General features: G+C 46.0%; 1 protein-coding gene across 1 annotated transcript; it reads left to right on the forward strand.

Annotated features, from left to right (window-relative positions):
* Window positions 1–18,817: 18,817 nt before the first annotated feature.
* Window positions 18,818–108,934, forward strand: NALF2 (NALCN channel auxiliary factor 2). The gene is made up of 3 exons (XM_045029436.1): window positions 18,818–19,684; window positions 104,621–104,792; window positions 105,813–108,934. Exons 1-3 carry the CDS (start codon window positions 18,863–18,865, stop codon window positions 106,217–106,219), a joined length of 1,401 nt encoding a protein of 466 aa, XP_044885371.1. The 5' UTR covers window positions 18,818–18,862; the 3' UTR covers window positions 106,220–108,934.
* The last annotated feature ends 14,334 nt before the right edge of the window (window positions 108,935–123,268 follow it).

Here is a 123,268-nt window from a genome sequence, read left to right on the forward strand (position 1 = left end):
AACGCCCCCTCCTACAGGACCATTTCAGAATAGTCCAAGCCATTTAACCCCCATGCTGCAGCAGGGCTGTGGGTGTGTCCTGCAGGATTCCCACCCAGATGTCAACTCCTGTCAAGCCTCAGTTTGAGCCAAAGGCCACAATGCATCCACCCACTTGCCTGCCCACTTCTAGAGATGAGTGCCCCAGAGCAAGATGCGGAGAGGGGAGAGGGAGTGCAGGGGGAACTGGAGAGTGGTGGGGTCCTGGCATCTGACTTCCCAGCTCCTCGGTGTGTCCTGTCTGCTTATTGCTGGAGTTAAGGGCAGTAAAGCTATTTCAGAGTCTGCTCCTGACACTCAGACCCCAGGCCACAGCAGCTAGGTCCAAGGAGCATCCAGGCTGGCCTGCCTCCTTGCCCCAGAGGAGTCTGGCTCTCCTGATAAGAGCTGCACCTGTTTCTCCCCATCACCCCATTCCAATCTGCCTGGGAGGGTGCGAGTCCAGGGCTGGCCTCTCACAAACTTTCTGCTGCTGATGGTGATTCATGTTGGCTTTTCAAAGCGACTGTTTATTTTAGCAGAAGCCCTAACAGGGGAAGCGCCAGGTGCTGTTTACATGGGGCTTTGGCTGGAGGCTGCACCCAGCAGCTCTACTGGCCACAAAAGGGCTGATTGAGAAACATAAAACAGGCCAATTTGTTACACGAGACTGCAATGGAAATGAACCCTTTGAGCCCTGATTTTGTGCAGGAGAAAGAGGCCATCCAAGGGCAAGGGGATCAGGGGCTTGTCACCCAGAGAGGCAGCAGTGGCTGGACTCCAAAGGAAGCAGGAACTGCACAAGGCGTTCGCATCTCATTCTCCCCGGTTTGTACCCACTCTGCCATGCTAATGAGATGTCTCTCTATCTGCCCTGCAGCATTACAGTTCCTCACTGCTTTCCCAGCTCCTCCTGCCCTGTGCTCTGCTCTCTGGCCTAGACCTCCACTGCAGCATTACCACACCGAGTCCTGTCCTCCCCCAGCCCCGAGCTCCTCTCCTGGCTGAGCCCTGCTCTGCAGCTACAGGAGCGCCTCGGCATTTCTTCTTCCTACAGTCAACATTTATCCTAATTTCACTGATCTTTTAATAATTAGAACTAAAATGAGACTCTCTAGGTGAGAACTGCAAGGACACTGAACCCTCCCAGAGCACATCCCGGCTCTGATGGGAAGTCCGAGGGGACCCATGCAATGAAGTCTTGATGAGAAATTCCTGCACAGACCCAGGGATCCACGTCATGGAGCAGGGAGAGGACAGGAGCACAAGGAAAAGGCCAAACTGGGTGAACGGTGAACACAGAGCGTGCTTTGAGTGGGAGTCAAGAGAAGGTGTGTGGGAGGCAGGCAGCAGCATCCAAGGCAGAGGAAAATGCAGAAGGAAGCTACAAGTGTGGTGAACATGCTGATGAGTATGTGTGCACATATGTGTATGCATGCACACTGTGTATATGTGAACTCTTTGTGGATGCGTGTGTGCTCTGTGTACATGCCTGCACTCACTGTGAGCATTGTATGCCTATAGGCGCAGGCGTGTGCGCTGTATTTGTGTATTGGTGCATTTTGTGTATGTGTGCTGTGCACTGCAGGTGTGTGTGCACGTGCACTATGTGTGTGCACTCCTGCGCAGGTGTGATGGTGGTAAAAAGGAAAGCTGCTCAAGGCAACAGGAGAATGGATCATTAAGGAATTAGGTGCATAACAAATAAGCCATCAGGACAGAGACCGCCGTGCCCCTAGGAGTGTCATTCCCCTGTTTTTTTACAGAAGTGCCATACTGCATATGCTCTGGAACATACGCATGCAGAGCACATGGTGTCCCCAACAGAGGCCTCAGATTCTCAGTACAATGGGGATGGACTGGACCACTGTAAGGATCAAAAGGAGATGTCTCTCTATACATTGGTATTGACGCCTCCAGGCAGGCACAACCAGGGAAGGGACGATCCCACCCTCAAGCATTTGCTTTGGGCTCCAGAGTGTGTGAGGAAAGTGATATATAATAAAGTATGAAGCAATGGCTGTGGGTACTGGGATTGCGCTGGTCCGGGCAGCCCACAAGAGGGAAGCAGAGTGTAAGAAATAGCCCATTTCATTTCCTGCAGAGGATGGAATAAATAGTAAAATTATGCAATGGCTCTAGAGGGTTTTGTCACTGCAAAGACTTCAGCATTGCTATGGGTCAGGTATAGCTCTGCTACCTTCACTAGCTCTGCTCTGTGACTGATGAGAGTGTTTCCCCTCTCATGTTCCACCTTTTCCTCTCTATTGCAGTTGCTTCTCTATTGAGTTTTACTCTTTTAATTTAGCAACACCGATGCAAATTCAACTTTAAAACCTAAACGAAATGTCTTTGTTTTGTGGGGGGGAGGCAAGACCCCATAGAAGCACATGGTGGTGGATTCCAGGTAGCCCCAGGGAAATCATCCCATCACAGGAAGCTGGGACGCTCTCCTGGCTGATTGTGTCCCCAGAACCCCAAGCTGCAGTGATGCTGGGCTGTCTTCACCTGGAAAGAGGCTCGAGTGTTCCTCACTAGGCAGGATTTTCTCTCTAATTCACAGCCAAGACATACAGGATTTGGGCCAGATTGGCTGCCTCTGTGATACTGTGGAAGATCAGCACTGAAAATGGGCAAACACAGCATCTCCTCTGCTTGTATTTCATCCTGTCATGCTCACTGAGGGAGCTGCAGGCTGCAGCCTGCCCTTTGGACCCATGCGCCTCATGGATGAGAAAAGCTGGGAGGTGGATACTGGTTTTGCTATTCATGGAAACAGCTCCCTTGGGGAAGGGCAAGACACCTGCATACTTGGAACAAGCAACTACTCAGGACATGGTCTGGTCACATTGACAGTCTTGGTAGCTATTGCTCTGTCTCTAACCCTCCCTTGGGGGGAAGATCACTGTAAAGAGGCCTCAGAATTCCCCAACCCCTGTCAGTTGGGCTTTAGCCCTAGATATGCTACAGAAATAGTGCTGGTCTCCTTCTGGCAGTGGATAAAGGTCAGGTGTCTGGGCTGAGCCTTTAAGATCTCTGAGCTTTGTTGCTGACATGGCTGAGGACCCAGCCAGTGCAGGCGGAGCTGAGACAGATGGGCTCCCTTCTTCCTTTCCGAGACCCCAGAGGGGAGTATCCAGCAGCTGCTTACCTGTCCTCGGGGATCTCTCGGGAGGGGTGAGCCAGCGCTTGTTTTCTGCCATCCGGTCTTACATGAGGAGGGCAGTGAGGCAGGATAGACTGTCCTGCCCTCAATATACTTCTGACACCGCACTCCAGCAGACCCAGATAGTGTGATCTCTAGGCTTTCTCAGTCTCTGGCTAAGACATGGGCCTGGGTGAGAGGCTGATGCTTGGTCTGAATAGGATGGAGGTGATTTTGATTGGCTATGGGAAACATATGGAGAAAGGCCAGAGGCCATACCTGCCATCTCATTTGATTAACTAGTCCCACCAGGATGGTCAGTCAGATAAGCAACCCAAGACACCTCCATTTATCTCTAATAGTGGCGATTGTATGTAAGCAGCCCTTCCTTCTGCTGGATAGTTCCCTGATAACTTTCCCTTCTGGGTGAACTCTTCACCAAAGCATTTCCATGTCATTCATTGAATAGCTCATATTTCAATTACTCCCCAGGAACACCAGCTACTGTACAGCTCATGGCCTCACTAACCTTCCCTGGGATCTTGCCTATCCCCTGGCTCCTAGAGGATGCAACAATAGCCAGTGAAGTGTTTTCTCACTATGGGATACCAGATGAATTAATAACAGACAATTGCCCACCATTCACAAGTAGCTCATTCTGGCAATTCTCTTTACAACAAGCAATTCAAACACACCAGGCCAACTATGAAGACAAATGGGCTTACAGAAAAATCCATCAAATAGTCCTGGCACATTCAAGGGATCTAGACTTAGCATTGTTAGAATATCATGACATACTTCATTTTGGGGATCGCCAGTTCAGAAACTGATAGGCAATAGGACAAAAATCTTAGTGTCAACCTCTAACAAGCTTCTTGAGCCAAAAACAATTGACCCCGAAGAAGCTCCTTGCAAGAACAAAACCAACATTAGGACAAAAATCTCAAACACTTAGCCCAGCGCAAGTGGAAGAAAATGTTTGATTCCAGACAGACTGTGTCTGTCAACCTGCAGTAACAACTCTTCCATCTGCTCCGAGGTCATGCAGCATAACCATCCCTTACGGCCAGCTCTAGATGAGGAAGAGAACACATCCAACCAAAGCCAAGAAAGACAACAACTTTCTTTTTCCTGGGGATACTCAGAGTGCTGCTGACAGAAGTAATACACCTCACCTAGTTACTGACAATGAAAGACACAGGGAGCAGCAAACACAGGCTCCATGTAGTAGACTCCCTCAAGGGTCAAATAGACCATTGCTGAAGGGACTTTTTTGGGAATAAGACTTGGCCGTATGATTAGAAAGCCAGTGAGGGTCAGAGAGAGCAGCTATTGGCAGATGTCCAATAAGAGAGAGAATAATCCTCTGCTCAGTCAGCAGTTTCAGGTTGTTTCCCCTGACTTCCAGCCTATGCATCCCCAATAACTAGTCTGTAGTGGTGATTTGTGGTTGGTATTAGGGTTTATTGGCATTTGATTTTCAAAACAAAAAGGAAGATGTATCAGTAGCCACTAGAGCAGAGTGATACTAACCTCTGTCCCACAATGGGTATTAACCTTTTGTAACCATAACACATGTCTGGTGACTGAGGCCAGGACATAAAAAGCCAGCTCTTTCCAGCACTCCCTTATTACATAGGAATGAACTTTCACAGCCTCTTATCCCTCTGCTGTGCATGCAGAGATGACACTGATTCTATCGGTTTGGCTGCCGTCCCACATGCTGAATTTGATATGCATGCATGGCCTCCCCCTCTCCCCCATCTTCAAAGTCAAAGACCTGGCAGCCGTTCTGAAACCCGGGCAGTTTCTATGCCACGCTTGGCACGGAGCTCAAAGGCTCAATTAACAACATCTGCTTTTGTGGGTTATGAAACCCTCTCCCTCCCCTCTGAGCACTCACAGCTGGAAGCAGCATGGAGCTGCAGCCAGCAATATCCAGGGAGTTCCTTTAGCTCTCAGCAAATCCCCCTGCTGCAGGTCAGTAGGAAAGAGCTGGGAGTATCCAGGAGATGCTGCCTAGAGGAGGAGCAGGCTACCATGCAGCCATGTAGCACTTCATTTGAAAGAATTCTGCAGGCCCAACTAGCTCAGGGCTGTAGACCCCTTAAGGCCCCTCCAGATGAAGGGTGATTTAAAATCCTGAGAAGTGGGCAGGGGATCAGGGCAGCATGTGATAATAATATGAGCTGATCCAGAGGTCTAGTGAGCATCTCAGCAGGGGCAGCTCCAGGCCCCAGCACGCCAAGCACATGCTTGGGACGGCGAAATGTCTAGAGCCACCCCTGCATCTCAGTGTGCTGCCACTCCAGGATTTGCATTGGGTTCTGAGCCCTGTCCCCATAATTGGGCTGGGAAAGGCTGGACTCAGGGAGGGGATCCCTCATGTTCCTCTGCAGAGACACACACCACCCCCCAAATCAGGCTGATTCAAAGAGGGTCACTGCTGGCTCTGAAGGGAACTGCATTCAGCCTTCTTCAGCCAGAGTCAGATGCAAGGCCTGAAAGAAGGAAGAGTGGAAACCCCAGAGGAAGCCAAGGTAATTTTGAAAGCAACATGGGGGCCAGGGAAAACCCACAGCACAGGTCCAACCTGACTGGTCATTACACAGCCATGGAAAAGCTCAAGCCCTGATCCCAATACAAATACCTAGTCAAGAAGCCACACAATTCCCACTCTCCAGGAAAATGGGCAATTTTTACTATCCCCAGTTGGTGGCTGAGGCATGGGGGGAAGAAATGACTAGCTTGAGGTCACTCAACCAGTCAGTGAGAGAGCTGGGACTAGAACCCAGGTCTCCCAGGCCTTTGTGCCAATTCCTGGGCAATGCTTCCTCGCAAAGCTAGGGGTAGAACCAGTCCTGGCAGCTGGTCAGTGACAAGCACAATCTCCCGGCAGGCTGGGACGTGGCGAGGATGTGGATAGCCACACAGGCACTGCCAGCATTCCGGGGTAGGGGTGGATGTGAGGATGCTGTCATTCCCTCTCTTCATGCCATCAGGCAGAGCATGGTACAGTGGCGAGTGGGAGTTCCTGCAAGAAAAAGCTCCTCTCACTCTCTATAGCGCCTGAGACATGTAATGAAAATGGGACTTTCAGAGCCTTGTGCTAGGGCTGCCATTGTGCTTGGCTGCAGCGCCATTGATGACCCTGGCCTCAATGCCCAGTGTCAGGGCCTGGAAACCAGTCTCCATCCAGCTTCACTACTTATGTAGGACAAAGGCCTCCCAATAGCAGCTCCTCCCCCAACACACTCGGGTTGCTCCAGTGCCTCCCTCTCCCTGCTGCCGACAATGACTTCCTTGTTTGGGGTCTTCTTCCCTTCCAGCCCCCAAGAGAACATCCCAAAAGCAGGAGTGAGAGCCTGGAACAGCCCAGTATCAACTCCCACAGACTGGAGATGAGCCAAGGCAAATTGTGTCCATCATGTCCCACGTTCAACCTGGGATCAAAGCAGAAAAGCTCTTGCAGGCTGGGGAGGGGAAAATCTTCTCCTTAATCAACAATGATTAGGAGGAAATCCTTGAAGTACACTGCCAGGCATCAGGCATTTGACTCCCATCAAAGAGATGAAGTTATCTGCACGGCAGAGAAGTGGGGGAGGAGGCAAACCAGCTTTTCTCATGCAAATATAAAACAGAAATTGAAATGAAAGTCTCCCTCATCAATAATACAATAAAGGGAGAGGGAGAGAGAACAGGGAACTAGCCAGATAACAAGGAATGAACAAGACAGCACAAAACTTAACCACACCCTGCTCCCAAATCCAGCATAGCTCCCCTCTTGGGTGACATGAGTTTCTGAGGCCTCTGTACAGCCTGTACAGAGACCTCCAGGTTCGTGTTACTGCTTTGCTGTTCTAGGAAGCCTCTCAACTGAAGCTCTTCAAGTGCTTTATTCACCAAGCAATCAAACATGCTCCCTCATCTTTGAGATAAGGTGACCAGAACTTCATGCAGTATTCAAGGTGTGGTGGTCCCATGGATTTATATAGAGGCATTATGAGATTTACTATCTTATTATCTATCCCTTTCCTAATGATTCCTAACATCCCGTTAGCTTTTTTGACGGCTGCTACACATTATTGAGTGAATGTTTTCAGAGAGCTATCCACAATGACTCCAGGATCTCTTTCTTGAGTGATCACAGCTAATTTAGACCCTAACATTTTGTATGTATAGATGGAGATATGTTTTCTAATATACATTATTTTGCACTTATCTTTGCACTTTGAATTTCATCTGCCATTTTGTTGCCCCTTCACCCAGTTTTGTGAGACCCCATCCTTTGTAAGTCTTCACAGTCTGGTTTGGACTTAACTATCTTGAGTAATTTCGTATCATCTGAAAACTTTCCTACCTCACTATTTACATGTTTTTCCGGGTCATTTATGAATATGTTGAACAGCACTGGTCTCAGTACAGGTCCCTGGGAAACACTGCTATTTATCTCTCTCCAGTCTGAAAACTGACCATTTATTCCTACCCTTTGTTTCTTGTCTTTTAATCCATTACTGATCCTTGAGAGGACCCTCCCTCTTACCCCATGATTGCTTACTTTGCTTAAGAGTCTTCGGTGAGGGACCTTATCAAAGGCTTTCTGAAAGTCCAAATACACTATATCCATTGGATCACCCTTGTCCACATGTTTGTTGACACCCCCCACCTCCACTCAAAGAATTCTAATAGATTGGTGAGGCATGATTTCCCTCTACAAAACCTGTGTTGACTCTTCCCCAATGTATCATATTAATCTATGTGTCTGGTAATTCTATTCTTTACTATAGTTTCAACCAGTTGCCTAATATTGAAAGTAGGCTTACTGACCTGTAGTTGCCAGGATTGCCTCTAGAGCCTTTTAAAAAAATTGGTGTCACATTAGCTATCTTCCAGTCATCTGGTACAGAAGCTAATTTAAGTGATAAGTTATATAGCAGTTAGTATTTCTGCATTTTCATACTTGAGTTGCTTCAAAACTCTTGGGTGAATACCATCTGGTGCTGGTGACTTTTACTGTTTAATTTATCAGTTTGTTCCAAAACCTCCTCTACTGGCACCTCACTCTGGGACAGTTCCTCAGATTTGTCATCTAAATAAAATGGCTCCATTGTAGACGCTCCCTCACATCCTCTACAGTGAAGAGCGATGCAAAGAATTCATTTAGTTTCTCTGCAATGGCCTTGTCTTCCTTGTGCGTTCTTTTAGCACCTCAGTTGTCCAGTGGCCGCACTGATTGTTTGGTAGGCTTCCTGCTTCTTATGTACTTTAAAAAAAATGCTCTTAGTTTTTGTGTCTTTTGCTAGTTGCTCTTCAAATTCTTTTCTGGCCTACCAAATACTACTTTTACACTGGATTTGCCCCCCTTAAGGAGAAGGTTACTCAAGAGTCCCCGCATACCCAATCCCAAACGCAAATCTACTATAATTTCTTCCAGGCCCCACTGAAAGAATTGGTTCTTTCTCTGCCAGAAGTTGGAAAGTAATGAGGCTTTATATTCCAGTTTGTCACCAAGTCATAACCCAGATGCACTTGTATAACAGACAATAACTGTGCAGGATGCAGGCCCAGCACAGTGGGGATAAATATCCCAGACTTCACAGGGTGCCCAGTGTGATCTGTCCATCACTGGTTCACTGACTTACAGACAATTACTTGTTGATACTGCTGACATGTAAGTACAATATTTATATTCCAGATTATTTTATAATTATACGATAAAAATGAGAAAGTAAACTATTTTTCAGTGTGTTGACACATTTGTATTTTTATGTCTGATTTTGTTAGCAAGTAGTTTTTAAGTGAGGTGAAACTTTGGGTACTCAGGATAAACCAAACTCCTGAAAGGGGTACACTAGCCTGGAAAGGTTGAGAGTCACTGCGCCGGAGGGTCTGTCCTTTAGTATTATGGGTTTTAACTGAGCAGGTTTTGTGATGACGATGAAAGGTACCAGCTCGATATCCACATTTGCCACTCTCATTTACACACCTACATGCTGATGTGAGTGACCAGAAGGTGGATTTGGATGATTTATTATGGCTATTTGAAAATCAGCCCCTCAGCATGTAAAAGTAGATAGACTGTAGAGGGAGGGGACACCCTCTGTGTGGGTGACCTTATATGGAAATGGGAATGCGTGTTTATTCATTGTTACCTGTAGATGCAAATCCCCCTCCCCAATCTCATTAAGTTCATATACCAGTGTTATTATTCTGTTGCAATCTACTTTTCTGCTTTTTTTCCCATTCTCTTGCTCTGGGCCAGATGAGGGCTCATCCCCTCTGCTGATCTATCCAGACAGCTGATCTATCCAGACAGCTGATCAACAGCCTTGATGACAAAAGAGATTTCCATTTGACAAGGGTGTCTGCAACAAGATAAGAAGTAATCAGCTGCACAAAAGGACATAGACAGTGAACAGGCACACACTCAGGCTGTGATGCTGGTGGATTTTCAAAGTGGGTCCCCTATATCTTAGTGACAGAGTTGCAGGGTCCGAGGGAAGGTAGTTGATCCAAACTGCTGTCCACTGCAGAGATGCTTGTCAGGGAAATTCTAGCCACAGTAACTTTGGCTGAGGGGGACCTTTTTAGAAGGTTTGAATAACCCCTGGTAAGTGCCTCTCACATGTCTTCTCCCTTGGGCCTTTATTTCTGTTGTTAGCTTGTTTGGTTTTCGTTTGTGTGTGTGTGTGTGACGCTAAGCACCCCTGTATTTGCACACTATTGTAATAATCTTTGTAGAAGATATGCCTTGTGAGGTATCATTTGAAAACTAATAACTCAGTGAGCATTAATATCCCTGTATGATGTATGTGTGCGCAATGTGTGTTAAGAGTTACAAATATACACCAGAATTATGACTAAAGTGTGTGTAAACCAGGCATATGGTGGGAGGGGAATTGGTAAACAGGTCTATCCTAAACAAAGGAATGTGTGTTTACTTCAGTTTACATATGAGCAGTAAACAGGGCCATCAAGACAGCATAGGTAGGAGATGGCAGGAAACAGAACAATTTGCATTTCAACAAACACAAGTATGGGAAGAAGGAGCCTGGAGCTTCTTTTACCACCAGACTCCACAGCTTGAATAAACTTTACCTTGAGGGGTAACCCTCAGAAGAATCCCTTTCAAAAGTTTACTGGTCTATAAAGAGGAGATGGGCTTAACCTCAAGTGATAAGCAATTGAATCAACTGAGTGTATATGATATTACTGTACTGTAAAAGTTTATAGAGAGGTCTTTTCTGAAAGCAAATGGCACACTGGTGATTACATGTGACTATGATATTATGTATTAACACTATATGAGGAAATATGGATATTTAATTACATGATATTTTAAAGTCTGTGGCCAAACAGGGAGAAACCAGTTCCCTAGGGGCAGGAGAGAAGGCAGCTACTTACCTGTCTTCTATGTAAATTAAGTATGGTGGGATCAAAGGACTTGAAGCCCACAGGAAGGGAAGAACAGCCTCAGGTCATCCTGCCTCTTCAAACAAAGTAATTGAATTTGGAAGATACAAGCATGGACAGAAGCCATCTTTGGCATCCATCACAGACAGACACAAGAGGCCAGAGCTATTGCAAGCTGACAAAGATGGGTCCTTCAACCAGGGGGAGTTTGACTTCTCTATAAATGAATATAGGTGAGAAATCTGCATAGGCAAAGATCTTTCGCCTATGAAGACAAGGGCAGACAGCTCCTTGTACTTCTGTGGAAGGTCCTGCCTGAGGGAAAATCAGCCATTGCTGGGAAGAGTTGCTGGTGAGAGAAACCATCTTGAACAAAGCCTGGATCTTGTTAGATTATGTTTTAGACTTTTAGGTGCACGTTTTCACCCTTTGAACTGCTTTCCTCCTTGGCCAGAGTTAGCTGGGTTTTGTCTTTAAAGTACAGTTCTGCTCTGAAAAGTGGCTTTGTAAAATGGCATCATGGCCCTGTTTATTGTCTAACAGTGGATTCCTAATCAAATTGTTCATTTTACAAGCAAAAGATGGGGGAGGAAGCTTCCTGCTGCCAGCCCTGCAAATTCCCACCTCATGCATCATCACCAGAAATACTGAATCTGCCAGCCAAAGGCTGCCCTTGGCTGCACCTGTACAATTCTACAGCCCTCTGGCTCTACAGATGTAACTGAGGGCCAGACCCTCAGCTGATGTAAATCAGTGTAGCTCCATGTACTTCAACAGAGCTTGGTGGATTTCCAGCACAGGATATGGCCCAACGGATTACACAAGTGGACCTGCAATTAGAACCTAGTTAACAATTCTGTTGATGTTGTGCAGATCATAAAGCAATCTCACTTCCCTGCCAACCCTCCTTTAGCTGGGATAGCCCTACAGGGTTACTAGGAGTAAAAACAGTACGGATATCTCCACTGTGCAGCTGGAAGCACACTTCCCAATATGGGTAGAAAGACCCAGGCTAGCTGTGCCCAAGCCAGCTTGCTAAAAATAGCGGTGTGGCTGCAGCAGCTCAGGCTAGCTGTCCCAAGTACATACCCAGGGGATTGGGCAGGTTTATGCTCAGGCAGCTAGCCTGAGCTGCTGCAGCCCCACTACTCTTTCTAACATGCTAGCGTGTCTATCTGTGCTGGGAAGCACACTCCCAAGTGCTGCACAGACTTACCCCAAATGCCTTTTGTTACTGACGTCAGCAGCAATGACTCTGACAATCTGAAGGGAAAGAAGAGGCCACTTTTCAGAGCAGAACTATTCTCTAAGGAGGCTTTTTGAAGCCCACCCCTTGCTCAGAGAGCCCAGATCAAGGCTGAGCATGTTCACTTAATGTTGGTATAAAGTAAAGAGAACTAAGCGACCTCCCCTGGAGTGACCATGTGGAACAGCAGCCAGGTCTCTACCTCAGGGCTGAACAGCCGGGGTGCTGCAGGCGGAGGGTGAGCAGCCTTGGTAGCATGGGGACTCAGGAGTGGAATAAGAAGGTGCTGTGTGTCATCCCTGAAGTGCATTGGCAGGCCCCTGCTGTGTGGGTGGTTGTAAAGTACCCGCCCACACTACACCTGGCTCTAGCCAGCTCTATATCCATCCTTCATTATCACAATGGAGCACTAAACGCATTCACAGAATAGACTAAAAGTGAGGTGACTCTGGCAGCTGCTGTGCCCTGCTCTGTTTCACTTGATACCCACATGGTTCTGAGCCAAACTGGCCAGTCAGACTCTATCTCTTATCCAGACTATTTTAATAATATAAATTAAGAGTTTCCCTGCATTACAGTCAAGGCCTTTAATGTGCTTAGTGCTCCTGTAGTACAGATTCCGGGCAATAAATCAGCATTCAGCATTAAACCTTACTGCTGCTTTCAAGTGCTTAGATTTGCCAGCGCTAACTCACAGGCTGCTGCCAAATATAGTTTGTCGCACCAGCAGCATGAGGCACTTGCTGTCTGCACTGTACCCCAGCCTGCAGTCACTGGAGACCACTGAGAGGAAACAAAGACCCCAGGCACAGCAAAGTGCTGATACATTGTCTGGGTGAGATGTGAGCTGCACCCCAGCACCCTACAGAGGGAGAACTTCTCCCATAGTGATCCCTCATCTCCACCATTCTGAGTCTGCACAGCCTAGCAGAGGGTAGCAGAACTGCCCCCTGCATAGCAGCATGTCCAGAGTTTAGCACGCTATAAGGTAGGTTCCTCACCTATCCAGACTCTTGTGGGTGACACTGCATTAAGATATGGAAGTGATTCAGTTACAGCAGGGATTTGTGGTATTGCAAAGCAAGAAACAGCATTGTGATGTGACAGTTTCATCCCTGAGAACAAAGCATACAATATGGCAGCTCTGCTTCCACATGCCAAACCCAAACACTGACAGGGCTATTAGGGGACTTTTTGAAATGGAGATTTGATAGTCAGGATCTGGGTTCATAGCCTCTAACCCTGGGTCCCACATGCATTAACAGGGATGAAATGCTCACAATTAAATGCCAACAATACATCATTCATCCAACTTGGCCACGAAAACAAAGCATAAGGAGTGACTTGGTGATCAATGTGAAATGGGGCAGACACGGATTTGAGCATCTCTGAGAGAATAAAGAATGGCAAACCCAGGAACCCTCTCTGATAACAAAGACATATCTGATTCTGGAACTATGTACTAGCCAGCCTGTCTGAGGCATTTCTAAAACATCCCATCCCCATGGCAGTTGGGTGCCAAATACAGAACTAAGGGTTGCACAGCATTGATCCGTCCCTCCGCCCATCCTTGATTCAGGCACCTGCTTAGCTGTAATATTTTTTAATCAACATTCTGTTTCTGAGAGAAATCATATGGGTAACTCCTGAGCTTGTCACCCATGCGCTAATCTCTCTGGCACAGCGACTAGGTGGCAATGCTGCCTGCAGTTGTTGAAAGTCATATGCAGCTGGTTGTTGTCAGCACACTGGTGACACCAGAGCATGTGGCAGAAGCTACCCTACTGCTATCTCTAAATAATTGTGGGTGTGTTCTGGACAGAAGATAGGGCTGAACACAACAAGGTGATGGGATGGTCCTGAGCAGGGAGGTGGGGCAAGTAAAGCATAGGTGGCAGCAGAGCTAGTTCCCAAACACATTGTTCATCCTGACAATGTGCCTCACCCCTGACCTAAAGGGACCCCTCTGGGGAGAAGATGGGGACCATTTCAGGTGGTGGTATTTCTGATGTGAATATCCAACCTCTAGGAACTGAAAGTCCCCATCTTATACAGGCCCCTGGATAGCCATCTTCATGGTAGTGAATCTTACTGAGCACTGACATTGACTGGAACTGAACTGGTAACCTTCACTGTATTCCATTACCAGGTTCTGGAGCCCCTCAACGTATTTCGTTATATGCATTTCTAAGGCACCCATCAGTACAATATCTAGGGCACCATAAAAGCTCATCATCAACAGTCCTTCAGGAGAAGGAACCAGGCCTCCTATTGTCAGACGGATGCAGAATCTTGGGAAGAAAAGCTGTCATGACACTGACAGTGGCTTCCTAGTTTGCTTATAGCACCTCCTTTCCTCCATGGAATCCCCACCAGCAATGATTAGCGCCTGGTAATGACAAAGAGGCAGTGACCCCTGACTCCGAGTAGATACAAGTGTTCCACTTGTAAACCAAACGTTGAACCTTAAGACAAAGGCTGGGCTGGAGCCCAGGCTTCCAAACTGAACTGCCATGGCATTGTTAGCCAGCCCACGTTTCTCTGCTTGGAATAATAAAAATGTTAATAAACAAGATTGCTTCCTGAATAACAGCAGCAGCAGTAGTAAAGAAGAGAAATCCAAGGAAGGCTGAGCAAACTAATCAATTGTCTAATTAAGGACATGTGTAAACCAGCAGTTTTTTAATGAAAGGACCAAGAGTGGGAGGAACTGTTAATGTTCTTCTGATAAGGAGAAACTCCCAGGTAAAACATAGCTTTGTACCTTGGAAACGAACCCATTCCTCAAACAAGGTAAGCCATCCAATATTTGCATAGGCTTTATCTATATTTGCTGACATTTGGCTTGGTGCCAGGGAGGAAATAGAAAGGGGATTGATCATAGCACTGAGTGCCCACTCACAACACCTGTGGACTTTTGGGAAAGTTTGGATCATGAGCAGAGCTTTTTTGTTTGGACTGGTCTATACAATATAGAAACCCAGTGAATAAGGAAACAAAATAGGTATGTCATGCTGTAGTATTCATTGTTTTCCAATTGTGGTGCCTTTGTTTCCCAAGTACCACACCTTTAAATTTCTAAGTAGTTGTGTGCAAGGCCAGCAGCCTGTCTTTTTTGTTTGTATGTCTGTTTGTTTCCCCCAGCCTGTTACAGAGAAGACACAAGCACACTGTGGTCTCTCCTGAAGACTTTGCTTTTGTTCTTTCTTGTCATTTTTTTGCTGGAAAGAGAATTATCTCCTCTCCAATATGCTCCTACATGGCTTAGCGCCATCCACATCAGGTTTCTGAAATTGTATGGAGGGCTGGTTAAGGGAGGCTGTGCCTCCCCAAACAGCCAGGCATGGCCCGGCTCCCTGCCCCCATCAGACCCCCTCTGCTCCTTCCCCCCTGACAGCCCCCCTGGGACTCCTGCCCCATCCAACCTCCCATTACCTGTCCCCTAATGGCCCCCCTTCCACCCCTGTCCCATCCACCCCTCCCTGTCCCCTTACTGCCCCCTGCTGCCCCATCCAACCCCTCCTCTCCTTCCTGACTGCCCCCAGGACCCCTGCCCTCATTCAACCACCCTGCTCCCTGCCTTCTGACTGCCCTGACCCTTATCCACATCCCTGACCCCTAACCATCACCCTGAACTCTCCTGCCCTCTATCCAACCCCTCCCTCCCTCCTTGCCCCATTACCGCGCTGCCTGGAGCACCAGTGGCTGGTGGCGCAACAGCCACGCCACACAGAACACCAGGACAGGAGCCACGCCGCCCGGCTGGAGCCAGCCATGCCACCGTGCAGCACAGAGCACCAGGTCAGGCCAGGCTCTGCAGCTGCGCTGCCCCAGGAGCTCACAGCCCCACCGTCCAGAGCATTGCGCCGGGGGCGCAGTGAGCTGAGGCTGCGGGGACGGGGGGAACAGCGGGGAAGGGCCCGGGGGCTAGCCTCCCAGGCCAGAAGCTCAGGGGCCGGGCAGGAGGGTCCCATGGGCCGGATGTGGCCCGCAGGCTGTAGTTTGCCCTCCTCTGCCCTGATCTATGCCCTCAGATATGTGAGTGTCATGAACACAGCTCTGTCTGGAATCGTCGGGGCACAGAAGAGTGAGCAATAGGGATTTATTCTGCATGTTGCTAGCACGTGTCATGTAGCCGGCTAGTGCCATTTCTTTGCGCTGCCCTGTATCTCTCTCCTTCATGCTAGCTTTATAGGGAATCAGTCAGGCTGCAATGCAGGGGGTGGTCCAGAGGAGCAGCTCCAGTGCAAACGATTGTATATCTGGAGGGATGTTACTAGAGCTGGAAGCAATGACAGGCTTAACTCAGCGTAACTCACTTCAGGATGCAGCTAGATGAAAGCCCCAGAAATAGGAACACTTGGACCAGTTCCCACAAGCCAGGTTAATGCCTGCGAGTGAGAATGGATGTGTGTTTGGAAAGGCAGGCTCAGAGCACGCACTGCCTGCTGCTCTATTAACAGCAGAGTTTCACATTGCGGAGCTCTATTTATTGTTCATTTCTCTTGCCCAGGAAATCCCAGCGGGATGTTAACGGGGCTTGGGGCACAAGCAAGTGACGTTCCCTGGAAGTTGGTTTCTTCATCCATTTCAGGGGCGATTCCGAGTTCACTGTCAGGGCCCTAGAGACAGAACACTGGGGCCCCCTCTCGGGAGGGCTCATTTCCCGACCCTTCTGGGAGTGACGGGCCCCTGCACTGGCCCCCGCTCGGAAGACAGAACTATGGGGCTCGGGAACCTCAGCACCGCTCTGGCTCCCCAGATGTTCGGGGATGGGAACGCAACCCCCTGCCTGGCACAGACCGTTCACCTCCCCAGGCCGGTGTCACCACGGACACAGGCCAGTGCGCGCCCCACAGCGCAGGAGCCCTTCCAGTGCTGCCAAGGGGCAAAGCGCTGGGCACTGACTACCCCCAGCCAGGGGGAAGAGCCGCACAGTGCCAGACAGCTCTGCTCGCTGGGCTGCGCCGGTATCTTCTCCCGGGCAAAGTCCCGGGGCCGGTTACATGGGACTAGACAATGGGGTGAGTCCCTCCTGAGTGTGCCAGTAATAAACGGAGCCACACCTGGCCCGTGCTGCCGCTCGCCCTCCCCAACGGCGGCCGTCCTGCCCAGGCACCCAGCAAGGCCCAGTGGGATTGACCTGTGGGTGCAGACGGACCCCGTGAGCGCGAAGCCTTTGCCTGGGCAGAACAGCCGCCTCCTGGGCAGGAATTACCCGCGGCGCTTTGCCAGGCTCGGAAAGAGCGAGCCCGGGACTCGGCTGGGGCTTCTCCGCAGGCTCCCGGGGCTTAGTAGAAGGGCAGCAGTGAGGGAGCTGCTGGCGGAAAGCAGGAGATGGCTAAAGAGCCGTAACTCATCTTCTGGGGGAACCTCGCTGCAGAGAAAGCCCCCCCTGCGCTGCTCTGACCCGCGCGCTGGTGTCTCTGAATTAAGCAGATGCGCCGCTCTCGGTCACTGGCTCCAGCCTTAGAAACGTAACGAAGCCCGGATCTTCCAGCTCAGCTCTCATCCTGCTTTGTGGATTCCTTGCCGATCATGGCTCCCAGGGATTTCCCTTCCCCTCTAAACAGTTGTTTGCTGGGAAAACACACGGAACCCGGGCTCGGCCAGAGCCGATCAATGTCACCGCGCTTCCAAACTTGTGCACAAGCAAATCGTCAGCACCCTGGCAGCCAGCGCAGGCGGGGGGGGGGGGTCTACAGACGGGAAGGCTGCCGCCTGCACCCCCCTGCGCCAGGGAAGGCGCTGTGGGGCCCCCCGTCCCCCGCTGGGTCTGGCTGGGCTGTGGCAGGAGCTGTCCTTCAGCACCACGGCACCTGCAAGCCCCTGGGTGGCCCGCGGCGCCCGTTCCCACCACCCCGCGTCTTCCCCCAGGAGCTCAGCCCCGCAGCCTGCCTGTGGCAGAGCGAGCCCCGCGCAGAAGCAATGTCAGCTTGGTCCGGGACCTGCTTCCTGAATCCAGGCAACTTATTCTTCCAGCTCAGTGAGGAGAAGCAAGGCGCGGGGGCGGGGGGCAGGAGGCGGCCGGGAGGCGAGAAGAGGCTCGCAGCCCCTCGGATCCGAGAGCCGGGGGCGGATCTGCCGCGGTGTCACACGCGCAGAGACATTAGCCCCCCCAGGCTGAACTCCGGGGACCGCCAGCCACCGTGGCGGAGCTCAGGCCACCTGCAGCAGGGACCCGTCCCCCGGCGAAGGTGCCGCGTGCCCAGTATCCCAGCGCTGTGTGCGCGCGAGCTGCTGGGCTGGGCCGGGCCGGGGGCTAGGAAGGCGCCTGAATGAACGCTGGGCAGAGCGGATCCGATGAATGAACGGCTCCCTGGAGTGAATGGAGAGGCTGGGCTGGGGGGAGGGGAGGCACGGAACAAATTGCTGGGTAGATGAAGAGGGGATGAGGAGCGCGCACGCGCCTCGCCTCCGCTCCCCCTCCCCCCGCGGCTCCCCCCCTCCCCCCGATCAATTTCTCAAGGTGTTCTCTGTACAGCTGAAGATGGCGACAGACTGAGGGGGGATGGAAAACAGGAGACACCGATCCAGGATGATCAGGAACGGGAAAAACGTTGCCCACCAAAAAAGAAAGAGGAAAGCGGAGTGACTGTGTGTGCAGGGGAGGGCAGAGGCAGGCAGGAGAGAGGAGAGGAGGCGAGGCACCCCGGCAGGATGAGGATGAGGAGGGCCAAGCGCTGACTGTGGGGAGAAGGAGGATGCTTCTGCCTGGCTCCGCTCTGGGCTGAGGGGCTCGCTCTATGGACTGGCATTGGCGAACCGCAGCCTGGACATGTTGAGGACCGTAGCGCTGATTTTTCCTCCCGCAGCAACATGCAATGGCTGGTGGTAGCATTTAGCAGCCCAGGAGGAGGTGGAGGTGGTGGTGGAGGAGGGGAAGGCACTTCCTTGTTTCTAGCCATGAGAATGATGCCCATCATCACACCATGCTTCAGAGGAGGTAGGTGACATTGTTGGGGGGAGTCTATAAGAGGAGAGGAGCAAAGAGAACCACACCGGAGACCGCAGTAGCCCCCCCACTCAGCCCCTAAAATATGATCAGGGGGGCTTGGATGTATCCAAGAGAAGATGACGCTGTGTTAAAAATTTGTTGTGCACCAAGACAAAACGACAAACCCTGCGCTGATTCCGAGAGGGCACAGAAATGGCGAATGTCTCTGGCATCCCTTCTATTTTTCACTGTCCTCCTCTCTGATCATCTGTGGCTCTGTGCTGGAGCCAAGCTCAGATCCAAGGATAGGAGCTTAGCCATGCAGACGCCTTGGGGGGACGCAAGCCAGCGCGCCTTCCAGCCACATTTCCTACTGACAGGGGATCAACAGTCACAGGAGGGGAGGTGTGAGATTTTTTTAAGCAATTTGACCAAATTTGCTGCTCCGATCCCATATTGCACTGGTGCCCGGGGTCATTTCGATCTGGACTCAGCTTGCACCAAATTGTATTCCTTGCAGCGACTCTTGGGCTCTTTCCCTTCTGTACCCTTAAGGCCACCCCCCAACTCCTCCTCCTCCTCTTCATCAGCCTCTTTTTTTTCCTCTTCCTCCTCCAAAATAAACTTCTTAAAGGCTTATTTTAGGAACTTCAACCTCTCTTTTTGTGATACTTACACGATCTGGGACCTGCTGCTGGGCATGGCCGGCCCAGACAGCTTGGATTGCAGTTTGGACAACCTGATGGTGGATTTCGTGGCTGCTGCAGCCGGTGCTCTGGACGGAGAGGCGTGTAGCAGCTGCGTCCAGGCTTATCAGAGGCTGGACCAACACGCTCAGGAAAAATATGAGGAGTTTGACCTCTTGCTGGAGAAATACTTGCAATCAGAAGAGTATTCAGTTAGATCCTGCATAAGAGACTGCAAGGTAGGAGGGGGAAGCACAGGGGGCCTCCGAGCCCCTGCCAAACCACACTAGAAGAAAAGTAGCTTAAGGCAAATCACACCATTTTCCTGGGTCCCAGTCTCCCCTCCCCCATCTCCCTTGTTGCTCCTTTGTTCTGTCTGTTGGCTGGTTGGACTTTTTTGCTTTCACAAGAATTGGTTAATGCAGATGTGGCCTCTTTGGATGTGCTGGAGCCCTGCAGCCCTGCAGTGTGATAATATACAGGCAAAAGTCACAGCAGCAGGAGGAAGAGGAGGAGGAGGAGGAGAAGGGAATGAAACCATTCAGTCTGGTAAAAAATAACAATAATAAAAGCCCACTGAGGGTATGACTCGAGCACTGGTGGGTCCCCCATGCTCTTTCCTCTCACCCAGCACAGCCTGGCAGAAGGCATTTCCTTGGGTCCTCAGATTCCTTTCTTCCTGATCTGAAAGCCAGTGGCATTCCCCTGGGCTAGCTGGGCTTTCCAAACCTAATCCCACAAAGGAGGCTGGAAGGGGCAGATAGCCTGGGGGGTGCCACCACAGAGAACATTCCTCTGATCAAGTAAATCCGGGTGCTGCACAAGTTCAGTCCCATAGAAATGCCCATTTTGGATGGCAAATCAGTGGAGCAAAGCCTATGGAAATGGTCCCCCCCATGCACACAGCCCAGACTTTGGGCTAGTGACTAGAACTCGCACACGGAACAGGTGTGGGAGCCCATTGGCTGCTGCTTCATCCGGCCTGTTGTAAATCAGTGTGGCTCCTGCGTGGGGGGGGGGGGGGGGCTCTCGGTGGATAATTAGGCAAAGGTGTTTGAAATGAAGTGGCAACCTGATGTGACCCAAGAGAACAATGGCTCTCCCCTCCCCCCAGCTCTCTCGGATTGTCCTCTGCCTGGGAGGCAGATCTCCAGAGAGCTAGTCAGAGAAAGGGAAGAATCAGACATTTGCCAACCCTGGCCTCTGCATACTTGTGTCCCAAGGAAAGTGGCTGGTAGATCAGGGAGTTAGGAATTAGCAGAGGCGAGGCCTTTGAACCTCTCTGAACTGTGTACTCTTAAGCACCTATTTCTGCAGATCACTTTCCCCCTGTTTCCCAGAAGTTCAAGGGGAACGAATGATTCCCTTCCCTTTTCTAGAAGAGGCCCCTGGAGCTGCTTGTGCTAAGCCCTCCATCCTCCTGCAGCGCAGTGCAGAGTCAGTGTTATGAGCAGCCTGCATTTCCATCAGAATTTACAGCCACCCCACAATCCCTCCCCACCCCAGCCAGACAAGGCTGCTCTAGTTGCCACAGATTACATTCCTAGCAGACCCCTGGGTCACTGTTATTCATCAGCACACACCTATGCCCGGCTCTGGGTTGGGTTGGAGGCAGCTTAGTTCTGTCAGTTCTCCTCACTGAGGCATGGTGAGCTAGCCCTATTAGGTGGTGATGGTGGGAGAAGAGAGACCGCAGTGGGGCTGCTTCTGAGGCCCATGCTGGGTGATGATCGGGGAAGGGTAAGAAAAGTGAATGTACTTCCCCCTGGACTCTGGGGCTGGATGCAGGGCTGGGGTGGAGTGCCTGGCAGGAAATAGACAGGCACTAGGGGAATTCTACTTGACTTGTGTAGTCCAAATACTTGAGAGCTGTAGGGGCTGGGCCTAGAAGTGTGTGTGTGGACAGTGCCTCACACAGTGTGAGTGCTGCTATAATACAGAGAAATAATAACCATAACCAAATACATTTTTGTACCTGGGCACATTAATCCATGAAGGCCCTTATTCTGTCCTTGGCAGTGACACGTGTGCCCAGTATTTCATAGGAAGGCAAAAATACCCACAATGCACTTAGCTAATTGTGCAGTGCTGTAGCTCTCGTGGAGAAGAATTTATTCCCAAAGCTGCAGGTGATCACTTCATATGCAAGAAGCATAAGAGTTGCCTTCCCCAGCACCAATTGGAACAAACTTCCCAGCCCACCATAGTCAACTATGTTTTTAATATATTCCAATGTCCATCCAGATTCCTTGTAAATTACATGAAACTCTTCAATCATTTCTCATGAAAATGACATAAAGGTTTAATCCCCAGGACATGGCTCTTTGAACTTCAACATGTTCAACAGCCCTTGAGTGACTCTGATGAGATTTCCTGACTTCACCTGTGCAATCTCCCTTTAGCTGCTATGTCCAGGAAATGTAACTGTCTTGTTAAATTATAACTGAAACCTTTTCTCAGAGCAATTTCTTGGGGGAGAGAGAGTGTCTGTGTGTGATAGCAAAGGCTTTGCTTCCACATGACCTCACGGAGCAATTGTGTCAGCACTCACAAACTGACCAGGGTTGTTCTTGGTCAATACTTTTATGGGAGACTTCTAAGGAAATCTCAGAGCTGCAGTAAAGGTACTTGTGATGCATTAAGTGGTGCTCTTCCCCCCAAGGAAGTACTGAACTAACACCTTAGTATGGTGCTGGTGTATGGAGTTCCTGCTGCAGGTACCATCTGTCAGGTGATGTGAAATTGAGATTTTGATCATCACTTCCTGACAGTTTTTGTAATCAATGTTTTTGGAAAGATGTTAGCCCTGTTGTCCTGGGAAAATTCCAATTTGGGTAATTACATTCTGCCTACCTAAATTCTTCCTGCAGTTTCAAAGGTATATGGTGTTCTGCTTACACTGAATTGTTTTGTATTGCTGCTCTGCTCTGTTAAATTGTTGTCATATTCCACTGGAAAATGACTGCATTATTGCCATTTATTATTTTTATTGCAGTAGCTTCTGAGTCCCTAGTCAGGAACAGGGTCCCATTGTGCTTGGCACTCTACAAACCTGTAGAAAGAGATGATCTCTTTCCCGCAAAAGCTCAGAATCTAAGACACGGTCATGGAAGAAGTATAAAAAAAACCAAAAGGAGGGAATACGAGAGGAAGGAGAAGGGTAATAGTGATAGGGATACATGGCTGCATAGACTAGCTACAGTCACAACTTGATGGTACTGAATCCTTTAAAATAAACAAATAAAACAGATATCAGCAATCCCCCTGGCAATCTACCTGGGCATTTTCAGATGGCAGTTTTCCATAGGCGTCACAGACAAAGCGGATCTTAAGGAAGGAGAAGGTAGTGGCTTTATGGATCAGTGTGGGGATTGTGTTCTATATGTAAGGAGCAGAGTGGAAGAAAGCACAAAGACATTTGTGGGGGAAGGGGACAAATGGGCAGGCATTGTTAGTGGCATGACTCAATAAGCTACAAGTAGAGAGTGGCAGAGATGTGTATATTTCCTGTGCGCATAATTTTAAAAGCATATTGGCATCCTTTAGGATAAAAGGCCTATAGGAAAGTCAGACACTATCTGTGTGTAACTATCATAGAGGAATTCAGAGGTGTGAGTAACCAAAACACAAGAGACGTATATCAGGGGAGCGATATAGAGCGGGAACTTTGTATATAAGAATATAATATAAGAAAGGCCATACTGGGTCAGACCAAAGGTCCATCTAGCCCAGTATCCTGTCTTCTGACAATGACCAAGTGACAGCTGCTTCAGAGGGAATGAACAGAACAGGTACCCATCAAGTGATCCATCCCCTGTCACCAATTCCCAGCTTCTGACAATTTACAGAGGCACTACAGACACCATACCTGCCCATCCTGGCTAATAGCCATTGATGGACCTATCCTCCATGAATTTATCTAGTTCTTTTTTGAACCCTGTTATAGTCTTGGCCTTCACCAGGGCCGGCTCCAGTGTAGGAAGCAGATGCTTGGGGCGGCCAATTCAAAGGGATGGCACTCCATCCAGTATCAGGGCGGCACGGGTCCCTCATTCCCTCTCTTCCTCTTTGAGCTGCCATCAAATTGCTGCCGAAGAGGAAGAGAGGGGGGACCCGCCGCCGAACTGCCGCCGAAGAAGCGGCGCGATTGAGCTGCTGCCGAACTGCTGCCGCTCGTCTTTTTTTTTTTTTTTTTTGCCGCTTGGGGCGGCAGGAAAGCTGGAGCTGGCCCTGGCCTTCACAACATCCTCTGGCAAAGAGTTCCACAGGTTGACTGGGTGAAGAAATACTTCCTTTTCTTTGTTTCAAACCTGCTGCCTATTAATTTCATTTGGTGACCCCTAGTTCTTGTGTTATGAGAAGGAGTAAATAACACTTCCTTATTTACTTTCTCCGCACCAATCATCATTTTACAGACCTCTATCATATCCCCCTCTTAATTGTCTCTTTTCCAAACTGAAAAGTCCCAGTCTAATTAATCCCCAGTGGCCATCTACCTGGGCATTTTCAGTATATGGTTTGGGCATTAGTTCAGCAAAGCACATAAGCACTTGCTTAACATCCACCTCTGTTGAGTTTAACATGTGCTTTGTGGAATAAGAGCTTTAATAGATAAACAGATTAAAGTACTAAATAAATTAGTGGGTTGGGGGCTTAGATGAAAAACTGACACCACTGAAGTCTAAACACTTAGAAATAGGTCCGTATCTAAACAGGTACTCAGATACCATGGTGATAGGCTTGGCCTGGGAACTTAGAAAGAATAATATGTAGGGGTCAAGGTAGTGATAAGAAATATATCAGGTAATTTGCTAGATTGTCAAGTATTTACTATGATTATTTATATCACCAAATAACATCAGTTTTACAAGTTTGACAAGATCTATTTGACAAGTAGCATTAGAGTTCTCCATTTGCAAAAAGAAGATAATACCTAACTCATCAGTTGTTGTGGTGATTAGTGAGTTCTGATCTGATTTGCAAAGGTTCTGAGCACCTGCAGCTCTCATTGCCTTCTGCTAAGGTTGTGGTTATTCAACAGGTCTGAAAATTCAAGCTATTAATGTGTATAAAGCAACTTAAATTTGTAAAGTACTATTCAAACGCTGAATATCATTGTATTTGAAAATATATCTTTGGGCTATATACTGCTCAGAGAATATTTGGGCTATATACTGCTCAGAGAATATACTGCTCAGAGAATAGGCAACATTGCAGAGCACTTTTCAGCTAAAGTTTTGTTTTGCTTTATGTTTGTTTGGTTTTTTTAATGAGAATCAAAGGAAAATGCAGCAAAATCTGATTGGAAAATCTGTGGCTTCTGCAAAAATCCTGCATTAAAGGACCCTGGCCATAAAGATTTTGGAGGTTCAAGGAGCACATATCTCATTAGGTGGGTTATTTGATTATACAAGTTTTCCTGAACTGAGTAAATATGCAACAAGAAGGAACATTAATCTTTACTGGGAAAGGCTTTTGTCACCAGAGGAAAATGCTTCCTACAAATGATAGTAAGTTCCCTTGTTTTGCTCCAGATCAGCAGGGGATGAGAGCACGACTCTGCAGACAACAGTTTTGTGAGGCAGGGTGAGAGGAATTTTTGAGACATATTTTTCCCTGTCCCTCCCTAGTTTGAGGGACTCCAGAGAGAATGATACAGACCCCAAGTGGGGAAGGCAGAAGCAGGGAACCCCAGAGGGCCTCCCCTAAAAGGACACAACTCAGGGTTGGTTGTTGCTTTAGTTTTTCTTTTATTGACGAACATAGATGAAAGGTGCTGCACTGAGAGCTGTGGAGGGTGGAATGTCTCTGTATCCACACAACAAATACAGCACAGACATGGGGGACAAACTTCCTCTAGATGGTGACTCCTGTCAACATCCTTCAGCCTGACCTGGAGGAGAGGACCCTCGCTAGGGGTGTGAGCGTAACTTGGACTCCATGGCCCACCCAGCCCTTGACATCACTGCAGAGAATGCCAGAAAGCAGGCCAATTAGTGCCAGTTGTGGTGATGGTGGCTTTTGTGATCTGGATACCTGCCCATGAGGAACTGGACTGAGACCCACCAAACCCATTTCACAAAATGGCCAATAAACAGCCATCAGAGAGTAATGATTTGGGGGTTGCACTGGAACTGGTGAAAGGCTCTAAGTCTCATTCACTATCCCTGGCCCATCCTGTCTTCCAGCAGTAAATCTTTTGGCCCTTTCGCTAATGAGTGTCTTTCTGTCTTTCATGATAAGCCATGGAAAACCTAACACTGGAAAACAATACAATCCCAGCTCTACTGGCACAAAATTCCTCAGAGACCTATCTATCTGTGGAGGCACATCTCCCACCAGTAATTTCCTCCAAGAGGGATTATGTAACTCAATAAATATCACAAATGCAACTATTAGGGAACCCCAATGAGTTCAGCAACTTTGGGTTTTTTATTGGCTGGTTTATTTAAAAAAAAATCAGCCAGGAATAGCTACTCCATTTTTGCTGCAGCAGCTTTGACCCTTAGCAAAACCTATAAAATTTCCAGTGAAATGTGAAAACTGATATTCCATGAAAGGGAACAAAATCTGATGATTTCTGTGAAAATGGTCCATTTCACTTCATTCAGAGGGTAAAGGTCAAGTGGCTGGGAGAGGTAGTGGGGGTTAGAAGTCTGGTGGGCGAAGGGGGAGGCAGCAGCAAAGAAAAGCAGCGTTAAGGAGTTTCACTTTATTCATTTTATTATTATTTTTGTTTCATTTTCTTCTTGTCTGGTCACAAAAGCAACAGAGGCAGGGAGAGAATCCCCCAGGCAACTTAACTAACAGCTGGTGAGAGGAACTAACTCTCAGAGAGCCTTGACCAATTTTGAACTGCTGTCCATCATAAGTACCTCGGATGTGAACCATGAAGTTCCTTAGGCTCCTAAATCCCATAGTTAGGCACCTCGGTGATTCACAAATTTCCACTCAGCTGTCACTTAACCCAGCAGGTGCCTAAATTCAAAACACCTCTAAGTTTTTGCCTCTAGGCATGCACTCTGTAGCCTCACTTTAGGCATCTGGGTGCCCATCTCCCACCTGATCCCCAGATCCATTCACAAATTGAGAAAATTAAGTGTTCAGCATGGGCAAAGACAGTGGCATTATGGGATTTTTTAAAATTTTTGAACCTCTCTGGCTTCCTCCAATGCAGAAAATCCTTGAATGCCTAGTGCTGAGTGCAAAGGACCAAGGGATACTCTCTGAGAAATGCCACATGCTTCGCCCACAGCAAGGCACTGCCATGTGTACACAATGATGTGAACTGAAAGAAGGAACAAGTGTCCCATGTGTGTGCATGCTATTATCATGGCTTACGTTCTGTGAATTAAATAATGTACGTACATCAAATCAATCCAGTTCAACACACACACCCCTGTGTTGACAAGCCCTATGTCAGGTTCAGGGACCCGATCCAATTGTTTAGAAGCACCTTCCCTGAAGAACAGAGCCCTGAACTGTAGAATAGGATTCCACTGTAACTTGCAAAGGAGAAAGGTGCATGCTAGCAAATGTTCTCAACAGAACAATGAGATGTAGGAACCTTTAGCTAGTATAGACTCTGGTAGCAAACACTCTTCTCTTGCGGTAGGTTCACAGGTAAATCCCAGCTCCAAGATCTGTCTCTCTTGTTTTTCCTTCCAGCCTTTCTAGCCCTCCTGGGCACAGGAAGAGATGGAATGGTTTAAAAGGCCAGCACTCTATGGTGAGTGCTTGACCACTTGCTGGTTTGTTTGAATAGAAGTAGGTACGTACAAGTCACTGTTTCTTAATAAATCAGCTGCAACCGTCCCTCCTCAGGCAGCACAAGCTGAGTGGAGTTGGGCCTGGTCAGTACTTGGCAAAGAAAAAGGCAGGTGTTGCAGGAAGTGGTATAGATAATTCAGCATTAAGTATTTGCTAAGTGTCAGTGTGTTCAACACCTTACAAGATACAAAGGAGCTTGCAGTGTAAAAGACAAGCAAAGATTAGACAAAAATCACACTTGCAGATCCAGAAGATGGACATTACTTAACATGGTGGAGTCTCTATATAAGGAATAGAGCTGTTTAGATTACTCATTACAAAAATATATTCAAAGCAAATTTAGACCTTTTTTGTATTTGGGAGTCATTCATCAACTTATCCTGATTTCTGCAAACAACTTTGGTATTCTAGAGGGACACCATCAACTTTAAAACCACACTCTGTCTGAAAATGTTTTACTTACGACCGTTCCAACTAACTTGAGCACTATGGCTAACAGGTTAGATGAGGAAAATACTTTTCTCTATTTTATTGGTTCAGTACATTTGCCAGCACTTGTGTAGTGTCAGTTTCACTGTCCCCCCTGTATGCTCAGTTAATTGGTTTTCCCTAGTTGGTTGTGTGGGTCTATTTCACAGCAACAAGGGAAAAGATAAAAAGAAAGAAACTGCAATTGTAAACCCACAAAAATTGGCAGAGGGGATGCAAAGTCAGGTGCAGTTTCTGAGTCATGGGCAGCTTGCCCCTTTGTGGGCTGAAGGCCTGGGCATAGTGTAGAGTCACACCTGACAGAGATCAGCAGTTTCCCCTCCACAGGGCAGCAGGAAGCTGCAGGGAGGAGAGGGAAGCTCAAGAGACTATAAAGAGTGAGAAAGGCAGCTCTAGTGAAGACCCTGAGACCAAGGGAGTTATTCCAGCTGGGAAGGGCTGGGACTAGCCTGCTAAGGTAAGGAGCCTGACCAGACCAGGGCAGTTTGGGCTGTACCAAACTGAAAGGAAGATTCTTGTATTTAGATGTGAGTTTTAAGTTAATAAACCAGACCCTAAATAGGGCTGTTGTTATTGGGATTGAAAAAGTTTTTTTTCTTTTTAAGCTCAGTTTGAGGAACTCAGAGGAGGAAACTGATGTGAGGGGTTGTCTTCATGGCCGCCATGAGCAGGGGCGGCTCTAGCTTTTTTGCTGCCCCAAGCACGGCAGGCAGGCTGCCTTCGGCGGCTTGCCTGCGGGAGGTCTGCCGGTCCTGCACCTTCGGTGTACCCACCGCTGAATTGCCACCGAATCCGCGGGACTGGCAGACCTCCTGCAGGCAAGCTGCCGAAGGCTGCCTGACTGCTGCCCATGCAGGGACCGGCAGGGCACCCCCCACGGTTTGCCGCCCTAGGCACGTGCTTGGAGCGCTGGTGCCTGGAACCGCGGCTGGCCATGAGACCACAAGGGGGTGTCTCTGAGGAGGCCACTTACTGACAATCTGAAACAACTTCTAACCTGTTATGTTTGTTTGTAGCAACTAGATTTCAGGTTGACTGTGTTTGCTTGCTTTGGTTCTTATAAACCACTTAGTGATGGCTAGGTTGAGCACCAATGGTGTATAATTGACTTTTGCTTTTCCTGTTCATAATGACAGACAAACAAAAAAGCAAATGTGTATATGTGTTTGGCTGTCTAACATTGGCTGTTTTTCCTCCACCCTTGGTATGTTTCTTGTCTTCTCAGGCCCTGGTGCCATAAAGACTTATACATATGTGTAAGTGAATGCATAGAGCAGTTCTCTTGAAGTCAATGGATGAGATTTTTTTCAGCAGAGACTAAAGGTGTTAAGGACACAAGTTCTACTGGATTTACTACCTGAATCCCAGTCCATGTGGGACTACTCAGTGTGTAAAGTTAGGCAATTGCAAAAGTCTTTGCAAGTCTATGTCCTGAGACTGTAGGATCCTCAGGGCAGGGACTGTGTTTGTAGAGCACCACACATAATAAACCCTAGTCCGGGCCTCTGGGCACTCCTGCAATATGGGGACCAGATCTCTGCTGGTATCAGTCAGTATAGCTCCACTGAAGTTGATGGAGCTATGCCAACTTACACCAGCTAAGAATCTGCCCCTAAATAGTTAATAACAATTGGCCAAATATTATGGACCAACAACTTTCAGTTCATGGTTTTGTTGTTGGTGTGTGTGGCTTTTTTTTTTTTTTAAACAAGCTCTTTACTCTGATTATTTACTGCTACTTAGCTGGTGGCTGAAGGCTCACTTATGTCACATGGCATTACTGCTACTCTTTGACTGGATGAATGAATTTATTTATTTTTTCTCCAATAGAACAACAAATCCTAAATTATGAGTTAAGCACTTCCTGGTACAAATGACCAGAAAAATCACCTTTGGTGCTGAAATGTGTGAAACTTCAAGGAATGCTTTCACAAATACCCTGTGGTCACCCGATTACTGACAAATTAGCTATTAACTCTTTGTATGATGGATGTGTAGGTGGATATTTATGATATTTATAGGTGGAAGTGCTGGAGGTGCCCTCTTTCAGGGCAGACAAACAAACCAATGCTCTCTAGCTCTGTTGACTACACAATTTTAAATATTTTTCTTAAATGTGCCATGCCTTGTATTTATATTTTCCTCTACAAATAGTTATTCCAAAAAGCTCTAAGTACTAACTCAGAACACAAAGTCCCTTAAAAAGTTATTGGGGAAAATAAATAACCCTGGGACAAAGTACTGTGGTGGATTAAGAACTGATTGTGTGGTAGGAAATAAAGAAATGTTGTGGCTGGTTACTTCTTAGCGCACAGAGAGGTTAATAGCGGAAACCCCAGGCTCTGTATATTAGTTAGTTCCTCCTCTAGATCACTGATCTATTGAGTTCCTCTAAAGTTGGTGGCATTTGCTGATGATACTAAACATAGTTTCACAATAAAAACTAGAAATGGGCTGAAGAGGCTGAATTATGTTTGCAAAGCCAGCAGTGATACATGTCTAGCTTCAACTTTTTTTTCCTGAACCACCAAAAGGTAGGAGGGGATAGTTGAATTAAAGGTTCTTGTTTAGACATACTAATTTTTAATGAAAGACTGAGACTAATGTGAAACTTTGTATGGACTTGAAGTCATTGTTAGACTGAGCAGCCAGGTGGCTGCTCAAATTCATATTGGATAAGCATATTGTAAAGAGCAATACAAACCTCTCCTGTAGCCTGATAGAGACGACACACCGGCAGGGCCTGACACTAGGATTCTGTAGCTGGCAAGGTCAATCTTGGGCTTATGGGTGTGCGGGGCAGAAGTCTCCTGCTATTTCCTAGCTGAGAGCCATGAAAACCAAGTGATATTAACTCATTCCTGTGGTAGAGGGTTTGGTCATTTGTGAATCCTCTAAAACCTAGATCATGACTTCAGAGCTGTGAGGAGCAGGAACAACTGCTGATGCTGGAGCTAATGCCAGTTTCCCTCCTGGCAGCTGAGATGCTCTTTGCTGAGTAGCTAATGTGGCCTCAAGGAGGCAGCTCAGTAACATGTGGCAACATGTTCATCTGGACTGAGCAAGGAATTTCTGTGGTCTTGTCCCAGTGCTGCCACTGACAACCTCTCTGGCTCATGGCTGCAGAGGTTATGTGACTTGGCCAAGTTTTCCCCATCTATAAACTCTACTTATTAGAGGTGATGGAGTGCAAGGTGGTAAGAGCTTCATTTCAGAGAGGGGTTTTTGCACAACGCTCATGTTGATTTAATCAATTTCTCTGTTGTCCAGATGTCACTTGTCCAAATTTCAGCTAGATCCAAGCTGCATGTCATTAATAGACATGCTATGATACAAGTTACACAGCTCAATGAGTGTGGCAGGGCCAGAGCTGGAGCAGCTGGAAAGAGACTTCACAGGTGGCCCAGGTTAAACAATAAAACCCTCTCTGGGGTTCCCCTCTTATCATTCTTGTTCAGTCAGAAACAACACAACCATGAAAGTCTCTGGCTGCCTTTCTTTACTGCAACTTCTCAGGCTGTAAATTCCAAACCAACAAAGGAAATCAAATAAAACACACAGAGGGCAGCTGTTCTGTCCCCAAAGTATTCTGTCCTGGCTTCTGCTCAGAGTACTCTCTTCTTCCCAATACTAGCCCAAGCTCAGCTGCCTCATGTCAGGGAGTCCCCCAGCCTGGACTCTGAAATCCCTTCTTGTATTGAAGCTGAGGCCCACATCCTAAGGGCACCAATGGGCATGGTGCAGCAGGGCTGTGGGATCCCCTGGGGACCCCAAATAACCTGCACATGCTCTCAGTGAGTCAAAAGAGAAGCATTGACAAAATGCTTCCCTGGATCTGAAGCTCTCAAATCTGTAGTTATCTAAAACACTTATTATATTTGAGCTCCAACAATGTGCTCACCACTGTACAAGACAGTTCCTACCCTCGAGACCTCCCAGTCTAGGAGACAGACTTATAAGATGTGCTGGGAGGGTCACGGAAAGGACAATTTCCCTTAGATAATTTTTAAACCCTTAATTCTTTTCTTGGAGTGTTACAGAAGAAGTGAGTCTTTCAGAGGGATTGAATGAGGAGAGGATGGGTGAGGGTGGTAGATGACGATAGGGAGGGGAAGGATGGGAGCAGGCATGAAGGTGGCAATGGGTGAAGGAAACTGAGGTTTAAAGATTGATATTGCTGGTGGAGCAAAGAGGGCTAGGGTTGCCAAGATTAGAGGTGGGAGCTGAGATAGAGGCTGGTGCTGAATTGTGCGGGTGCTGAAGGTGGGGAGAAGTTTAAATTCAATATGATGAGCAAGAAGGAGCTAGTGGGGTGATTCAGAGATGCACTTACTTCCTGGCTGGGTGAGGAGAAGAGAGTAGAGTCCAAGATGTCCCTGAGATTGCAAGCCTGAGCAATGGGGACAAAGCTGGTGCAATCAACAACAATGGTGAAAGGTGAGAGAGGAATGAATTGAAGTGCTGAGCGTGGTCCATGTTCTTGAGCTGATGGTAAGTTATCCTGGATGGTCTGTTAGAGGAACAGTGTGATATACAGGCCTGGACGGGGGCTAACTATTACTTATCTCATGAGAACTTGCAAAAAACCAAAGTCTGTTCTGTCTGTCACGCTACAAGCTCAGCAGGGCAGGGACTATATTTACCTTTGTATATTGTACAATACCAAGGCCATGGTCAGCACTGAGCACATTAATAATGAGTTAATGTTTGTAAAGTGCTGCATCCATGATAGTAGAACTCAATGTTGATGTTGAGAAGACAATGGAATGCAGAGGGGAGCGAGGTGACCCCACTGAGACAATGGGGATCAAAGAGAACAGCAGTAGGGGAGAGAAAACATAACCTGGGAGACAGCCAGGGGGCACAATAGAGAATGGGGCAACAGTGGGAGGACAGAAGAGGAGGTACTGCTTTTCAAAAGTGTGGGGTGGGGCAGGGGGGAAACCTAGACCAAAGTAGGTATGGAAACGAGACACAGGAAGGAAAATGAGAATAAAGAGGTGACGGAAGGGAATAAGCTGGAAAAGATGCACACCTTTCAGGTTAGTGAATTGTATTGAATTTATGGTGCTGCCCAGCATCTCTAAGTCTGGAGGCCAGGGCTCTGAGCAGACAGGGTACACGAATGTAATGGGTTACTCTGGATCCTACTTGAGTTATTTTCTCTAACACTCACCACTTGCATTTCAGCCTAGTGTCTCCCAAACTACATGGTTTTATAGAAAATTGTCCCTTGAATTTTCTTTTCAATACAGATGCTCCCCAGGTTATACAAACCCAATTTACACAAATCCACATTTACAGAAAAAGTTCCATAAGCTTTTTTTTTTCCCCCCCGTAATTGTTGGGTATACATTCCTGACTTACGCAAAATTCTCTGGAACACCTTCCATAAGTTGGGGAGTGTCTGTATTGATAGCTATAGGAGAGCCCCATCCACAAGTAGCTGAGTTTCCACAGCAAAGAAGCTGGTGGTGAGCTAAGCCAACCCCAGAATGCAAAGGCCAGCTCTGGGATCAGAACTGTAAGATCTGTGGAAAATTAAGACCTGGTAAGAGAGATCCATGGAATCATCTGCAGCTAATTCTGTCCCAACATTCTACTTGCTTTTTTAACACGGGCCATGATATATTATATTCTATCATAAGAGTGGGACATCATAGCTTTGCCCACTGTTGGGGTCCTTGTCTTAGATGTTAAGCCAAGATGGAAAAGGTCCAAAAGGGGCAGGAAAGATATCAGTAGCAACATACAGGGTTCTTTAGCATAGTAGGTAGAGGTTGTTAGAGAAGAGTTGGTCTAGTGCAAATGGCTATTTGCTGTTGCTGACTATCTGAAGTATCTAGTCAGTGGGGCCTGATGTTGTTCACTCCAGGGTGCTGAATGAATTAGCTGAAGGAATCTTGAAGCACTGGCAATAATATTTGCAAATTCATGGATGACAAGAGAGGTCTTGGAAGACTGGAGAAGGGCTAACATAGTGCCCATCTCTAAAAAGGAGGAACTGGGAAATTATAGACCAGTTAGCCTGACCTCGGTACCTGGGAAACTACTGGAGCGATGTATGAAACATTCAGCTTGCAAATATCTGGAGGATGAAGGGGTAATCGCTAGCAGCCAGCATGGATTTATTAAGAACAAGTCATGTCAAACCAGCTTGATTTCCTTTTTCGATAGAGTAACTGGTTTGGTGGTTAGGGGGAATATGGTGGATACAATATACCTGGACTTTAGCGAGGCGTTTGACACCATCCCACGTGACATTCTGATCAGTAAGCTGGAGAAGTGTGGGCTCGGTGGCACTACCATTAAGTGGATACATAATTGGTTAAACTGCAAACAATGAGTATTAATGGAATGATGTCGATTGGAAGGAGGTCTTGAGTGGGGTTTCACAGGGATCTGTTCTGGGTCCTGTGTTTAACATATTGATTGATTACCTGCATGTAGGAACAGAGAGCACAGCGATCAAATTTGCAGATGACACAAAGCTGGGGGGAAGGAGGGTAGCCAACACTTTTTTGAATTTTATCTCTTTCCTCCAAGGGATCTTAATACATTGTTGAATTTCTTTGCCATCTACATCCCCATTCTCCAAAGACAAATGTAAGGTGCTACACTTGAAGAAAAAACATGCACAAATACAGAAGGGGAATAGCTGGCTTGGCAGCAGTGCTGCTGCCAACAATCTAGGAAGCTCAACATGAATCAACAGTGCAATACTGTTGCAAAAATAGAGCAAATGCAAACTAAAATTGCATTTGCTCTAAACAGAGGCATAACATGCAAGTCACAAGAGGTGATAGTACCACTATATTGGGTTCTGGTTAGGCCTCAGCTGAAGTAACATGACCAATTTTGGTCACCAATGTATAGAAAGGATGTAGAGAAACTGGAAAGGATCCAGAGGCGAGTGACAAAGATGATCAAAGAGATGGAATGCAAATCATAAGAGCAAAGGCTGAAGGAACTGGGCATGTTTAACTTGGAAAAGCGGTGATTAAGGGGAGACGTGATATCGGTCTTCAAATACTTGAAAGGCTGACATAAAAAAAGATGGAGATAAGTTCTCTTGCTACAGACACAGGACAAGAGGCAGTGGGTTCAAACTACAGTATAGCAGATTTAAATTAAATCTCAGGAAAAACTTTCTAACAGTAAGACAATGGAACAGACTGCCTAGGGAGGTCATGGAAGCTCCTAAACTGGATGTTTTTGAAAGGAGTCTGGATAGCCACCTGTCTTGAATGGTGTAGGATTTGTTGAGTCTAAATCTTGGCTAGACTAGATCAGACTTACAGATGGAAGCAGGACCAAGGAGGGTAGACTGCTGGGTGAGGAAAGTGGACAGTGGAAGCATGTGACTAAGAGAACCAGGCAGACGAAAAGATGGGCTAGTGAAGGAGAAACAGAGCTCAGGAACAGGTTTGCGGAGTTGGAAAATGAAGAAGGGGCACAGCAGGTGGTCGCTGAAGGTGAGAGGGCAAGGAAGAAGAGAAGAGCAGCTAGTCCTATAGGAAGAGGGGTAGAGTCAATGGAGATAACACCAAACATGAGCCCCAGGAGGATACGGGATGGGTTGCAGAGGATTGCAAGGGTAAATAAGAATTGAGAGGACTTGCAGCCAGAGGGAACAGGGGATAGACTGGAGAATTGCATCATCACCAGGAAAAGGCAGGTCTATGTGATTGGAGACTCCTTACTGAGAAGAATAGACAGGTCTATAACCAGAGCTGATCCAGAGAACACAAGGGTGTGCTGGGTGCTAGTGTGTGGGATGTGGACCTGAGGCTGAAGAGGATCCTAACGGGAGCGGGAAAGAATCCACTGATTGTCCTTCATATGGGAACAAATGATACAGCTAGATTCTCACTGGAACGTATCAAGGGAGACTATACCAGGCTGGGGAAGATGCTTAAGGAAATCAAGGCTCAGGTGATCTTCAGTGGGATTCTGCCTGTTCCTAGAGAAGGGCAACAAAGGTGTGACAAGATTATGACGATCAACAGATGGCTCAGGCAGTGGTGCTATAAGGAGGGCTTTTGGATGTATGGCCACTGGGAGGCGTTCATGGACAGACGACTGTTCTCTCAGGCTGGACTTCACCTGAGTAGGGAGGGAAATAAACTTCTAGGATGGAGGCTAGCACAACTGCTTAAGAGAGCTTTAAACTAGGAATTGGGGGGAGATGGTTGGGAGATGTCCAGGTAATCTCCACACTGGATTTTAACATTGAGAGGGAAGAAAATGAAGAAAGAAAAGATACAGCCATGGGTAGAAGAATGGACATATGGAGGAAGGGTAGTATAGATACCATTCTAATAGGTGATATTGGTGGTAGAATGTCTGGGCCTAATCGGGTAAAGAATGTGAGTGAAGCCAAACAGCAAGAATTAAGATGTTTGTACACCAATGCGAGGAGCCTAAGTAACAAAATGGAGGAACTAGAGTTACTGGTGCAGGAAGTGAAACCGGACATTATAGGGAATACAGAAACATGGTGGAATAGTAGTCATGACTGGATTATAAGCATTGAAGGGTATGTGCTGTTTAGGAAAGACAGAAATAAAGGCAAAGGTGGTGGAATAGCATTGTATATCACTGATGAGGTAGACTGTAAAGAAATAAGAAGGGATGGAATGGATAAGAGTCTGTCTGGGCAAAAATCACATTGGGGAAGAAAGCTACTAGAGCCTCCCCTGAGATAGTGCTTGGGGTGTGCTATAGACCACTGGGATCTGATTTGGATATGGATAGAGACCTTTTTAATGTTTTTAATGAAGTAAATACTAATAGAAATTGTGTGATCATGGGAGACTTTAACTTCCCAGATATAGACTGGAGGACAAGTGCTAGTAATAATAATAGGGCTCAGATTTTCCTAGATGCAATAGCTGATGGATTCCGTCACCAAGTAGCTGCTGAACCAACAAGAGGGGATGCCATTTTAGATTTGGTTTTGGTGAGTAGTGAGGACCTCATAGAAGAAATGGTTGTAGGGAACAACCTTGGTTCAAGCAATCATGAGGTAATTCAGTTTAAACTAAATGGAAGGATAAACAAAAATAGATCTGTGACTAGTGTTTTTTATTTCAAAAGGACTAACTTTACAAAATTAAGGAAATTAGTTAGGGAAGTGGATTGGACTGAAGAACTTGGGAATCTAAAGATGGAGGAGGCTTGGAATTACTTCAAGTCAAAGTTGCAGAAACTATCAGAAGCCTGCATCCCAAGAAAGGGGAAAAAATTCATAGGCGGGAGTTGTAGACCAAGCTGAATGAGCAAGCATCTCAGAGACGTGATTAAGAAAAAGCAGAAAGCCTACAGGGAGTGGAAGATGGGAGTGATCAGCAAGGAAAGCTACCTTATTGAGGTCAGAACATGTAGGGATAAAGTGAGAGAGGCCAAAAGCCATGTAGAGTTGGATCTTGCAAAGGGAATTAAAACCAATAGCAAAAGGTTCTATAGCCATATAAATAAGAAGAAAACAAAGAAAGAAGTGGGATCACTAAACACTGAGGATGAAGTGGAGGTTAAGGATAATCTAGGCATGGCCCAATATCTAAACAAATACTTGACCTTGGCTTGTTTAGCCTAACCAAAAGAAGGCTGAGGGGAGATATGATTGCTCTCTACAAATATATCAGAGGAATACCAGGGAGGGAGAGGAATTATTTAAGCTCAGTGCCAATGTGGACACAAGAACAAATGGATATAAAGTGGCTATCAGGAAGTTTAGACTTGAAATTAGATGAAGGTTTCTAACCATCAGAGGAGTGAAGTTCTGGAACAGCCTTCCAAGGGGAGTAGTGGGGGCAAAAGACACATCTGGCTTCAAGACTAAGCTTGATAAGCTTATAGAGGGGATGGTTTAATGAAATGGCTTGTGATGGAATGTTAGATGGGGTGGGATCTGAGTTACTACAGAGAATTCTTTCCTGGGTGTCTGGCTGGTGCGTCTTGCCCATATGCTCAGGGTTTAGCTGATTGCCATATTTGGGGTTGGGAAGGAATTTTCCTCCAGGGCAGATTGGCAGAGGTGCTGGGGGGGTTTCGCCTTCCTCTGCAGCGTGGGGCATGGGTCACTTGCTGGAAGATTCTCTGCACCTTGAAGTCTTTAAACCATGATTTGAGGACTTCAATGACTCAGACACAGGTTTGATACAGGAGTGGGTGGGTGAGATTCTGTGGTCTGCTTTGTGCAGGAGGTCAGACTAGATGATCATAATGGTCCCTTCTGACCTTCAAGTCTATGATTCTATGAAAAAAAAAATTCTGTAGACTCAGTTGAAGAAAATTGATGCCCGCAACCCAGCGGAGTTGGGGATGAGGAGTTTGGGGTGTGGGAGGGAACTCAGGGCTGGTGCAGAGGCTTAGGATACAGGGGTGAGGGCTGTGGGGTGGGGCCAGGAAGGAAGGGTTCAGGATGTAGGAGGGGGCTCAGAGCTGGGGCAGAGGGTTGGGGTGCAGGAGGGGGCCAGGGCTCTGGGCTGGGGGTGTGGGCTCTGGGGTGGGGCTGGGTATGAGGGGTTTGGGGTGGAGGAAGGGGCTCTGGCTTCCTGCCTGTCCTAGCACTGCAGACCGCACTGTGCCCTAGAAGCAACCAGCAGGTCTGGCTCCTAAGTGGAGGCGGAATTAGCCAATGGGAGTGCGGAGCCAGTGCTTGGGGTGGGAGCAACATGCAGAGCCCCGTGGCCCCCCCCCCACCTGCCTACAAGCCGGACCTGCTGCTGGCCACTTCTGGGGCACAGCTTGGTGTCAGAACAGGTAGAGACTAGTTTTTACTGGCCAGCCACCAGGGTCCCTGGGTGCTGAACAAGGCGACCCAGTGCCTTGCATTCCGTGACCCAGAACTGGGTCGCAACCCAAACTTTGAAAACCACTGGACTATAGGATTAGAAGGGACTGCAAGGATCATCTAGCTCTGTGATAAGAGAATTGGTATCACTGAAATGAAGTTAGTGGCTGATAAGTTCAAACTAGGGCTGTTGATTTAATTGCAGTTAACTCATGCAATTAACTAAAAAAAAAGTTGATCACAGTTTTAATTGCATTAAACAATAGAATACCAATTGAAATTTATTAAATATTTTTGGATGGTTTTTCTACATTTTCAAATATACTGATTTCAATTACAACACAGAATACAAAGTGTGCAGTGCTCACTTTATATTTTGATTATCATTTTTACAGTGCAAATATTTGTAAACAAGACAGTATTTTTCAATTCCCCTCAGACAAGTACTGTAGTGCAATCTCTTTATCGTGAAAGTGCAACTTACAAATGTAATTTTTTTTGGTTACATAACTGAACTCAAAGAAAACGATGTAAAACTTTAGAGGCTACAAGTCCACTCTGTCCTACTTCTTGTTCAGCCAATCACTAAGACAAAACAAGTTTCTTTACATTTACAGGACATAATGCTGCCTACTTCTTATTTATAATGTCACCTGAAAGTGAGAACAGGTGTTCGCATGGGACTTTTGTAGCCGGCATTGCAAGGTATTTACATGCCAGATATGCTAAACATTCATATGCCGCTTCATGCTTCAGCTACCATTCCAGAGGACATGCTTCCATGCTGATGCATGTTTTTAAAAAAAAAAGTGTTAATTACTTAGTGACTGAACTCCTAGGGGCAGAACTGTATGTCTCCTGTTCTGTTTTACCTACATTCTGCCAATATATTTCGTAGTAGTCTCGGATGATGACCCAGCACATGTTCTTCATTTTAAGAACACTTTTGCTGCAGATTTGACAAAACGCAAAGAAGATACCAATGTGAGATTTCTAAAGATAGCTACAACACTCAACCCAAGATTTAAGAATCTGAAGTGCCTTCCAAAATCTGAGAGAGACAAGGTGTGGAACATGTTTTCAGAAGTCTTAAAAGAGCAACACTCCAATGCAGAAACTACAGAACCTGAACCACCAAAAAAGAAAATCAACCTTCTGAGTCAGATGCCACCAGCAGATGATGAAAATGAACATGCTTCGGTCTGCACTGCTTTGGATTGTTATTGAGCAGAACCCGTCATCCGCATGGACGCATGTTCTCTGGAATGGTGGTTGAAGCATGAAGGGACATTTACATGCCAGATGCACTAAAGATTCATATCTTGTGATGCCAGCTACAACAGTGCCATGGAAACGCCTGTTCTCACTTTCAGGTGACCTTGTGAACAAGAAGCAGGCAGCATTATCTCCTGCAAATGTAAAAAAACTTGTTTGTCTGAGTGACTGGCTGAACCAGACGTAGGACTGAGTGGATTTGCAGGGTCTAAAGTTTTACATTGTTTTATTTTTGAATGCAGTTTTTTGTATAAATTCTACATATGTAAGTTCAACTTTAATGATAGACATTGCACTACAATACTTGTATTAGGTGAATTGACAAATACTATTTCTTTTTTACAGTGTAAATACTTGTAATCAAAAATAAATATAAAGTGAGCACTATACACTTTGTATTCTGTGTTATAATTGAAATCAATATATTTGAAAACAGAGGAAAAAAATCCAAAAATATTTAAATAAATGGTATTCTATTATTAAATGCGATTAATCACATGATTAATTTTTTTTAATTGCATGACAGCCCTAGTTTAAACTAAGGAAATATTCCACCCACAGTCTGAGGAACTCCTGGAGGCTGGAGTGTCAAATGCTATCATTTTGGAGATATAAAAGGAGCTTTTTGATTTTTTTCTGATGAGTAACAACCAGGTTTGCTAAGGGAGGAGTAAGCAAGCTTCACACTTCAGCTGATCCATGTAGGAGATTAGAAGGATTTTTCCCCCATGCCATGTTCAGCAATTGGACAAACACTTTAAGGGTGGTCTCCAACATCTTCTAAGATGGGGTCCCCAACGCAGTGCCCGTGGGCACCATGGGGCCTGCCAGGGCATCTTAATGCGCCTGCATCCTGGCCCCCGGGAGAGCACCCGCTGAAATGCCGCCGAATTTCAGCAGCATTTCGGCAGCAACGCCTCTCGATGACATCACTTGTCGTCTGCAAGCATCATCCTCGAGAGGTGTCACCGCCGAAATGCCGCCGAAATTCGGTGGAATTTCGGCGGGTGCTCCACCGCCGTAGTGGTCCTTCATCTGGTGCCCGCCAGATGAAAAGGTTGGGGACCACTGTTCTAAGATATCACAGGCCACTGACAGATGTGAGACCCCAGACCACTGGTCCACAGCTGGTATGACACTAAGTTCCTACAAATATAGACAGCACCAGGCTCCAAAGGAAAGGGTTCTCCCCAGCTGGGGCTCCCCTGGAAATGTCCCAAGCTACAGCATTCACTGACATGATCTGTGCTGGTCTCTCAGGCTGGGATTTCACTGGAACTATCCCAGGAGAAAAAGCCTTCACTGATTGGTTGAGGATAAGATGGCCCCCGTGTCAATTCTCCTCCAACCTAAGTTTATTAGCTAATGGTTTCCCCTTTGGGAGTAGAACACCCATCAGCAGACACTTCCAATACTGTTATTTATTAATAGCTGTTATGTAGTGCCTGGCAGTCCTGGATCACAGTCAGGGCTCCTGTTGCACTAGGTGTTGTATAAACACTGTAGGAGACAGTCCCTGCCCCAAAGACCTGACTCCTTGCCTGTTTAGGATTAGCCTGCGATCTCTGGAATAGTCATGGGGGTTGTTTGTCTCGGTTCTGATTTCAGCAGGATCTTCCAGTGAGATTAAGAGGAAAACTGGACAGAACTCTTGCTTCCTGGATAGTAGTGATGAAGAGGGGAAACCTGATGCGTCTCTGGAAGCATCAGCAAGATCAAACACCAAGAAGGGAAAGGGTCTGTTGTGGGGAGGGGGAACAAGGGATAGAACTAGGAGGAACCAGATAGACTTAAACAAAGGGAGATTTAGGCTGACTACTAGGAAAGGCTTCCAGACAGGAATGAGTCTTCAAGGGAAGGGTTAGACAGCCATTTAGTCATGTAACTTGAACTGGATTGCAGAATATACTAGAGAAAACATTCCTGCTTCTCCCCTCAGGGAGATCCTGGTTCCATGGAAGTCAATAGCAAAACTCTTGTTAACTGTGGTGGGGTCAGGATTTCCCCAGTGAGGTGGAGATGAGATATGGTCGAATGGGTCTCTTCCATCTGTGGTTTCTATTCTGACGGCAGCTCTCTGGGACTCGGGGAAAGGTTTCAGTGTAAGATTTGTTCCTGTTAGGTTAATGTTTGACCTCAGATAGTCCTTGACTAAAGCAGCCAATATAGTAACTATGACACACAATGAGCAACAGTCCTTCTCCCTGACCTCACAGAGAAGTAATGAAATTGTGCCACAGCTTTGCAAGTCCACAGATTCCTAAGTCTGCTGCAGATGTTGTTAGTAAAGATAGCGTTTAGCTCTTCTCAACTATAGATCTCAGAGCATCTCCTTAAGTAACACTATTCTCATTTCACAAAGGGGACACTGAGGCACAGAGGGGAAGTGATTTTCCCCATGGTCACATAGCAGGTTGGTGGCAGAGCTGGGAAGAGAACACCTCTCCTGAGTCCTACTCCAGTGCTCTGTCCACTGAAGAACACTGCCTCTGTTTTGATTTCGCCTTTATGCTCAGGTGTGGGTGTGGGGTGGGGAGCAACCCATGCTGCACCCTGATAAAGAATGTAGGTACTGAAAGTTTGCTCAAATGAATGTACCAAGTGTCCCAATGAAAGTAACAATGAGGTTTCATTTATAAACCTCTCATCTGTCCTGGCTGGGCTTCAGCTGCTCCTCCTCCTTTTGGTTTCTGGCCTGGTTGCAGGTGGAGGCAGCATGTACATATCTCATGCACTCACAATATGGCAGCTGTTTTCCATTTCACTGCATGTGCACTGGCCTCGCTGTGCTCCAGTCAAGGGTGCCGCCTTGGCTACCGCACAAGCCAGAGAGCTGCTATGTGAAGCCAAGCGATCATGCCTTGAGCCTGGGGCCAGCATTCGGCTCTGAGGAAGTTTCTCAGCTAAAGCACATTTAACAATAAGGGAATTTTTTAAAATTCACCCCTCCAACAATATATTCCTGTAGGGCCCTTTCCTGCCATTCTTACTTGGCCTTGGAAGTCAGTGGGACCTTTCCCCATTTAAGGACTCAGAACTTGGGCTTTACACTCTAAACAAAGTTTGATTCAGTAGAATGTGGTGAGCAGCTAGTGTGTGACCCCGTTGCTTCTGATAACGCTAACAAAATATGTTGTAAAATGGCCGAGACATTTAGCTTTGGAAAAACAGCATGTGCCGTAACTGCTTTTCATAAGAACAGTGACTATGCACGCTGGGAGTAGATATTTAGGAAAAGCTGCTGCAGTCTAGCAAGTTTCAGATCGCCTACATTTGAGCATTACACTCCTGTGTGTCATAGTCTATCCTGCCAGCTCTCACTGCTATGGAGGAGCTGTTTTGTTAAGTGCTATCTAAAATATATATATTTTTAAAAATACTACTGCTGTGCTCAATGCTAAAGTTGTGAGTCAAAAACAAGCAAGGAAACCCAAAGGTTAGGCCAAAGCACTGACCTCAATTCATCCTGCTAGACCATGTTGCTTGCTTAAATCCTGTTACATTTTTATTTATGGAAGCCTAGTATCTGCATCAATACTGGTGTTGCAAAGCTGGGCCTCTGTGGCACCAGTGATCAAAATTTCATCTGCATTGCCTTTGCTTTTCATGGATTTTGTCAGTCTGTCAACTACTCACTGAGGGGGAGTGTGTTATTGATCAACCATTGTCTAAAGTTGCATCACACTTTCACATTACATCCTGTAATAAATCAACAAGGTTACAAGCCCTTCATAAAAAGCAGCCCCAAGAGCTCTCCTGCCAGACTAAATTTAAAAAAAAATGAAAAAAGGCAGCAGTGTTACTTTTTATTGATGACAATATGAATTTTTACTTGTATTTCATGGGGCGAAAAATAATTTGAGTAAACAAGGGACCGAGACAGCATTTAACTTGCTAGCCTTTACCAAGATCACTTCACTCTTGTTACATTTAACCCCCACCCCCAGAACACTTGGTATATATGAACTGATCAAAGGAGTTGGCTTTAGTAAAAGGATTGATGCAAAATATATTTTTTTACAATAGATATTTTTTTCATATTTAAAGGTCCAGTTCTGTGAATTGGAAGGGTGGCAAGGCACTGTTAGAAGTGGATACTGATTGCTCCACCACGACAACATTTGCTCCTGCTTCTCAGACTAAAGGTGCTTTACAACCCCATGAGCACAGCACTCCTGGAAAAGCGTTCCCAACTCCAGTGAACGCATCATGAGCACTGACTTTTTGCCCTTGCTATGGGAGCGGTCTTGAAAATGCAGTATGCTCCTATCTTGACACGATTTTAGGGACACACAATAAGAGGGAGACCAGACCCATACACAATGCCCTATAGCTTTGCAAGTGTTCTAATCCTAGCTGTTTAGCAGACTACTAATATTTCTGTGCCCTTCCCCCTGCATACTGTTAATCAAAGCCTAGTACAGGTAACTTTTAGGGAACATAACCATCAATCACCATTTTACAGATAGGATAATTGAGAGCCTGCACAGGGTCACTTCAGATAGTGACGGGGATTTATCCCCATCTCTAACTTAATAAAGCCACAGATCCACGGGCGGCACATAAGCCCCCCTTTTAGGGAGGCTAGCCATGCGGTCCTGCCCCTTCTGCCCAAGGGGCCCCAACACCCCCACCCCCGTGGCTGGAGGAGCCCAAGCCAAACAGCCCTGGGCCACTAGCCTGCTGCCCCGGTCACCCCCAGCTACCTGCTGGCCTCTGGCCAGAGCTGATCTGCCACCAGCTTGGAGGAGAGGGCTTTTCATGGGTAGGGCCAGGACTTGGTTTAGAGGAGGCTTAGCCTCCCCAGGCTTATTATACCCACCGCCCATGCACAGATCAACCACTTTGCCACAGGCTCTTTTTGAAGGTGTGGCTGAAATGGTGTACTTGTATACCCCATGCTGCCACACCGTGGCACTAGGTCACTCTCTAATGGCTAAACTACATGTATAAATTATGAGTCTGCTACTCTACTTCTATTAATGGGGCAGGTTCTTTGGTTCAAGTACCAGGCAATCATGCTTTTTTACATCCAGGGGATGCACGTTCAATCCATGCAGATGACCCAAACAGGTGCTTGGTTAGCTGTGGCTCTAACCACTAGACTATACTCTGCTCCCAGAGCCAGGAATTTCTGATATGATTTGGGAGCCAATCTGATTTGGGGGGAGGAGCAAGTCTGACTCATGCTTTTGAAACAGGTGGAGATGGCAATGTGCTAAAATGCAGCTTCCTCTGGAGTAGAGGACAGCAGCCAGGAAGACAACAGTGTAGGGACAGGGAAGTTCTTGCTAAAGACACCAAAGTAAGACCCTTCTCTTATGGAAAGTGTCAAATGACCTTCACTAGCCATGCAGAGCAGACAGGGCTTCCGTTTGTAGTGACCAACATGTCCAGTAGCAAACTGCCTGGCACTCTGCCTTGGTAGGATGAAGAGGGTCATAGCCTGACAAGTCAAACCTGTGATTCCAGAGAGTACATGTGCTATAGATCTGCTATTCAGAGCGCTAAGACATCCTTTTACTCCTAGAGTTTTTAGTGGCTTCCACTGAGGATTCCAGTTGTTTCTGCTGCATGAATATATATAGCTAGGTCAGGTTTGAACTTCCTTCAGCATGGTAGTTTGTTACAGTGCAGGGCAAGTATTTGTAGACATGTCTGCCTATATCTTAGTGGTGCTTGCTATCACTTGTGCCCCTGTTTCCTCCAGATCTTCAGTGCTGCTCTCCTTGTCAGTAGGGTGACCAGATGTCCCGATTTTATAGGAACAGTCCCGATATTTGAGGCTTTTTCTTGTATAGAAGCCTATTACCCCCTACCCCCTATCCTGCTTTTTCACACTTGTCAGTCAGGGAGAGTTGCTGCTCTCTCTCTCTCTCTCTCTCACTGCCTGAGTGGCTGGATATGCTGTTTCCAGCTTCTGTCAGAAAAGACTTGGGGGGTGGGGGGGAATCCAGTCCTTGGGGATCTGATCCAAAGCCAATTGAAGTCAATGGAAACCCTTCCACTGAGTTCACTGGGAGCTGGACAGGACCCTAATAAAAGGCTGGATCTGTTTGGCCATATGTACATTATGCCTGGATTTGCAGATAATCATGGTCATTCACATAATTCAAACTTTGGGTTGCCAACCCTCCTGGATTGTCCTGGAATCTCCAGGAATGAAAGATGTATGTGATAACACCTCCAGGAATTCATCCAACCAAGGTTGGCAACCATATAAACTAGGCCACTTGTCTCCAGTGAAAACCACAACACAAAGCCATGCTTTGAGGTTCTGATCCTACTTGCCAGTTGTGTAGTGCATCTCCACTCTGATGTGGGTGAGCTGTCCAGCCTTGAATAGGATCACTAGTGGGCAATGCCTTTGGGAAACCCCCTCCCCTCCCTGAGACAGCATCAGCTAAGTCTAGATGATAGGCAGCACCCTAAGCATAACTTTTCCAGCTGCTGCAGAGATTCTACAGATTGGTGGGTGTGTTTGTGTGTGTCCATCCCAGCTGTAATGTGGTGACATCTCAAGGCAGAACCCTGGGGGGTGCTTACCTCTACTCTGCCCAACTTTCTCTGTTGGACACACAACCATTAAGAGCTTGGAACTATGGTGAGCGCTCAGCAGTCATGCTCACCTGATTTGTTAAAATGGCTCAGTCCCATGAAATGCAGTGCTGCTGTCCGCCCACTGCTACAATCTGCGGCAGTAGTTCTCAAACTATTGTACTGGTGACCCCTTTCACACAGCAAGCCTCTGAATGCAACCCCCCTTATAGATTAAAAACACTTGTTTGTATATTTAACACCATTATAAATGCTGGAGGCAAAGTGGGGTTTGGGGTGGAGGCTGACAGCTCATGACCCCCCATGTAATAACCTCACAACTCCCGAGGGGTCCCAACCCCTGATCTATGGTTAATGAGAGGGATGCAGTCGAGATTAAAATCTGGTGTAACTCCTTCCTTTTGTTGCCTACACCTTTGATCGTGAATGCTGAAAACTGTAACAGTCTCCCCCTTATTATTCATGTAATGAAAAGACTCCATCTGCACAAAGGCATCTGGGCTATGTACATAGCCAACAGGAGAGCTGGACAGTCATCAGCTGGAGCCAGTCAGTCCATCGATGCCATGGGGCAGATCGTCACCTGGTTTAAATTGGCATCATTCCACTGACTTCTGTGAAGCTAGGCCAGTTTACAACAGCTGAACACTTGATCCCATGTATTTGGTTATTGCCTCCCACCCAGCTGGGGCAGTGACTCACTGCACCTCAGTTCACCTGCAATCATCTGCTGCTGCTGTGTGACTTTGGCACTAAGAAGCTGCCTGCCCCCTGCCTTAGTTTCTAAGGGCTCAGCAAAGTTTTGTCTGACCCCCCTAGTTAATCTGCTAGGGTGAAAACTTCTGTTGGTGCATGGGGTGGTCACTGAAGACTTCTGTTAACAAAACTAAATGTTGGGCCTAACAACTGTCCCTTTACTCTTCTTGTAAAACAGGGTCTTAACCTGAGCCGCACACTCAGGTACTGGTAGGACAGATTTTGATTTTCTTTGCCCTTTATTTGAACCGGGAAGCTCAGCCTTTGCCCAGCTAAGGGAACCTCATTAGAAACTGGTCAGGAGTTCCAGGGCCAACCTCAAATTGTATAAAACAAATTACAGCTGCCCCCTCCTCATTATGGCAGCTGGTGAGTGATTGGGGCCAGCATGCTTGGTGCACGGTCCCCCCTTTCATACTAAAGATGAAGGTGGTAGATGTGGCATTGTAGAGCCCCATAGGCCACACGTTAGGTGACCTTACTGTGAATTAAAATACATGTGTACAATTACATTAAAATAATGCTCTTATGTTCACCCAATACTATGCTGCCAGTCTGCCTGAATTCTCTGGATCCAAATTCCTCAAACTGCAGCTGAGGAGAGGATTCCCTGGAGGGAATTCAGTGTATTCCCAGAGGTGATAGCATTAGGTGTCTATCTCTCACATGTCTGTCACCACGGTATCTGGGTGCATTGCCTATGCATATGGTAGACAGATTTGCAGGAGTTCTATTTGTAACCCTCGGTTAACACTGTTGTGCCTCTGAAATGTCTCCAGATGAGAATTTAATGGGGCCTCAAATCTGGAACTGTCAGTCATTGGGAATGGAATCTTTTATGTACTGCATAATTATTTACAACCTAGAGCAATGTTTAAACATCTGACTGGGATTGTTGCAGAGCTGGATTTACCAGTGAGGGGTAGAACAGAATCTATGGAGCAGCAGCCAGAGCTCTAGCATGAGAGTCATGGTGCAATATTTCAGTGGCTAATGATTTCTTTTGGAAAGCATCCAATGTGCAATGGTCCTGTCAGGTTAGGCAGTTTGTGGGAGCCAATAAACTCAGCCTAAAGTGTCAGTCTTGGCAAACTACGTTTATTCTGCAGCCACAGACATTCACTTTCAGCTTATTGTGTGTGTTCCGCTGTGCCCACCTACTCTCTGTTTCCTCTGGGCCGTGCTGTCCCACACCCCTCATTCTCCCTCACCAATGTACAATGCCCTCAGTTGTCTGTCTCACTGAACCAGCATAGAGTGGCTGCAGTCTGAGACCTGCACAGATGCTGTATATACTTCATTATTTAGTGTTTTTAATCTAAGAGTCCCAAAATTGAAGGATTCAGGGTGTGTCAGATGGAGGGAAGAGATGGGACAGTTGCTGCATTTATGTGCCCATCACTGGACTATCTATGCCACCTCCGGTCTCTGTTTCTTCTCTACTTGGTAAGGACTGGATTTGAGCTTGGGAGCCAAGTCCAGTATCAGGGAGCCAGTCTGGCTTTGCACCCCATCCTGCAGACTTGACAGGGATCCAGCCTGTTGATTTTTCTCTCCCACCTTTTTAAACCATTTTGTGTGGAAGGGGGAGAGGACAGCAGGGCAAGGGTGCTGTCCCTCCCACTTCTGGTGTCTGCACTGAACCCCACAAGGGATGCAGATGGCCAGGCTGAAGAGGGTAAGTGACCCTGAGAAGAGTAACCTCTGTAATCCCCCCCACAGCCACCTGACCCTGCTCAATAGCCATGTCTATCCCTTCAGAGATAGAACTAGGAAGCACATGGCAATAGGAGCTGCCTGGCAGACGAGGTGCTGCACCATTAATTAGCCAGTACTGGAGTAGCAGGGTGTAGGTATGAAGGAGGAGGTCACGAGTGGGGAAAAGATGGAGAATCTGAGTACAACAGGCCTGTGGGTAAGTGCAGCACTATGGGCAGGAGGCTACACACACCAGGGAGCAGACTTGGGTGCACAGAAGAGCAGTAGGATAAATAGGGCTGTGCATTACTGCATGGGGTTGTGTGTAATGGTGGCCTGGAGTGGCAGAGCAGGAAGGGCTTGGCCTAGTAGCCATGCATAGCAGTTCATGGTGTTCACAGGAGCAAAGGATGATGATTCTCCTTTTATAGTAAATAGTTTGGAGTGAATAGCCCATAGCTGTAGATGGGGGGCCAATGCCTCTGGGAATAGGGAAATGCTCATAGCTATGGGCAGCAGGGTTGTTTTGGCCTCTAGATATGGCGGGTGGTCTTGCACAGCACAGGGGTGGGGGGGGTGGTCTAACATGGCCCATAGCTAGGGAGATGAGGCCTGTAGCTGCCAGGAGGAGACAGTCTTGCCCACCAGCTATAGGCTGTGCAGGAGGTGGCACACTGCCCACAGACTACAGAAGGGTTGTCTTGCCCACTTTTAGGAGGTTGAGCACGTCTGGGTCTTTGCAGGTGCCACATGTGCCCATGTGGGTTGTCAGGAATCTGTACACAGTAAGATAGTTATTTGGTGAGGCAATGGGTAGATCATCATCTGTGCCAGAGTACCACTCAGTGCCACTGAGGCTGCAGGGGACAATTGTCCCTGCTCTGATTCCTATGGTAGCTGTGGACTGCTTCAGCTCCCCATGTAGCTTAGACCAGCTTGTAATGGCCATGCACCCTTCCATAACATGCACCTGGCATCCCTCAGTACAGGAGAATCCTTAGCTATCAGAGCAGTGCAAAGGCAAGTGGCATGAGCCAGAATCTGGACCAGTGTTTCCCAGGCTAGCAGTAGTCATGATCCACTTGTTGTTAGTCCAATAAAGCTCCTATATATCCACCTCTAAAACTACTACTGCACCCTAACCTCATTTATAAACTGGGGTCTCCTGACTGCCCTTGTGGTTGGCTCCATACCTTTATGGGACTCTAAGGGGTTCATCATTAGTGATGGTTGAGCCTCAAAAGGTTCAGTTCAGGTTAGCTTTACCCAAGCTTAACTGAGCTCTCCAAATCTCTTGGACCTGCATATCTGGACTAAAGAGCTCAAAGAAGAGGCTTCTCTTGAGTCTTCCCCCAGGTCCACTCCTACTCTGAGGCCATATCTACACTACAAAGTTTGGTTGACATAAGTTATGTGGGCATGCAGCAACCAATTCTGTACATCACTTGCTGCTTGTGTTGGCACTGTCCTCACCACTAGTGGTTGCATGGATTGGAAAATGCAGTGTACTGTGGGCAGGTACCCCAGTGTGCCCCATGCTGCCATCTGGCACAATGCCTTGTGGGAACTTTTTTTGCAGTGCTTTGTGGGATACCAGCAATTTCCCCAGGGATTTCTCAAAACTAGGCGACAGGTTCCCTCAGTATCACTTTCCCCATCCCATAATGCTTGCCCCATCCTATAATTTTGCACCATTTATAAAACTCCCACAGACCACTACACCACATTTTAGTCTCTGCCATATCTCTGGCAGAAGCATGGACCCTGCAGAGCTCAGCACAATTCTCATGACCATTGTTAATTCAGGATGCACAATTCTCCTGTATTCGTGGAACTTCAGTGACTACTACTACAACTGGCTGTATGAGGAGGAAGAAGAGATTTCAATAACTGTTGCTGATGAACACAGAATAAAAGTGCCAGTAGAATTAACAGAGCAGCTTCCCAGGGTGGATCACATTTCTGGGCACAAGAAACAAGCACTTATTGGTGGGATCACATAGCGTAAGCTTGGGACAATGAGCAGTGGCTGCAGAACTTCTGGATGGAAAAAGCCACATTCCTGGATCTGTGTGCTGAGCTCCCTCCAGCATAGGACCCCAGAATCAGAGATGCATTGATATTAGAAAAACAAGTGGTGATCCCACACTGGAAGATTGCAACGCCAGATTGGTTTCCTACTGTCCAAGAGCATTTTGGAATTCTATACGGAGGGCCCACTGTCATGCATGTCTGTAGGGCCATCAGTTGTCACCTGGTACGTGGGTCTGTGACTCTTGGTGTTGTGCAGGCCATAGTGGATAGATTTTTTTCAGCAACGGGGCTCCCAAACTGCAGTCAGATGATAGATGCATATCCCTATTTTGGCACCACCATACCTTGCCACAGAATACAGCAGCAGAAAGAGCTACTTTTCTATGGTTATGCAAGAACTAGTGGATCACTGAGGCACTTCTGATATCAGCATGGGCTGGTCAAGGAAGGCACATATTGCTCTTTAGAAAAGTCATGTGTTCCTAAAAGCTGCAAGCAGAGACACTCTTCCCCCAACCCTTGCATTCTCAGCATGATGTTGCAATGCCAGTAATGATTCTGGGGTACCCAGCCTACCCCCGGACCCCTGGCCCATGAAGCTATACAATGGCACCTTAATAACATCAAAGATTCAGCTAGCAGTTCAGCAGGTGCAGGATGACTATTGAATGGTCTTCTGGTAGACTGAAGGGTTACTGGCACCTTTTACTGACTAGATTCATTTCAGGAAGGTCAACATCCCATTGTTAGAGCTGCATGCTATGTATCTGTGAGGAAAAGAGGGAACGGCTACAAGCAAGGGGCAGGACTGGGGTGGACTTGGCTGACTGCTGAATTTGAACAGCCAGAACCAAGGGCTATTAGAGTTCACCATGGGCCTGTAAGGCTGTGGAAGGCCTTAAAAGAGCATTTTAACAGTCATCCACAATAATGTTGTGTGATATTTCTATGAAGTACTATGCCTTCATGTGTACAGAGCTTAAATACAATGGGTTACTGACTCTCTCTCCTTTATGAGTTCTGTAATGTAGCAACTATGCTTGGCGTAAACCATTAAATGTACTTGGGCTTCCAAAAATAGAACTTTTGTGTGAAAAGAAACCAGAAACAAAATGCATTTACACATGCTAAAAACACTTTAGCAGCACTGTAAGAAGGTGACCCATATTCTAGAAACCCAAGTAAACATTCATGTTGATATTAAAAATGTGACGTTTGTCATGTTACAAAACATGTAGTGCATTGTGGCTGGTCCTGTGATTTTTTTTTCTTCTTCTTCTTCACAGGTCTGTGTAGGTGTAGTTATGGTTCTCCTTGTTTTTCCCCTGGCATGGAGTGATAAGGGGTAAGAGTTTATACCATGCTGTCACTCACCTATTCTGTCAGGGTAGAGGGAGCAGCAATGATGGAGTCTTCAATGGATTGGAAAGACTGCTTCATCTGGAATCTTTGGGCATAGCTCTTTGTCAAGCTACTCAACATCTGAGTTTGTTGCCTAAATAAACACACAACGGCCTGATGCACTGAGAAGTCTATCTCTTGGTCCCTTTACCTGTTCTACAGCAACTACTCTCTCCATTCTTAGCCAAGACCAGGGAGAATGATCACTTGGCTTCTCCAAGCCCTGTGTTCATGATTAGCAAAGACTGGAGGATATTGCAGAACACTTCCTCCCTGGTCCTCTTTCTTTTCCTGAAGAAAGAAGTATGGGGGGGGGTGTATCTCAAGGCCACCACACCAAAGGCTGCTCATTAGAATAGAAAGGTACAGCACCAGACTTAAAGTCACAACAGAAAGGGAAAGAAGTCTCAAAACTTACATTATTCCCACTGATACCTTTTTAATAATAATCATCACTCTAGGTTTGGAGCATACTGTTACAGCACTGCTCTGAGGCCTAAGCCATGGTGAAGACAGCTTAGTGGGGGAGGAGGGATGGGAGCATGGTCTGTCGCCTGGAATGTTTAGATTCCAGGTGCCCCTAGGTATGAGAATAGGGAAAGTGTGAAAATATTTTCACAATATTCACTATAGAGTGGTGACTCTGGTTGTCACTCTCACGAGTGAAATATCAAAGGCACAGAGAACCCAGCTGCTATTGGTGTCCTGAAGCCACCCTGGCTCATTTGCTGCTAGCCCACTTATTACAATAATGCCAGCAGAGTGGCGCTCGGAGTGGCATGGGAAAGAAACAAGGGTGCCATTCCTAGCAATGCTCGAGAGGAGTGCAGAGTATCTCCATGAAAGTTTCATTGAGATTGCTCAAGAGGGTAATAGGGACATCCCTATTTGGGAAAATCAAGTACTTTGCCTGGGGAAAATTGTGGAGGTGCCTGCTTAGCACATCAAGCCAAAGAATAAAAAAGCAGATGCAGCTTCTCTCTTCTTTCTGCTTCTGAGCACAGGACACAGATGATGTAATTCAGAGTACCATACTAATTTTTTAAAAATATTATTTTCTAACATTTGAGTGAAGAACCAAAAGTCATGTCTTTGTTCTCTAAACACAGGGATGCTTTGAGTGTCATTTTTAAAGGCAGAAGAGGGGCAGGGAGAGAAGGTTTCAGGCAATCCAGTAAAAAATGGTTCAGGAATAATATACATGTACACAAGCTCCCTTTGCCACATTCATCGGAGCTCACCTGGTGGGGATATGCTTGACTCCAGTGGAGTTTCAAACAGTGCCTCACTCACTGTATGGTTTGCCCCCTCCCCCACCATTGGTGTTCATGACAGGGGTCTTCACGTCAGGCTCCTGCAAAGTGTCCAGTGGTACGCAGACCATGCCAAATATGGCAGGCAGATTGTTGTAGACACACAGCTGTTCCTTAGCTGGGTTTTCAGTCTCTTCTCCCCAGAGGCCAAGGAGAGCCATGACTTCTTTCCTGCATCAGCCAGGAATTTGTCTAGTACTCTCTGTGCATGGAGCTAGCATGGTCAGATGCTCACAACAGGGGGCTAAGTAGGTGTGGTGTCCAAGGTGAGCAATCAGTAAAAGGCATTTCAAGAACATACTGGAGATGTAAAGTGTGTGGGGGTGGGAGGGACTGACTTCTGGTGGCTGACCCTTGGGCAGTGGAAGTCAAAACTGACTAGAGTGACCACTGGTGTGGAGAAAGGCATTGTGATGCAGCTACTGGCAGACTGTTAGGGTGCAGACAGGCAATAGTGTCTATACTCGCTGCATTAATGGAAGTAGGTCAAGTGCCTCTACTTTACTCAGGAATGTGGTGGTATTGTATAACTGTAATGGGGTGCTTATATTGGTGGGGAAATTAAATTTAGGTATCAACACACTCACAACTAGATAGGTTGACCTAAGTCAATTTGTTAGTGTGGACCAAGCCTCTGACAGATGCCATGAGAACAACCTGCAGCATTTCAGAACATCCACTTTCAATTGAATCCTAACCCTAGAAGTGTGAAATCACTTATCTAAATGTTCCAGAGCCTCAGGTCTGGCTCTAGAAATGGTCTAGGGGGATTATCTTTCCTGAAACAGTTGGCCTAGCCACGTGTACCTGGCCATCTAAAGAAGCCTCTCCACCATTTGGACTGTGCTGCTTGGCTCTGACCTCAGAGCTGTGGACCAAATACTAGAAAGGCAGGTGCATGTGGATGTAGGCTGGGCTGCAAGTGGCTGTCCCTACTGTCACTCACAGGCATTAGGATGCAACTCATGCCTGGTGTTGCACAGAGCACCAAACTCAGCTGTCATTTGAAGGGCAGTGACTCAAGGACAGGAAATCTGTGAATGAGACACAGGCTGACTGGGTAAGAAACCTCCATCCTTCTACACTAAATGTAGCCCTAGCTCCCCTCAAGCTGCCAGCAGACTAGTGAGACAAGCAGCATGCAACAGTGGAGCTCAGCCAATGAAAAAAGGACAAAAGTTTGTCATGTGAGACACTGCGAGCTATTCTATGCCATGCTCATTCAGCTCAGCAGTGATGTAGTGTCCAGCAATGATTCTACTCTGGAAAGAAAACATGGTTGCATTCCCACTGTCCACTGCATCTCTCTTTCCTCTGCGTTTTCTTTTCCCTTTCTGGTCTGTCTGTATTAACAGCATCACGCAGCTGGGCATGGCTTTATAGGAGCCCTGCCAATGATGGGGGTGTGTGTAAAAACCCTACATGGGTGAGATATTCTGTCTCCTGGCTCAAAGATTTCCAGGTTACAATTCTGTCTCTAGAACAGGGGTAGGCAACCTGCAGCACATGAGCTGATTTTCAGTGGCACTCACACTGCCCAGGTCCTGCCCACCAGTCTGGGGGCCTCTGCATTTTAATTTAATTTTAAATGAAGCTTCTTAAACATTTTAAACCTTATTTACTTTAAATACAATAGTTGAGTTGTATATTATAGACATCTAGAAAGAGACCTTCTAAAAATGTTAAAATGCATCACTGGCATGCAAAAGCTTAAATTAGAGTGAATACATGAAGACTTGGCACACCACTTCTGAAAGGTTGCCAACCCCTGCTCTAGAAAGAGCAGTGGCAATATGGCACTAACTGAGCAGATTCTGTCTTTAAAAAAAAAAAATCCTGTGTGAATGGCTATACTGAAAGACATGTCTGTTGCAAGGAGGCTGCATAGGGGAAAGAAAAGAGGAATCACTAAAATGTTCCCTACTATACTCTGTCCCTGGGGAGTAGGACTCAAGCATCTAGCAGACCAGCTGACATCTTACGCCTGCAATGGAAACAGCAAAGCTGCTAATGGGTGGGGGGAGGCAGAGGGAGGAATAGGAAGGTAGTTCTAGCACAAGCTCCCTCCATAGGGGAAGGGCAGTGTACTTCAACCCTGCTCTGAAGGGACTATCTCTGGGGCAGGGGAGAGAAGGCCCCATGGCCCATTCAAACCTTAGCAAGGAGAGTGCTTAGCATAAAGGTTTGACTCACCGTCTCCCCTGATCTGCTCCATACTTTCTGAAACATGCATTAACAGCAGCAAGTTAGTTGGGAGGGAAATACAGTGGTAGTGTGGATAGGGAAAGAGATGAAAGAAACATGAAATGTGGAGTAGGAGGGGACTTTACCAGAATACCTAGACATGAAGCAATGTCTGTAATTATCAAACATACCCAACTATACACAGATGTAAATCCTCAGAAAGATCACTTTACCATATTTGAAATGGAGGAGAGAGCTCCATCTGTGGTGAGAATGGTGTCTGTCCTAAATCCTGGTGCTTAGGAGATTGCTCTGTCCAGTGCAGAGCAGGCTGCCAGCTAAGAAGAGCAGCTCTTTGCAGAGGAGATGGCAGAGTCAATATTTATAACTTGTCCCTTTCCACTCTTGCCAAATAACAAGGTGGAGGGAATAAGTGGAGCTTCCTTTTCTTAGGGACAAATCCTCTCTTGCACAGCTCTGCAAAAAACAAAAATCAGTGGGAAGGGGTGGTTCTCTAGGTACCTGTTAAGATCTCACACTTGTGGAATGTGGGAGAGCAGTGGTTAATGCTCTATTGGCTGCATCTGGGACAAGCTACTGCTGAGGGAGCACCTGCTATGGATCAATCAAGCTAAGAAATTACTTTTTAAATGGTATTGTCCACCATGACAGCTGACAGCAATTCCAGGCAGAAATAGACCCCCCCCCAATTACTAAATGAGAGGGTTCTGTCACTTTAATCCAGGGGCAATGGTGAGTATTGCACATGATGAGTTAGAAACAGATGGAGCAGCCATTAAAGTTGTTTCCATCATGGTTATTAAGGAAAATGTCATGCTGTCAAGGAAATGAGAAGTCTTGGAAAGCCCCTTACAAGGCCAAATTCTGCACTGATGTAAACTGGTGCAGCTCCATTGAGGTGTAAATTGGCACAGCCCTGTTAATAAGCAGAGATTTGGGCCTTGGTTTCAAATCTTGGGGGCGGGGCTAGTAGCTAAAGAACTCTGGGCATCCATGCTGTTACTGCCACTGCTCGATTTATTTTTTTTTTCCAGCTTCTCCCAGATACAGTAGAATCTCAGAGTTACAAACACCTCAGGAATGGAGGTTGTTCATAACTCTGGAATGTTTGTAACTCTGAACAAAATGTTATGTTGTTCTTTCAAAAGTTAACTGATTATCAGGGGTGGCTCTAGCAATTTCGCCGCCCCAAGCACGGCGGCATGCTGCAGGGGGCGCTCTGGCGGTCGCCGGTCCCGCGGCTCCGGTGGACCTCCCGCAGGCGTGCCTGCGGAGGGTCCGCTGGTCCCGCGGCTCCGGTGGACCTCCCGCAGGCGTGCCTGCGGATGCTCCACCGGAGCCGCAGGACCAGCGGACCCTCCGCAGGCACGCCTGCGGGAGGTCCACCGGAGCCGCCTGCCACCCTCCCGGCGACAGGCAGAGCGCCCCCCACGGCATGCTGCCCCAAGCATGCGCTTGGCGCACTGGGGTCTGGAGCCGGCGCTGCTGATTATTGACTTAATATAGCTTTGAAACTTTACTACACAGAAGGAAAAATGCTGCTTTCCCTTCTTTTACTAGTTTACATTTAACACTGTACTGTATTTGCATTTATTTTCTTTTTTGGTTCTGCTGATGATGGTTGTGTACTTCTGGTTCCAAATGAGGTGTGTGGTTTGACTGTAGGGTGACCAGATGTCCTGTTTTTATAGGGACAGTCCTGATTTTTGGATCTTTTTCTTATATAGGATCCTATTACACACCCCCCCCGGCCACCCCATCCCAATTTTTCACATTTGCTATCTGGTCACCCTATTTGACTGCTCAGTTTGTAACTCTAGTGTTCATAATTCTGAGGTTCTAGTGTACCAAATTTGGTCTCTCTCTTCCAGGCACGCTCCCCAAAGGTTTGGCTCTAGCTAGGTCAATAGTTCTGAAACACCAAAGGAGAAGCACTGTGTAATCATAACTTTTTTTTGTTGATGTAAACAGATTTTAAGCCAGAAAAACAGTGTTTGTGTTTTTGTGGGTGGAGGGGGTAAGGTTTGTTGACTGCACACTTCCAGGTGTTTCTGATTCTGTGCAGCTCAGATTATAGAGATTTGCTTTTAAGGAGGATTATTTTATTCAAATTGGAGCACAGGTGGCAGCATCCTAAACAGCAAAATTCCATATGCTTTTGGAAAGTGTTCAATAATGGGCAGCAGATTTACTATGAGAGAATTTGGATGAAGAACAAGTTAAGGAACCAAGATCAATAGCTTCTCTCAGCAACACTGTGAGAGAATATCCCTTCCGGACTGATATCTAATTGTTGGTTGTTGTATGACAGCAGTGCCTAACTTTTATATTCATCACTTGGGGTTATATTATGCTTGGAATTTAAGGTCTCTAAAAGTCATTTGACTGATAAGGCCTATTATTGGACTTGAATATTTTTCCAGTGGATCACAATGATTAGGCTCTACAGAAATATTCCCCCCGTTCATTCAGACAGTAGAGTTGGACTCTTCCTTTAGGATGAGAGGTTTCAAATTTTTTTAAGACGATTATTTCATAGAGGTCAATGCCCTGATTTTCAGAGGAATGGAACAACCACACAACTTCCAGATAAAGTCAATGGGAATTGTGGGTGCTCACTTCCAGTTTGTTTGCATCTGGTGACAGCCAGGAATTTCCCACTGCTAGGAGTTTACTTGCCACAGAAGACTGTTCAGATTTAGGCTGAGCAGTTTGCTAGCAATCAATTTTCAAGTGAACAAACACAGTTTCCCTGTTTGAGTCTTGGCTGATGAATCCCAGCAAGCATCTAGAATTGTTGGAGGATCAGCATGCTATGACCTCCGCTTTATAGAGCTAGTGAAAATGAATGTGGAATTGCTGGGGCCATTAAGAAAGATTGGCAAGGTCTGCTTTCAGAGGGGAGGGCAGGAAGTCAGCCTCTCTGAAAGAGGTGACTGTTTCTTCAGCCAGACTCTCTCTTGTCACTGGCAATCCCTCCAATTATTACCACTTCTCAGAACTTCTCTTTGAAGGGAATATTATTGGAGATGTGGTAGGAGGCATCCTCAGCAATAGCTCAGGTCTTTGATCCCCATCTACTTAGTTTTAGGTATAAGTACAGTGCAGAGCATGTATGGGTGGCTTTGGTTGATCTCTCCTGGCAAGGAATGTAGGTCAGGTGCCCATACCAATTATTTTAGATCCATCGGCTGCTTTCCTTAGGTCAGTAACAGCTCATTCTCAACCAATCTACTGCCACTAGTGTGAATAGATGACTTGCTTTTAAGTGTGTCTCCTCTTTTCTTCCTGAGAAATCACAGAAGGTAGTCTTAAGCAGTTCCACTCTGTCACCTCTCCTGTCCAGCATGTGTCTAAGGAAGGTTAGTAAGAAAACATTGTCTGTGATGTCTTCAGGATGCCAAAGAAACCCTGCTCTGTATTTCCATTCCTTCTAACCCAGCTGGTGCAGATGTCTTACCAAGCATTCAGCAGAGAATGGATTTGTATGAGAGCTAACTGATTTGAGATTCCATCTAGAATAACTGGGGAAGCAGCTAGAAGAAGTGGCAGATATTAGCTCCCTGTATTGAAGGGCTGTTCTGCCCCATTTTATTCATGCATACAGCCTCAGCTGCTTCACGTTCTCCAGATAACAGCATTTTTGTAACTGCTGCTATCATTTGTGCTTGGCAAGAAGATTGCATCCTCTCCAGTCTGAATCCCAGCCCCACTAGCCAGGCCTAGATCATTGCAATCTCTAGGAAGCTGGACTGTAAGACCCTTTGGAAACTGCTACTTCTTCGGAATGCATCTACCTGCTTATTAAGCAGCATCTCACACAGGATGCATATGATTGCAATATCATGCAATGCTCCATGATTTCCATTGGTTGCCATCAATTTCCAGGTGAAATTTAGATGTTTAACCTTATAAAACCCTAAATCCCTCGAATCTTTACTATCTGAAACTGCCTTAATCCTTACATAATATCAATTCAGTTAGGGTCAGCCAAGCCAGCCCTAAAATTAACAAATTCCAGCTCTGACAGCCTTGTATAGGGAGTGATGAGGTAGTCAAGGATTCCTTATTGAGAATGTGTCTCTACCAGCACCTCAGCTGATTGCAACAGCTGCTAACAGAAGGAAAAAACAGGATCCACAATATTTAGAATTGTACAGGTCACAGTGAGAGCTGGTTGAGTGATGGGGAATGTGTGTGTATAAAATCCAACCATCTGATTTGGCCATATTTGTGCCTCTTTCTGTTAATTTTCCAACAAATATTCAGAATTCCAGTCTCTGTACAAATGTTTGTGGATGAGATGCATACAAACTCCTGTATTGCCTGTAAACCATGACCATTATTCTCTGTTAATTAGTTACTTATTAGTGATCATTCCTTATTCTCTGGTTAAAAGTTTGTCATCAAATCACAGAACAGAAACAATACCATATGACTTAGGTGGCAAAAGGAAAATGAAATAACCATATCAGCTCAATTTGTGGCTAATCTTTAGGCTGTAGTTCAGCCAAATGATTCCACAGATTCTCATAAATAACCAAGAGATTAGGGACAATCCTCAGCAGTTTCCCATATAGTTTGGGAACTGAAAATTGGCTCTGTCACTTGTTACAAGTAGTTTGCCCTGCTCAGGTCAAAACCAGTGGCTTGAATTGCACCAGAAACAACTTGACAGCCAGTGTTAGACTTTGGAACATGGGTGTTAAGTCCTTGCTGCAGGAAGCACAGAGGAAGTAGGAAGCTAGAGTCTGTACTAGATAAAATTTGAGTAGTCTTCAGGTATAAAGTGCATCATGACAGCAACACTTCCAGCCCCATCAGTTCTGTACCTCTTCTCAGGATTTCCTAATCTGTTGACCTCTGCTACCGAGGGGTTCAGAATAGGGTTGCCAACTTTCTACTTGTACAAAACTGAACACCTTGCCCTGCTCCCTGCCCCGCTCATCCTCTGAGGCCCTGTCACTTCTCCTGAGGCCCCCTCCTCCCCCTCCCTCTGTCGCTTGCTCTCCCCACCCTCACTCACTCGCTCATTTTCACTGGGCTGGCTCAGGGGGTTGGGGTGTGGGAGCGGGTGAGGGCTCTGGCTGCGGGTGTAGGCTCTGGGGTGGGGCCAGGGGTTTGGGGTGCATGAGGGGGCTACAGGCTGGGGGTTGGAGCTGAGGGGTTTGCAGAATGGGAGGGGACTCTGGGCTGAGGCAGGGGGTTGGGTCTGGGAGGAGGTACTGGCTCTGGGCTGGGGGTTCATCTTGTGGGAGGGGTCTCTGGGCAGAGGTTTAGGGGTGTGAGGGGGCATGAGGGCTCCAGCTGGGGGTAAGGGCTCTGATGTGGGGCCAGGGATGAGGAATTTGGGGTGCAGGAGAGGGCTTCAGGCTGGGACTGAGGGGTTCAGAGTGTAGGAAAGGAATCAGGACTGGGGCTGAGGTGTAGGGGAGAGGTGAGGGGTGTAGGCTACAGACACCACTTACCTTAAGCGTCTCCCAGAAGTAGTGGCATGTCCCCCCTCCAGGTCCTACACAGAAGCATGGCCAGGCAGCTCTTCACGCAGCCCCATCTGCAGGTGCCACCCCTACAGTTCCCATTGGCCATGGATCCTGGCCAATGGAAGCTGCGGAGCTGGCGCTTGGAGCGGGGGCCACATGCAGAGCCCCTTGGCTGCCCTTACACATAGGAGCTGGAGGGGGGACATGCCGCTGCTTCCGGGAGATGTGCAGAGCCAAGGCAGGCAGGGAGCCTGCGTTAGTCCCGCTGTACCACTGACCGGACTTTTAATGGCTGACAGGGTGTTCCGGTAAAAAAACCCGACACCTGGCAACCCTACTCCAGAAATGAATACAGAATTCACAGTGCTGTCTCGCCACTGGTGTACAGAGAAGGAGGCTCCCAGGCCATGATCTGATGCCTCCATGTACATAACACTGGCTAATGTTCCCCTACCATGTAGCACTGCAGTTTCCAATTAGGAATTCCCTATTCAGTTTGATATCCAGTATCACTCTTAATTCCCTTTTGACACTACTGCTTTCCATCTGCCTCCTTCCTTCTGAATATCTGTATTCCAGGTCCAACCTTCTACATCCTGAGGGTGCGCCCCAGGCCCACTTTCACCACGCCATTCCTCAAAGAACCAGAGCAGAAGAAAGATCTGTCTACTCCAAAGCAGAAGCCAATGAGTAACCCAAGAACAGCCTGAAGAACTGGCTCTCTCTGGAGAGTCCTGGCTCTCATTGAAATGCTTTTACTGTGGCTATATTCTGTGATGGTAGGCTCCTTAGAAATGACTTTTACCAGTTTGATTAGCTGCATTTTTCAAGATGGATCTCATTTATTTTCTGCCCATATATCTTAACCTCCCTGGGTGTCTTTATCATTTCTCTGTCCCTGCTGGTGTTCACAACACCTCACTATTCAGTATAATTAACAAATGTAATTAACATGCTGTTTACTTCCTCTTTTAAATAATTAAAGGTGTTTAAAATTAGACCAGGTATCAATCTCTGGTATCTCACCAGATTTCTTTCCCTCAATGGGATATATCCCCATTTATCATTAATCAGAATAATTAATGATTGCACAGTGCTTTGGAACTGTAAACCTCTGTATAAATGCTAGTATTATAAGAGATGGAAAAGACCCGTGAGTTCATCCAGCCCATATTCCAGAGGCAGACTAGGATTGTTCCCAAATGTACATTTTACTCATGTTCTGTCTGGTCTAGTTTTTAAATGTCCCAGGATTTCTACCCCTTCCCCCACAGGACAGCCTCTGTGTTATAGAACCATAGTGTGTTTGCACTGTTGTTACTATGTAGTTGAGCTCCATTAGCCAGTTTTTAGTGTTTGTCCAGTATGAATCAATTTATATCAAGTTCTCTCTCCCCATCTGACCTGGTTCTCTATTACAATGCCTGGGCTCACTTTGGTAACCACTCTGACCTTCGTCCCTGCTGCTGCTCTCCTCTTGTTGGAAACTAGCCACACTAAATTCTCTCCTTCTGAGCTCCCCAGGAATTCTTCTGCCTGAAAGCTGAATCCTTATTGCTGTGAGAGGTCCAGAAGGCAGTGATATTCCTGCATGTCCAATTACTTCTGTAGAACAATGTGCCATGCCCCTTCAAAGATTCCATCCTTCTAATCCAAGCCCCCTTCCACCCCCCCCCCCTTTTTTTTTTACATTTTTGCTGCTAAGATGACAGACTAAAGGCTTGTGTATTTTAATTTACATGCATACATATTCTACCCATTAGTGATTGACCAATTCTTACATTTCTTTGTTTGCTTAGATGGTGGGGGGATAGTTCTAGGGAAATAAGTGACACTATTGCTCATGCACTCTCCGGGCTACCCCAATTTTGGGTTTTTACATGGCACTTAAATCAGCGTTCAGACTTGCAACAGATGTAAAGCAAGTCTGTGTAACACCTTATGCGATTCTAGAGCATCCATTTGCACAGGTGCATCCTGCTGTTTGTCATGTGGTATGGAAGGCTTTGGATACTCATACTCTCTGTACATATATCACTGTAGAACCACAATGGAAGCAGCTAGGTGTGCAAGTCAGGCTTGGATCTTGCGAGGTGCAAAGGATATAAACTGTGGTTTAAATTGCCCCTAGAGTCCCTCTTTAAACTATCCAGTAGTAAAGGGTGGATGTTCAGAATGCCTTCAGTTTCACTGATCATTGGTACCAGCGGGGGATGTGGTAGCAAACTAATTCTACCCTAATGTGTTCTGAAACTACTCTCCTTGGACTGGGCTGTGGTGCAGGATTGTTAGTGCCTGAGGGGTAATCTGCGAGGTACTCCACTTTCTGCTCCATTTAGCCACTTTTATCTCCATTGTGGATACGCCACAATTGTTGGTTAATTACCATGAAATCCTCTCGTCCCATACTCTCCTGGAGAATCTTCCCAGCTCAAATACTGGATTTGCAGTGATTGAGATTTATCCCCAATCACAAGGTTAACCAGAATCTGCACTGTTTTCCTGATGTTTAAACCTATTACCTGCTTGGATCTGCTTAATGCTTGTGAGCTTTGGCCCCAGTTGGCAATCCCAGTTAGACCCATAATGTCTGAGGTGTCACACCCCTGGGTCATGGGGCAAGGTCAGTGTAATATCCTGCCCATGGGCCATCTTTGCTGGGGTGAATTGTGGAGTGCTGTCAAGAGTAAAGATGTTGGTGGAGAGGGCTCTGGGGTACCTTGTCCAAAGCTTCTGAGAGCTTGTCTGCTGACCGATGCTATCCCATGGCCTGGGGTGTTTCTGTGTTGTGTTAAGTTCATGCCACAGCTAGGAGTGTTTTCATTGGGGTCCAAGGTTGTGCCTCTGGGGCTGCCCTCTCCATGCCATAGCATGGAATTACTTGTTTGAGTATGAAACCTGCCAAACATGTGGTGCGGCCACTGGATGACGAAGTAGCACTCAAGGAAGACAAGACCATTGCAAAGAAGCTAAGTGAATTATTTGCATCAGTCTTTACTGAAGAGACTGTATGAGAGATACTTGCATCAGAGCTATTCTTTATGGGTAACAAATCTTAAGTACTGTCCCAAACTGATGTTCTAAAACCTCTTCAATTTACACAAATTATTACCATTTAGTTTATCAAGTCAACAGGACCAGATGGCCTTCACCCAAGAGTTTAAGGAACTCAGATATGAAATCGCAGAACTACTAACTGTGGTATGTAATCTATTGTTTAAATCAGCCCCTGTACTACTAGATGATTGGAAGGTAGCTAATGTACAGCTGACTTTCAAAAAGGGCTTTAGGGAGAAGATCCTGGCAGTTACAGACTGGTGAACCTAACTCTAGTACCGGCCAAATTAGTTGAAACTAATAAAGAACAGAATGATGTGATTTGTTGGAGAAGAGTCAATGCTGCTTTTGTAAGGGGAAATCTATTAGAATTCTCTGAGGGAGTCAACAAGCAGGTGGATAAGGATGATCCAATGGATATAGTGTACTTGGACTTTCAGAACGCCTCTGACAAAGTCCCTCACCAAAGGCTTTTAAGCAAAGTAAATAGCCATGGGATAAGAAGGACGGTCCTCTCATGGATCAGTAACTGGCTGAAAGAAAGGAAACAGGGTAGGAATAAAGGGTTCATTTTCACAATGGAGAGGTGAACTGAGGAGTCCCCCAGGGATATATACTGGGAGCTGTGCTGTTCAACATAATCATTAATCTGGAAAAGGGGGTGAACAGTAAAGTAGCGAAGTTTGTAGATAATCTTGAATAATTTTGTTAGTCCAAAGCAAACTGAGAAGTTTCCAGGAGGATTTCACAAAACTGAGTAACTGGACAACAAAATGGCAGACAAAATTCACTGTTGATTATTGCGAAGTAATGCGCATGAGGAAAAAATCACAACTATATATACCCAATGATGGGTTCTAAATTGAAATCTTGGAGTCACCGTGGACAATTCTTTGAAGTCTTTGATGTGCAGCAGTAGTCAAAAAGGCTAATAGTACATTAACAATGATTTGGAAAAGGCTAGAAAATAAACAGGAATATCATAATGCCACTATATAAATCCATGCTGTGCCCACACTTTGAATACTGTATCCAGCCCTGGTCATGGTATCTCAAAAAGGATATAGTGCAAGTGGTAAAATGTTCAGAAAAGGGCAACAAAAATGATTGAGGGTATGGAAACTCTTCCATATGAGCAGCAAAGAATCCTGTGGCACCTTATAGACTAACAGACGTTTTGCAGCATGAGCTTTCGTGGGTGAATACCCACTTCGTCGGGTCTGTTAGTCTATAAGGTGCCACAGGATTCTTTGCTGCTTTTACAGATCCAGACTAACACGGCTACCCCTCTGATACTCTTCCATATGAGTAGACTAAAAAGATTAGGGCTGTTCATATTAGAAAAAAATGACTAACAGGATATGGTAGAAGTCTATTAAATCATGAACAGTGTGGACAAAGTGAATAGGGAAGTGTTTCCTTTTTCCCACAGTACAAAAACCAGGAGTCACCCAATGAAATTAATAGGCAGCAGGTTCAATACAAACAAGAAGTACTTTTTTGCACAACTAACCTGTGGAATAGGTGGGATGTTGTGATGGCCAAAAGTATAACAGGGTTCAGAAAAGAAGTGGATAAGTTCATGGAGCATAGGTCCATCAATGGCTATTAGCCAATTTGGTCAGGGACACAACCCCAAGCTCAGGATAATCTCTGACTACCAGAAAACAGGGGTGGATCACTCCATAATTTCCCTGTTCTGCACGCTCACCCTAAAGCTCTAGTAAGGGCTCTGGTTAGAGACAGGAAATTGGGCAAGGTGGACCATGGGTCTGACCCAGTATGGCAGCTCTTATGTTCCTCTCTTCCTCAGGGGAGGGGATCTCTCTAGGGGAGCCCTCCCTGTGCCATGCTATGTCGGGGGGGTATCTGCCAGACACTAGAATTTGCTGCAGCTAGAGGGATCTGATTCATTTCTGTTCTCTTCCCTGCTTTTATTGATCCACTTTCCCCCTTTGCCTGGGGACAGGGAGCACCAGCTCCAGCCTCAGCCCTTCCCTGAGCTTCCAGCACAGAAAAGGCTTCCCCTTTAGTGTCTGCGTAGGAGTGTCTCTCTCTCTCTCTCCCCCCTACATGTTCATCTGCAGTCTCAGGTACGGAGATGCTGGCCTGGGAGTCTCTCACTTCCTGCTGGTCACCATGGAAACGGAGAGATCCTGGATTCCTCCTAACCTTTCATTTTCTTTCAGCCAGCAGCCCTTAAGGGCCCACGTGGAAGGGATGTTCCCAAGCTATGTTCAACAAGGGGTAAAAATGAGACTCCCAAACCAGTTCTTGTTCTGATAGGGGCCTAATGTGAGCTAGTTACTTCTCTCAGCAGGAGCTACTACTTCTGTCTATTTCACAAATGCTTCGCACATTACTAGCTTCCCCTGTACTCATTGGTAGTTTGAGCACCCTCCACACACATCATGTATGACAACTGGCATCTCCAGACAGCTGAACACCCAGCTGCCACCCCACACCCCCATAGCTGGGGAAGAAGGAAATCTGTCTATCTTTCAGTTTGTCTGTTTTTGGCATCTGAGTGGCCACCACACAGCACCCCCAGGGTGGCCTCAGGGCAGCCCTAAACACAACCCCTCATTTCAGTTTCCCTTGTTGGATCCCCAAATAAACTCTCACACAGGGCTTTTCAAGTCCAGTCACAACAGTCCTCCTTAAGATCTGATTTATTAAATTAACATTCAAAACTAAACACCAGTCTTGCCTTCAGCTGGGTACATCCCAAATTCCCCTGGTCTGGTCAGAGTCCCTCCTGCCTAGCAGGCTACTCCTAGCCCTCCCTGGTCTCAGGATCTCTTTTTACAGGAGCTTCCCCCACCCTTTTTTTTCTCTCTCTCCCTCTCCCCAACCTCCTGAGCTTCCCCCTTACTGCAGCCACCTTCTGCTCTTTATCAGAAATTGCCCAATTCCCCTCATGTGGGGTCATTCTGTAATTTGGGGTTGGCTTGGCCCCATTATTGTCTAAATAGCAGCAATCATCATAGCATCCAGGGGCTGTACTAGCAAGAAGGGATGCTCTCCTCTCCCTGACATGCTGTACTAAGGAACTGGAAGAATGTCAGAAGGTGCTTCCTTCATCTATATTCAGCTAAAATCCAGCATCCTTGGGACAAAAGGCAGCTCAGAATCTGCTCCAAGGGGCTGTGGAGTGTGGTAAAAATTGATAAATAGCTTCAGGTTATTCCCATATTCACAAAGGACCTGATTGTGCAAGGTGTAATGTGCCCTTGACTATATTAGCTATAGTGCCAGTTAGGTGTTTTTGGCAGCTCAGAGGATCGGGCCCTACCTTCCCATGTCACCAGGACCATGAGTACTCTGAAGGCAGCTTCCTCATATGTTCTACAGGGTTTACTGCAGAGCAATAAGAATTGCTGTAGTGGATTGGGCCAGCAGTTGGTTTGTAGAATGTCCTCTGTGTGAGGTGGCCAATAGCAGATGCTTCAGAGAAAGATGAAAGAAGGAGTGGCTTCCTAAACCCTATCAGCTAGTGGCTGACTTATGCCCTGTACCACAAGAGTCTGTCATTTGTTTTTATTACCTAATCAGGGGCAGCTCCAGGCCCCAGCATGCCGCGGGGGGTGCTCTGCCGGTCACCGGGAGGGTGGCAGGCAGGGTGCCTTCGGCGGCATGCCTGTGGAGGGTCCGCTGGTCCCGCAGCTTCGGTGGACCCTCCGCAGGCACGCTTGTGGGAGGTCCATTGGAGCTGCGGGACCGGCGAGCGGCAGAGCGCCCCCCCCCCCACGCGGCATGATGCTGTGCTTGGGGCGGCAAAATGTCTAGAGCCGCCCCTGTACCTAATGTAACTGGATATTCTCATCCATATACATTCTTGATTCACTTTTGAATCCTGCTAAACTTTTGGCCGAATAATATCTGATGGAAGTGAGTTCTTCAAACAATTCTAATAGATTTGAGAGACTTGATTTTTTTTTTCCCCTTACAGAAGTCTTGCTGGTTTGACCCTATCATGTTCATCTATATGTTTCATAAATGTCTTTAATTGTTTCAGCTGTTTTACCTGGTACTGAAGTAAGGCTTACTGGTATATTCCAGGATCACCCTAGTGTGTGGGGCGGAAGGGGGGTTGTTTCAATAATAAATAATAATAATGATAGTTACACATTTGCAACTCTCCAGTCGTCTGGTACAGTGTGAGAGATTGAAGTGGCTGAGCTGCTAACAAAAATACACATTCTTAAGTTTCTTCAGAACTCTTGGATGTACACCATCTGGTCCTGCACTATTCCATTGTTGCCTCAGTCTAACAGTGTCTTTAGTAGCTGAAGGGAGGTGGTGACTTCCCAACATCATCTGTGGTGTAAACTGATGCAAAGAAATAATCTAGTTTCTCAGTAGCATTCTTCTCCTTTATCACCCCCTGGTATCAAATAGGCCCACTGATTCTCTTCAGAGGCTTTCTGCTTCTGATGTACTTTAAAAAATTACTTTTATGATGTTGACAAATTGCTCTTCAAATTCCCCCAGGTCCTTTGTAATCTCCGTCTTGCATATTATCCGTCATAGTTTATGTTCCTTTCTGTTGCTGAAGTGGAGCTAGATTTCCATTTGGACACTTGTTTGGTTTTAATAACCATATTGCCATTTAACCATAGTGATTGCCCCCTTGCTGTTCTCTTTTTGGTTTAGGGGTCTGCATGCCTTTTGTGATTCTGTTATGGTTGCTTTTGTAGCTTTTAGGCTGGGACCAAATATTTTCATTTCCTTACCTCTGACTTCAAAGTCTTTCTGCCTAGTGCCCTCCATGTAAAAAAAAAAAAAAATTAAATCCCCTTCTCTGAAGTTTTGCATCATAGTGCTTGTTTTTAGTATGATCCCTTTCCCAAGGATGTCTAACTTATTTATTTTTAGGGTTGTTTAATGGTTAACTAGAGTTACCCCTTGAACCAACTCCTTCACATTACTTAGGGCTAAAGCAAGCAACCATGTGGTCTAGCAATGGCTATTCTGAGAGGCAAGGTACTGTTTAAGGTATTGGAAAATTGCATCTCAAAACCTTGTCCTGCTGAGACATTTGACCAGTTTATGTGCAGTTAGCTAAGGTCATTCATCCATTATTACTGTTTTATTGCCTCTGTGATATCCCTAAACATTGGGCACTCAGTATCCCTTTCCTGTTCAGAGATTAGTAGTATTTGCATTCTTATGACCTGGGATTTGTATCCATTCAGACTCCCCTGTTGTAATGCTCCCCACTCATAATGCTATGTCATTAGATAGAGGCAGCACTATACCTAAAAGATACCACAATGACCTAATCTGCCCTTCCTACTCACTGGCCCCCTGTGCCAGCAGATGCTGAGAGAGCTGTAGAGGCAGAAAACAGATCCTATTGCATTGCATTCCAAAAGCTGGCAGAAGCTGGGGTGCTCAGAAATCTGTGTGAGTGGTGATAACTGAAAACTTGGCCAACTAAAGTGTTGCCACTACCCTAGTTTGTAATGATACTTGAAATCTTCCTTTGGACCTCAGCCTAGGAGGCATTTGACACACCTGTTGTGAAGGAGATCCTCTCCCACCCTTCTCATCTGAAAGGAGAATGGCCACAATCCAGAGCATTAGGGTAGCGGTAAGAATTCAGGAAAATTATCATGGCTTTGAGGCAAACTGGGGGCTCTTCCTTCCTTAAAAGCAAAAGCTCAGTTACTATTCTTCTGTAAAAATCAGAGAAAATTCAATTTATTGTAAATACTCAAATAGGTTTGTTTTTTTTTTATTTGCAGACCCAGGACCAATTCCTGGTACATGAATCCTTTTTCACCAGCAGAAAAAACATCACCAGTTTTTGAGGAGTCGCCTTGTTCCCCAGTCTGTCTGTGTTTTGTTAAATTTTGATTCGTTAAAGAAAATTGATCCAGAGCTGTGAGATGGGAAGCGGGTGAGAGGCAAAAACCTGCAGCCCTTTGCAGCACAGCTTTAGGGCCAGCAAGTGACTTTACAGTCCTGCTGTGGCTTAATCAAAAAGCCTAACTACAATAGTTGGCTTTGCCACAGATTTGTGCAAGATTTGTGCAGATCTGTGCTCCGTTCCCATCTGACTGTGGTCCACTGGCACAGCCACAAAATGTGAGATGAGTGTGGTTGTGCAGAGTGAAGTCAACTCCTAGACACAAGGCTTGTAGGTGAGGGGAGCGAAAATAAAGGACAGGTGCAATGCCTCAGAGGACTGCCCCTCTTCTCTTCCCCCACCCCCCGTTCCTGATTCGTGTCCCCTAGTGCCAAATAGCAGGCCCTCTTGGGAGGAAGGGAATGAATGCATGGATTACAGCAGCTCCAGGTGCTGGGGGAAGAGCAGGAGTGTGAACTGTGCTGAAATTCAGTCCAGAAGGGAGTGAGTGACAGACAATCCCAGAACATGTTAAACAAAGGCTCCCACATACACTTTGTGAATTAATTTCAATCAGACACTTATTGTGTGTTACCTAACATACCAGCTGACTGGTCATAACATTTATTAAGATGAATGTACTTGTAACAGTGACATCTTTCTTTCTTTGGGAATTGGCAAGTTACAGTCGGTGCTGGTTTCCCCTCTGGACTGTAGGCAGCGCCTCTGGTTAGCTGGGAACAGCCTGTGCTAATGCAGTGCCTCACACAGAGCACAAGGTTGGCTTCCAGCTATAAATAGGGATACCAGAGCATGGGATGCAACTCGGGCTCAAACACAGAGCAAGTCAAAGCTCCACTAACCTGAGCAAAGGAGGCAAAACTCTCTCTGCACTGAAAGTTACAACCACAATGTGAGCTTTCTCTCACTGCAGTATGGGTGTGCTAAGGGCAGTGCCAGAGCAGTCAGGTCCTGAGGGAGCTCAAAGAGTGGGAGAGAGACATGGGTAGTGTGGGAGAATGTGCAAATGCAAGTCCCACAGCTGACAACTGCTGCGCTCCTCTCACCACAAGGTCTGCAGAGTTGATGAGATGATAAAAGGTGGCTAACAACCATCTGGCCTGGAGAAGGCATCAGCAAGGAGAGGGCATGAGGCGCTGCACCCAGAGCTCTTACCAAGTGTGCCCATCCCAGATTTTGTGATGCCCAAGATGGATTTCAATGGTTGTTTCTTTCTAGAGGGAGAACGTGGCAGTTTCCCACCCCCAACATAGGATTGGTGCAATGAGGTCCACAGCAGCCCCATTCCAACAATGCCACTTTGGCAACCATCTTATCAGCTAGGTAGCCCCCAAGCCTGGTTCAGGGGGTGAAGTAAAAGGGCTTGTCCACAAAAACCTGCCACATTTTCTGTGGGTTTTCTGTTGTCTGACTTCACATCACGGTGCAATTCCTGTAGTTTTGCTGTAGGAACTTACCCATTGTTTCACACTGGAATCTGAGGTAGTGATGCACACTTTTTTTTTTTTTTAATCCAATGTCTGTATTTTTGGGGCATCATCAATTAGCAGATCTGCATGCTAGAATTTGTTTGGGTTCATGGACAAAGTTGATTCCTTATTGTTGAGTCATCCCACTGCTAACATTTAGCAATGCTGAATCCTCTGAGTACCCACACAGGAAGTGAAGGACAGGCACCAGCAGGGCGAGCTTCCCTTATCTCTCGTCCCTCCAGAGACTACTGCAGTTACCATTTTTAGGATTTGTCCTATGGATCATAGGAGGTATGGGGCATGGTACCCTACCCACCCTCTAGCCATGTGGCCTTGGGAAAAGAAACTGCAGGCAGTAGCCAGGCACACTGAAGCCAGCACAACAGCTTAAAAAACAATTTAAGCAGGGACTATGGGACACAGTGTCATGAAAGTATATTTTACAGTTTTGACTGGATATTCTCTGCCCTCTGCTGATTGGCTGATCAGCCTCACCCTACATGCTTTTTCCCCTTCCCTCTTCGGCCCTATCCCTTCCCTTGTCTTTCATTTAGCTAATGCCCTCCTCCCTAAACCCCACTCAAAAAAGAAAAAGCAATCTTGACAGTTACTGCTATCCTAGTGGTCACTCTGCTAGTGTGTTCATACACCTTCCTGTGTCCCTCTTGTCTATATTGACTAATGTTCTTTAGGGCAGGAATTGTCTGCTACTCTGTTTTCATATGGCACCTGGCACAATTAGGCCCCAATCATGGTTGGTCCTTAGGCAGTACTGTTATAAACCAACAAATAACAGCAAGGGGGTGACAATTATTGACTTGTATTACTGTAGCAACCAGAAGCCCCAACCAAGCTTGGAGCCACATGGCTTATATACCTCCTAGCCTGAAGTGCTCCCTGGCTGAAGGAGCTTTCAATCAAAATAAACCAGTCGGACACAGTGTGGGGATAAGGGATATATGTATATATACTATTGAAAAACATACGTGCCAAAGTCAGTGCACAAATGTGAAATTAGGTTCTTTGTGTTCTGTCAGCGCAGCAACATCTGAGAAATTACAGTGGGCAGAGATGTCGAAGTTAACCTGTCCCATAATTAAGAAAAGTCGTCATGCAAATTATTAACGGCTGTTCAATGTAGGGAAAAAACATATTGAATTTCTGCTTCCCTCCGCATCTACTGTTATTAAACCTGTAGGTGATCAGCAAGCCAAATGTTGGAGCTGGATTTGATGAAGGGCTGGATAATTCTATGAACAATAATACTTGTAATTATGCCTGTTGAGACAATGCTCATGGAATCTGGGCTCAAGGTGAGAGAGAAACGGCCCTTTTCAAGTTTAAGTGAGCAAGCAACTCTGGTTGCAGAAGCAAGGAGATTGCCTGCAAGACCAAGCTTAATTGTTAAACTACTCTCTTTCGTGCAACCTGGAAAACAAAATCTGAAATGTAGATTTGTTACTAAGAAACTTCTGTAGCTCATCCAGTGTATGCTACTGGCTCAGACCTGCAGGTGAAATCATGTTAGAAGAAATGGAAAGGTGAGCACCTCCGGCATCTGGAAATAAGCCTGCACCTCAACCATATATGGCACTGAACCATCAGTAAGTCAAGTGTGGTATGGGATTTGTTTGCCTTCCCTTGAAGCATCAGGTACTGGCAACTGCTAGGGACAGGAGACTGGACTTCATGGACTAAGTTGGATTTGCTTGAGCAAATCCTTGCTCCTTTCCTGACACCAGCCTAGCTGTAGTCATACACTTCCCCCCCTATCAACCCCCTCTCTTTTGCTGAGTTAGGAAAGTGTCTGGATATTAGCTAGAAATAGCTGCCTACACTGCAGCTTGCCCTTCAGCCCACCAAGCTGAGAGAGAGTTTGTTTTTCTTCTCATGTGCCCTGTTTGTTTCCCCTGGAAAGCCCTGCAGCAGTTTCCCTCATACAAGTTTTAGCTTGTTTTCTGGCTGGTTCATGTAACCCATCGAGGTTACGGGGGCTTTTGTCTTCAGTTGCGCTGTGTGTGTGTGTCATGAATTTGAGAGAAGAGGGGGAAGCTGTTTGTCCTTTGAAGCAGCCCCTTCTCTTAGCAAAGCCAGGGAGCATAGTGAGCTCAGCAGCTGCAGTAACACAGAGGCCTTTGGGCTGCCTCTTAAATGTCCCTCTTCTCACAGCACACACTGTCTGCCTGGATAAAACATTCAGAGCTTTGCCTTGTTGATTCTGGTCTAATTGTTGCTTCCTCCTTCCTCTCTGCTCCCACCCCCCTCTCTCCACCACTGGAAACCAACATCCACAGGTTCCTATGGCAACAAGGCTGCAATGGCAAATGTTGCATTGGAGTAAATCAGAGATTATGTATGGTGTGAGTGATATCGGTGGAAGGAAGATTAAAGGAGCCTTTGGGAGCCCAGGAAGCTCTAGGGCCTAGAATATAGTCAGATACAATAAGGTTCATGGATCACTAGAACTATGGGCCCCCTCCCATCACTACTACAGAGCAGCGTGCACCCATGCTCACACTCCACACATGATCTGCCAATGCCCCTCCCTACGGCCCTGCAGCACAGCCTGCTATTCCAATCTTGGCCTCCTACACAGTTATGCCAGTGCACCTCTGTTCTCACCTGCAGAACCCTCTGCTAGTCCAGGTTTGGGACTTCATACACCTCTACCACTGCACCTCTCTATCAGAGGTTAGAGTGTGAGGGCTCTTTGCCAGCTGTGTGGCCCTGAAAGTCACAGTTGGGCCTTGCAGCTGTTTGTTGCGCATGCTGACTGCGTGAGAGACACTCTGCGCAGAGGGAGACATGGGTTCCAATGAACATGCATATGCCCACACACAGTACAGGCCAAGGAAAGCACTGGAGTTTCCCAATAAATTACTGACAATGGCACTTGTGGCTTTTGTTAGTGTTGGATCTTTTCCTCTTTACACAGCAAATGTAATATGAAGGAACTATATGGACAGAGTGGGGTTTAAATAGCCACGTTACCTAACTATATGCAACATCCAAGGCCTATGTTTTGCTGCTCTGACATGGATCTGGTGACTTTGAAAATACTGTGAGGGCACAAGCTCTTTAAAAGTATCCCCCCCTACACACTGAGTTTAGGATCCAGAAGGTCTCGTTTCCAGTTGTTACTTCAAGGCACATTCAAAGCTATAAAGCTGAATTTCCTCTGATTACGTGACCAAGTCTTGTCATTGCCTCATCCTCAGTGCAGGCTTAGCTCCTGCTCATACTGAATGGGTTAGCAAAGGGATATTGGTTCCAATGGGTTCCTGACACTTGCACGTCACTAGTAACTCTCCACTGAAAATTCTCACCATTACTAAGCATCTGGATGGCCTTATAATGAGTGGGCATTTTTGGGTTCCCACTAAGGCAGCTTTGTGCTGCTCCAACAGTATAATGTAGCTTCAAAGCCAGCTTAACTGAGTTCCTGGGGATTTCCCTGGCAGACGAGGAGTTTCTGGATGGTATAGGGTGAGTGTAGTTAACGCTGTGCCAACCTCAGTTACAGCCCCCTATCTGCTGAAGGCAGGACATGGGGAGTGGGACCAGAGTGTCACAAACTCCAGCCCATCCCTGCCTGCTAGACCAGCCTATGAGGGCATGGGCAGCTGGAAGTAAAAGAGAGCATCCCTGATTGTTCTATTTTGCATCAATGACTGGAGCAGAGCCCAGGAGCTCCACAATCAAGCAATGCAAAGGAAATTTACAGCTAGCTAGGTGCCCTGACACTCTGGTGCTGCGCCAGGTACAGCATAGCCAGGCACCAGAATCTGGCCTTGTGTGTGTATGCAGTTCCAACTCCCTGGATCTGGCAGCCTACAGAGTGCAGTATAACTCAGCAATTGGACCACAATATGTGGTTTAAAATTGTTCTTTGCTTTTCCCCTGAAATTGATTATTATAGGCTGTAAACTCTGATAAATAGTGTTTCCTGTTCCAGGTCTTCTCACAGCTAGTGCCAGCCATCTCATAGAGATATACCTAAGAGGCCCTATTCCAGGCCTCGTCCATAGCTGGTGCAAACTCTCTGTGGCTCAATATATTCAGCGGCGTATTATCACCTAGGCCAACAAGGCCTAGGCCCAGGGTGGCAAATTTGCAGGAGCAGCAAATTTATAATAGCAGCATTTTTGTAATCACACCATCAGTGATGTCGCGATTCTACCAATCATAGCGCATATTGAAACCACTAATGACGGCACAACACCATTTAGTAAACAAAAAAACAAAACAAAACAAAAGCTTTACAAAATAAAGGGAAAATGAAATGATAGCAAAAATACGCAAAATAGATTCCTTTGTTGTATCAGTTAGTGCCAACAGTCAGACAGAAAAAATAGTTGAAAGTAGTAAAGTAAAAAGTGAAAATATTGGTGTTGATATTGAAAATATTGATGTTTAATAAGTTCATATGGGGCCAGGGGCGGCAATTATTTCAGGGCCTAGGGGCGGCAAAATCATTAGTCTGCCATGGAATATATTCTTATCTTCACACCCACTTGTTCTGAGGTGAAGTGGCCACTTTAAATGTGTCTCAAATCTATTTCCTAATATACATATATATCTATGGATGAGAGCTCTAGGTCTTTATCTTCCTCTCCCCTGTGCAGGATTGCCAACCCCAAGCATTCAAAAATCATGAGATTTAATACACTCTTATTTTGGGTTCTTTTTCTTTGCCATCTGGTTTCTGAGCCTTTAGGGTACGCTTGGGTCATGGCTTTGAGCTTTTCTCTGCAATCGTGAAGGCTAGAAATTTTGTTTATTGAGCTGTTCATGTAATCACTTGACGGCAGGAGCTGAGGATTTAAGAGAAAACACTAAATATCATGAGGTTCATAATGAAATTACTAGAGTTGACAAAGATGCTATCATGTGTCTCTTATTGAGCTAGATTCTGATCTTAGTACATCAGGGTAAATCCAGAGTACTTCCACTGAAGTCACTAGGATAACTACACCAGCCTCACCTGAGATCTGAATCTGGGTCCCGATCTGAAAAATCTGGAGCAATGAATCCACCACAATGTCTTAAAATTAGGGGCTATTTGCCATTAGGACATCTTGCATAGTATCCATTCATTTCCCCTTTCATCAGGGACATTCTTTTGCTAGATACCCACAGAGCAACACTGTTTCTTTCTATTGCATGCCCACTACTGCTGCTGCCCTGTCACCTTCTCAGCTGTTAGTCTGGATCTGTAAAAAGCGACAAAGAGTCCTGTGGCACTTTATAGACTAACAGCTTATGCTCCAATACATCTGTTAGTCTATAAGGTCCCACAGGATCCTTTGTCGCTCTGTGCTATTGAGAATCCCCTGCATATTGTGCACACACAAGCAAATGAGATCATCTGAGAAATCAGGTCGTCATGGATTAGTAAGTGGGATCAGGGGCCATAGCAAGGCACCCCAACTAGAGTACACACCGCTCTGTATGAAGATCATGAGCTCCCCAGGGCACCAGGATGAAAGAAGACACTGGTGACTGTATCTCACTGCAGTGCCATCTCCTGACAGACAGACAAAGAGGACAGCACGTGGGATTTCCATGCTCTTCCTAATGTGCTGCTTTCACCAAATGTTTTCTGTTCAGGCATGTACTTTAGAAAGCACAGATGTGGGTTCGGGGGGGACAAGGGATACATTATGGTGCTAGGCCACCAGTCTGAATGAAAGCTGTTTGTTCAGTGGCCTGTGTGGAATGAGTCTGGTATTTGTCAGTCCAAGTCCCAGTAGCCAAGTGTCCATATCACAAACAGCACAGTAACAATTAGTGTTAATTGTTGGCAGTCTCCGCGGAGAGACCTAGGGCTGAAAGAGCCACAGAGACTGACCTCCCCTCTCTGCCCTAGGAGCGGCGCCTCCTTCCCAGGGCTGAGACATACTGACAGGGCAGTGGGACGAAATGTACATTGCTGCTGCCTGGGCTAAACTCATTCCGTTGCGAAACAGAGAAGCCCAGGCTCCAGCACTATCATCACTACACAAAATTTAATGTTCTTAAAAAAATAAAATCAAAGTGTTTTTCCCAAGCCAAAGAATCAGAACGTGCAAACACTCAGCCAAGACTGGGATAATACAGCCAAGATGCATGTCAGGACCTAAACAGGAAAAGAGTCACCAAAAATGCAGCTGCTACAGATGTAACACTAGAACAGCTTTCAGCAAGGCCAATGGGGGGGAGAGGAGGACTGTGAAAAAGTTCAGCGTTGTAAATGTCAAAATTCCAGGTGGCTGTAATTGTGTACAATACTAATTGGGCTTTGGCGCTTTTGTTAGTCTGTGATTCCTTCTGGAGGGTAACGCACTGTTTAGCTATTCCCTTGTATTCACTGTTAAAGGGGGGCTCTTCTCTCCCCCTTGTTAGAGCTGCTTCCTCCCGCACTCTATCCTGATGTGCCAGGGCTTGGAGAGATGCCCAAGCATCTCATTAGCAGTATTCATTTCCTTGCGTCCAAGATTAATGAGGCGCGGCCACTCCAGATGCTCATCTCAAGTCATGATGGAAATACAAGTCCTGGCAACTATGCCTTCAAAGAACCAGGGAGAAGGTGAGAGGGAGAGACAGGAGGTTTTTGTGTTGGAAAGGATGTACTTGAGGACAGATTTATGAGCTTTGTTCCTCAATAGCTGTGCACCTGCAAACTTCCAGATCAGCACCCTTAACCACATGGTGTGCAAAAGGTAAACAAAATCTTTGTGTGCCGATGAAATCAAAACTTAAGGCTGAACTAATACTGAGGAACAGTTCAGCCACATTTCCAATCAGTCAGTGGGATTAGGTGAGAAGGCAGCAAATAAATGCCACAGGATGTAGAGAAATTAGTGTGCGAACAAAAATATCAGCTAGGGAACATGGTTGCCAAATGGAGCAGTCACCCAACTCATTGACTGGGAACAGGATTTGGGGTTTACTATGAGCCCAGGGCAGCAGGAAAGACAGTCAAAGGACATGCTGTGCTGTATTAGCCAAGGAATGGAATACAAAACCAGAGGCTGCAGCCATGCCACATTATGCTTTGGCATGGGTAGCTCTTACAAATGAAGCCAGGCTGAGCCAGGCCAGATCTTTTAAGATATCCAGGTATTTCAGGAAGTAGTGTTGATTTTTCACTCACGGTTCTCTTCCCTTTGGATCATCATCATGTGAGATATTTAAAACTACACTTAATAAAATATTAATAAACTGAATATAGAGGCACAGTCCTGGCCTGCCTTTATGTCATTATCATGTCAATATTCTGTGGAAAAGTGCATTCACCCCCCTATTCTCAGTTGTAGCCACTTGGTAGCTAGTCTATGGCCTCTGACATTGAGACCAGCACAGAATAGTAGCATAGCTGACAGCTGCTGCCAACAGGAAGTTCCAAAGTGCCATGTGGAGGTTTTTGAATACATCTTAGCTTGTATTCATAGTGACGAGGCCACATTCAACGTAAGAATCTGAGGAGAGAGTGGACCAGTCTTTGTTAAAACTATCCACTGAGGTTTGCATAATATGGGTGTTTAACCTTTCCCGGCTTGGCTGGGGCATGAGCTTCTAAATAGCAGTTATCAAGCCAAGCAGTGATGCCAGCTAAGGGGAGGAGGGTGGTAGGGGAGAATCTTGACAACTGAGCCAAACCATTTCCAAGGGGAATCCCAAACCATTGACCCAAATACATTCTTGGAGGATTCTCCAGAAATGAATGCATTACAGTTCCAGATTAGCCTACAGCGTCCGGTATTATTATAATAAAATCCTGGCTCAGCTCCAGTCAGCTTTGTCAACCTATAAACTCATATTTGGTCTCTAATGCATCCAATTTGCCTGCACCAAATGTAACCACTTATCACTGCCCCTCAGTAGTCTTAGTTGCCTTGGAAGGCTTTTCTTGGGAAGTTGTCACAGGGTTACAGGGCCGCCCAGAATATTCAGGGGGCCTGGGGCAAAGCAATTTGGGGGGGGCTTCCATAAAAAAAGTTGCAATACTATAGAATATTATATTCTCATGGGGGCCCCTGCGGGGTCCAGGGTCTGGGGCAAATTGCCCCACGTGCCCCCCTCTGGGCAGCCCTGCAGGGTTACTGGCTCTTGAGGGTAAGCTAAGGCCAGTGCACCTGTGCCTGATCGGAACACTCTTCAGATTACTTAATTAATTAGGCCTTAGAGCCAGGGCATCTGATTTTAGTACCTGTGGTGATTAGTCCCGGTGTGGGGAGGAAAGAGCCAAAGGAATAGAGAGAGCTAGGAGTCTAGTAAGGGAGAGTGGACAAGGAAGGATTCTCCTGTTGAAACAGGGTGGCTATTTGCACATCCTCACAATACTAGATATTCTGGTACTTCTGGGAACAGTGTGGGCCTGCCCCCAATTGGTGTAACCCTGCCCTCACTGGTGTGACCTTGCATGCCAAGTGAGTGTGAGGCCAGACCACAAAGATGACACTGTTTTAAAGAGCACAACACTCCACCCTGACCAGTGTGACCTCACGTGTATGGTGTGTGCAAGGTCATGCCACCAGAGGTGGAGCAGTGCACTCTTTAAAATGGCATCAGCCATGCCTGATAGTGGACGATATGGCTGGTTTTGTACCATACAGGACAGGATACAAACCTTAAACAGGAGTGTTAAGCTTAAAACAGGATATATGGGCTGCCTGTGTAGCAAGGAGCCTACAGGAAGCAAACCAAGGTCACACGGGGAAGAGTCCTGAGGCATGGGGGCCAGCACAGGCTGGAGAGGGACCACTAGGAGTAAGATAGGCTCTTGAATGGGGAGCCCTAAAGAGAAAAGGCTGGAGGAATCTTGTGGATACCTGTAGAAGAAGGGAAGCAAGGTGGTAAGTTTTATGAAAATTGACCTTGAAAGTTTTATGAAAACAGCTAGACTTTGTAGGGATTAGATTTAGGGGTCAAGACAGTTGAGCTTTGTATTTGTTAAATACCCAGTGAAGAGGCTTGATGAAGACCTCAAGGAAGAGAGGCTGGGAGAGGACTGAGTTTGTCCCCGTGAAAAGGGGAGAAAGGAGCTGTGTTAATTTGTTATGATGAGTTAATAAAACTAGCCCTGAAGAAGATGGTTTCTTGAGTGATCCCGACCTTGTGTGTATGATTTGAAGTGCCTCTGGGAGAATGGGCACCACTGGTTAGGTGACTCCAGAGCTACTCCTGATCTGTAGGGGGTGCTCCTGCATGGGTCTAGACAAGGGGTGGCCAACCTGAGCCTGAGAAGGAGCTAGAATTTACCAATGTGCATTGCCAAAGAGCCACAGTAATATGTCAGCAGCCCCCCATTCCCAGCGCCTCCCACCCACCCACCAGCAGCCCCATCGATCAGTGCCTCCCTCTCCCTCCTGATCAGCTGTTTTGTGGTGTGAAGGAGGCTCTGCGGGGGAGGATTGAGGGTACTGCTGGCTCAGGAGAGGGGGTGGGAAGGGGCGGAGTGGGGGCAGGGCCTGTGGCAGAGCCAGGGGTTGAGCAGTGAGCACCCCCAGGCACATTGGAAAGTTGGCACCTATAGCTCCAGCCCCGGAGTTGGTGCCTACACAAGGAGCCGCACATTAACTTCTGAAGAGCCGCATGTGGCTCCGGAGCCACAGGTTGGCCACCCCTGGTCTAGACCCTGACTGAATGAAACTGATGGAACTGGAGCCAGATGCTCTCTCTGTTGTGTGAAATGCTTCTAGTGGGGAAGGGAGTGCAGGCAGCTGCCTGGCTCCAGCCCCAGAACTAGAAAGGTCCTGTTCCATTGTTGGTGGTGTTCATGCTCTTGTCACCCTGATGCTCCTATTCTGCAGTTAGATGGGATGAAATAATTGCTCTTCAACCCAGTGTAATTTTAGCAGAAAAGGAAGCAGCCACAAGATCTTACCTTTTTGAGCTGAATTGGATTAAATCATATCTGAAAGTTTCCCTGATTCCTTCTCTCCTCTCATTATCTTTCACTCTTGTCCTTGGCTACCTGTTGTTCCCTCTGTTACACCCACAGCCCTTGTATTCTTTCCATTCAATTTGCAAATCCTATTTCCTCAATAAGCAGATGCAGTTGCCTGCAGTTGCCATGGCAGCCATTACCAGAGCCCCCATCTCTAATTAAAGAGAAGAGTTTTGTTCCAGCTGGGCCGCGCCCCCCCCATGATTAGCCATAAGCAGGATTTCCCAGGGGAGATTTCCCTAAGCCTTACTTCCTGTTTTAATGGGAAAACAGCAGCTTGTTAAGTTAATTACAGATGATCCTCCCTCTGGGCCCCCAGTTTATCCCAGGCACAGTGTCCTCTTGAAAAGTGCTGAGGGGGCTTGTTGGGTGAATCCCAAAGATTTATTTCCACCTGAAAGGCAGACCCCTGCAGCACTCTGAATTTGGTTAATGAAGTTTATAGGAAAATGTCAGTGTCTGCAAAACTCAACATCAACTAGAACTGCAATTAAATTGCTTTAAAAAGAAATTAACATGAAACAATGTAAACAAAAGGGTAAAACTTTCCTCATGGAGTCTGCCATTTTTCTGTTACTAGGCAGGCAGTAAGAGAAATTTGAACAGGATGAAACTCTTTCTGCACTGAAATCAGTGGGGAAAAGCCTGGACTTTGAATGTTGATATTAGGTGTCAATGACTAGGAGGGCAGATACATTTAGTTTATCTAGCTATCATATTTTATATCTAATCTATTTAAACATTTATTTGATTGCCCTATGGTGTCTTGGAAATTCAAGTGCAAATAGATAACCCATCCTTCCTCCTCCCGGGGAATGGTACATCTTTGCACCATCTACTCCCTGAAGTAGTCCTCTGGTCAGACTTGTGAGCTGAAAAAGCAGGGAAGGTGGCAGATATCAGAGGTGCACCACTTCTCCGGAGTGCCAGCTATTTATCTTCACCTGAAACTGACAAAATAAAGAAACACCAGTAAAGTTTAAAACCAAGCTTCACTTTTCTGAACAAAATGTAAAACAATGATGTATAATTAGAGTTCATAGCTGTGCTTTTCCCTTCGATTTTAATGGAGAATAAGTTTCTTTCTGTCCTAACGTCTCTCACTTCCTGCTGGTAGGAAAAGAATGGAATAACCTCAGAAACATCCACAGCAAGAGAAGCCATAAGAATTGCTGCTTCAGTAGTCTTTGTTATTTTTATTCCCTTGACATAATGTTGTTGGGCTATTTCTCAGTCTGTTCAGTATTTGACAGGAAAATGCCAGTTTCTGTTTGAAGTCAGCACTTTGTTCTAGTCCTAGAAAGCTGGCTCTGTGATAGTCTGGTTGGCTTTGGTGTGGAGCAGCTGCAAGCTGTATTTAGCCAGTGGCCCTTTGCCATCTTTATTTTTGACCAAGAACAGGAGATTTCTATTGTGCATGGCGCAAGGATTTCCTAACTAAACACCCACAGAAATCACACGTAGGTTTTTCCTTATTCAACATGTGCTAAAGAGAAAGTATCAGACTTGGAGCTGTGCCGTGAGGCTCATGGGAGAACAGTGCCCATGAATTCTCCAGACAAAGAGAGGCTTGATGCCTAACTGAGATGGGGCAGCAGAATTTACACAGTAAGTGCTGCCAATCTGCCACATGATGCTACCAGCAAACAGCAAGGCAGAAAGGAGAAAACTGATTCTGTGTCACCAAGGTGGATCATTAGCACGAAGTGCCCCACAGGCCAGGCCTAAGGTTCTAGAGGCAACAAAATTTACTGCTATGTTTGGGTCTTGTGGGAGGCTACTTTGCCCCTCCCTCTGGTCAAATCAATGAAGGAGCAACATGAGGTGTAGCCTTTGAAGTGAGATCCAGGAGAGACATGAGAAGCCTAGGAGAACCCCAATCCCAAAGCAGTGTCTCAAGCAGCAGGTGCACTTGGAAGAAAGAACAAACAAAAAAGACTATTTGAAACAAGTTCTGTTCATGCTTTCTCTGTGATTTGTGAGTGGCTCTTGTTGTGTTTGTGATACAGGGACATTCCACATGGTACTTAGGCCTTTTGGAGACATGAAAAGAGCTCCTCTCTCTTGTTTTTTCCTGTATGTTTAAGATAATGTCTCTTCTGCCAATGCCTGAGGGAACCCCATCTCCCCTGGCCTATATGGGTCTACTTCCTGTAACATAAGTAGGGCCCTACCAAATTCATGGTCCATTTTGGTCAATTTCATGGTCCTAGGATTTTAAAAATCGTAAATTTCATGATTTCAGCCGTTTAAACCTGAAATTTCAGAGTGTTGTCATTGTAAGGGTCCTGACCCAAAATGGAGTTGTGGGGGGGGCGGTACTGCTACCCTTATGTGCTGCTGCTGGCGGCAGCGCTGCCTTCAGAGCTGGGCAGCTGCTGGCCGGGAGTCCAGCTCTGAAGGCAGAGCCACTGCCAGCAGCAGCACAGAAGTAAGGATAGCATGGTATGTTATTGCCATCTTTACTTCTGCACTGCTTCCTGCAGAGCTGGGCCCTCAGTCAGCATCCACCACGTTCTGGCCACCCAGCTCTGAAGGCCACAGTGCAGAACTAAGGGTGGCATGGTATGGTATTGCCACCCTTACTTCTGCTCTGCTGCTGGCGGGGCACTCGGCCAACAGCCACCACTCTCTGACCACCCAACTCTGAAGGCAGCACAAAAGTAAGGGTGGCAATACTGTGACCCCCCCTAAAATAACCTTGTGACACCCCCCCCCGCAACTCCCTTTTGAGTCAGGACCCCCAATTTGAGAAACGCTGGTCTCCCCCATGAAATCTGTCTAGTATAGGGTAAATGCACACAAAAGGCAAGATTTCACAGGCGGAGACCAGAGTTCATGGCCCGTGACACATTTTTTATGGCTGTGAATTTGGTAGGGCCCTAAACATAAGGGTTGTTTTAATGAGCTTTTCACCCGCTACTTCATCCAGGAATTGACTCCTGTTCCTGCTAGAAGCCACTGCAGGTGCTGTGTTTTCTGTGAGTCACAGGAGCAGGTGTTAGTCATAAGCGGGCTTCAACTGGAGCTTAGACAAGAAACATGGACTGGGAGATCCATAAGGGAGGTTAGTCTGGCCCCACCATCCCAGGGATACCCCAGTTGAAAATCTACATGATAAATGTTAACTTGGTTTTAAACTAATGTTTTTCCTTTGTCTTCTAGTGCAGGTAGAGCCAGGAGAATCTTTATTAATGCATTTTAGTGGCACAGAGATACCCCATAATCTACCTATGCCAGATGGGGCAGCAATATTGGTGAGGCCCCTTTGATCCTGGGGGCAAAAGTAGGTGATGTCCTTTTATGGCAGGAAATGCATGCTCAGTAGGAAGCAACTGGTTGTTCATGAACTATACTTGTGGACAAATCCACTTCCAATCAGTGCATGGTGCAAGAGACAGTTGTAGTGACAAGGAGTCTGGCAAAGAATTTTGGAGTGATCACATGGTGCAGAGGCGGCCGACTTCACCTAACAGAATCCGCTCCTTGCCAGCCGATGTTGACCTATTAGAGTAGACAGCACATCCTATAGGATATTGCATTTGATTCTGGGAACCTTAGTAACAGAAGGATTGTGACAAACCGAAGGGAGTTCAGAAAGAGCTGCTAATGATTAAAGAAATCAGAGACTGGCTTATAGGGAAAGGTGAAAAGAGTTAAATCAGTCTAGTTTGGCTAAGCAATTATTTAAATGGACAGTGTGGTACATCTACAAATATTAGAAACGTGTAAACACCGAGGAAGTTAGGAATGATTTATGGCAATACAAGGGGATGGGAGTTCCCTTTCCCTTATGGAAGAGAAAATGTAGGTTAACTATCAGAGAAAACCTCTAGATAGTGAGATCATAGAAATGTAGGACTGGAAGGGACCTTGATAGGTCATCTACTCCAGTCCCTTGCACTGAGGCAGAACGAAGTATTATCTAGACCATCCCTGACAGGTGTTTGTCTAACCTGTTCTTAAAAAGCTCCAAAGATGGAGATTTCACAACCTCCCTCGGTAATTTGTTCCAGTGTTTAACTACCCTGACAGTTAGGAAGTTTTTCCTAATATCTAACCTAAATCTCCCTTGCTGCAATTTAAGCCCATTGCTTCTTGTCCTGTCCTCTGTGGATAAGGAGATTAATTTACCGCTCTCCTCCTCATAACAACCTTTTATATATTTGAAGTAGGGCTGTCAATTAATTGCAGTTAACTCACGCGATTAACTAAAAAAAAATTAAGCGTGATTAATCGCAGTTTTAATTACACTGTTAAACAATAGAATACCAATTGAAATGTATTAAATATTTTGGATTTTTTTTACATTTTCATATATATTGTATTCTGTGTTTATAATTGAAATCAAAGTGTATATTTTTTATTACAAAGATTTGTACTGTAAAAATGATAAACAAAAGAAATAGTATTTTTCAATTTTCCTCATACAAGTATTGTAGTGCCATCTTTTATCGTGAAAAGTGCAACTTACAAATGTAGAATTTTTTTGTTACATAACTGAACTCAAAAACAAAATTATGTAAAACTTTAGAGCCTAAACGTCCACTCAGTCCTACTTCTCATTCAGCCAATCCCTAAGAGAAACAAGTGTGTTTACATTTACAGGAGATAATGCTGCCCGCTTCTTATTTATAACGTCACCTGAAAATCAGAACAGGCATTCGCATGGCACTTTTGTAACTGGCATTGCAAGGTATTTATGTGCCAGATATGCTAAACATTCGTATGCCCCTTCATGCTTCAGCCACCATTCTAGAGGACATGCTTCCATGCTGATGATGCTCGTTAAAAAAATAGTGTGTTAATTACTTAGTGACTCCTTGGGGGAGAATTGTATGTCTCCTGCTCTGTTTTTACCTGCATTCTGCCATATATTTCATGTTATAGCAGTCTCAGATGATGACCCAGCACATGTTGTTCATTTTAAGAACACTTTCACTGCAGATTTGACCAAACACAAAGAAGGTACCAATGTGAGATTTCTAAAGATAGCTACAGCTCTTGACCCAAGGTTTAAGAATCTGAAGTGCATTCCAAAATCTGAGAGGGATGAGGTGTGGAGCATGCTTTCAGAAGTCTTAAAAGAGCAACACTCCGATGCGGAAACTACAGAACCCAAACCACCAAAAAAGAAAATCAACCTTCTGCTGGTGGCATCTGACTCAGATAATGAAAATGAACATGCATCAGTCCATACTTCTTTGGATTGTTATCGAGCAGAACCCATCATCAGCATGGACACATGTCCCCTGGAATGGTGGCTGAAGAATGAAGGGACATATGAATCTTTAGTGCATCTGGCATGTAAATGTCTTGCAACGTCGGCTACAACAGTGCCATGCAAACGCCTATTCTCACTTTCAGGTGACATTGTAAACAAGAAGCGGGCAGCATTATCTCTTGCAAATGTAAACAAGCTTGTTTGTCTGAGCGATTGGCTGAACAAGAAGTAGGACTGAGTGGACTTGCAGGCTCTAAAATTTTACATAGTTTGATTTTTAAATGCATTTTTGGTACATAATTCTACATATGTAAGTTCAACTTTCATGATAAAGAGATTGCACTATTGTACCTATATTAGGTGAATTGAAAAATACTATTTCTTTTGTTTTTTATAGTGCAAATACTTGTAATCAAAAATAAATATAAGCACTGTATACTTTGTATTCTGTGTTGTAATTGAAATCACTATATTAGAAAATGTAGAAAACCTCAAAATATATTTAAATAGTATTCTATTTTGCTTTATCTGTGCGATTTAATTTTTTTAAGCATGTGATTAATTTTTTTTAATCGCTTGACAGCTCTAATTTGAAGACTATCATCATGTCCCCCCTCAGTCTTCTCTTCTCCAGACTAAACATAGAATCATAGAAGATTAGGGTTTGAAGAGACCTCAGGAGGTCATCTAGTCCAACCCCTTGCTCAAAGCAGGACCAACACCAACTAAATCATCCCAGCCAGGGCTTTGTCAAGCCGGGCCTTAAAAACCTCTAAGGATGGAGATTCCACTACCTCCCTAGGTAACCCATTCCAGTACTTCACCACCCTCCTAGTGAAATAGTGTTTCCTAATATCCTACTTAGACCTCCCCCCACTGCAACTTGAGACCATTGCTCCTTGTTGTGTCATCTGCCACTACTGAGAACAGCCAAGCTCCATCCCCTTTGGAACCCCCTTTAGGTAGCTGAAGGCTGCTATCAAATCCCCCCTCACTTTTCTCTTCTGCAGACTAAACAAGCCCAGTTCCTCGCCTCTCCTCATAAGTGTTCTGCCCCAGCCCCCTGATCATTTTTATTGCCTGCCGCTGGACTCTCTCCAATTTGTCCACATCATTTCTTTAGTGGGGGGCCCAAAACTGGACTCAATGCTCCAGATGTGGCCTCACCAAAGCCGAATAGAGGGGAATAATCACTTCCCTTGATCTACTGGCAATGCTCCTACTAATGCAGCCCAATATGCTGTTAGCATTCTTGGCAACAAGGGCACACTGCAAAACAAATCCAGTTTTTTTTCCAATCTTTCCTCGTAGGTCATGTTTTCTAGCGCTTTCATCATTTTTATTGCTTTCCTCTGGACTTTCTCCTATTTGTCCATGTCTTTTCCAAAGTGTAGTGCTCAGAACTGGACACAATACTCCAGCTGAGGCCTTATCAGTGCTGAGTAGAGTGAAAAAATGACTTCTTGTGTCTTGATCACAACACTCCTGCTAATACATCCCAGAATGTTGTTCGCTTTTTTGCAACAGTATTACAATGTTGGCTCCAATTTAATTTGTGGTCCACTATAACCCCTTATCCTTTTCTGCAGTACTCCTTCCTAGGCAGCCATTTCCCATTTTCTGTTTGTGCAATTCATTATTCCTTCCTAAGTACTTTGCATTTGTTCTTATTGAATTTCATCCTATTTATTTCAGACCATTTCTCCAGTTTGTCAAGATCATTTTTAATTCTAATCCTGTCCTCCAAAGCACTTGCAACCTCTCCCACATTGATATCATCTGCAAACTTTATAAGTGTACTCTCCATGGGTCTATGCCATTATCCAAATCATTTGAGGATATTGAATACAACCAGACCCAGGATAGATAGCTGCAGGATGCACTCAATATACCCTTCCAACTTGACCATTGATAACTACTCTCTGAGTACGGTTTTCCAACCAGTTGTGCACCCACCTTAGAGTAGGTTCATCTAGATTATATTTCCCTAGATTGCTTATGAGAAGGTCATGTGAGACAGTATCAAAAGCCTTATTGAAGTTCTGATATATCATATCTACTGCTTTCCCCCATCCACAAGACTTGTTACCTTTCAAAAAGGAATATTAGTTGGTTTGATGTGATTTGTTCTTAACAAATCCATATACTGGCATGATGTACCAAATCCCAAGGTAGGATATACTGTTCTCAGCTGTGAAATAGTCTCCTGAGGGTAGGTATTGAAGTTCCATCGCTAGATAAAGTCATGGAGAATGGGAGACTGTGGGAAACAATCTGGCCCTGGCCGTGAGCTGACTACATCCTAAATGGCCCTTTCCATCCCTACTGTCTAACTGAAACCCTTGGCATGATAGAAAAGAACAGACCTTGCACAGGCTGTGTATGGCTGCTACAGGCATTCAAGATTTCAAGTGCTGTATGTCCACTTTGGGTCATTTGGCCACTGTTGTGTCCATCTCCCTCTTAAAGACTTCAGGGAAGGTCTTGCTGTTGCCTTTGGTGCTGCAGATAGTGCCATTTGGGTGGCTTCAGTCCAGACAGAATATTTATTTTACAGATATAGTTTCTTTTTTGTATGAATCTATGTGCAGAAATTCTATCTCCCTTTGGCACAAGGCTATGATGTAGCCCAGAAAGTAAACAGAATGCAATGGAGACTTGCCTTGCAGATCAGCTATTTTGTGGTATCTTTGCATCCTCTTGCGAGGGGTTGCATCAAGGAGTTCTTTGCCTTCAGCATGTTACGTTCAGCCATGCAGCTGCTGTTCCTGCTCATGGTGAGAGACACCTGTTCTGGAGTTGGTCAAATAATGAATGATATTTGATACCTTTTTTCCTCTCCATGAATCATTCATGTACAGATCTTGATTTTTGTGAATGTGTACACTATTGGTTAGTATTCACACCAGAATTTATATGAACACATTTCATCCTATGAGCTATGTGCAAACTGTTCACCCATTCACTATTCATTACCCATGAATTGGGAGGAGTCCCCTAAGCCACATGGTATTGCTTCTGCTCCCTAATTGGATGACTTTTGAACAGGAGAAAGATGAATGACTAATAAAGAGAATAGTAAATAATTCCTACCTAGCACAAAGAGTAATTTAGGCTAAAATTCACAAACTTTGGAGACCCATGAACATTTTTATGAATACTTGGTGGCTATTTAACCCCTACAAACAACAAATAGTATGACCCCAATAACAGCAAACTGAACGCAGCACTTTCAGGCTCCTAAATATTTAGGAATCACTTCCTATTTTATTCAACCATATTCTGCTCTGTGCACAGGGAAACAGTGGATTCCCATCAACACACACAAGTGCAGGATGAGAAAAGCGTGGGAGCTTCCCAGTAAGTTGCTATTATACTAGTTCAATTGGGGCTATTATCAGTATCTAAAACTGTCTGTTAATTCCAGTTGCTGCTTCAAGACATGTTCAAAGTAGAAAGTTGAATCTGCTCCAACTATGAGATCAAGTCTGGAGCTGGCCATACTCTCCCCATTGTCCCCATCTCCACTGCAGGTTTAGGGCAGCTCCTGATCACAATGAATGGGTTAGTGAAGGGAGAACATTAATAGTGATTCATGTCAACCTGCACAGTGGTTATCTAATATCAGCCAACAGAGAATAGGATGAAACCACCACCCTTATGAAAAAATCCCACTGAATTTAATAGGAATAAAGCCAATCAGGTTACAGATTACTGTAAAAATGTAAAGAATACAATAGAGAATAAAATCCTTTCTTTATATTTTTAAATTATTTTATGGAGCTATATGCCAGGGAGATAGTTCTCTGTTTCATAGATTTTTAAATCCAGAAGGGATCATCATGATCTTCTAATCTCACTTCCTGTGACGTTGTCTAACTAAAATATAACCATGCAAACCATTGTTGCTACCACTGTTATATAATTGCAACAAATCTTATACAAAATGTAACACATGGCCAGAAAGGGTTAAGCATCCTGCAGGCTAAATGACCCAAAGCCAACCATTAAAGACATGTTAGAAAGTATGTGAATGGTAATTAGGGCTATTCCCTGCTAGATAGGCTCGAACTTTGAAGTGCAAACCTGTATTATTAGAGAATTAGAGATTATACTAATGGTGTGTGATTACTTATATATTGTTTAATAATTAGCCGTTGTGACAAAGTTCCTCCTCTACCTTGGTGGGTCCTGCGCTTATTGGCAGATTTGCTCACCTCAGTGATCTTCCCCACAGTCTGGGTCAACTTCTCCTGTGTCTGAACAGGAGTTGGGAGGTTTGGGGGGAACCCGGGCCCACCCTCTACTCCGGTTTCCAGCCCAGGGCCCTGTGGATTGCAGCTGTCTATAGTGCCTCCTGTAACAGCTGCATGACAGCTACAACTCCCTGGGCTACTTCCCCGTGGCCTCCTCCAAACACCTTCTTTATCCTCACCACAGGACCTTTCTCCTGGTGTCTGATAACGCTTGTACTCCTTTGCCCTCCAGCAGCACACCCACACCCACACCCACACCCTCACCCTCACCCTCTCAGCTCCTTGTGCCTCTTGCTCCCAGCTCCTCACACACACTTCCTCTCCTCTGGCTCCCCCTCACCTGACTGAAGTGAGCTCCTTTTTAAACCCAGGTGCCCTGATTAGCCTGCCTTGATTGGCTGCAGGTGTTCTAATCAGCCTGTCTGCCTTAATTGGTTCTAGCAGGTTCCTGATTACTCTAGTGCAGCCTCTGCTCTGGTCACTCAGGGAACAGAAAACTACTCAGCCGGTGACCAGTATCTTTGCCCTCTACCAGACTCCTCTACCCCACTGGTTTGGGTCTGTCACACCATGTAAACAGACAGTTCCTGTCCGTCACTATAGCTATTGATTCAGAGATATAAAGGGAATATTAACATTTAGATTAATCTTGAATGCAATAATGTCATTGTCTATATGTCTCTTTAAAGTTTGTGATAGACTGCCTAATGGATAAATAATTGTATGTTAATCCATGTAGTTAATTACGGGTGAGGTTTAGGAAACTGAAGATTACATCAAAATCCTATTGTTCACCTAGGACTGTATGGTCAAATGGCTGCTAGAAAACTATATAAAAGACCCTTGGGTCCTGATCCTGTTATCTCAGATTTGCTTGAGGCTTCATGCAGGGGAAGCCTAAATCATAAGGATTGAGATCCCAGTCCTGACTGGACCACCCTGAATATAAACATTGGACTATAACCCCATGAACTGTTTCTGAAAGAATTCTTTGCAACTACAAAGTTCACTATCTCTGCTTTGAATCTGAATCTCAAGAATTGTACCCATGTCTTTATGTATACTGATCTTTCAACCATACTCTCGCTCTCTTTTTTTCTTTTTTAATAAATTTTAGTTTAGTTAATAAGAATTAGCTGTGAGTGTGTGTTTGGGTAATATTTGGAATATTCATTAACCTGGGAGGTAATGTGTCCAATCTTTCAGAGTGGCAGAACTTTTTTATATGATGAATAAGATTTTCAGTAATTGTCATCCTAGTTGACTCGAATGTCTAGATGGAGGCCTAAGGCTGGGCTACTTCAAGGGAACTGTATTGTTGGCTTCTGGTAACCAGTGAGGTATTATAGAAGCTGTTTTGTGCTGGTTTGGTAAATCTAAATATTGTAATATCCACCAGCTTTGGGGATTGTCTGCCCCATTCTTTGCAGTTCACCCTAATTGAGTGACCTCACTTGACTCCCCTGGGACTCTGGTCACACTTCCTGTGGCATAACATAGGCCATAGAATTTCACCTACTAACACCTGCACCTCACCCAGCAACCTGTGATTGAATTAGAGCATATTTTTAGAAAAATATCCAGTCTTGATAGCAAGACTTCATGAGATGCAGTCTTAAATATTAAATCCTATAGAATGACAGAAAATTTCTCTAGAAAAGTTATAATTTCCTATTAATTTTTATAAGATTTTACTATGAGGGCAAAGTTATTTCTCTTGTGGCCTAGTCAGGCTCTGAACCCAGATTTCAGTATAGTAACACACTGTGCCCTCCATCCTCCCTGTCTGCTTTCATTTGAATGAATGTTACTTTTCTTATCCCACTGCTTTGATAATAGAACTAAAAGGCCCTGCAGATTCCTGCTAATACAAGATGGAATGGGATGAATGCACCCTCTAATGGAGAAGACAGGAATAAATCTTTCCTATGCATCAGAGTAGAGAAATTGTATTTTGGATTCCTCATAGTGCAAGATATTTTTTTCCAAGAAAGTTCCTTGGGGAGGACTCTTTGTTGTCAGATGACTTTACAACTGACCCATCTCTAGAGTTTGTTGCTATCACATTCCCTGCCAAAATGCCCACTTCTTAAATGGATTCCCCACTTGGTTATCATTTCCCAATGCTAGGCCTCACCCTGAAGTCATTCCAGATACTGTTCCCAAATGTTATTACACTACATTTTAAAAAGAGAGAGAGAGCAGCTAACAACAAGCACATGTCACTAGCAGTTTATCTCATGGTTGTTCTTGCACCACTGTAACCCTTGCCTTCCCAAACCCCCTTCCTTCATTTATTACCATTGCATGTTGTATAATTTCCACAGCAAGCTGCTTGGGGCAGAGACCAGTCACTCATTTGTTCTCTAAAGTGCCATGCATAGCTATAGTGTTGTATAAGTAATAATATTGCACTGATAGACACATAGAGATTGCCACACTGGACCAGAGCAGCAGTGCATCGAATCTGGGATCCTGTCTCTAACAGTGCCCAGTGCAGGGCCTTCCCTAGCTATTCTGGGGCCCTACGCAGCCCCCCCCCCCCGCCCCGCAGGGTGTGGGGCCCCAGGCATCTGTGGGGGAGGAAGCGGGGGGGGGGCTGTCCCCAGGGCTCTGCAGGGGGGTGGGCCCTAGGGCTCCATGGGAGGGGCGGGGGTGGGGCTGGCTTGTGAGGCAGGGGTGAACCACCCCCCAGCACTCACCGGCAGCACAGCTGGGTCTCGGTCTGCACTTCCCGCCACCAGTGAGTGCAGGCCCAGCCATGCTGCAGAGCTCAGGAGAGTGGGGGCGGAGCAGGGGCAGGAAGAGGTGGGGTGGGGGCAGAGCAGGGGCGGGGGCCCTGGGGAAGAGCCAGAGCAGGGGCTGGAGCAGCATGCAGCTGCGCAGGGCACCAGGAAATTTGGTGCCCCAAATTTCCTGGTGCCCTACGCAGCTGCGTACTTTGCATATGGGTTGGGATACCCCTGGACTAATGCCACATAGTTCAGAAATAGACACAGATATTTCCACAGTGGACAACTATGGGATAAACTGCTGCTATAGGAATTTTCTTAATTTCCTCTGTTACTTAGTTGCTGGCCCTGAACAATGAGGTTTTACCTCTCTTATCACTTTTTTTTATCCTGTCTAGTATAATGGTTTATGTTCTCTTTGTTCATGGAAACCTTGCTGGAATCCTACTAAGGTCTTGGTCCCAGTGATTTCTAATAGCAATGATGGAGGCTTCATGTCCCAGATGGCCAGCCCCTTTAAGGGGATATAGGCCCAACCCCAACTGTGACACGATTAGCTCACCTCTTGAAAATGAAGTTCTTGTGATTTGTGGGTAATATCACCAACCAGTCCTTCTGGGGAAAAGATAAGAGCAGAGGCCTGTGGAAGAGCTGGAAGAAGTGAAAGGCTCCTGCAGGCTGCAGAGAGCAAGAAAGCTCCTGCAGGGGACACTGGGGCACCAGGAGGAGGCCAGACTCGGCAAGAAGGACATGGGGGGAACTGGATATAGAGAGGAAGAGAGACCCGCCCCCAGGGAGAAAGGATTGGGTCCAGATGGAAACTAGAGTGAAGACTTTGTTTCTTTGGACCACTAGGGGAGGGACACTATTGAGTTCTGTTCTGGAAAGACTTGATTGCCAGCCTGTGTGGAACCAGTGTGGATGGTGTTGTCAACGGGACCGGGTAGAAACACAACACAAGCACCAGAAGGAAGGTTGTGGAATTCCCTTAGTTAGGAGGAAAGGGTTTGGACCACTGGAAATCATGTGTAGGATTAAATAAATTAGACCCCAGCCATAAAGGGAAACTTGTTTTGAATACCTTGGACTGTGAGGAGCTTATTGCAAAGGTGTAAGAAAGGGAAACAAACATAGGCGCCGACTTATATGGGGCTCTGGGGCTTTAGCCCCATGAATAAATCCCAAGCAGGGGCTCTGCCCCACCAATGTTTTTTCTCCCCTGCTTGGAGCGCCCCCCCGCCGCTGCCGCCACCGCCGCCAGGGCTGCCCAGAGCCCTTTAAATCCCAGCCGCCGCCGGGAATCAGAGGGCTCTGGGCTGCCTGCTGCAGCGGGAAGCCCAGAGCCCTCTGATTCCCGGCGGCGGCTGGGATTTAAAAGGCTCTGGGCTCCCCGCGGTTGCAGGCAGCCCCGAGCCCTTTAAATCCCAGCAGCGGCTGAGATTTAAAAGGCTCTGGGCTCCCCGCGGTTGCAGGCAGCCCAGAGCCCTCTGATTCCCGGCCGCGGCTGGGATTTAAAGGGCTCTGGGCTGCCTGCAACCGCGGGGAGCCCAGAGCCTTTTAAATCCGAGCCGCGGCCGGGAATCAGAGGGCTCTGGGCTCCCCGCCGCGGCGGGCAGCCCAGAGCCTTTTAGATCCCAGCCGCGGCCGGGAATCAGAGGGCTCTGGGCTGCCTGCTGCGGCGGGGAGCCCAGAGCCCTCTGATTCCCGGCCGCGGCTGGGATTTTAAAAGCTCTGTGCTCCCCGCGGGTGCAGGCAGCCCAGAGCCCTTTAAATCCCAGCCGCGGCTGAGATTTAAAGGGCTCTGGGCTCCCCGCCGCAGCGGGCAGCGCAGAGCCCTCTGATTCCCGGCTGCGGCTGGGATTTAAAAGGGTCTCAGCTCCCCCCGGTTGCAGGCAGCCCAGAGCCCTTTAAATCCCTGCCGCGGCTGAGTTTTTAAGGGCTGCGGGCTCCCCGCGGTTGCAGGCAGCCCAGAGCCCTTTAAATCCCAGCAGCGGCTGAGATTTAAAGGGTTCTGGGCTCCCCACCGCAGCGGGCAGCCCAGAGCCCTCTGATTCCCGGCCCCGGCTGGGATTTAAAAGGCTCTGGGCTCCCTGCAGTTGCAGGCAGCCCAGAGTCCTCTGACTCCCAGCCGGGGCTGGGATTCAAAGGGCTCTGGGATCCCCGCGGCTGCCAGCAGCTCAGAGCCCTTTGAATCCCAGCCTCTGTCCGCTGATTGCCCCCTCCCCAGACCCCTGCCCCAACTGCCCCCCAGAACCTCCCCCCCCTATCTAAGCCCCACTGGTCCTTGTTCCCCAATTACCCCCTCCGAGACCCCTGCCCCTAACTGCCCCTTGGGACCTCAGCCCCTATCTAAGCCTCCCTTCTCCTTGTCCCCAACTGCCCCCTCCTGAGACCCCACCCAACTTCCCCCCCCCAGGACCGCACCCCCTACCTGTCCCCTGATAAACCTCTTAGACTCCCATGCCTATCCAATTGCTGCCTGTCCCCTGACTGCCCCTTCGAACCTCTGCACCATCCAACTCCCCCTGCTCCTTGTCCCTTGACTGCCCCCCGGAACTCCCTACCTCTTCTCCAACCCCCAAACTGCTTACTGTGCCACTCAGACCAGCGTATCTGGCTCCATGCAGCTCCAGACAGTTGCTGCCATGCTCCCCCATGGAGCCCACAGCCCTCTCCCACCCCCAGCACCTGCCTTCCAGATTTGAACACCTCAAAATTCAGGAGTGCTCAAGCTCGGTTTGGGCAGCTTTTACTTCATTTCTCCCAAATCAGTTTCCCCTGCAAGGTGCCAACTGAAGGTGTTGGAGAACAGAGAGATCAGGTGGCCTCCTAATGCCTGGAAAAGAGACAAAGGCCGGAGGAGGGAGTGTCAGTGCCTGTGCGGACTTCTGGGAAGTGCACGGTGTGGAAGGGGATGCTGTGATGCTTTGGAACATCTCCATACAAAGCCAGTCAGGACTCTGGGGGAGCCTCCTCTCTCGGAGCATACTGTCTCCAGGGCAAGAAGTTTACACCTTCCTGGGTCTGACCTCGGAGCATTCAGCATGCCCTTCCACGTCATGCACTTTCCAAAGTGAGTCTGCCCAGGCTGGTCCTGGGGCAACCAGAGGTCGCTGCACCCCAACTCTGCAGTCAGATGTGACTCTCAGCCAGACAGTAAAACAGAAGGTTTATTAGATGACGGGAACACAGTTTAAACAGAGCTTGTTGGTACAGAAAACAGAACCCCTCTGTCAGGTCCATCTTGGGGGGTGGGGAGCCCAGAACCAAGTTCTGGGTCTCTCCCAATTTCCCCAGCCAGCTCCAAACTGACACTCCCTCCTCTGGCCTCTGTGTCTCTTCTGGACAAGGAGGCCACCTGATCTCTTTGTCCCCAACACCTTCAGTTGGCATCTTGCAGGGGAAACTGAGGCACCCACACAGTATTCAGAGAAAATATTAAGAACATTCCCACTTCATCACAACAGATGCAACAAAATATAATACCGTATATTGAAGTAGGCAAGTGCTGCTTCTGACTTTCCACTTTTAATTGACCCTTGTAATCTTGTGGCGCTGACGCGTTGTAGCTTCATTTTATATCGGCTTACAGGGCGGGAGCGGGGGGGCACCACCATTTTGGGCCCCACCAAAAATTATACAAACCTGCCGCCTATGGAAACAAAGGCAGGGTTGTGCAGCACCCCCTCCCCGCCTAGGCCACAAGGAGGGCTCTCTGCAGGCAGTGACACTATCACACCTCATTTGTTTAACTGGGGTTTTGAGTAACTTGGAAAACTAATCACTCTTTCTAGTCTACCAGTGCCACAGGCCTGCCTCCACAGCCATCCCCTGAATGGTCCTGCTTCAAGCCCCAGTGCTCTGCCTCCTCCTGTTCCCGCCAAACAATGGACACGGTCAGGGAGATGTGTGTGTCAAATCTTACAGTACTGCAGCTTTTGCTTGTTGTGGGGATAGACAGAGACATGTCTCTAGACCTGTCAGTCTAGCACCTCAATCTCACCTGCATTGTTTTCCCTTTCAAAGGACAATTAAATTACAAATGCCAAATGACATTCTGCCTGTGTTTGGTAACAGAGGAAGAACCAGCAATGTGCGGCTAGTGGACCTACAGGTTGCACCTGATAGCACAGGGGTGAAAACTGGGGTCTAACATCTATTGGATGCTGCTTTAAGTAATACTAAAGATTATGTTTTTCCTGGTGAATTAGGTATGTCCTACTGAAGTGAAGCATTTGGGCCAGAATTAGTCACTTCAGCTGCAAAGTTCTGCAGCCCCAAGGAGGTGGGAATGCTGGCATGCCTTCACCTCACCCTGGGATACACAGGAGATTTTTGCAATTTTGTGTCATATATTTTCTTGCTGCCTCTTGGTCATTTACAGCAAAAGTGATAACACAGCCTCCAGCACAGCACAGGGCTCCATGCTAATAGAGTTTCTGTGCCATTGGATCATACAATGGGAGCTTTCAGTGCTGTGGGAGCCTGTGCTAATTCGGAAGGCTGGTAGGTGCTTATTCTCAGTCTTTCCCCTGGGAAAACCTCCAACACCTCACCCTACGGGTTCGCAACAGCCAGTCCCTAAAATACTTCATATTAGCAAAGGCAGGAAATGTCCATCTGAGCTAGCTAGTCAGCAGGGCCAACTCCAGGCACTAGCATAGGAAGCTGGTGCTTGGGGCGACCAATTCAAAGGGACAGCACTCCATCCAGTATCAGGGCGGCACATCCAGGTATTCGGCGGGAATTCAGCGGTGGGTCCCTCATTCCCTCTCTTCCTCTTTGAGCTGCCGCTGAATTGCCGCTGAAGAAGCGGCGCGATTGAGCTGCCACCGAAGTGCTGCCACTTGTCTTTTTTTTTTTTTGCTGCTTGGGGTGGCAGAAAAGCTGGAGCCAGCCCTGCTTGTCAGGGCCATGATTTCTCACTATGGATCCCAGCCAGGTCTAACCATGCCCAGCTGATGTTAACTGCTCCACTTCATTCTGCAAAGCCTCACTTTCCTGGGCTCTGACAGCAGCTGAGCAATGAAAAGGAAGATGCCCTCCCCCCCATGCTGCAGGGTAAGATAGGGAGTTTCACCCTGATACACCCTTGCTGGGTTGGCAGTGGAGATATCTGCAGGCACCTGTTCTGCTTTGTACTGGAATACATTAGGCTGTTTCCTTAAGACTCTGGCTGGGTATTGGGATACTGAGAGAGAGGGAAGGAGTAGCGAAGAGCTTGGGAATGGGCTCTTGTAAGTGGGATACTTCCAGGACTCAGTAATTCCAGACGGTGCATGTATCACTAACTCAGCATTACTTTGGTTTGCATGACAAAACAGATACACAGTAGGACAGATGCTCCATGAGGCCTCTGTGGGGTTAACATGGAGCAGCTAGTCCTGATGATTTTGCATGCAGAAGTGAATTTGCTCCTTTTGGGTGTTCTGTGTTGACCAACATCATGTGTGATTATGTCACAATGTGTCCTATTAGACATTCCCATTTGGGTTGTGAAAGTGCTCACCTCTTCTATTGAACTGCACCTTGAATTGAATGGGTGATAGAGCATGGGATACCAGGAATCAGTTTTCTCAGCAGAGGGTGGCTGTGGAATTTCCTCTCAGAGGAGATCACAGTGAGCCCAACCTTCAGCCAAAGTCTTTCAAATTGTACATATGGTGCACTTATCTAATCTACCTTCATCCTCCCTCTCCTTCCATCCTAGTGTTTGTTATAATTATTTCTTGTGTCTTGTTTCAGTTTAGACCAGGGTGGCCAAACTGTGGCTCACACAACACGTGTCTCTTTTATTGTTAAAGTGAGGCTCATGGAGATCCCCAGACCCCTCCTCCCCCATTCTCCACTTACCAAACGGGGGTGCGGGGAGCTCGGGACCTCTGCCTTGCAGCAGGGTTGTGGGGGAGGGGCTTCTGCCCAGTGGAGGGGGCGGGTCTCAGGGCTTCAGCCCCACAGGGCGCACCTGCCAGGGCTCAGGGCTTCAGCAGGAGCAGGGCTGCAGCCCCAAGCCCTGTCAAGCACTTCCTGTGGGGCTGAAGCCCTGAGACCCAGCCCTGGCTCTTGAACTTCTGAAGATTTTCATATGCAGCTTGGAGCATCAGTAAGTTTGGCCACCCCTGGCTTGGACTGTAAGCTCTCTGGGAAAGGGTGAATGTCTTCCTATGTGTCTGTGCAGCCCCACGCACAAAGGGGTCCTGTTCCTAATGAGGGTCTTATGGTGCTACCATTGTATAAACAAATACTAATTATAATCCTCTCTGTACAAATGAGGGCTGACAAAAGGGTAAGAGATTCTTGTAAAATTCCAAGTAAGGCAACTGAATGTAGAAGAACTAGATTCATTTCAAGCACACACAAAGATTTACCCAATTCTCATTGAACAACATGGGAATCTTTCTATTAAACTTCAATAAGTGTTGGATGTGGTCCTTAATATGTGTCTTAATTTTGTATTTGATGCCTAGATATTATAGTGATATGTGCACTGGGGATGCTGATTTCTTGCTGCTGTTGTCATGGATTACATGGAAAATGGGAAAATGACCATTTTCTGTGAAAAACATGAGATCTCTGTTTCAAACAAACTTTTCACCAATTTCCGCTTACTGTGCATATAACTGAGAGATGGGGATGTGGCAGAGTGAGCAAGGAGACAAGTGGATATGGAGCCTTAGAGGGAGCCATCTGGCCTGCTCTTCGGTTCTCAAGCTGAGCCTGCAGACCAGACCACTGAGGGCAGTGGGAAAGAAACAACGGGAAAAAGCAAACAGTGACGTTTAGGAGGAAAGGGGACTAGTCCCACAAATAGGAAAGCTTTATTAATGAATCATTGGAACAATTTTACCAAGATTTGTGGTAAATTCTCCATCATTGATCATTTTAAAATCAAGATTGGATGTTTTACTAAAAGATCTGCTCTAGGAATTATTTTGGGGAAGTTCTATGGTCTGTGTTATCCAGGAGGTCAGACTAGATAATCACAATGATCCTCTCTGGTCTTAGAAACTATTAATCTATTTTCTCTGGTGGAGAGGGGCATCTCCATTAGCCAGTTCTTGAGGGGTATTTCCTCTCCTGCACTACTGCATGGTTTTGTCTCCTTTGGGGATGCAGGTCTTGCCTATGCTGTTTGCGCTAGAGGAGTTGCTGCTGTTGATAAGCCTGATAGACTTCAAAGTCAGAGTTTATGGCACATGTGGAGTATGAATGTTGAGGCAGGCACAAGCAGAGCCTAAGTTACAAGCTACACACAAGCTAGGCTTTGATTCTGAGAGTTTTGCAAAGTTCAGCTCTAACCATCTAAAAGATTAATGTAAAATCCTCCTTTAAGGGGCATACAGGAACATTTCTAGCACTGGTTAAAGCATTGTTTGGTATGTATTGGTAATTAAAATACATCTATAGAATGCAATGTTGCCCATGAGATATGCCCATCTGAACCAAGAGAAATGGCATATTTTCCAGCAATAAAGGACTCCACCTAAGCAACAGGTAAATGGATATAGAAGATTAAATAGATTTAACAGTGAAGCAGAAGAGGAAGAGGCCATTGTAACTAACAATGAGCTACCTCTTATTAACATCATCCAGAATAAAGTGTAAGGCAGGATTGGTAATATCCATGAATCTCCCCAGTGGCTGGAACTAGTGTAGATTTTTCAGTAGTCATATGCATATGGGTATTTTCAAACTGAACCACTCCAAATGTCCATCAAGCCAAGTCTCCAGTCTCCAGCAGTGACCAATGCTGGACACTTCACAAGAAGGTGTAAAATCCCTATAATGATTATTATTGTGCAGTATTGTCCCAGAGGTAAATTCTTTCCTGACTCCAGCTGGTGAGCAGTTTACATCCTGAAGTGTGAGGATCAAGAGCCCGGGTAATTTTATCTTAGCTAGTGTCACTGCAGGTGCTTTTCTGATTCATATAAAGCCTGGTCTACACTAGGCGTTTAAATCGGTTTTAGGAGCGTAAAACCGATTTAACGCCAAAACCGTCCACACTAGGAGGCACCTTATATCGATTTTAATGGCTCTTTAAACCGGTTTCTGTACTCCTCCCTAACGAGAGGAGTAACGCTAGTATCGGTATTAACATATCGGATTAGGGTTAGTGTGGACGCTGATCGACGGTATTGGCCTCCGGGAGCTATCCCACAGTGCACCAGTGACCGCTCTGGACCGCAATCTGAACTCGGATGCAGTGGTCAGGTAAACAGGAAAAGCCCCGCGAACTTTTGAATATTTCCTGTTTGCCCAGCGTGGAGCTCCGATCAGCACGGGTGGCGATGCAGTCCGAAATCAAAATAAAAAAAGAGCTCCCGCATGGACCATGCGGATGTGATCGCTGTAAGGGCAGGCAAATCCGTTCTATCAGCGCTCCGTTACAGAAGATGAAATTCAGAATCCTTTTTTAAAAATCTCCAGACAGACGCCATAGCAGGGACTCAGCGCACTGCAGCGTGACAAGCGTAACGGAAAGCCAAAGAATCAAATGGATGCGCATGGACTGGAGGACTGAAGCTATCCCACAGTTCCTGCAGCCTCCGAAAATTATTTGCATTCTTGGCTGAGCTCCAAATGCTTCTAGGGTCAAACACAGTGTCCGCGGGTCAGGGCATAGCTTGGCAATCTACTCACCCACCCCCCACCCACCCCCAGAAGCGAAAGGTAAAACAATCCTCTGACTCTTTTACATGTCACCCTATCTTTACTGAATGCTGCAGATAGACGCGATAGTGCAGCACTCAACACCAACATCCTTGCTCCCCCACCCCCCTCCATGGGCGGCTGATGGTACAATACGATGGAAATCCATCCTCATCATCAGCATAAGCTGATCGTACAAAAAGATGGAAATCCATCCTCATCATCAGCCTCAGCTGATGGTACAAAAGGACTGGTAACCGTCCTCGTCATCAGCCTATTGGCCCTAATTTTTTCTGGTGGATGGATGGTGCAATATGGCTGGTAACCATCCTCATCATAGCAACAGGGGGCTGAGCTCCATCAGCCCCCACCCTTCATGTGTAAAGAAAAGATTCAGTTGCCCCTGGACTAGCAGTGGGATGCTGGGCTTCTCTCCTACACACTGCTTAATGTCCTGTCTGGACTATCATAGCAGCTGGAGGCTGCCTTCCACTCATTTCTCACTAACAAGTCAGTGTGTCTTATTCCTGCATTCTTTATTAATTCATCACACAAGTGGGGGGACAATGCTACGGTAGCCAAGAAAGGCTGGGGGAAGAACGGAATCAACAGGTGGGGTTGTTACAGGAGCACCCCCTGTGAATAGCATAGAGATAATAATTTCTGCAGGCTCTGACACAGAGCAGCTGTGCTCTCTGGTTCTATGATACGGTGGTTCTCTAGCACACTTGCCTATATTAGGCAGCACTGATTCTATTTTTAGATACCAAAAAGGAGGGATTGACTCAGGGAGTCATTCCCAATTTTTGCTTTTGCGCCCCTGGCTGATCGGCCAGGGGCACTTATGACAGCAGCTAATGGTACAAAACGATGGAAGGTGCAATATGGCTAGTAACCAATCTTGGCTTTTGCGCCCCTGGCTGATTGGCCAGGGGCACTAGCAGCAAATGGTACAAAAGGACTGGTAGCCATGATCATCCTCAGTTCCAATTTATGGAAGGGTTTGGATGGTGCAATATGGCTAGTAACCATCTCTGCTGTCATGCAAAAGCAAAAGCATGCTTCTGTGTAGCGCTGCTGAATCGCCTCTGTGAGCGGCATCTAGTACACATTCGGTGAGAGTCACAAACGGCAAAACAAGCTCCATGATTGCCATGCTATGGCATCTGCCAGGGCAATCCAGGGGAAAAAGGCGCGAAATGCTTGTCTGCCGTTGCTTTCCCAGACGAAGGAGTGACTGACGACATTTACCCAGAACCACCCGCGACAATGATTTTTGCCCCATCAGGCACTGGGATCTCAACCCGGAAGTTCCAAGGGGCGGGGGAGGCTGCGGGAACTATGGGATAGCTAGGGAATAGCTACCCACAGTGCAACGCTCCAGAAATCGACGCTAGCCACGGACCATGGACGCACACCACCGATTTAATGTGCTTAGTATGGCCGCGCTCCACCCGATTTTATAAATTCTGTTTTACAAAACCGGTTTATGCAAATTCGGAATAATCCCGTAGTGTAGACGTACCCTAAGTGTGCGTGTGACTTTAATACCTCTGTCAACTGTTATTTGTTGTGAGGCTGCTCACAAGGGCTAGATTTCATATCCTGGTTTGTTATACCTGCTGCCAATGCTGGTTTGCTGTTATAGAGTTTCTCATTAGTGTTGGGCTGCACAATATAGTTTGTTATTATAGGGCTACTTACCAGGAACCAAGCTACCAGTGTTATTTTGTTATTTGTAGGGTTGCTTATGACTCATGGTCATAAGTGTGGAAATGCTTTTTCCTCTTATTTTTAAAGAGGAAACAAATACCCGGTAATTTCACGAATTTTGCAAACAAGTGAAATTTTGAGCCTACCAACCTTGACAGTGTCACTAAAGCCTCTAATCATGTCTAAGGACCTACAAGTAGAGGACAATAGCCTATATGTTCATTTGCTTTACTCTTGTAGATATTTTAGGTTGTGAATTGAATTTCACACTAACATCTTTCAGTTTACTTTAAATGAAAGAGTTAATTCAATAAGTAACCCTGATGTATTAACAAATATTTATTGAGATTAAACAGTGAGGTAAGCGCTCACCATTCATCTGCCTTCAACTTGCACTAAGCCCCAAGATTATTAAATGGTTTTAATATACATGTTTTTGCTGATGTGATGATGTGTCTTGCGGTGTCTTGTTTTTTCCCTTAGGCTGTCTACAAGGCCTGGCTGTGCTCCGAGTATTTCAATGTGACACAACAACAGTGCCAACACCGGATTCCATGCAAGCAATACTGCCTGGAGGTGCAGACCAGGTGCCCCTTTGTGTTACCTGACAATGACGAGCTGATCTATGGAGGGTTGCCTGGTTTCATCTGTACGGGTAAGAAGGTCATGGAAGTAGGACAGGTGTCCCCGTAATGACTTCTTGTCTCCTGCCCGTTGTACATTTCAGGAAACGGAGGAAATACAAAAAGACAGGCAGACAAATGTGTGGGGTGGATGGGGAGGATTTTCAACTCATGTTCAAGTAATAAGTTCAATTTCTCTAGAGCCTTTCACCCTGAAGACTCCTATAGCACTGTACCATGGGCCAAATCTTGTGTAAGGTCTTCAGGATTTGGTCATATATATAAAATCAATATATATAGGAAGTACATTATCCAGTATTGAAATATTTCCATCTCTGAGGTGAAATATAGCTGTTTAGCAACCTCACAGCAACACTACCTGACACTTTAGGGCAGAAAGTGAAAAACAGTCCCACCGCTAACTGAAACTTCAAGGGTCTATTTGGTGAGGCAAAATGTGACTGGGTTAAAGTTCAACCAGCTCATTGACACTAACTGCTACAAAAGATGTCAGAGGATTTCCTTTTTTAAAGTGTGTTTAGTATTCATGGCAGGTGCTCAGAGACTGAAGTCCTCAATTTATCCATCCATACAACAGGTACAGCATAATTAGGGGCAGTACAAACTTTCCATCCTGCCACCTACCATAGCAGGTTTTCCTGGCAGTTCTCCCATCCATGACTGAACCTGGCCTGATTCTATAGTTTGTAAGATCTGATAAATACACAGCCTGAGATGTTCACAGCTTTGTCCCAAAATATCATTACCCATGGTCCTTGGATCTTGGAATAAAGTGGACCTGGACCATGGTTGCTTTTTCTCTGGAGGAATGTGGCCTAGGGTCTTAGTCCCAGAGAAAATCTGCCCAGATGAAGGTGCTCGGGGTCCCAGTCCTTAGGCTGAAAGTTGTCCAGGAGCAGGCAGCCAACTAGAACTGAAAGCCCTTTTTCCTGCTGCAGGTGGATTTTCTGGCAGGTCCTATGGCTTTACTCTCTATTGGACTTCCCCTGCACGTTCACTGATTCTCACCATCTGTTGTTATGTTTTGCCAGGGTTGCTAGAGAACCAATTATCCAATGAGGAAGCAAAGTGCTGCGATGTGCAATGGGACTCTTGTGACCACCCACCAGACAGCAACTACAATGCGTCCCCCAAATCCACAGAGTCGGAGTCATTCCATTACCACCGTCATGACCCCCACCTTCATCACCACCAGCAGCATCACTATCACCTCTACCACCACCACCAGTACCACCAACCCCACCCACCATCTTTGCTGCCTGTCTCCGCAGGGTCTCGCCTCAGCAACAGCAAAATCAGACTGTGCGTCCTGGTCCTTATGCTTCTGCACACCATGGTGTCCTTCTCAAGCGTGCACAGCAGTGAGGGGACTGCCAGCAGGGGGCTGAGCTTTGAGGCCCTGCCTGCCATGGATGAGAGCATAACAAGAGATGAGTGACCCAGAGGGGAAAGGAAACGTCCAAGCAGAGTGCCGGCTCTTTTCCTGCCAAGGGGGGCACACGCTATTCCTCCAATGGGAGGCACAGGATTGGGGGTGATGCACACACACACCCCTACCCACACCCCCAAGAGCTGCTCGCCACGGGGCATCCCCGTGATGAAGAGTCTTTAATGCGCACAGGGCTGCAGGACTCAGCTTTGAGAAGGGTTCAGTTATCAACAGCCTTTCAGCTGTGTGCATCCTGCTTGGGAGAGGCTCTGGGAGCTAGCGCAAAGAGGTATAGAAAAGGGGATGGGGGCTGGGATGGGAGAGAGTCCCTTTGAAAGAGTACTCCCCACGGAAATGCTACTGCTCTCCCTGCCACCTATGAGGTGTCTCATGTGGTGCCCCTATTTTTTCTACCAACTGGATAATTCAGTGCAATGGGTTCAAGAAATTGGTTTATCCATTATTCCTCCCCCGCCCCCACATCTTTAAACATCACCATTGTATATCACCAAAGCTGCTAGGTGGCATATACAGCAACTCAAACACCTCAAAACAAACCCCAGCTAACTTCTCAGCACACCTCTCACGGCTGAGGGACAGTCTTGGGTCCTTAGTGTGACCTGGTGACCCCTCTGTCTGGGTAGCCTGGTGTTAGGCTCACTCTCTTGCCAGCAGACAAGATCCATTTCTAAGGCTAAGTTGTTGGGGTGAAAGATGTATTACACAGCATTGTGTGTGCCATTTGGGGTTGTGTTTCTTACCTCAGTCAGCCCTTCCTTGTCTGTGCCACTCTTGTCCTTCAATATACTGAACATAAAGAACATCCCCTGTGGATGTTGGCAGTGAGTTGAGAGATGGATGTAGTACGAGATGGAACAGGAAATTATATTTCCAGAGTTCTTAACACTTCACTCCCCAATGTGTCCGCAGAATTTTCTTAAACTCCTGTACTTTGTTTTCTCCAACAGCTTGTTTGAGTTTGGAGAGGGCAGCAGTTAGGGAAACGAGAATCTGCAAGAGGCCGATGGCACATACTTAGTGTTTAGGCTGAGGGAGATGGAAGTGTCATGTCACAGTGAGCAGCTCTGCAGGGGCAGAGTTGACTGCACTAGTTTGCAATGGGGCCAGGGATGGTAACAAATGGATAAAAAGCCCCAACTTGCACCCTCTAAAGTTTCCCAGTTACAAACTCTTACAGCCATGTGGGAAGAGGACTGGAGAAATCCAGCCCATAGGGAAATAGTTTCCCAAATAAAATGCCACCAGCTAATAAAGCACAGGTGAGGAAGAGAGGTTTCATGTGCACTATGTGCAGCACTGATCATACGACTCCTGGAAATCCTGCTGGAACAGCCACACTCAGCCTGGCAAGATGTTGATTGGCAACAGCTTAGATTGACTCACCTTTATGTCCAAACACGGTCATAGACTGGAATTCAGCCCCATCCAGACATAGGATCCCACCTCTAACTCTGACCTTTCAAATTCTCCATCCCAAGGACTGAGATTTATACTCATAGAGAATGTTGTAATTTGAGGCATATGGCACCCCGCCACCCCTTCTATGTCCCTTTATAGCTGATATTTTCTCCTGCAGAGCCCACGTTCAGGGTGATTTCTCTCATTCTCGCAGTCATGTTACTGTAACAGGCTGATGATATCACTAGGAGGAGCGAATGACATTTTAGGAAGGAATGCCTGGGGTCCTGGCTGGAAACAAAGACAAACTAATCAGGAATGAGAGAGGAGTTGAGGGTCAATTAGTGAGGACAAAGCTCACTTTGGAGGGGGAAGGCAAGATGAACTTGTTGCCCAACATCAGTATGAAGTGAAGCACAAGGAGACAGAAAAGAATGTTGTGCACAGTTAGATGCTCTCCCTCTCTCCAGGTCACAGTGATCGGGCGCATTTATTATTCATCTTGCATGGCTCATTTAGGGAAAAATTAAGATCTAGGTCCCCCCACCTGAGACAGCATGTTCAGTGGCTGAGTGGTTGTAACTAGGGGTCAGGCAAACCAACTAAAATCAGAATTAGACTGGTTCTTCTGTCAAATCTCAAACCAAGCCCAGACCTGTCTGAAGGTCAAAGAAATTTCATAAAGTTCAGGATTTATAATACTTTTGTATTTCCTGACTTCTGTTGAATTGAAGCAGAAATAACCAAAACACTATGAGAAAAGCTACTTCCTGCCTGACTGGAAGAAGGAAGTACCAGAAATCTCATGGGGAAAGCTGGATTTTCTGACATTTCCAGCCCATTTCCAGACCAAAGAGGATCAGAAAAGCAGGTGAATGTTTGGATTCTTATTTGACTTGAACCTCAGAATTTTTGGATGATGTTTACATATTATTCTTTCCCATGCATTACCAAAGTCCTGAATGCATAAAGCCTGTGAATACCATTCTCATAGTGCCAAACAGACCCATTGGCTATCAGGCTAAAACTGTGTAATAGGGATAATACAACTAGTTTTCAGGGTAGATCCTGGGGACTCTTCCCAAGACAGATCCTGTTGCTGTTTACACCCACTGTGGCTAGGACAGACCTTGTCTGAATATTCACAACAGCTACCATGTATTTGCAGTTTGGTTCACTCTGATGTAAGAACAGGTATGTGCAACAGTTTAGCAAATATGAATCAGACTTTTTTGATCTTGGGATTTTTTTGCCTTGGCATTTGAAACCAGCCTTTGTGGTAGCTATGATGACTTGAGCAGATGACGAGGCCAAAGGAACATGCACAAGCATGTTTTTGTATCAGGATAACAGACACTGACTCATTTTTTAAGGAAACTAAACTTCACAGGAAGTTTTAAGGAAACTAAACTTGTTAAGGTTTGAGTGGCCACCTAATTCCAAGTGTCTACTTCAGAGATAGGATGAGTTAGTCTTTAAACCAGGGGTGGGCAAACTTTTTGGCCCGAGGGCCACATCTGGGAATAGAAATTGTGAGCATTCATGGCCCGCCATACATTAATGGGAGGGGGTGAGGGCTCTGGTTGGGAGCGCGGGCTCTGGGGTGGGGCTGGGGATGAGGGATTTGGGGTGCAGGAGGGTGCTCCCAGCTGGGCCCGAAGGGCTTGCAGGGTGGGAGAGGGATCAAGGCTGGGGCAGGAGGTTGGGGCACAGGGAGAGGCTCAGGGGTGCAGTCTCCGGGCAACGCTTACCTCAAGCAGCTCCTGGAAGTAGCGGCACGTCCCTTCTCTGGCGCCTACGTGGAGATTTGGCCAGGCGGCTCTGCACGCTGCCCCGTCTGCAGGCAGCGCCCCTGCAGCTCGCATTGGCTGTGGTTAAACAATACAATAGGATGGAGAAGAGCAGACCAGTTTGTACATCAGCACATGATCCTGAGTCACCAAACTTGTTCAATGTCTGGTCTGATTCTGTTCAGGTCAGACACCAAGCAGAAAACTCTGAGTACTGCTCAACCACAGGTGGGCATAGTGGCCTGTTTCTATATTTTGTTTTAATTTTTTTTTGTCATTTCTGCTCTCTGTGAATGCTAGGTAATCCCATAAAGACTGTGGGCCTGAATCTCATTTATACTAAGGCAATCTAAAGGGACCATAAAATGGGTGTAAATGTAATTATGTCCACCTTAAAGCCCCTTTATCTTGCCAGAGCCTTTTATACTGCCAGGATAGTGTAAAGGATCTTTAGGGTAAATGAGAATCAGGCTCTACATGTGGCATATGATAACAGGAAGCCACATACTGATATAAGGAAATTTTGTGTAGGTTTGTATTATGTGACTTGTTTACAATCCCCCAAATCTGGGGGTACACAAGCTGTCAGAGCTTGATTCTGAAGAAAAGAGAGAATCTGCCACAGAAGCTGCCTACATTTTCAGGACAGGCCTTTATCGATCAGTTCACAGCTCAGTGCCAAGTGTAGAAATGCTGTCTGACTGAACTAAAATAGAATAGATAGAGTTTTGTGGACATGGAATGGGGCTAGAGGAGGTTGGGTAGGGTTTTGTTGGAACACACTATATGCTTCAAGACATTTTCTGACCTTAATCAATATGAATTGATGAACTACACCTCTTTTACAAAGTACCTTGGCACCTGTTTCAGGATTGTCATGATTTGTGACATAGATCAAGCCACTGTCCTTTCTCTATTTGCAGATGCATTCCTGTTTGGTCCTTGATGACCAATGCTAAATCAGAGCAGAGTTCTGCAAAGATACCTCCTTCTTAAGGAGAGTGGAGTGACCACGTAGCAATGTGAGCAAATAGAGTTCAACCCTCGCATTCTTTCACCTTTAGTCACAAAATATGCTCCAAATGTTCCTTATTTACTTGGTAAGTGCTGATAGTTTGCTTGCCTGGATTGGGCAGGTCACTTACTACATCCCAGCAAATGATTTGATAACAGTGGGAGCAGAAGGGAGCTAAGCCATTATCAAAATCTAGGTCCAATTGTAGGTGGTGAGGCTTTCAACAAATCTCGCCATAAGTGTAATTAGTAAGAAACCTACAGGAGCATGTAACTACCATGTAATTGCACAATTTTAGTCAATTGAATGCTTGGCAGTTACACAGTAATTAAAGAGGCCTTGCAGCTTAATTATGCCGTGGAATTAAAATGAGATCCAAATAATTTTTCAGGTTATGGTCTCCCACAAGATTCACAAATAAAAATCTGCTATTCCACCAACAGGAAAGCCATCCCATCTGCCTGGCATGAGGGAAATGCAGGGAAGCCTGGTGTTCGGTAAGGTGACCGGACAACAAATGTGAAAAATTGGGACAGGTAGTGGGGAGTAATAGAAGCCTATATAAGAAAAAAGCCCCAAATATTAGGACTGTCCCTATAAAATCAGGACATCTGGTCACCCTAGTGCTGGGTTTTCATTGGCCTGGCAGGGTCAGGACTGTCCCCTGACTCTGCTGTTTTGTGCTAGTTCTTTCTCTCTGCTCATGAACTTACTTGGTACTGAGGGTGGTTGGGGGGAAAGAGTTGTATCTTCACAGAAACAAGCTTTTGAAAAGAGTTATTTTCTCTAACAGGTCCAGGCTGTTGTCAGTAAGTTCTGTGGTTTTAGTGCACCATATGCTGTATTCAACACTTTGGCAGTCTAGTTAAATGAATCCAGGCTGGGCTGCTCTCAGAACAGGACTGAACAGCTGGAAGCCATGTTTATTACACTTCATCATTATAAGGCTGTCTGATAAAATCCTCTTTCTGGTCTGACTGTGACATTACACTCATAATAAACCTCTGTCTATGCTAGCCCTCTCTCTGGTATACAGTGGGATGCTCCTCTTTACTTAGAGTGTAACCCTGCCTCAATAAAGCCCATTTACATTGCTTACATTATAACAATGTTTCTCACTAGTCCTGGTACTATTTAGCATGTGAGATAAGGAAGGAGGAGAGAGTATGAGTCTCTCTGCAGAATGCATGCACAAATATATATGCCCCACATAACTCAACAGGGGCTTCAATGCTGAGAAACCTCTCTGGAGCAGATTTCAGCAGAGCCAGATGTGTGTTGAGAAAACACTGATCCCAAATGGACTTATCTTACTATGAATTCAGAATCAAGATGCTACTTACTTTCCCTTCCAGTTCAGTGACTTGGATTCTTTTCTCTGGAGAGAGACTCCATGCATTGGTGTGGATATGTAAAATCAAATGTTCCCCACAATGCACACTGAGCTCTGCTCCATTGAGAGAAAGAACCTGTTCTCACAGCAGTAGCTCCTTACAGATGCATGCAAAGTGCTTCCTTTCCCCTATAGGGTCTGTCTGAGTCAATGTGGCGATCTGATGGAGCAGAATTAGCCAGGATTCTCTTACTTTTCCACAGGACACATAGACCTGGTGAATATTTATTCACATACTTAGCCACTATATCATTTGGCATTATTGGCAAGTTCTACTCAGGAGAAGCCCACAGCCTGAATTAGCAGGGAGAGCAGCAGGTCAGGACTGAGGTGCACTGGTAAAGTTGTGAAAGGAAAGCTTGTGAAACAGCAGCCCATTTTCTATCTGGATCTAGCTGGGGTATTTGTTTTGGGCTTTGCATTTAAAGTAAAGTACAAATTCTATAAAATAATCAAAGAAAAATCTGAAAAAAGACTTTGTTTCCTCTGACAGAGCTGACTCATTATGTGAACCTATTTCTTGTGAAAATATGGATACCCTGCAGCCCCAGATGAAGGATTCCCAGGGAGTGTCATCTTCATCCAGGCACTGGATTAGAGAAGATATTTTGAAAGAGTCTGATAACTAAAGCAGAACACATCAAGTAACTTGGTAACACTCAGAAAACACCTTGAAGTGGTTTTATCAAACATATTTTTGCTCTGCTTCAGTGGAGGATGTTAGGGCAGCTCAGTCACTGCCCCTCAACACCCCAGATAATATTTGGAAGGAGGCAGTTCCCCTTGCCCCATCTTAAACAGAACTTCACTCATGATAGCTACCACTTCGGTTGCTGCTAGTTTACAAACATGGCACCTGATTGGCAGTGCGGTGGCACCTTCCATTTCTAAACACCCCTCACTTTTTCTCATCATCATGGTTTTCTTGTGCTGCACTTGAAATTAAGGGTGATGATTGTGGAACATTCCATGATGACTTCTGCTAGGGAGGGTCACTAGTTTGTGTTCAGACTTTATTGCTATGCCTTTTAGAATAGTCTCTACCCAGAAAACCTTACAGTGGCTTATAACAAAAGAAAATATTATGCCTAGCCACCACATCTGTGTATTTACCATAAAGAAATGTCCAATAGAATTTAATGATGGGTGATAGCAGTAGAGTTCTACAGAAATTTAGTAGGATTTTATGGAACTCACTGTAAAAACCTATATAATTTAATAGAAGATGGGATCCTTTCTATAGACTGTTGGAACCATCCTAAAGAATTCTAATAACAGGGACAGAATTCTCTATTAAATTATTTTCCATGTGGGTTAGGAAGGACAGTCTCCAATATTTAGCCAAAATGTTACAATCTTTTCATGCTGACCTTTCCAAAAAATCTATTCTAATGCATTTCAGTGGGACGATAGAGGTGTCTAGTCAATGGGAAGGTAAGGATTTCTATTTTTCCTTTCAAGTGGTTCCTATTTACAGCCTTCAGATATTGGTATATGTGTGTAAGGATTGTGTGGATCCTTCCTTTCCATGTCAGTGTTGCTTTGCTCTACATTTCAGAGGTGCAGTGGCTTATTGGCAGCTCATTAAGGTTATCCTCAGACATATGTTGCTCCTTAGAGAGTGCTCTTGTTGGGTGATTATTGTCATTTACTCACAGTTGGTAGGGGAATGTAGAGGATGATACAGGCCTTGCATACTGGCTCAATTAGAAAGACAGTAGTGCTCAGATACGCAACTCAATATGAGCAGGGCCCATCTCAAAAAATGTAATTTGTTCATTTCAGAGTTTTTATTTTGGTGGATTAAAATTGAAAGGCCTTTTGGAAAGTATATTTTAAGGAGGGATTGGAGCTGAAGGTCAGTTGACACATGAAAAGTGGGATAAATGGTATCTCCTCAGTTGTATGGATAATTGTAGACATCATCTTTCTGATTTTATTTAATCTTTCATTGGAAGAATCTGATACAAATTGCGTAACTGTCAGACAGGAGCTGTGATGCTGTTGAACACGTGGGGCCTGACTCTCCATTCACTCATACTGCTTTTACCCTGGTGTATCTGCATTGACTGTAATGGAGCTACCCCTGATTTACACTGGTGTGAGCAGGTAGAGAATAAGGTCCATGGGCTGTATAGATCATCTCCATCATTCTTACAAGAACACTGAAATCCTTGAAGATTTGCACCTTTCCTATAGCTCCAATTCAAGACTTCTGCCATCCCTAGCCAAGAAGTAGCAGTGTAAAGCTGAGGAAGCCCACCACTGACCCTTCTTTCCCAGGAATTGTTATGCTTATAAGAAGCACATAGGATCTTTTTCAGGGGAAAAGGCAATACGCCGCGTTTATTGTTTATTGAAGATACAATTAGCATATGCATTCAATCACACCACACATATACACACACACACACACACACACTGTCCTGCCAGTCACTGTTATAGTTACCAGTCCGGATCAACCTAGTGGCCAGCTAGGTTGATCACCGGTAGGGAGGAGCCGAGTTCCGTTGGTCGCGACACGATGCTCCGAGGAAGTCTTGGCAGGACGAACCCAAAATTTCATGGCAAGGCATCCTGTTTATATAGTGATTTTCCTTCACTGGGACCAATGAGTTTTGCTCCGTCATGCTGTAATCAATAGTTGTTTGACGAGTGCTTGTTTTCTTAAATTGTCCTTCTCATTCTTTATCACAGCTATCTTGTCCTCATTGATAGGTGCCTGTCTCATCTTTAGAGTCGTCAATCTGCCCTCCTCTGACATTTCGATAGAGACATGTTGCAGCCTCCTGGCACCCTGGTGTCTGTTTCTAGTTCCTCCCTCGTACATCTGGTTCAGCGATGGCCTTCACACTTATCTCTTAACAGATACATTCCTCATTCACACACAAAACAGAATTAATTTACACAGAACATTTTGAACAGGAGCATCAAATTGCAATGCAAAAGAAAAACAATCATGGCATTCTTTTACTTATTTTAAAATGCTAAACCTACAACAAATTGGTGACCCTCAAAGGTCTGTCACTGCCTTGAAATCAGTCCAAACACAGATTCTGGCTGATGCATCTCTGCCCATTGGCCCATTAGGCTATTACTTTCTGTTATTCAAAAAGGGTGACTGGCAGGATATGATCAAATCATACACCAATACATTTAATACATGCTACATTATTATTCTTTATTCTTCATTCTAAATTATATTAATACAAACATACACTCCTACTACTACAGACTGACTGGAGAAGCATTATTAAAAACTGGATTTACTTTGCATTCTGAGGGCTTGCCATCAGATGAGTCTCAAGTGTATTTACCGACACCTGCTCTGGCCTCTTACATTTTGGGAAGCAGTCCTCCAGGCTCTCTAGCCATTTTTCCCCTTAGGTAGGACTCTCGTCACAGCCATACACCATCCTTCTAGCTAGGAAAGGATAGACAAAAGTGAATGAGGGGTCTCATAACCCATTGGCCTGGTTAGTGTGGAACCTGAACTGAGATTCTCTGTGCTGCCCCTAGACCAGAGGTGGGCAAAGTATGGCCCGCGGGCTACATCCAGCCCATGGGACCATCCTGCCCAGCCCTTGAGCTCCCGGCCGGGGAGGCTAGCCCTCAGCCCCTCCCTCGCAGCCTCAGCTCGCCATGCCGCCAGCGGGGCTCAGAGCTCCTGCTGGGCAGCACGGCTGCAAGAACCGCCAGGTGTAGTGTATTAAATTGCTCCTTGTAGGAATGTGCTACTTATGGAGAACCAGGACTTGCAGCCATAAGTAGTGCACCCTAAGTAGCACGTTCTTATGGGGAGCAATTTAATACACTACACCCTGGCTAGGGACGGCTGTGCCTCCCCAAACAGCCTGGCCCCTGCCACCTATCTGCTCCCTCCCCCTGACTGCCCCCCTCAGAACCTCTGACCCATCCAACCCCCCACTCCCTGTCCCCTGACTGCCCTGACCCCTATCCACACCCTCACCCCCTAACAGGCCCCCTGGGACTCCTACACCTATCCAACCGCCCCCTGCTCCCTGTCCCCTGACTGCCCTCCCATCCCCCAGAACCTCTGCCCCATCCAACTGCCCCCTGCTCCCTGTCCCAACTGCCCTCCCATCCCCCAGAACCTCTGCCCCCATATACCAATATCTGAAGGCTGTAAATAGGGACCACTTGAAAGGAAAAATAGAAATCCTTACCTTCCCCTGACTGCCCCTGGAACCTCCTACCCCTTATCCAACCCCCAACTCCCCGCCCCCTTACCATGCTGCTCAGAACACCAGGACTGGCAGCCGTAAGTAGTACACTGTAAGTAGCACACCGTAAGTAGCACATTCCTAAGGGGAGAAATTAATACACTACACCCGGCCCTCCATACAGTTTTGGAACCCTGATGTGGCCCTCAGGCCAAAGAGTTTGCCCACCCGTGCCCTAGACTGTCAAGCTACCCGGTGCAAGTCTTAAGGAGACAGCACCTCCTCCAGCCTTTCAGGGCTCCCTTCTGTAATGAAGGGAGGTAAATGTACAATGTACATTGGGGGTCATGTACAATGTATAAATCATTTTCAAATAGGGACATTTTTTAAAATCTTTGATTACTTTTAAATGTTGCTGGAATTTTAATGCCTTTAGTTTTAGATTTCTAACCTATCCCCAGCAGACATGACCCAAGCACATGGACATGGTCACTGACCAAGGACACCGACCAGTAGTCTCCCTCAGAAGAAAGTTGACACATTTTGGTATACATTTCTTTGGTATATTTTAAAGTTCTCCTCATGTAAAATAAAGTATTCTATATGCTTCCCAGAGAGGAGCCCAATAGGTGCAGCCTAATGGTCTGATCCCAGCAAACATAAGTGAATCTTTCATCTCTGAGTGAACAAGGCAGCAGCAACTGCTTATGGGCAAATTCACATGATGGTGTTTTCCAGAACTTCATAGATACATTTCCATCCTATTCTGATACTTTGAGGTGTTGCTACATTTTGTGCTAGACTTATCCGCTAACCTGATCCTGCACACCCCATCCTAAGGAACCAAATATCTAGACTCCAAATCCCTCCCATAGGGCACAATCACCTAATCAGGTATCTTTCTAAAGCACCGGATGGAACCCAGCCTGTAAAGAACTTCTGAGTCTCATTCAATATGCAACCATCAGTTCTAGTGACCTTCACCCAAATCTCAATCCAGGGCAATGGTGGCACTACTCACTGGGCTCCCAGTCCATTGGCAAGAGACAGACTGGATGACTGAATAAGATTTTCTCCTGCTAGAGTACATGTACTGTATGTCTGAGTTATTAAATATTTAATTAAAACATCATCTATCCCAATTCTTTGAAGTTCCAGGTACAGCAGGTCAGCAGTGAAACTGAGTCTGAGTTTTCTGTTTTACAGTGATTATGTTCATTTAATCCAAGATAACCTACTAGGGGAGTTACTTCTGCATGTTCTTGACTGAGAAGTGTGTAACTGAGTTGCTACCAACTTCAAGGAGGCATCACTTACTCCCCCAAAACCTGACCTCATGCTGACTGCCCCCAACCACTCTACTAAACAACCTTTGGTTTTGTTTTCCAAATTAAAATCAATCCAACACCTTCTAACCCCATCCACTCACATACCACAGAGAGGGGCAGCCTTTTAAAAACCAGAGACTCCCACACACACTTAGAGGAGTTTAAAAGGGGGAAGAAACTAAACACACTGTTCCAGTGGATAAACCACAAAGCTGGTGTCTTGGAAGTGGGAAGAGCAGGCATCAGGTTTTTCAATATTTTTTTTAAGGAGTGGGATGGATCCTGAGGAAGATATTTCTTATACAATCCTCCTGACTCTTCCATCCCAAGCACAGGAGACGCTGTTTCTGCAGCTACAGCTCATGCACCACATATGCCCTCTCCAACCCTTTGCTGATAACTGGGGCCAAGCACTGGAGAGCATAGCTCTGGGAGAATCACATGGAGTGGGGCAAGAGAATGTCATTGGGGATCGAGTAAGCCCAGTGGGATGAACTTGTGTGTACATGAAAAGGTTGGTTGTGACCAAACCCTTCTCAAGTGCTTGTGAAAAATTGATGGTTACTGAGCTCAGACCTGCAACAGGTCCTTTTACAGTTCATGGTGGCGAGGTGAAAAAAAAACATACTGCTGAAGTAAAAATATTCTTTCTACTCCCCCCTGCCCAATTTCTCTTTCTTTCCAGCTTTCTTTTCTCTCTGCCTTCTCCTTCCCCTTGCTTTCTCTATACCCTCTTTTCCCTTTTCTCTATTTCTCTCTTCTCCCCTCTGTCATAAGAAAATGACTGTGTCCTTTGAGGGGACAGTTTTCTTATGCCATTTTATACACTGTGCTTCATGTTTAGAACTTTTTTGCACTAGTTCCTATTACATTTATTTTCCAAGATGGTTTGACAAAAAACAAACAAAAAAATAAAAAACAAAACCATGCTATAATTCAGTTGTATTAAAAATATTATCCTACTACTCTCTGTGTTCAATAGTCTCTGTACCTGTAATGCTTTCAGTTCTGTTGTATTTTGGGGCAGAGGTTTTCTCTGCTCCTTGTTTAACCCAGTAAAGAAATAAAATGTTAAGAATTGATGATAACTTCCCCCTCACTTTCTCTGTGGCTTTATTTGGGACTACTTGGTTTTACAATGTGTCTTGTATTCTGAGGCAATTAGCTGGGATTGTATCTTGTCTAGCCTTAGTGCCCAATTGGCCTCTTACCTCTGGGTGAATAGCAGAGACTGTCCTGCAAACCATAGCAAAGACATGCCAGTGTTGATCAAATATAAATTTGGGAAAGTGATACAGCATGAATGAAGGGTCCAGTGGCTCTCATATGTCTGTCCTATTGGTGGTTTCCTACAGAATCCAATATCATATGGGGACAGAGCAGGCAGAATAGAGGGACGGCAACACTGTCCTATTGAATTTTTTCCAACCTTTCTTTTTTCTACTCATCACATTTTTTCCATGGGTTTCACCTCAGGACAGTCAGAGGCAATGACAAACACCCCACTTCCAACAAGAGATTTATATAAGAATAATGACTAAACCACTGAGGTCCACTGTGGCAACTGCCATAATTCTGATGCCCATCTGGAACTTATTGCATCTGGACTAAGAGCCCAGCATGCAGTGGGACTAGGACATGCAGCACCAAGTCAAGTACTTTATATTGGTACCCAAGAGGCTACATAATAAAACTCTGAAGGCTACATTTTGGCCATCCAGCACTAAGCTGAAATTTCCTGCTTTTTCTCTCAAAACAGCTAAAGAAAGCAGAAGAGGAAAGAGAGGGATAGAGAGAGAGAGGAGGAAAGTGAGAACAACATACACAAGATGTATGGAGGAAAAAGACACCCAGGTGTACCATAAGAAAGGATAAAGAAGAAAGAGTGGGTGGGGTGGAGTGAAGACAGGAACAGAAAATCCATTAAACAAAACCAGGGGAGATGGAGTATGATGTATTCTATAAAATGTATAAAGGAGAAAATTGATTGCCAGGATAGTAAATACCAAATATGTTGTTTGATTTTGGACACAAAAATAATATATTACTCTTAGAATTGAAGAGGTGATTTTGTGGCCTCAGGCAAGGTGTATTCCCCCTCCTATCCCTTGGTTAAAGCTAAAATCATTCCTGCCATAAAATCTTTTGTCCATGACCCACAGAGATACTTCAGAATAATATATATTTTGCCTGTGAATGCCAGATTTCACCAAACAGTAGAGTTTCAAAAAGCACACACAGGAGAAGAGATGCCTGGAGCCTTTCCCCACAAGGGCTTTTGCCTCCAGCAAAATTGATAAAGGACAAATTCTATGGTCCTTGGCTGAGAAAAACACCCATTGAAGGATGGCACAATTTGGCCCTAAGTATTTTGTGGAATATTCAAATGATATTACCTAAGCTGCTCGTCCCTGCCAATCCAGGTATACTCATTTTGCAACCTCACTGAACAGCAAATTAGTCGACATTAGAGAACTTATTGCTTACTCCCATTTTCTGATCAACTTATATCCTGTTTATATAATGAATTGGGCCCATTGTATCTCAAATGAGAAGCAAATGAATTTCCTTTCAGTTTTCCCACTCCCTATGCTAATGAATGAGTCCTCCTGAGGCCTAAACCTGACCTGGTTAGAACTGCCTCAGACTCCCTTATCTGGCAGTAACACCTACTCACCATCCTCCTATACACTTTCATCTCTCCATTCCTTTCCATCACACATTCAGTCCTTAAGCCAATATCACTATTCTGCTCTGCAGCCTCAACGTGAGCCTGCAGTGTTTCAGGGTTGCACAGATTGCTTGCCAACTGCCTGCTTTCTTGCTTCTTCCCACATGTACACACACGTACATATTTTCCTTCCCTGGGTGCCAAGCATGGTGTGTACACAAGACTTGCTCTCTCCTCAATAAGGCTGGCACCTGATTTTCCTCTCTATAATGTTCTGCCCCAAGGACCTATCTACTGTGCAGAAGATTACACAAAAAATTCCCTTGGAAGAAGCCAATATATTTAAAACACACTGGTCATCTCCCCATGCACATCTTTATGGTGTGGAGTCCAGGGATACATTAGGGATTTTTGAGGTATCCCCTCTCTCAGGGAAGGTGCTTTTGATTAGTCTCTGCTGAGATGACTCAAAATCAAGATAATCCAGACAGCCTGAGGCTGGAACAATTCTGCTAATTGGTTTGGTAAGTTACTAGCTTTACAGCAGGCAGGGTCCAAAGGTTATTAGATCTGCCTAGGGGCAGAAATATTAAGCAATACAGTGAAATCCATTCAACTAAAGAACTGTGGGGTAGAACCCTGACCAAAAGACATGCAGCAGTGTTATCTGGGGTCAGTCTAAACCATTACAGTCTGGAGCTCAGTCAGTCACACAAAAACAGCTCTGGTCCCAGTTTCAATATGTAGATTGTTTTGCTTGCTCTGAAAGTTTGTATTAACTGTCTAGATGTTATTCTCCATGTTCCCATATCACTAAAGACAACAGAAAAAAGAGTAATGTTGCAGCCCTCTCTCCACCCTATGAAGCAGACCTGCTATCCAGACCCTCCCTCCTGTTTGCCCTGTAATAAATTATGACTCTCCATTCCCCAGTTGTTTATAGCAAGGTCCCTGAGATTTTCTTTTTGCTGCTGGTATAATGGGCAAAGTGAAAACACAACTGGCCTGCCTGCTGCAGACTGAGACCTGCATGGGGAGCTCAGGTGGGGTATCCTGAAGAAGCTCTTTCTGTTGAATTCTAGGGAGGGCTAGCAGTCCCAGGCCTTTTTTTTCGGGGTTTAGACCATGAGGGTTGTAGTACTACACAGCTCCCCTTGCCAACTGAAACTGCTGCTTCTAAACCTGGGGGGAGCCAGTTAGAAATAGAGAAGACAAGGGGAAGGACCAAGGTCCTCCAGTGTTTCAGGACACCTGCCATGAGAGGAAGCTGATTTTGTCAGATAAATCTACCTGATCCCAGTGATGATACCTGCTAAATGCCATGGCAGAAGAAGAATCATCCAAGATCACTGCTAAAGGGCAGTAGCAATAATTATATAACACCCTAGTGTAAATCTCAGTTTTCCACACAGTCCGGTTCTGTTTTGTTGGTGCCTTAGGGACAATAATTGTAAATGACTCAAGATCTTAAGTTAAAAATGAAGACATGGAGGTGCTCTTCATACCTTGGGAGGGGAAGGAGTCAGGGAGTGGGGACAGTTGTTGTTTGTAGTGCTAGTACTGGAAATGAAGGAGATAGGGCAATGATGGGATAAAATAAGTCTCTAGGGGTTGGTCTGTTCTTCTAAGGTCAATTTGTCATAGTTTGCTTGAGGTTTGTGGTTTTGATTTTTATAATGAGCCTAGAGAATCTGATAATCACAAATGAAAAATCGTAATTAGTTAATTAATTAGGCAGGATGAGATAAGGAGTTTCACCCAGTCTGACTGGAGCCTAATTTGCATGGCCTTTCATGCAGTTTATTAGTGAAGGAAACCTGATAGGACTTGGCATAGAGTGCTGGGAGTTACAGTGGGATTAGGGACACAGATTCTATTTTGATGGGGGCTGGATATGTTTTGGCAGTAGTACAGAGTTCAGATATAGCCTGCTCTTCTTTTCAGCTCACAGTAAGGTAACAATTTGTAAATGCAAACATGGTGTTTTGGATTTATTAGCTTGGTTTGCAATCTGTTGTAGGGTTTGAGAGTCTCTTTGAGAAAATATATAAATCCATTTCTGGGTTTCAGACACCATCAGATGCTTTAACTAAATCAGATGTTTGGGAGAGGAAAGAACATTTCACCTTACACGTGGCTCAGATTTCCTAGCAGGTTTTATGGATCAGCTGTGATTCTAAGTAGACCAAGTTTATAGCTCTCTCTTGGAAAGCCCCATTCCCACAGAATAACTGTTTTCATACTAAAGATTAGCACAGCTTGTTGCCCCACAGGCCAGTCCCATCAAAGATTGCCCAAGTATGCAGACAAGGGAAAGTCAAGATGATTTGCAGTAAGGAAGCACAACCATGAGCTTCTCAAAAGCTACTGTGAATGTGTGCTACCAGGAGCAGCAGTTTCTCTGCTTCTGTGTATATAGTGAGATCACCTTTAGGCCCACAATCTAAAAGAAAAATATACACCAAGTTCTTTCCTTCATCACTACCTTCCTAGAAGGGAAACATTGAAACACAAATGGCCTCACCCCACTCACCCTCTTTGGAACATTTGTCTCCAATCCCCTTCAATGGTTTTAGACTATGAGCCCTTAGAGCAGGGACCCATTTTATGTCCAACTCTATATTTTCCAGTGTATACACATTTATGGAGATCTATTAGTACTTAATCAGAAATAAGAGCAGCTTTCAATAACCCGGTGTTTCCTGTTGTCAGATTCAAATAGGAATGCCAGAATCCACAAAAGTATTCAGTGGAAGTCAGGAGTCAAAATACATTTGTCAATCTGGGCCTAAGAGCTCTGACTAGAAGCAAGCATAAGAGTAGGAAGGCCCACTGATAGCTTCCCACATGGTCAGTGTGGCCCTGCAGTCCTCCCTGCTATTCTTCATGAAGTGTTGCCAGTGTACTTCATTCCTGGCCTGTAGCATTCCCTGCTATTAGAGTTGTAAGCCACCCCACATATATGCCAGGGAGTCTCACCCCTCTAGACATGTCCAGAGCAGATGCTATACAACAACAGCTAAAATGTGTGGTGCTTTTGTGATGTGGGCAACATATGGCAAGAACAGAACTAAGGTCCCTTTGCTCTTTTCATATATGGCCCAGTCTGGGTTGGAATCCAGGTCTAAAGAGATGAATGGCTCATAGCATTACCAATTCCATGTATACAAAAAATGAATCTGGTCCCAAAAATCATGAGATTTAAAAATCATGGGATTTAAAAAAAAAATTGGGGTTATTATTTGCCTTCTGGATTCT

The sequence above is a fragment of the Mauremys mutica genome, chromosome 9, assembly GCF_020497125.1.
Source record: "Mauremys mutica isolate MM-2020 ecotype Southern chromosome 9, ASM2049712v1, whole genome shotgun sequence".
NCBI lineage: Eukaryota > Metazoa > Chordata > Testudines > Geoemydidae > Mauremys > Mauremys mutica.

Bases quoted from the DNA above. Each gene is read 5' to 3' on its own strand.
- NALF2 (XM_045029436.1), top strand. From the start codon at position 18,863: ATGATCAGGGGGGCTTGGATGTATCCAAGAGAAGATGACGCTGTGTTA. The intron at 19,685-104,620 runs GTAGGAGGGGGA...TTTTTCCCTTAG, and splicing joins CCTGCATAAGAGACTGCAAG to GCTGTCTACAAGGCCTGGCT. The intron at 104,793-105,812 runs GTAAGAAGGTCA...ATGTTTTGCCAG, and splicing joins GCCTGGTTTCATCTGTACGG to GGTTGCTAGAGAACCAATTA.